The sequence below is a fragment of the Podarcis melisellensis genome, assembly GCF_964234715.1.
Source record: "Podarcis melisellensis genome assembly, chromosome: 1".
NCBI lineage: Eukaryota > Metazoa > Chordata > Lepidosauria > Squamata > Lacertidae > Podarcis > Podarcis melisellensis.
Genome location: NC_138528.1, coordinates 82,909,027 through 83,043,970, shown reverse-complemented (window position 1 = coordinate 83,043,970; position 134,944 = coordinate 82,909,027). Strand labels below are relative to the sequence as shown.

General features: G+C 44.5%; 6 protein-coding genes across 10 annotated transcripts; 2 read left to right on the top strand and 4 right to left on the bottom strand.

Moving 5' to 3' along the window:
- The first annotated feature begins 2,698 nt into the window (after positions 1-2,698).
- Positions 2,699-9,249, top strand: CHURC1 (churchill domain containing 1). Its single transcript, XM_081903044.1, has 4 exons — positions 2,699-2,830; positions 4,233-4,368; positions 5,685-5,755; positions 8,001-9,249. The coding sequence occupies exons 1-4, from the start codon at positions 2,792-2,794 to the stop codon at positions 8,091-8,093; spliced, it is 339 nt and encodes a 112-aa protein (XP_081759170.1). The 5' UTR covers positions 2,699-2,791; the 3' UTR covers positions 8,094-9,249.
- Positions 8,156-15,815, bottom strand: GPX2 (glutathione peroxidase 2). The gene is made up of 2 exons (XM_081903059.1): positions 15,541-15,815; positions 8,156-13,003 (listed from the first exon to the last, which is right to left on the bottom strand). The coding sequence occupies exons 1-2, from the start codon at positions 15,760-15,762 to the stop codon at positions 12,653-12,655; spliced, it is 573 nt and encodes a 190-aa protein (XP_081759185.1). The 5' UTR covers positions 15,763-15,815; the 3' UTR covers positions 8,156-12,652.
- Positions 15,816-22,300: 6,485 nt separating this feature from the next.
- On the bottom strand, positions 22,301-41,736 carry RAB15 (RAB15, member RAS oncogene family). Its single transcript, XM_081903009.1, has 7 exons — positions 41,194-41,736; positions 33,559-33,619; positions 31,722-31,782; positions 29,771-29,848; positions 28,405-28,494; positions 27,057-27,122; positions 22,301-26,282 (listed from the first exon to the last, which is right to left on the bottom strand). The coding sequence occupies exons 1-7, from the start codon at positions 41,315-41,317 to the stop codon at positions 26,124-26,126; spliced, it is 639 nt and encodes a 212-aa protein (XP_081759135.1). The 5' UTR covers positions 41,318-41,736; the 3' UTR covers positions 22,301-26,123.
- Positions 41,737-50,201: 8,465 nt separating this feature from the next.
- LOC309364926 (protein farnesyltransferase subunit beta-like) lies at positions 50,202-70,955 on the top strand. 2 transcript variants are annotated; one of them, XM_081902946.1, is made up of 12 exons: positions 50,202-50,402; positions 56,988-57,052; positions 58,082-58,154; positions 58,718-58,809; positions 61,145-61,291; positions 62,168-62,251; positions 63,239-63,325; positions 63,516-63,645; positions 64,630-64,762; positions 66,613-66,724; positions 67,735-67,849; positions 70,004-70,955. In XM_081902946.1, the coding sequence occupies exons 1-12, from the start codon at positions 50,280-50,282 to the stop codon at positions 70,112-70,114; spliced, it is 1,272 nt and encodes a 423-aa protein (XP_081759072.1). In that variant the 5' UTR covers positions 50,202-50,279; the 3' UTR covers positions 70,115-70,955. The 2 variants fall into 2 exon arrangements, with proteins under 2 accessions (XP_081759072.1, XP_081759071.1); XM_081902945.1 differs by lacking the exon at positions 50,202-50,402 and adding an exon at positions 50,507-50,668.
- Positions 70,956-74,401: 3,446 nt separating this feature from the next.
- On the bottom strand, positions 74,402-94,619 carry MAX (MYC associated factor X). Of its 2 annotated transcripts, none has more exons than XM_081903023.1 (4): positions 94,347-94,619; positions 84,290-84,396; positions 77,779-77,909; positions 74,402-75,669 (listed from the first exon to the last, which is right to left on the bottom strand). In XM_081903023.1, the coding sequence occupies exons 1-4, from the start codon at positions 94,380-94,382 to the stop codon at positions 75,482-75,484; spliced, it is 462 nt and encodes a 153-aa protein (XP_081759149.1). In that variant the 5' UTR covers positions 94,383-94,619; the 3' UTR covers positions 74,402-75,481. The 2 variants fall into 2 exon arrangements, with proteins under 2 accessions (XP_081759149.1, XP_081759150.1); XM_081903024.1 differs by having other exon boundaries at positions 77,779-77,902; positions 84,289-84,396; positions 94,347-94,614.
- A 2,004-nt stretch (positions 94,620-96,623) lies between these two features.
- On the bottom strand, positions 96,624-111,203 carry UNC93B1 (unc-93 homolog B1, TLR signaling regulator). Of its 3 annotated transcripts, XR_014170933.1 has the most exons (13): positions 111,121-111,203; positions 110,503-110,603; positions 108,870-109,011; positions 106,214-106,367; positions 105,645-105,806; positions 104,700-104,829; positions 104,385-104,478; positions 103,724-103,848; positions 102,358-102,540; positions 101,990-102,263; positions 100,489-100,607; positions 98,832-100,233; positions 98,145-98,797 (listed from the first exon to the last, which is right to left on the bottom strand). XR_014170933.1 is itself a non-coding variant. In XM_081921225.1 (12 exons), exons 1-12 carry the CDS (start codon positions 111,128-111,130, stop codon positions 99,913-99,915), a joined length of 1,815 nt encoding a protein of 604 aa, XP_081777351.1. In that variant the 5' UTR covers positions 111,131-111,203; the 3' UTR covers positions 98,145-99,912. The 3 variants fall into 3 exon arrangements, 1 of the variants encoding a protein (XP_081777351.1); XR_014170932.1 differs by lacking the exons at positions 98,145-98,797; positions 98,832-100,233 and adding an exon at positions 96,624-96,821 and having other exon boundaries at positions 100,408-100,607; XM_081921225.1 differs by having other exon boundaries at positions 98,145-100,233.
- Between the last annotated feature and the right edge of the window lie 23,741 nt (positions 111,204-134,944).

Here is a 134,944-nt window from a genome sequence, read left to right as displayed (position 1 = left end):
TCAGTATTGGTATTTATGAAACAGACATTTTGTAATACAAACCTGAAAAGCTAACCGAGGCAGGTGTTAAATTTTATTATGCCTGAATTATGTTTCCCTGGAAGTAAGACCTGTGCAGTAGGTCTACCACAGGGGTGGGAACCTCCAGCCCAGGGCTAAACTTGGCCCACCAGAAGTCCCAATTTGGCTCATGAGGTAATTTTCTGTGGGATAACATTTGCTTGGTGCAACCTCATATTAAGTTCCCATAAATAAATTGGAATGATTTCTCAATAAATCTAATCTACCCCTAAATAAATCCAGATGAATGCTCAATGGATATATCATTTGGAAGCGACCTTAGTTTGTAAGCCTGATGACAGGGACATTCTCTAGCTCTCTCTTTTAAATTAATTAAAGCCAATTTGAGAGACAATAATTGTCTAAAAGTTGAGGTAAAAATATGATAAATAGAAAATATGTAAATGATAAGCAGGCTACCAGACCATGGTTTCTCCTGAATCTCCTCTGAGCCTGGTAATGTTGCTTGGGTATTGGGAGTGTGCATGGAGACAAATGCCTCATAACGTGTCTGATTACAGTGGTTGGAGAGTTAGGGAGCTAGCCATTGATGCTTGCAGTATGATGGGTAGGAGTGCTGGGAGCGCCCCTTCTTTTGCCTTGGCATCACATTGTTTAAAAGGCTGTGGAAGAGGGTAATGGGAGCATGTTACCCATATTCTTCTGGTCAGGATCAAACTTTTATATCCTACTTCCCAGATCTGTGCTTCATCCTTTTCTGAGCCAGGGCCACATTGACCCAGTTATAAATGTATGGTGTACATAGTTGGGGTGTTTTTGGGGGGGGGGGGCAGATACAGCTTGTGGACCATAGGTTCGCCACTCCTGGCCTATCCTATGGAGCAAACCCCACAGCTGCGGCTGCCACTGTGTATCCTGGATTCTCCCATTGGCTGCTTGTCAAAGAGTGCTTTGCTTCCTGTGTGGGACTTGAATACTTGTCCCAGGGAGGTCTCTTTGCAGGCATCCCATCCAGGAATCTCTGTGGATGCTGTTTTGTGCACCTTCTTCTATATCCTCTTTGTGGTTTGTTTGCAAAACAGTGGCCATGTGAGGAGTGTTAAGGGGATTTGAACCCATGTGTAGGAATGCCTGGGGACTGCCAGTTGTAGGGTCATTGAAGGCTGTGCACCAGGGTTGATAAAGTGGGGTACTGTGGCATCACACCATCTTGTGTGTTGAGATATTGGGGTGTGCGCTGGGGGCATGTCTCCACCACCCCTGTGAATGAATAGGCTATGTGTAGTGTCATTGGCACAGTCTCAAAGTATTATTATCCATTTGTCCTGTTTTTATGTGCTTGCTCTTTGAAGTACAGTGGTACCTCAGGTTACAGACACTTCAGGTTACAGATGCTTCAGGTTAGACTTCGCTAACCCAGAAATAGTACCTCGGGTTAAGAACTTAGCTTCAGGATGAGAACAGAAATCGTGAGGCAGCAGCAGGAGGCCCCATTAGCTAAAGTGGTACCTCAGGTTAAGAACAGTTTCAGGTTAAGAACAGACCTCCAGAACGAATTAAGTTCTTAACCCGAGGTACCACTGTATATTTACATGTTTTGTGGGTCTTATTGCTGGTTGTGTATATTATATAGGGACCACACTGCATATGGTACTGCAGTGTTAGTCAACATGGTACACACCAGATTATGTTGGACTCCCATTCCCACTAGCCCTGACCATCACAGCCAGTGGTCCGGGATGATGGAAACTGTAGTCTCAACAACATCTGAAGAGCACTATGTTGGCTACCCCTGTTGTATTGTGTATCCTTTGGCGTGGGGGGATCGCAAAACTATCATCTTCTATTCATCAAAGAGTTCAGTGGGACTTTTTCTGAGGTAAATGCATAGGATTACTGTCTCAGAGTCCGTGTTAAGTCTGAACTGGATAGAATGAATGAACTGATACATTCTGGTTCAGCAGTTTAGTGCTGGACTGGAGCCAACTTTCTGAAGCCTCTTTTTTTTTTTTTTTAAAGACATGGTGACTTAAACGTATCAGCAACAGACCCGCCTTGGGATGTTAGTTATCTAGATGTTGCCATTTGTTGATGTCAGTTTTGTGACTGAAAGCCTCCTCCAGATCCCTTTTCACAGAAGAAGGAAAACACTGAGGCGCGCGCCATGGTTACCTATGAGAAATATGTAACCCTTGGGCGAGTGAGTTATTTTATCTGCAGCAGTACATACAGATCCCATTTAAGCTCCATTATACAGTGGTACCTCGGGTTACATACGCTTCAGGTTACAGACTCTGCTAACCCAGAAATAGTGCTTCAGGTTAAGAACGAATTAAGTACTTAACCTGAGGTACCACTGTATATATTTTTCTCAAGTTAGGAGCGCTTAGTAAAGAAAACATAGTTCGCAAAAAGGCTGAGCGGCGCTATCTATCTATCTATCTATCTATCTATCTATCTATCTATCTATCTATCTATCTATCTATCCATCTATCCATCTATGTGGGTCTGCTGTTAAGACGCCACCTTCGCACCGTCGCTAGGCACCGCAGAACGTTCGGCGCCCGAAAGATGACCTCATCTCCTCCTCAGCTCCGCGTACCTGCAAACCCCGCCTCCCCGCCCACAGCCCAGACTCCCCCTTCCAAGGCGCCCTGAACAGAGAGGAACGCTCGGAGTCGGGTCGAGGAAGTCTCGTTTGTTTCTAGTCTCTCGCGTGGAGTGTGACGTCAGAGGACGTGCAGAACCAGGAAGCAGCTGCAGAGGGGACATGTGCGGGGGCTGCGTGAAGACCGAGTACCCGTCGCGGGTAAGGGGCGGGCGGAGGCAGGGGCGGGCAGCAAGCGCCCTCTCCTTAATGGCGCCTTTCTCCGCATGTTCACGAGAATGACCCGCCCCCAGCTTGCTCCAGATCAGCTTGGCACCCGCCACTCTATAGGCTGCCATGAAGCCACCGGGTGTCCCGTTTCTTCCTATATTGGCTTAATATAAGGCGGGCCTCGCCTCTGGGCCCGTCGGAAGTGCTGCTCCATTAGATCTGGGCAGCTACAGTTCGCTCTCGCACACGGGGGTTTAGCGGGGGCTTCCAGGTCAAAAGGTGTGACTTGCAGCCGACAGTCCTAACCTCTACTTCTTACAAAGTAAGGCCTGTTCCGCGGCCCCCTCCTCGGTGCTGCACTGTTCCCACCCAGTGTCTTCACCTTGGTAATGATTTGTTCACTTTTAATTGGGACATCCGATGCCCCAGGCAGCTGCGGAAAGTCAGATTCAGAGTAGGTGGGTGGAATTGCGTTGAGAACGACTAACCATATTCGTGCAGAATACTGAATGATGGTATTTTGGGTGGTGTCTGCACCCCAGTTTCCTGCAGGAAGGGTACAACCCTAGGTTAGCCTTTCCAGCCGTGTGCCATCACCCCAGCCACAGGGCCAGTGGTCATGGATGATGGAAATTGTAGTCCAAAATGTCTGGAGAGTGCCAGTTTGAGAGAGCCTGGTTTAGAACATTTGAAATCCCAGAAAAGTCTCACCGCTGAACTCTGTAAGTGTCTAGACTTGCGGTTTACAGGTGACAGAGTGGTTTTAGGTTAAGGTTACCAGATTTTTTTCAATGAATCCGGGGACACTTTTCAACTTCCTACTAAATAGATGGATTTTGTCAGGGGAGTGATTTGTAAATCCGGAGACTGTCCCCGGGAAACGGGGACGTCTGGTAACCTTATTTAGGTTATACTCTATGAATATATTTGCATATATTATGTTAGGATAATTGAGAATATGTGTGTAAAGTAATTCAGTATTACTAGCCCCATATGGTCTATGTGGATGCTGAACAGAAACAGACAGGCATTGGCACTGAAAGACGGTGGCTTGCCTGAGACCACTAAATGTTTGTGGTTAGCCTAAAACTAGAACTGGAGAGGCCCAGTCATGCTATTAACAACTTTTACATCCTCTGTTAGAGCAAAACTAGATTTTACACCTAGTATATGAATTGTGTCTGTTAAGTTTCCACCTTCATTGCTAATAGCTCTGTATGGAAATCTGTGTAGTCCTGAATAAAAAACAACAACCCATTGCTGAATTTTTTTTTAAAAAAAGCATTTTGTTCTAGTTGCAGAACTCCCATGTATTGCATAATTTGAAAATTAAATTTTATAAGAAGAGAGCATTGGTTTCACAATAATAATTTTGTTCTTCTGAATGCCTTAGGGTAATACCTGCTTGGAGAACGGGTCCTATTTGATGAACTACGTGGGTTGCATTGAATGTAAAAAAAAGGATTTCGTGTTGATAACAAACAAAGTAGCAGAAGATGATGATGGAGAGGAAATTATCACTTATGATCGTAAGGAGGCTGAACTTTTACCAACTGTACAGACGTGCTCAGGGCTTGAGGCTCATTCCCAGAAGCCTGTGTGTTGAAAGCTGAATATGTTCAGAAGAAGCACTTTTATGATGGTTACATTTTCAAATAGGTGGTAGTGATCCACTGTGACATGGTGCTCTCCAGGATACTTTTTGCAGCTGATGGAGGTAGTCATTTTCAGTTGTAAGCGTAACTACATGACCAGATTCTCTCGGAATTGTGGCTGCTGCTGAAAGAAAACCAATGTTCCCATTTCTTTCTATCTGGCTCTTGGGGAAATCTGTCTCTGCAGTGCCATTCTGGCTACCAGCCCTCCTCTTATTTATTTCCTATAGCTTCCAAGAATGGTTTCTATCCCCATCTCTTTCATCATGCTTGAAAGCTCCTTATTTATTTTATTTCTTTATTGAATTTATATACTGCCCTATACTCACATGTCTTAGGACGATTCACAGAATAAAAATCAAAATATAAAACCACAAAATACATAATAAAAATAAAAATAACAACAACCCAATAACTCCCCCCCTCCCTTCAGTGAAATTGCTTGGAAATGTAATGCATGCAACTTTTGGTGATGATTGACTGAATGAACCAGTATTTCTCTTGTGTTGCCTGGCTAGTGTCACTCTTTAGAAACCAAATCAGCCATCTTCAAGTCATGTAGAGATGTAAAATTTTCTAAATAAATTTGTCATAAAATTGTGATGGCAGTGAAAGATTTAAGTTGCGATTAGATTAATTACCTAAATGCGAAGGCTGTAAAAAGCAACCGTGTTCAGCAGCTGTGGCAGTGAAAAGAAACTTGTTCTTTTGGAACATCGTTCTAAGATTGGATGTATCTTCCTGGATTTTGCCACTTGGCTATTCAAACAATTTTAAATGAGCAACCAAGTGTCGAACTGCGCTGCTTCCCCCTCCAACTTCTCTGTACACCTCTGCTGTTCCTACTCCCCTTTTCTGTAGCTTCTGCTGCTACAATGGCTGTTTCTAGCTGGATGGGCATTGTTATAGTAGCTACATATGTGCAGCTTCTCTCCTGTCAGTTTGGACAGTGGTAGTGATAGAAAAAGCAAAGTGAACATAGTATGAGAAAGCATAAATAATGGATGTGCACCCTCACATGCTTATGTGTGTGGTGGGCCTAACAAATGTCTTCCTTCGGATTCCTGTCTAACTGGGTGAATATCTTTTTGAAACAAGGGATTGATTCAGAGCATGAGCATGATTGGGGCCTAAGTGGTCCTGCTATCCAGGCTAATGATCTTTTCTAAATCTATTGGTTTTCCTTTCAGATGTATGTAAGAACTGTCACCATGTGATAGCCAGGCACGAATATACTTTCAGTGTAGTGGACGATTACCAGGTAAAACGCTTATGACATTCATTAGTAACTTGTTTGCTTGTTTTTGTGTTAAGCTTCTGTGTCACTAAGATGCAAGAAGTATTGGGATCCAAGGTTGCAGTCCTGTGCGTACATATCTGGGAGTGTGCCTCATTGAACATGCCAGGATGTATTTTGAATACATAAGCACAGAATTGTGTTGTGTATAGTTGTAATATAAAATTTCCATCTCTTTTTTGGGGTGGGGATCTAAAGACCATGTGTGATTTGCCTGATATGCTTCTGGGTTGTAGTAGCTGCAGAATATGTTGCAGCTGCTACACTGCTTACAGTTATTCATTCTCTCTGTGTGGGTTTTAACAGTCTTTCATTTGGGAAATATGTCAGGGCACTATGAGGTCCATATCAAATGGCTGACTATCCAACAGATATTACCAAACTTCTTTGTCAGTTATGTTTTGCATGGGGGGTGGATGTTGCTTTGCTGATAGCCTCTGATATAAAGATAGCTCTTAATGTTTTACATCATGTTCAGTGGTGATAAGTGCTATTGCTGTCGCTGTCCACGTCCCCTCTTATAGCTGTATTTTTCCCTTTTTGTCTTTTGTTTGCTTATGTAAACAATGTGTTTTCAAAATGTGTGCCGATGGCAGATGGCATAATTGCTTACATTCTGCATGAAGTGCATAGCAGTATTTAGCATCTAATACAGACTGTTGCTATTTAGAATCTCTGCTTTCATTATATATATGCAGACATGCAAATTTCTATCCCTCAACCAGTTGAAAGAAAAGCAAGGGGGTAAAGTAGAAGGTTTTTTTTCCTGTGCTGGCCCAGGCCCACTTTGCACCCACTCACCCACACTGAAAGCCAGGCTTTAGAAGAGTTGGTCAACTTCTGAGCTGTAGGTTCCTGAGTGCAACTTCCCAGACTGAACACAATGTTGTATCTCTGTCTCCCTCTGCTGGGTGGATATTGGATCTTTGTTAACATTCTCTCAGATAATTCATTAGTCCTTATGACTCATGCACAATTGGTAGTGCTTATTAAATTTTCAACTGGATGGTTACACAACCCAGTACTACTCCTGGGTCGCTACCCGTACATGCTGCTCCCAGTGACAACCACCACAGTTTCCATTATAATAAAATCCTCTCACATAGGCATATTTCTCTCTTTTTCTTAAATGCAGTCACCAAAAGTAGATGATAAAAAGATATGATCGGAAGTGGTAAGGGTGGGCATAGTGGGGAGGATGCAGATTAAAGAGCACTGATTGTAAAGAGTCTTGGAAGATCTGGTGGGACCCATAAGGAGCTTCCATTGTGGCTCCTTGCTTTAAGTGAAAAGTCTTGTGTTCAGTTTCTGCAGTTATTCTCCATTGCCATGCCTATGTGCTCTCCATGGTTAAAAAACAAATAATAGAACTGTGGGTCAAGAACTCTTGAATTCTGCACTCTAGTTCTTGCAACAGTTAAGCAAATATGCATATACTTGCTTTTTTGCATACTTGGGTCTCTGGTATAATTCTGAGAAGGGACAGGGAAATATAGAAGCCTGCTTTTTTGTCTACTCTCTTCCCTATTCTGGCATTGCCTGCAAATTTTAGAGATTGTATTTGTGACCATAAGGAGAAGAAACTCAACAGGTTAAAGAAAAAGAGATCTGAGGTTTTTCGGATGCTAAAGACAACACCCTGTACATAATTTCATTTTCATAGTGTCGCGCTGGTTCTGAGCAGCTGGAATTGTACAGGCATGTCTTCACAATAAAAGAAGAAGTAGTATTGGCTCATGTAGAAGCAAGTTCTAACAAACATGGCTTCAATATGATGTGACATGGGCAAACTGCACATTAAAGTTACAGATAGGTAGCCGTGTTGGTCTGCCATAGTCAAAACAAAAAAATTCCTTCCAGTAGCACCTTAAAGACCAACTAAGTTAGTTCTTGGTATGAGCTTTCGTGTGCATGCACACTTCTTCAGATAACACACTTCTTGGTATCTGAAGAAGTATGCATGCACACGAAAGCTCATACCAAGAACTAACTTAGTTGGTCTTTAAGGTGCTACTGGAAGGAATTTTTTTGTTTTGCACATTAAAGGTCTTGGTTTGTAAAACAGTAGCATTCTTTGATGACCCGGAGACTTTCTATTGTAGTTTTCAACTAGGTAGATGCTAGATTAGCCTGGTGGGGCCTGGCCCGTGTTATGGGCAGCAAGTGTTTTCTCTCACTCTCCCAATGTATGTTTTGTCTCTTGTTCTAGGAATACACCATGCTGTGCATGCTCTGTGGCAGGGCAGAAGATTCTATCAGTGTCTTGCCAGACGATCCTCATCTGATGACTCCATTGTTCTGAGCCTCTTGTTTTTAGCCGATTGTATCATGTTAATTTTGTAACAGCAAGTTATGAAACATGGATTGGGGGGGATCCTGTTCAGTCCATGCAGAGTCAAGTGATATAACCCTCCTCCATGTTTTTAAGTTACAAGCTGCTTACCTCCTCTCCACTATAGGTACATACTGCTTCCTAAACTTGTAGGTGATAAAGAAGCCAATTTCCTCTGTGCTGGCTTTAGGGCCTAATTTTTAAGACCCATTGTCAGCTGGCTTTGGTAGGAGAAACAAAAATAATAATTCTGAGAGGGGTTGTTCTGCAGTTGGCTTCATGCAGAAATGATAACATCATCTGAGAGATAATAGAAATTAATCCTCAGCAGGAAGGAAAGTTGCTGGGCAAGGACTGCCCAGATTATTTCCTTTTCAGTGTCAGGAAAAGTCTTTATCAGTGTTACATATTTAGTGAATTGGCTCAAGTATGGGAGGTGTTGGGTTCCTTTGGCCTTTCTGATGTTGCTGTACTACAACTCCCATTATCTCTGGCCATTGGCCATGCTAGATGGGGCTGATGGGAGTTGTAGCTCAGCAACATCTGGCGGGCCAAAGGTTCCCCACACTTAACACTTGAAGGGTGTTAGTGTTTTAGTTTAACAATTACAGTTCTGTCCTAAGTCAGTACCAGCCTGTGGTTCTTGTCTAGTTCTACCGGGCTTTGGTTGGGTTGTGAAATTAGGTGGGGAGTGGGGAGGATCTGGTGTGAGGCTGAGCGAAATGTGAAGTTACCCTTCAGGAACAAAGCCAAGTGCTGTAACTTTTCAGCCACTGCTTCTGATAATTCTTGAGTATCAGCCTCTGGATCGCCCATTTTGGAAGTGTAATGTACTGGACAGTTGTTTTGTTCACTATGCGTTTTGACATCGAAGATACCAAAACCCAATTTTGCATGGTTGGTTCTGAGATCAAGGAGCAGGTTTTTGTCTATGTTTGAAAATTGTTGGAAGCCACTTTGAATTACGATAGTGGACTGAGCCTTTCAAAACTTTGCTGATTTTAACCACTGATTTCAAAGCAAGCAACTCTGGGGACAAAGGCTGCTAGTGCTTGATGAGATGGCTCTTTGGTGTGATCCAGCAAGACAGTTGTTGCATTTGGAATTAAAGCTTTCTTTAAACCCATGGTGTTGGAACTATTTCTTTCCTAAATGGCTAACCGGACCCACTAGAAAATCGCAAGGGTACACTGACAAGCTTCATGGCGAAAAGAAAGCATATTTTAGCCATCTTGTTGGACAGCATAGTAGGTGCAATACAGCTTATGCTTCTGTCCTATTGAAATAAATGAGGCAAATGAGTCTGGGCTGCACCCATTGCATGGGATTGAACCTTGTGCTATTAGGATTATCCCATCAGCACAAGCATTTTTTGCTTGCCAGATCAAACAATCCCCTCTCTTCTTTCCCTGTGTACTGTTCTGGTGGTTCTCCCAACCTCACAGTGCTGATTTTGGGGGAGGGAGGTGTAGAAGCCTTGTTGTGCTAGCAGGACTTCTTGTGCTGGCTCCTGCAAGCGCAACTTTTAAAAAAATCTGTCCCATTTTTAAAATAAAGTGTTACACTAGCCAGCACTTCCTTTAGCAGAATTGCACATTGCTCTCCTTGCTCTGAAGGAAACCCTCTGTTCTTCCCACTTAGTGTTTGTTTCTTGGACCTGTATTGATTTTAATTCCTGGAAGGCCTGACTAAATGGAGTCTGTAATGAGCTTCATAGATTTATTTATATTTTAGACTAAAAGGGGGGAGGGGTCTAACAGGACCTGACTCATTAGATGTCTGCGTTTCTTTCCTCTTGCACTTTAAGCACTTCAGGGGAAAGTCTTTGTATTGCAGCCAGTCAAAAATGTGGTAGCGGCTGGTCCCAGTCTCCTCATTCCTGCTGAAGGACTTGCCATGAAATACGGTGCTGTAAATACAGTAAACAGGCCTTGATATTCTGAGTGCATGAAGAAAACTACAGCAGCCACCTCATTCAATTAACAGTGCAAGGGATGCATTGGAAATAACGACCCTGCAAATAACGGGCTGTGTTGATGTGCAAAACGCCCATCCTTCCTTTGTGGTCCACAGCATGCTTTTATTATTGCTTTTTATGGTTCTACAATACCTGAAGAGCGTAGACTCTCCCAGGGTCATACAGGTGGACAGCGGCAGGACATGGCGAGCGTTGAATCTCCCTCTTCATCCATCTGGCAATGTGACTCCCATTAAGAGCAGGCCTTGCTTTGAATGGAAGTCACGTCGCATTGTACAGCTGACCCAGTTTGCAAGAGCTGGCCTTGTTCCATACAGCATATTAAGATACCTGCAGAAAGCTGTATCGTGACGGGGGGGGGGGGATCTCTACTTTGTTCTATCGTTCCTTCTGCTCTCTCTAGTCAAAACTTTGCTAATGTGTCTCTTCGTGAGGGTGAAAGGACAGCCGCTGGAGCTGCATTAGGCTCCCCATGATCTTTAAGAGAAGTTTACTGAATAAGCGGGGCATGCATATAGAGACTGGGAATGTAGTTTGTGATGTGGCAAGCCCAGGTGCAGGGAAGGAGGGCTTATCATTTAAAATGATCATAATGAATCTCGGCAATTAAATCTCCTGTGTATCTCTGGCATACATCAGACTAGCCTCCCTTAAGCAAAAGGCATTTTGTCAAGACATACTCAGGTTTACCATTTCCTAACTCAGACGTCTCCTTTTGCACCTGCTTTCGTGCCCTCTCATTCACCTTGACAGTTTTGGAAGTCATTTGGCACCCCACAATTCTGCTTTACCTTTGTGGCCAGCTCTCCCTGGCTGGTTGGACAGAGTGCCAGCGACGGGGAGTGCTGCAGTCTGCCACTGTCAGATGAAAGCGGGTGGTGGAGGAGGAGGAATGATAAACAGAACTGCAGACATTTCATCCGCCTGCAGAATTCATGAGACCAGGTCAGCTTTTCTGCAGTGGGTGCCAGGTGCATGCCCCTCAAACCTAAATCCCAGATTGGGGCATTTTGCATTTTATTTGCCCTAGGTTAAACAAAGAGTAAACTATGATATAAATTCTTTTATGAGATGGAAGAGGCTTCTGGATGTTTCCTGAGATGTGCATAAGAGTATGTTAAAGAGTAGAGCAGGTTCCAATGAGTTGGATGTGAGCAGGAAAAGCATATAAAGGAAAATAGCGACATAAATGGCTCACCTGAGTTCAGCTGGCAAGACAAAAGCAGAAGCAGGAGCTTTGGTACCGCTGAAAGCGATATAATCAGAAGTGGTAGATTCCATAAAATTAGAATCTTAATTGCCTGATTTTTCTCTGGATTACGAAGAGCTTCTTCCACTTGCATTGAGTATCAGAACATAAGAAGAGCTTTCTGGATCGAGTCCAGCCTTCTGATCTCACAGTGCCAACCAGATGCTTATGGAAAGCCCGTAAGCAGGAGCTGAGCACCAGAGTACTCTCCTCTCCTGCGGTTTCCAGCAACTGGTATTATGATTTACTTTGCTTAGTAGCAAAGCCCAATTTATTTGCGCTGCACTAGCAATATGTGTTAACAAAGCTGGGCATTTTAATACTTCCTGCATGGAGCTGGGGCAGCATGTAAATTTTCTAACTAAGTATAGTCCCAATATCTTAAGACAAAGGGGCCTGATAGAATACTGCAAGTCATATTTGTTAAGTCTATACTTTCACGGGGGGAATGAATTGTAGCAGGGAATGCTTTTACCTAGCAGAGTTTAGGGTCATTTTTCAAGCCTCATTGAATGGTTGGCGCCTTTGGGGAATGTGGAAGGACAGAAATATTAAGCTAATAAATGGCCCCCAGTGATTCGGCCTGGTCTTGTACACATACTGCTTTGTTTAATGCCACGATTTATGGGAAATGGGAATAAAAAGGACATTGAAGGCCAGAAATGGGAAACAGACGAGGTTTTTGGCTTTTTCAGCCTAGGAAGCAAAAGCAACCATTTTAAAGGTGTGTGATAAGAAAACAAGGGGGGATTCGTCAACTCATTTATTGGACTCATGAAACAAGGAGTGCCCAGCAAACAAGGGCCAGGGGATCAGCACCTTTACACCTTTCGGGCCCCCTCCGTTGAGCTTTAGGAGGGCACCGTCACTCAGTAAAAGTCTGATGTTGGCTCTGTCAGGAGCTAGGAGGAAGCACCTGATACACTCAGAAAGAAGGTGGAGTAGGGGCATGGGTTTTTTCTACAGGTGGGCAGGGAGGAGACACCCATGATCACAGCGCAGTGAACGTCAAGCCATTCTTATGACCCGCCTTGCTCCATCAAGACACTTAGAATAATCCAGTGGTGGCTGGTGCCCATTGGGGCCAGTAAGTGGGGCTAGGTCCAATGACAGACAGAGCCCACTAACTCTAGTTTAGCCTTCTTCCTTCTGAGTTCTACAAGAGCAAAACGGAGAAGAGGAGGAAGCTGACAGGCTGTGCCACGTCCCAGGGCATTTGTAAGAAATAAGGTGAGGGCAGGCAGAGGTTACCCTAATGGACCAGTCTCCACTGGAATAATCTTGGGGATGCTTGTTCTCATCTTATTTGGCAAGCTTCAGGAGGCGCTGGATGTCGGGCTCGATGTTGGTGGTGAGGAATCGGGGGCTGTAGCGCTTGAAAGGCTCGCCTTCGGGCCCCACCAGGAACTTCTCAAAGTTCCAGGAGATGTCATGGCGGTGCACTGGGCTCCAAATGATGAACTTGGGTTCCATCATAAAACAGGAAGGGTTGTCATCTGGGTAAGGAAGTTTGTCCTTCAAGTAGGCAAAGACGGAGTGGGTGTTCTTGCCGTTCACCTCGCATTTCTGGCAAAGGGTAAAGTTGGGTTCGAATCCGGACCCAGGCCGCACATACTTCAGGCTGTTGAGGATCTCTTCATTCGTGCAGTTTTCCTGATGGAGAGAAGTGGGAAGCACAATGAGCATTGGGACATCCTGTACAGGTCAAGCTCAGTCTATCCAGCAGAGCACCTTGGATGCAATCTTGCTTTGGTTCCTGCTATGCTCAAATGCATGGCTGGTTTGACTTATGTGAAAGTGTCTTCCTTGTAGGGGCTGAAGCTCATACAAGAGGATATTGCATAACATTCTGGGCCTGGCTCCCTAGAACAGATGTGAGAAACAAGGATTCTCATTGCTTTCAAGGCAAGAGTTTCATATATGTGTTTATAAGCAATAATTGGTTTCGAATCATCTTCATTTTGACCAGTGGGATGATTTTCCTGTTCCTTTAGCATATTGCAGTATCCCCCTCCCACAGACGCTGCTAGACTCTAGAAGTCTTTCTGGAATTGTAGAATACTGACTCTAAAATTGGCTGGATTTTGTCAAGTGCTACGTGCAGGGAACCTTTGTTTTTTTATTTTTAAAAGTCTTATGAACACATCTTTTGTTTTCAGACCTTCTTATATGGATCCTATCTGGGGTGGTGAGGAGTGTGGGTTGCATGTGGGAGAGAGGAGTGGGTTGCCCGTCTGCAGCATGAGGCTATCAGATGATTGGCCAAGAGTGACTGTGGCTCTCGGGGAAAAAATAACTTGTTATCTCTATTCTAGGGTGTTAGGTTTCCACAACTGGAAATAAGTGTGGTGCATTTGTGGTTCAGTGCCAGGAATATTTTCTCCTTGGGTAGGCTGGCCAATGGCATTTGTTTTATATTCAGATCCTTTGTGTTCAGTGTTTGGCACTGAGGAAGGAGCTGCCTGCTGGAGACAGCACAGAGACCGTTTGAGAGTGTGGATTGGCAATGACCTTAGGTCTTTCTGAGTTCTGTCATTCTAATCAGGGCTACCTATTTTAGGTTTGTCTGCTGCTTTGCAATTTATAGAGCAATCCTGTGCCTGTTTACTCAGCAAGAACTCCTTGTTCAGGGGAATTTACACTCAAGTAGCAGCAGCCTTGGCCAGACAAACAGTCCTGTTGCAAATTGCTCCCATGTCTGCAAACATCCTTACAAAATCCTCATAGCTGGCTCCTAGACTGATGAGAGCTACTTCTACCATCTCTTCTGCTGCCTGCAGTGAAAGGGACAAAGTCATGTGTTTAGTGTGCTAGCACAAAGCCCATGCATTATTGCTAGCAAAGCAAAGTTTATCCCAGAACAAACAAGTGGCGATGAGTAATTTCCTTCCTGGGCACCTGGCATGATGGGCAACAGAAATCTTCATATGGATTAAGGGCAAGCTCAGGAACTGATGCAAGTAGTGTCAGGATCACAAATAGTGACTGAATTAAAACTCCTGCCTGATCCCTAGTGAAAAAATAGATGCCAAAATGAAGCAGCTCAAAAAAACTGAAAAGCTAAAGTAAAAATAAAAATCAATGTATCTAAGTTGATAGCAGAAGAAAGTATAAGTCAGTATTTGGATGGTATACACCTTCTTGAATCAAGCATCTCTCCCCCCCTTTTTTTTAAGAAATTGGCCTCTAATATTTGTAATGCAGAAAGATTGGAAATCTAAATATAACATAAGCAATTGTATGAGCTTTTGTTACTTTTTATTAGTTTTTATGATTGCATTTTTTGTAATAGTAAGTTTAAACTGTTTTTAACACCACCCTGAGACTGTAGGGTGGGTGGAGGGTCATAAATGAAATAATAATAGAATTGTAAAAACAATGTAACTGGCATAGCTAGTAATGGCTTTCTCTGGAATCAAGGAGTGATCCAAAGTTTCCTCTGGCAGAGCTACACTTCCCCAAACCCTTAACAAACTACAGTTCCCAGGATTTTTTGGGAGAAGCCATGTGCTTTAAATGTGTACACAGACATTCTCTTATAAATTTCTACATTTTTGCTCCAAATAGAGCCTTTGTGATGCCTTTAAAAGTGGCAATATTATAGGGTCGTAAATATGCTAAATTACATCTTAACAGAAGAGCCAGAATAAGTGTCAATTTATAGCAATTGAATTGTTTCTGAACAATGTATTTGAATTTTATTCACCTGGCACTTTGCTTCTCTCTTCTCCTGAGAATCCTGCAGGATTGAACAGTTATTCAGAAGTCACAGTCCAGGAGTCTTTCAGATAAGTAAAATTATCCCTCCTACACGATACACATGCAGCTTGACCCTCCTGCGTGGGAGCCAAGCCCCATTAAGTTAAAAGGGGCTGCAATCCCTCACTTCTCAAACAAGTGTACGTAGGATCCACAAAGGAATGATGATAGGGTATTGAAGAGAATGGGCTTACTTGACGGGGGAGCTGTAGCTCAGCGGAAGAGCATCTGTTTTGCATGCAAAAGGTCCCAGGTTCAATCCCCGGCAGCTCCAGGTAGGGCTGGGAAACACCTGTCTAAAGATTTGGACTGCTGCCGTGCCACCAGTCAGTGTCAACAATACTGAGCCAAATGGTCTGACTTTGTTAAGAGATGGAGCCATCTTTTGCCAATAAAGGCTGGCCAAAGAGAGAATGAACCAGGTCACTTACCTGGTATCCAAACTGGTTGCAAGGGAAACCCAGCACAACCAACCGTCGAGGGTATTTGCTCTGCAGCTGGTTCATCTGGGTGTAATCCCTCACCGTTGTGCCTCAGAGGGAGGCCACATTTTCTATCAAGACCACCCTCCCTCTGAAGTTGTTGAAATCCACCTTCTCCCCTTGGAGGTCGGTGGCGTTGAGATCGTAGAAAGATTTGGCTATGGGAGTCATGGCTGCAAGGACCACGGGCAGCAACAACAGGACAGCAGTGAGCTCCTTGCAGATACAGTGACTTGCTTAAAATGCTCCTCTGTGGGTTCATGCGATTGGCTGCACCCGGGTCCTGCTGGGATGGGCGGAAAGTGGAGCCATTGCCTGTTATCGATCCAGCTCTTTACTGATTCGGAACAAAAGGCGCAGGTCAGGCCACGGTGTGTTCCATTGCAAGCATGTAGCTGAGGAAGGATATCCAAGCCACGGTGATACTTAGGCCAGCTCTCAATAATTCATGTTGCTTAAGACAAAGGAGCTTGACTCGGAGAATGCCAGTGTGATCCTCAGGAGTAAGTCCCACTGTGCCCAGTAGAACTTACTCCCTCGGAAATGTGCTTAGCATTGCAGCCTGGGCTGGGATGGCAAGAATTGAAAATGCAGTGGTTAGTTGCTTTTGTAGTAGCACTTCGGGATCATTAACAGAGGTCAGGAAATAGTTAGGCTGGGCAAAACTATATAGGCTTGGTACTGCATAAGTTCATCCTGCAAATTTCTCTGTGGAGCCCAGTGAAGGCACATTTGCAGTACGATATCAGAGCCAGAATTGGTGTGAAAAATTGGTGTGTTGTAAGAATTTGCTGCTGTTTTGAACCATTTATAGCAGGGCCTGAGAGTTGTTTCCTGTTGAATCTGCAACAAAGTGTTGCTGCGTGGAGTGCTTCTCTTCTGGGTTCCAGACGCTCCATCTCTCCCACAGTTTTCCATCCCCACCCCCAACAGCCTATGAGCATTTCATGTCCACTGAGGTGTAGTGTGTGTGTTTTGAGTAGTGTCTGCATTAAGAGCAGTGCTTTGTCTCCCCCCTCCCACCCCTTAGCCTCCGAATGGCGGCTGAGAAGGATGCAACTGGCACGCACTGGCACCAGGAGCGGGGCTGGGCCTGCAGTGTGCCCAAGCCATGGCGTCTCTCCTGGGAGTGAAAAGGCAGCATGGGGCTGGCATCCGCCTGTCACTTCCCCCTCAGCTGCCCTCCAGCAGGAGGGCGACTGTGACTGCAGGGCATCAAAGCTGCCTGTTTTCACAGGCAGTGGTGGGCTGGCGCATGCACACTGAATCCTACTCAGCAGCCCTCCAAGTGGAGGGCATTGGGAGGGACACAGTTCTGGCAGCTTGCCCCACCCCCCTGGGCGGCCTAGCTGCAGGGCACGCCCACCTACCCCAGGGGCTTGCTACGCTGCTGACTCTATGATAGTTACCTCTGCAAAGCAATTTTTTGAACAAAATGTGGGGTGGTAGCCCCTAGTATGCAGGGAATTTTGTTGTTGTTTTGTCGTGTCCGACGCTTCATGACCCCATGGACCAGAGCACGCCAGGCACTTCTGACAAGTCTCCCTTCAGTAGAAGTACGGACTTGGCAAAGAACTCTTAACTTCTGGCTCCGCCTAAACTCAAATCCCGCCCCCGTTTACTATCCCTAGTACTTCAAGACTCCCATAAAAGTGCCTGGCTTAAAACTGTCTATCAAAAACTTCACTCTTGTGGCCTATCCCCACAACACCTACTCACTATGAGCCCTACTAAAGCAAACAGTCTAATTGGTCAATGTCTAAAAGATATCGAGCATCAGAACAACCTGGCCACTATAAGGAAATTCTGCCCTTGGTATGTTCATTTTCCACCTCTCCATTTTGATTCCCTGGCTCCATATCTGCACAAACTTATTATCCCAAAATACAGACGTGCTTTTACACCTGCAAGACTGGATGTTTTGCCATCTGCAGTACTTGAGGGTTGAATCCAAAAGATCCCGCCTGAGAAACGTCTTTGCACCTGTGGAGATGGTAGCACCGAAACAGCGGCACACGTCCTCCTGTCTTGTACTCTCTACAAAGACCTGAGGAACGAGATCATCACCCTACTCGTACTAACCATCCCAGGGCGCTCCACCACTGCCACAATGTCCTTTCTTCTATCAGATCAAAATGAGCAGATAACAGCAAAGGTTGCTAAGTTCATTGCAGGGGCAATCAGAATAAGGGCCACTAACGGCTGAGTCAGGACTTTAAATTGTGCTCTTATATCAAACTTCCTTTTCTGCATATACTGTAATGTTTTACTGTTGCTATGGCCATTGGCTAATGCGAATAAAGTTTTATCTTATCTTCCAGGCACTCCTGTCTTCTACTGCCTCCTGTAGAGGATTTTAGGTATACTAGAAAACAAACTGGGATGTGGGTGGCGCTGTGGGTTAAACCACAGAGCCTAGGACTTGCCGATCAGAAGGTTGGTGGTTCAAATCCCTGCGACGGGGTGAGCTCCCGTTGCTTGGTCCCTGCTCCTGTCAACCTAGCAGTTCGAAAGCACGTCAAAGTGCAAGTAGATAAATAGGTACCACTCCGGCGGGAAGGTAAACGGCGTTTCCGTGCGCTGCTCTGCTTCGCTAGAAGCGGCTTAGTCATGCTGGCCACATGACCTGGAAGCTGTACGCTGGCTCCCTTGGCCAGTAAAGTGAGATGAGCACCGCAATCCCAGTCAGTCACGACTGGACCTAATGGTCAGGGATCCCTTCACCTTAGAAAACAAACTAGGGCTGAGCAATATCTCATTTTCAACATTCTGATATATCAGCAGCTAAAGACGGTGATATTCTGAAATATCCCAAGGTCTGAAATTGGAGATTAGACATGGGGATGAGGGAAAGAACATTTGTGGAGATCCGGAGGGTAGGGTGGATGCAGATCAGGCATGGGGATGAGGGGAAGAACAGCTGCAGAGATCGGGTGGGGGGAGGAGAGGAAGCAGAGTCATCTCATCCACTGCATGGGTTGAGTGGGGGTGGGGTGGGGATGGGGGCATCAAGCTGCCAATGTGGCTGCTGCTGCTGCTTTCCTGCTGACTGTTCCGCCTCAGTGCCAGGGGAAGGTACTGCCTTGAAGCGAGGGCAATCAGCTACCCTGTTTTCCCTCAGCATGAGGGAAGGCAGCTCAAATCAGCAGCAATATCATGCTGGAAGCAATATGTTGCTGTGAATTGGCAGGTCAAAATCGTTATCCTTGTGTGATTTCAAAACCAATGTAACTGATATGTAAGAAAGACTGTACAACCTGAAAAAAGAGACAAGGCATGTACTTTTGTAAACCAAGAAAATCTTTAATAAAAATATTTTTTTTAATTAAAAAAAAATCAATTTTGGCCAATATGTTGAAAAATCTCTCAGCGCTAAAACAGACCATAAAATTTGTGCTATTACCATGCAAAAATGACAAAAAAAAGATAGTTGGGGGGGAGGCAAGGCATGGGGCCATGGACCCCCTGGGTGCATTTTGCAGACCCCCAGAGGTCCCTGGAGCTCTATTTGGGAACTACTTGTTTAAAGAAAGAAAAATCAACCAATCTTTTGGGAATAATAAGCTGCGTCCAAACATAAGTATTATAAGACTTTGGGAGCACCATGCAGAGTGTCTGAAGCAGGAATTGGCATCCCTCTTGGAAGCCATGTGCCATGTCTTCTTTTTCTTTCTGAACCACCTCTCTGAGGTGTACTATTGAGATAGTCCATTTGATACAGTCTGCTGAAGATGTCTATGTGTCTATGAAAGGGCCCCAGATAACAGTCACATTTGTCAGCCTTCCTGCAGCTGATGATACAGTTAATCACCACTCTCTCCCTATTCAAACGCTAATGATGATGAAGAACCTGCGTTTTACAGATAGAACAAATACTAGGGGAGGAAGCAGCAGATTCTTTCTGAGCCTTTATGGCAAAAAGGAGCCATTGAGGTTGACAGCAAATTGGTCTCCCGCAAGGCAACAGACTGGCAACTGGGCTAGTGAATTGACCCAACTCGGTAAGGACTACTAGCCTTTTCCTTGATGCTTATAATTACCACTCAGGATAACCATCTATCAAAAGTAAGAACTCTGCATTTGAAAGGGTGTGCAAACTGCCCCTTTGGACATACTGAGAGCACACACAGGTGTATGTAGCAGTGTATGGTACATCATTCGGCTAAGCATAAAGGATAAAAAAAAAGTCAAGTAACTAGCTTTGCTAAATTGTTTTGCGAACAAAGAACATTTCCTCACATATATTCCTTATGCAATTTGTATTGCTACAGGATTGAATAGATGAGCTGGGCTGGGGGAGGTTTCCAATTCTTTGATTGTAAAGAGAGGCTAATTGGGTGCTTCAGACCTGGCAGAGAAGATACCGCTTAGCAGATCCCCATAGTTAGTGAATTGCAGGCCAATGACTCTTAATGGCTGTCTGCATTAATGGTTGGCAGAGATCAAAATGGGTTGCTCTTTTCCTTTCCTTTTCCAGCTTTCTCTATGTAAAAGGACCCCTGACCCTTAAGTGTCAGGGGTGTCACTGTTGCTTACCTGGATGGGGAGGGAACAAGACATTTGGGGCCACGCAGTTGCACCGCTGGGAACATCAGGTTGGCTGGTGGTCAACCCATAGCTCTGGCCTCACCATTGTCCCACCCATCCAGTCCCATCTAGGTAAGCAGCAACAACATCGGTGTCAGAAGGGGCAGTTTCACCCACCACAAACACAGCTGGGGTACAGTGAACTTCAGTATTTGTTGGAGTGGTTTAACACTGTATCTCCACCTATGCTCGACATGTATATTTTCAATTAAGAACAAGTATTATGACAAAACAATGGCATGCCTCCAGTGCCCTCATCCCAAAATGAGACCCGGCCCAGTTAAGAACAACTCCCCTGAAATGTCTCATGGTTCAATGAAGTAGGGGTGGCATTACAGTATTTATCATGTCTTGTGTCAACCTAGAATAGATGCAAACCTTTCTCATAATAGTTTTTTTATTGACTGCTGAGGTCTGTTCTGAGAATTATAGCAGTGTTTTGAAAGGAAAAAAGAAAAATTACTTCCACTGCTGCAATGCACGTCCCCTTTCCAAAAACAGCTTGATAATGAAAACCTCTAATGAGAATCCTGCTTCTCCTGCCACGAGGAGGAGCAGGCTGAATTATTAACAGCTGGATCAGATTCCCTGTAAGCTCAAGTAGAGGAAGCTGGGGCATGTAACCAAAGTACAGAGATCAGATAATTTTCTGTAGCAGAGGAGGGAAGGGATACAGGGCCACTCCACCAGCACAGTTCAGACACCAGCAACTCTTGGCTCCTTCCAGTAAAGTGTATCTATCCTAGCTGGCCCTTAGAAGAATGGGTACTTGAGCTTGCTTATTTCCTTTTCCCTCCTGATCAGTTTTCATTTTGTGTCGTGTCTTTTAGAGGGTAAGCCCGAGGACAGGGATTGTCTTGTTTTTATGGATCTGCAAGATGCGCTCTGGGAGCTTATTACTATTTTGCTGATGAGCAGAACAATAATAAAAAAGAATATAGGATGGAGGACTTACCTTAATGCAAGTTACCTCAGTGCCTCAGCAAAGCAGTCTAAGAACATGAAAAGCACAAAGAGCTCCAAACAGCTACATCAACCATGTGAAATCTGTCTATACTACAAACTACGAAACCAGATTCACACCCCTGCTGCCTGAATTGAGTGCATCAAATAGGGCAGACAGCAATACAGGCTTAGGGCGAGCTCAACGTTCTTGTGTACACCAGCTAAAACATAGCCTAAGAGCCTTGCTGGGTGAGGCCAAAGGCCCATCCTGTTCTCACACTATAGGAAGCACATACACAGGTCCTGAGTGTGATGGGACTCTTCCCATTTGTGATTCCCTGCAGCTGGCATTCAGAGGCACACTGCCTCCACCAGAGGAGGTAGAACATGTTCTGAACATCCATTGTCCAACAGCAGATGTAGCTACTGTAGGAAAACCTACAACATGATTTCACTCTATTGAAAGACTATGGGGTGTGGAGGAAACTCTGGATGACGACTTGTTTGCTCTTCCTTCCTCTAAATTTGTACTGTTGCAGGATTTAAAGATAGAGGGAGATAGGGTTTAACAACATGCCACTATCCTGCAGCATCTGTTTGAAAACATCTAAGCTGTGGTCCTCCTGTTGACCCACAACTTCTATCACCCCTGGAGACTGACTATGCAGACTAGGGCCCAAAAGGTGTTCAGAAACATCTGGCAGACTACAGATTCCCCACCCAAGTAAACTGATGCAGAGAGTAGCAGGCAGCTTGAGATCTTGCAGTCTCCTTTTGAAGGAGGGGATTTTATATTCCTGGCTACAGTACAAAAATAGCTGCAAATACATATAATGTTCATTCCAGGACTCTGCCAATTCCAGGTGGTCCCATGCGGGCAGAACTAATCCTTGCTTGTCGCAATTTTTCTGGACAAACGCTGGTTGCACTGATGTACGTGCCAAGCTACATCCGTTCCACCCCTGGTTTACTTCTTCGGCTCCTTTCTTGTGCAACTGAGCCCATTTGCAGCATGAATTAAACATAGCTCTATTCTGAATGTGTTCTCTACATAGGGAAGCATTTGCTGTTTGACCTCCTGGATTTCACTTCAAGTGAGATTCTTAGCAGCAACACAGCCTCTTCGTTGCAGAGGACCGGGTTAGCCACCCAGCAAGGAACTAGAGCAGCCACCAACCACTTTGAGAATCTTTATTTTTGTAAAGATCTTTCTTGTTTAAAATCATGAGTTACAATGACAGGCCATACAAGGAAACCCAGTCAGAGTGCAAAGTCCACAAATTACAGACACAGCAGAGGATTCAGAAAGTTCTAAGTTTGGCTGGATCCCATGACAAGTTTATATGCAACGGTTTCCGCTACAGACAGAATGATCCGTGACTCAACAGGACGGAGGCAGCCTCAGAATACTGGAGAGTGCTAGATTCCCAGACTCATCCTCCCTTCCCCAAGCACTGGCCTGAAACCAAGAAGCACTTTGTGGCCTCCTGAGAGCACCACTCCAATCTGCACAGAGAAAAATCAGCATTGATTAGGGAGCTTTTCTCGTACTGAAAGAGTTGTCTTAATGACCCAGAATGCACACCGTTAGTGTGACTCGTTTTGCTCAGTGTTGGGAGCCAGAGGCTTCGTCAACCACTTGTTTGTGAGTTCAACCCAGTTAAGAGGCCATTGCTGACTCTACGCAATAAGGACTCCAGCTCACGCCATAAGCAAGGCAAAGAGCTCCTCACCTGTTCCCCTTTCTGGTCTTGTGTGTTGTGAAGATTACATTGGAGTCTAGTAGTTTGTGCGTTATAGTTAACAGCATCAGCAGCCCAGCTTCTATTATATTGGTGGGATATGGTCTTAGATCCTAGGTGGAGCAAGCAGCGCCGATGTGATGCTGAATTGCAGCAGGCAAGGAAGAGCTACAGTGGGGACATCTTTGGGCCCTCCTAGCTTGCAGAGCCAGAGATACTGGGAAGCCTCCTGTGCTCATTTCAGGGACAGAATGACATCCCTCTCTTCGATCCTTTCAGACAGACCACCTTGAGGACAGCTCTAGCAACAGAGATTTAAAGAACTGGGTGCAAGAGACAGCCAGGAACCAGCTGAGACAACCACTCTCTGCAGGCAGCTAGCTAGCCACTGTTGTTTTTTGTTTCCCAGTTGCACTGAGAACATGCCAAGTGAGTTATTCCACATTTCTCATCACACTTATGCCGTAGCATGGCAGTTCTGCATGCTGCCACAGGCCTTCCACGCTGTAGGTTTAAGTGGTCGTGCAAACCTGCTTTCTGCACTCACAGCATGCCCTTTCACCTTGGGTGCAGTGCAATCCAGTCAGAAAACAGGAGCAGGGGCTGGGGGTGGGGAGAGAAGTCAACACAGGCCACATAGACTCTCTGTGCAAGGATTGGCCTTCAGTCTTCATTCCAACCTCCTAACAAGCTAGGCAGACCAAAGCCAGCAAGGCCTCAACCAATCAGCCCAACAGAGTTTGGGCTTACAAAACAGGCAAAAAAGCTCTTCCTTTGCTGTGGCCCATCCATTTCCCTCAGTCTCTACATGCCTCCTCTCTCAGCACAAAGATGCCTAGTTCCCCACCTGCACAAGTCCTCGTTTCTTTGCATTTTCACCTGTTCTTACAGAATTTGGGTCCTACTACATCATGGCTGAGAGGAAGCTTTGGTCCTCCAGGTGTTGTTTGATTCCAGCTCCCCTCATACTGTCACAGCCAGCACGGCCCTATGGTCAGGCATGGTGGGAGTTGTAGTTCAAAAACTAAACAGGCTACCAGCTATGTGTGTCTCTAATTAGTGTCTACATATCTCCAGCTTCACACTAGGTCTTGCAGGAAGCGGTCCCTTGTGGTCAAGCCGTTTTGTGCCTCTTTCTTCCCAGACCCTGGGACTGGGGTCTTCCTAGGGGACTGTGGCTACAGGAGAGCTGCTCCTGCCAACAGCAGGCACTGTGTGTAGAACTCCACTGTTTCCCCCTTACATTTCCAGTGGCTTGATACCTGTTCAAACCCACCCAGCACAAAGAAAGAGGTAAAACTGGTGGTTTTGAGAATGGAGCCTTTTTTGGAAATGCAAGGCACCCTTGCTTTCAGGACAGCCAACTTTATTCCCGCTACTATCCTTCCTCTCCTTCACTGGGTAAAAATATTTTTCATCTGCTCTGAGAGAGAAAGTCACCAACCAACTGGAGGAGGAAGAGGAAAAATGAGCAGGGAAATGTAGATCAGTCTGCTCTCTGGTATGACCTGGCTAGGGAAGCGCAGATCATCACATGGATATAAGAACCATTTTCTATCGCTCAAATGGATCGTGCCTAAGTCCCACCCCCTCCATCAAAGGCAGCCTCTCTAGGCAGCAGGAGGACTTATGCACTGCCATCCCACCCAGAAAGCCTCTGGTTGACACCCATCCTTTCTAGATCCGCAAATGTAGCCCATTGCTGGCATGTACGTAGGAAGGGAAAGGAGTCTTCGCCTCCCCAAGGTGTTGGCACGCAGGGAGCAGCTACTCTGGAGCAGGCAGGCGCATATAGATTAGAATTACCATGGCATACTGCCAAGTGTCTTTAGCCCTCCCCTGCCAAGCATGTCAAGGCGAGAGGGGGATGCTGGTACAACATGCAGGCAGGCAGGCAGGCTGGTTTCAGTTTGCTCGGATCAAGCCATGTTAAGCAGCACATGGCAAAAGAACCAAATAAATTGGATACCCTGGAATCTATCAGGCTGAGCTTCCAAGGAAATTCCTTCTGTGGAGGAACTTCTAAAAAGAGCCCACGAAAGGGTCTTGAGCAACTTCTTACAGGTTGGACCTCAAGAGTGAGAAGAAACAAATGAGGGAAGGCTCTATGCACAGATTACAGTGTGTTTCCATATCAGCGCTTTGGTGAATAGTTGGGAAAGTCATTCCAAGGGGGCTCTCAAAGCCAGTTCTGCACAGGTGACACAGATAGGGTGGGCTCTCTGCCTCCATTGGTGCAGGGATATAGGCTAAGCGGGTGCCTGATGTACCTGCACCACCAAAGATACCCAAGGGGAGCCAAGCGAAGATGCCCTACAAAATTTTCGAGTAAATAATAGTAGGCAAGGATTTTGCTTGGTGTGCAAGACAAGACTCCAAGGAGTTACAAAATAGGAGCCTAGTTTCGCCTGGGAAGAAGCAAACATTCTTTGCAGCTGGTAAGGCGAGTCTGAATTTAAAGCCCCAAATTTCCATCATCCTACCCCTTTTCCCAGCAGGGCTAGATTCTTGCTGCTCCCAGCAGCTTACACTTAGCAGGGCAAGAGATGCCACTGTGCACTTTGGAACAAGCCCCAATTTGGCGAGGTGCCGTGGTGAGAGGTCTTTTTTAACAACAACCTCCAGGCAGCCAGGTATGTACATGACACTGTATCCAATACAGCCGCAAAGCCCCAACCCTGCACAAGGCTGTGCAGGCATTAGGGCAGATGCTGAAATGGCAAGGCAATGTATGGGGGGCGGGGGGCGGATACAAACGGTCAAGCCTTCAGCAGGCCTGCTATTGAGGGTGTGCAAGCAAACGGTCTGTCTGGAGGAGAGTGAAGGAAGCGGGACATTCCTCCCTCCTTGAGTGCCCTGTTCTCAGAGGACAGCCCTAGTTGCACCCAGGCACAGAACCCAACCGGCTCAGCTGCCCTCTGGAAAAGGGCAAGGCTGCAGAGCACCTGGAGGTTGAGAGGCTGCTGAATGGGCCTCGGCTGCTGCGATCGCCAACCACAGCTCTTCCGCAAAGGTGGCGGGGTGATGTTCTGCATACTGTGAGCCCCCCCGAAGAGAGATTTGGATCCAGGGAGTTTGGGGGAACAACAGAAATCACCAATCAAGGAGAAACACCAGGAAATCCAAAGAGGATCCAGCAGGGCAGAGAGTGGGCAGGCAGGCAGGCAACCAGAGACCAAAGAGATGGAGCCCTCTCTAGGTGGCAGCCTCTCTGCCTGCACTGGGGGACAGAAGAAAAGGAAGAGCACTGGGAGGCTTTCAGCACCAGCAGGTCTTGGGGGAGTGCTCTGTGCCCTCTGGCTTGCTTGCCTCCTCCTCCAGCTCAACCAGGTTCAGTTCATCAGCCGCATACGTACGGAGTCCGTCCAGCTCCTTCTTGTGGGCCTGCAGGACCAGCTCTGTCAGACGAGTGAAAGACTGAAAGAGATGAGGGTTGTTGGTTGTTGTTTTTTTAAAAAAGTGAGGTTTAGTACATAGCTTTAGATCAGCAAACAAGTCTACACAAGTTACTAGCTCACAATGTATTTACTAGTGTGCTTGGGTGCACATGTCTAAATGTTTTAGACATTTGAGGTAGATTAAAAAAAACGCAAAAAACTACTTCTCAAACTTTCAGTTTGGTTTCCCACTTGGTGGCAATTTTTATTTGCTACATGCAAGAGTCAACTTACAATCCAGTTTTAAGCAGGAGAGTTATGTGCATGCTTAAATATGTCCCACTGAGATCAACAATGGCTCCTGCTCCATCTATGTATGAGTTTTGACACTAACTGCTAACATTATCACACATAGGGGAGTATCCAATGGACCCCATTTTTGCCAATTCTGTTGCCCACTGTAGCCCACTCCTGAGGGTTTAGAGACCATCCAGAACAGGTATGGGATATGGCACGAAAGGCTACAGTAGATGGGGGGGTGGGGTGAGCCCAGATACACCACCGTACATAAGTGTAAGTACTTCTGAGACTAAATAAAATATATATGTTACATTTGCAACAATATATGGTGCAACTTTGCTTTCTCTCCCAAAGGTGAGGTGCCTACTGGCTGCTGTGGTCAAAAACTACAGGTGAGCCCAAGGATTTTCCACCATGAACTCTCTTTTGTTCTGTATCTCCACTTGCTCTGCAAAGGTGATACACTGGCTGCAAAGCACCAGACACCTGGAAGTTCCATATGCAGAGTTCTTACCTCTTTGATATTTACGTTGGTGCAGGCACTTGTTTCATAGAAATCCATGCCATACTCCTTGGCCAGCTGGAAGACAGAAGTTCCGACAGCTTTACATACAGGTATAATAGTGACTGTCAATAGATTGTACAGATAGATCTGAAGAAACTAGAACATTCTTACATCACCACCTCCAAGACTGAGAAGATAACTTGTATTATTTTTTAAAAAACAGGCTAGGTAACATTTGAAGTTTCTGAATGGGGGAAAAAGAGCACTGTTACAAGCACAGCGTCTCTCTCTGATTAACCAGGGCTGGAAAAACTAGTAGAATGAAGTCCAGCTCCAGACCCCAGTGCCATCTCTAATATAAACAGTGACCCGGGGACACTGTAAAACTGAGCTTGTCTTTGCCAGAAGGAAACCAGCTTCCAGAACCCATTTCCACAACTTCCTGGACGTTGACAAAATTTAACTGCTCCTACCGTCTAGTTTTCTAGATCAGACTCTGCCCTAGTTCCCACCCACAGCAGATGAGGCAATCAACCTGTTCCTGACTATACCAGACTATGTGGGGTCCCCCACAACTGCATGTGCTTCTGAACAACAACAACAGAAATTATCCTATAGCAAGAAGGGTTCCTGACAATGCCATTGTCTTATAGAGAGGAATTTGGTTGGAGAGGTGTATGGGGCAAGATCCAAACATATGAGGCCCCCTTTGCCGTTTGAAGTGGTACCGTGTGGAACAAGTTGGCTTCAATCAAACATAGGTTTCTGAATAATGCCCTCCCCAGGGCCCAATAAGTTTCCCACAAGGCACTAAAAATGGATGATATGGGGGCTGCCACTACAGCCATATAAAAATGCCTGTGGTTAGTACAGCTGCCATGGAGACTGCCATTGACCAGGCCCTCGGTTAGCATTGCAGCCTGCCTGGCAAGTGGACACTTGTATGCCATACCATAACTGGGTTCTCTGGGCATCTCACAATTATTAATTACGGAAACCATTTAAAACATAAAACCATTTAAATAAAAAGCACAAACATAAATACAACGAAAGCAGAACTCACTGCACCACCAAAGTTAAAACAGATTTAAAAAACAGAGAGGCCCAGACCACATCATTATTTACAAGGCCTGAGTGAAAAGAAACAGCTCAGTAGCAGAGAATTTGCTTTGCATATCGAACGTCTGAGGTTCAATCCCTGTCATCTTCAGGTAGGGCTATGAGGGAGCCCTGTCTGAGACCCTAGGCAGTGTAGATGGTCTGACCCACCTGGCACTGTCAGTTTTACTATATCATCTGCTATGAGTGAGGCTTAGGTCTCAAAGGAGAACAACTAGCAGCTACCCAAGAAGTTTACCTGGAGGCCTTGCTCTTTGCCTACTTGCCTCTTCTCCTCCTCGTCTGCTTTATTCCCAATGAGGATCTTCTGGACGCCATCTGGGGCATACTGGAGAGAAGGGAGAGACTTTAGCCCATCCCAATCAGCACAGATTAGAAGCAGCATAGTTAAAAGCTGAGCTGTACGGCACTGTTCAGACTTGGGATTGTCAAATGCACCATTCCTGTTGCCTTTTAACTGTTGCACAGGGCAGAGAATTTTCATAGCAAATGGCTTCTTCCACCGCTGCAACACAAACATCTGGAAAATGGTAGCGCCCAACGCATTTCTGATCTTAACAAAGCAATTAAAAGAATCGCAGGATGGTCTTAAAGAAAACAGGGCTTCCACAGACCAAAGCCAATCAAAGAAACAGGGCAGCTAGAAACCCCCCCCCCCAAAACCCAGGGGCCAACAGAGTTGATCGCACATGCCCAACAGCATCTCCTTCAGTCCAGACCTGTTCATCTCCCCGTTAAGTTCACTGCAAAAGCAGCAGATTACTCCAGTGCCAGAGTTGTGGCAGAGTGTTAAGAGTCACCATGTCAAAATGGGCACCACCTTCACCAGCCCAGTGCCTCCAGCTGTTCTGGACCACAACTCTCATCAGCCCCAGGACTGGCTGGGGCTGATGGGAGTTGTAGTCTCAACACATTTCGAGGGCACCAACCTGGCAAAGGCTCATCTATAAAAATTCCCTAACAGTGTAAAGGCAGAATGTATGTGCACAAGGACACAAAGTTAGCACCCTGGCAGTATCCAAGATGCCTCCATCAGTTATTCAATAGCAGTGTATTTTATTTATTATTACATTTATATACGTAGCCACCTATCAATAAATATTCACTGGGTGGTTTACATGCAAAACAACATAATAGTTATTATTAAAAAATAAAGAACAGTCTTTTGCTGCAGCAGAGATGGCATAATACAGCTCAGATTTAAAACATGGTTAAGGTTTATTAGATGTTCTTCTAGTCCCTGCATAATCTTCTAGTTAGCACTTGCTAAATACTGAGGAGCTGACACAAGGTATAAGTCCTTTTTACAGGAAATAAGGACACCCCAAAAGTCTTATGGCTTTTTCAAGGACATCCGGACTGTCTGTTGAATTCCCAAGGCTATTTTAATCCTACAATCTCTAGATAAACCAAGCACCTAAGCCAAACGTGCTATTTCTCTGTTTGAACAAGGCTTCTCAAGACAAGAGAGTGCATGTATATACACACACACACAGGCCTTGAGCAGGAGCAGTTCATCTGATTTTGCCATGGCAACTTCTCCCACACTGGGGCCAACAGTCCCCAACAATAGGGGGAAGAAGCAGGGAGACCTCCTTGCTTACCTCATCTACATCACTGGCCCATTTCATGATGTGCTGGTATGAGCGCTCACTGCTGATGTCATACACCAAGAATATCCCCTGGGGAGAGAACCAGGTCAAGAAAACAGAATGGAGTAAAACGTGCAACATAAACCCAAAAGTGAAATGACTTCTACTTACAGGGAAGGTGTGTGTGTGTGTGTGTGTGTGTGTGTGATTGTTAATATAATAGGACATTCCCTATGCACCCTCTGCCCAGGAATTCTGCTGGAGGGTTGAAGATGAGGAACTAGACATTTGGGGATTATTCTTTTTTCTGTCCTGTTAGATTCTGCATGCATCTGCATGTAGGCCAAGCTCCTTGTGAAACCTTCATGGCAGATGTGGCCTTTAACTACTACCGATAAACCAAAAGCATTTGTGTTTTGACAGTTGTTCCTACAAGATGGTTACAGAGCAGGCTGCCACCATACTAGATAACAGACAACTGTTTAATGAATATGTCAGTCTTTCCCCCTGGGGACCTGGCTAATCAGTCTGCATTCCCTGCAGAAATACAGCAGGCTTCTTTGGCTGCAGTTTTACTAAAAGCTCCTTATACACTAGGCTTCATGTCTCAGAGATCTAGCACCACTATGGCTCAGGGCATCAAACGGCAGGCAACAGGTGACCTACAGGCAGCAGTCAAGGGACACAACATTTACTGTATTTTTCCATCTATAAGACGAGTTTTTTTACCCAATTTTTTAGGTCTAAAAACATGGGTTGTCTTATCCATGGAATATAGCAAATAAATATATAAATAAATACGGAACTTGCGCTAGCAGTTTCAGCTCCTGGTAGTGGGAAGCCGTGGGGCCTCTGTAGTCTGCTTGCCTCCTCCCACTCTGCCCGCCCTACAGCGGGGAGGGAGGCTGTAGGCAGTCCGTTTTTGCCGTGCAGTGTCTTCATGCAGCTCCATTTGTGTGCGGGTGACGCAATGTTACACAGGAGGAGAGCAGCGATTGAAGTAATATCCCCCCACCCACCGTGCCTTTAACATCAGTGAAATATCGCACCTTGCACTCCTTCTGTGTAACGTTGCGCCGCCCGCACACAAATGGAGCTGCGCAAAGACAAAACAGGTCACACACGCAGCCTCTGCCCCACGGGAAAGGCGCAGAGGGGAGAGATATCTTGATCACTGCAGCCAGCGCCTTTCCCTGGAGCATTATCAGTCTGCAGCCTCCTCCCACTCTGCCCACCCTACAGGCAGAGGCTGCGTGGGGAAGGCTGCATGTAATCTGTGGATTTTTGGATTGCTTTCTCATGGGCCAACATCCCTGCATTTTATGCACCAAGCTAGCATCAGTAACACTAAATTCCTAAAGTATGCAGCTTGTCTTCAGCCCTCGAGGCCATCTGACATCCCCAACCCGGGACTGCTGGCTTGCTGCCTTTCAATTTAGCTGAGGTTTAATGTTGGGACCCTTTCTGTGTTCCAGTGCTAACCTTTGTAGAGCATTAGCCCCAAAGTTGTGTGTCTCTCTCTGTGTCTGTCTCCAAGTAGGAACTTATGGTCTGGATTCAACTAAGTTGCTGCACTTGCAGAAGCTACTGCAACAAGATCCACTGGTGCAACAATACTACCCCTCCTCTCCCTGTGCCCCCCCAATTCTGCTTCAGAGGGTAGGGAAAACCCCTAGAATAGTTTATAGGTGAAAGGGAGGCGAGATTCAATTCAGCAGGACAATCTTTTTAGCACGATGTTTAATTCCACCCTGTATCAAAAAATGGAGAGAATGTCCACCTCTGTCAGGTCACCTCCATGAATTTTGGTTACACTATGCTTGTATCTCTGGCAACAGATGAAGATGTCAGAGAAATAGCACTGAGTCCAATGCTGGGACAATTCCTGCAAAAGCCAGCTAGTCCTTCCCAGGTCTCTCCATGCTTTTTGTGCTACTTCTAGTCTAGGAGAAAACAGTTTTACCTGGGCTCGCCTGTAGTACTGCTTCGTGATGGTCTGGTATCGCTCCTGACCTGCAGTGTCCCTGGAACAAAAGCAGATGTCATTAGAGTTACTCCAAGTTACACACAGACTGAGGGACAGGCACTGCAATTTTTATCCACATGATCCATCTGGACTGCAGCAGAGTTGGCGCTCACATGGACAAGGGAATTATTATCATCAGCTATTGGGTTGTATCCAGCGCTGCCCATGAGTGAGTGGAACAGACTTCTGCTTATGAAACAGGACTTCACCATCCTCTCCTCCCTGCTGCAAAATCAGCACGGGAGGGTTGGGATAAGCTCCAGAGCAGATTTGAGCATGGGGCAGGGGGAAAGGGCTGCAAGGAGAGGAGAGGAAGGTGAAGTCCTGTTGTGCAAGCTGAGGTCTCCTTGTGCACTGTTGGGATTCTGCTAATCGTTTCCAAAGTGGTTAAAGAACAAAAGAGCCACTACCCACAGGCTTGCAAACTAAGATCCATGATGCAAGAGGAAAAAGGAAGAGAGAAATAAGAAAAGTTGGGCATCAGTTCTTTAAGTGTTACATAGTAGTTCTTAGAGTGACCAGCTGGAACAGAAATAGTTCAGGGAGAAGAGGAGCCAAATGGTAACTGCCTCAGCTGATGTAATGGACTGGGCCCCGTTATCCCAAATCACCCTCTGTATTATGCAAAGTGAGCGATGGGATAGCCAGGAGCAGTTCTCAACATTGCACAAATTCCTCCTCCTCACCCCTGCTAAAGTAGCTGCCAAACACACTTCCTAACATGCAGCCTTGACTTTCTGCCACGTCAGAAGACAAGCCCAAACAGCAGATTTGTGCAGTCAAGTCGTCATAAGGCATGTCTAATTGTTGCTCTGCAGTATCATCTTATGACCGACTTGCTCTTTGATCCACAAATGGTCATCATCACTAATATTGTCACAAGGCAATTTCCTTGCAGTACAGGAACCCAAGAACACACAGGATCACTTCAGCTATGGAGGTTTATGCAATTTGGCTGCTCCCTGCTGGGCAGTTTTAAATCTGCTCCTGTCAAGACAATCACATCTAGGGTCTTCCCAGAAAGATGTATCATTATTTTCATGCTGACATACAACGAAGCAACCGTGTCCCATTTTAAAAAGACTTATTTTTAATTAGTTATTTGAATGCTATCTATGACCCCCACCCCAGTATTTCACACACACACCCATTAGAAAACAACACCATAAAGTGGAAAACTTCTTGGGTCAAAGCCACTCCCCTTCTATTGCATGAAAACAGGATAAAGCACCAGTGGTGCTGGGGTAACACTAACACTACCTAAAAGAAGTAGGTTTTTCGAAATAACAACAATAATAGTTTGAAATGGCCTCTGTTGCAGTTTAGGCATGGAGCTTTAATCCACACCCCAAAAAACAGACCCAGTACCCATTCAGGCAACCACAGGAAGGCCACACTATACACATGGTATATAACAGCCTGTTACATTACTGCCCAGGAACCCAAATGGCCTCTCCCTCTCAGTCCTACTGGACCTCTCTTTGCAGATGGTGTTCAATAACCACTTATTGATTCCCTGCTACTTTTGATAATTTACCAAGTACTTCATCTGCAGAGTGCTTTACAATCTCTCTGCATGTTCACTTTATGGCAATCTTGCTGGCTGAGTTACTTGCCATTCCTATTTTACAGATAAAAGAACTGAGGCTGAGAATGGGCAACTCATCAAAGTTCTCACAATGTATTCACAGCAAGGAACTCTTATCTAGTCTCCCAGATCCAGAGTTCAGCTCTCTGTCCGAAGATCTACATTGCAATAGCTAAAATCACTTACCAGATCTGTATTCGGACCTTAATGCCATCTACTTCTATAGTCTTCATTTTAAAATCGACTCCTGTGAATAACAAAAGCAAAAGAGAAGTTACAAGGGCGACTCCATCCCTACCCAGTAGATTCTGCTGAGTGTAATTAGGTTATGTGATGTTTAGAACATATATATGGAGACCCACAAATATCCGTGTACGTGTTTCTCACGTGCAGCATCTTCCTTGGGCTTGATTCAACGGAGTCCCGCTAGCAGAAGATTGTGCAAGTCCTTCCACTAGCGCAACACTGCTTCCCCCCATCCAAAAATTGGCTCTTAGGGAGCTCAATAGATTCCCCCAGAACAATGCTTGGGGGAAGGGAGAAGGGGGGGGGAATCATTCCATCTGATGAGCTGAAATGCTTGCACTGACGAAACCAATGCCATGGTGCTACATTGAACTTCTTCCCCTATATCTATCTTCTCTTCAGTCTACTGCACAACCACCCCACAATGTGAATATGCAAACAACATTCACATACACAATCTAAGAGTAGATCACCATTGTTAAGGAGCTGGATCCTCCCTTCTCTGCTGAACTCCTCCTCACCATCAGCCCAACCTGTCTCTGGCCTTGCCATACAGCGCTGACAGTTCTTTTAAACTTCTGAGCAGTTGACGTATTCATACAAACTCCATAACACTACAGCAGCTGAGTCAGTAGCTAGGCAGAACTCATTTTAATCAACTCAAACTAGTGCTCTCACTCTGATGGTCACCAATCTCACAGAACTACGGGTTAAACACACCAAGCAGGCCTCTGGTTGAGGTCTCAGTGTGTGGGCAAGATGTCACAGCTGCTGCCAGACAGCTCACAGCCTAAACCTTTTAGGGCTTCAAAGTTTAATACCAGCCCTTTAAAATGGGTCTACAAAGCCAGTATACTTGCTATAATATAGATGTTGTTGATGCTAAAAACAGTATACCCATCAGGACTATGGCGACTGCCTTTTAGACCAGTTGAAGTTTCTAGACACTATTTAAAGGCAGCCCCGTGCAGAGTGCCTTATCTGTGTCTCGTCTGGAAATAGATCACTGTGGCTAATTTTGTCCTCTGCAGAAAGGACCACCATTGGCATACCAGCTGAAATGGATGAAACACACCCCTAGCTTAAGGTTACCAGATTTTTTTCAATGAATCCAGGGACACTTTTCAACTTCCTACTAAATAGATGGATTTTGTAAGTGGACTGATTTGTAAATCTGGGGACTGTCCCCGGGAAACAGGGATGTCTGGAACCTTACCATAGCTACTTACACTACTTGGGCTTCACTATTCAGCACCCAAGTCAGCAGCATTTGCAATGTGGACTTGGGTCTTTTAGGGGAAGTGGAACCTCATCTGGGGAATATCCCAGCCCACAGCACCTCCGTCTTGCCTGGATTTAACCTCTGCTTGTTCACCCTCATCCATCTCAGAATTGCCTCCAGGCACCAGTTTAGAGTTTCTAAAACCTGATATCAGAAGATGGAAAAGAAAGAGAGAGTTCCATGTCATCAACCTTTGGATGACTTCTCCCAGTAGGTTCATGCAGCTCTTAAAACGCACGGAAGACAAAACAGAGCTCTGGGGCACCCTGAAAGCCATAGGGCACAGGGTAAGATTTGCCCAACATTCGCACCCAAGAACTTCCATCATGGAACAACAAGAACAAAAGTAATAAAGTGTCCACTAAGTCCCATACCCAATAGTTGACCCAGAAGGATACTATGGTTGATAGCTTTCCTGGACTTCTCAGTGGCTTTTGATACTAACAGGGTAGCATTCCTTCCATCCTTCCTCCCTCCAGAGCACATCATCCACCAGGGTGACCAAGGCTATTTCCATCCCAGAGCTGGGCCTGGCCATTGGTGGGGTTGATGACAGTTGGAGTCCAACAACATATGGAGGTCCACCTCTGGTCTAGGCCAATGTGGGGCATAAAGGAATAGTTTACTATACAATATAACATATGTTGCCTTTGCATGCTCAGCCATGGTGTGTGTGTGTGTGTGTGTGTGTGTAAAGTAGTATAAAAACAGGACAAGAAAATCTTACTGGAGTAGGGAACATACCCGTGAAAGGAACCATGGGAAAGTACTAGTGAATTCACCTTCATTTTGTCAGAGGCTGGTAGGCTGTGCAGCTTCAACTTAATCTGTGATCCGGTCTAGATTCTTTTGAAGCCTTTTCTCCTCGTATAAGAACAACAGCCCAACTCCCCAGTTCTCTGCAGGAGAGCCAGCAAAAGCAGAAAGCACCAAAGACTCTGTGTGCTTCTTTGAAGTTTCTACTGCAGCCGCTTGCCCACACTGCTGAAGAAGCAGGTACCTTTCAGCAGCACAGGGGACTGCAAGATAAATGCCACCAAAGCGGCACACAGCTTCCTATGCAACCCGTCTTTCCAAGGTGGTGTGCCACAGCGCGATAAAGCTTGGCTGACAAAACACCTCAGCAGTAATGCATATGCCCAAACCAAGCAGCGCCTACCTGCTGCCTTGCAATATTTCTCTTCTGAGTTTGCCCTTCTTCTGTTGCAGGGAAGGGTAGAGCTAATTGACTGTATCAGCTTTATAAGCCTTGCATAAGGCCTTCCTCATGTTAGCTATAGCTAAATAACTGCGGCAATCGAACCCAGAAGTGAATCCATAAGACAACAGTTTTTAGATCTATGACCGGGCAGGTTAGAGGCTACGAAACAGGCAGTGGCCCAATGAGAGAGCAGGTACTTTGCATGGAAAAGGCCCCAGGTCCAATCGCTGGCATCTTCAGACATGGCTGAGGGAAGTGCCCCATCTGAAAGCCTGGAAAGGTGCTGCCTATCAGGGTAGAGAAGGCAAGACCAAGGTAGGTGGACCAGTGTGAGGCAGGTTCCTACATCTACCAGTGGTTGTTAACTATGAGAAATAAATGTTAAGAGGCAGTATAGTTCCAATTATCAGAAACTGATTGCAAACCAAAAGGGACGGTGACCCTCATGCCTTGCTTATGAATTTCCTCCAGGAACCCAGCTAGCTTCTGTTGGGAGACAGGTTGCTGAACTAGATGGACACTTGGCCTGATCCTGCAAAACAAAGCCTTGCATTCTGCACAAAAAAAAGCTCCCTGATCCAAGATTAAGTTTATTTTCTCCTCAGAAAATTGTGTAGCTTTCTGAGGGTGACTCACATATCGTGCACGATTCACCAAGCAGGAACAAGTTGAAAGTGATCCTTTGTACTCCGCAAGGCATTTTCTACTCGCTCTGTGGTCACAATGAGAACTTCATTAACTTAACGCAGATGAGGACTGTGTGCTTGCGTCACCATGTGGGAGAACAGGACCGTTTTGGAAATGGTCCACTGCTGGAGAAAATATAAACTCAAGGAGGAACATATCCCATTACATAGCTATTCATACATACAAGCTACCTGGCTAAAACCGGCCATGGTCAACCTGAGTGGGTTTAAGCTCAAGCAGATCTAAGCAGCAGGTCACACGAAGAACAAGCTTTTCAAGGGAGGTGGCACTTCTGTTAACTCCACTCTTCCACAACCCTCCTAATGTTCCATCTCAGGAGAATAGGGAAGTGGGGGCTGAAAACCCAACCTAGTGATAGTCTTCACTGCCTACTCACCTGAATGAAGACCTAATAATAATAATAATAATTTTTAAAAAAACTATTTATACCCTGCTCTCCCCAGCCCTATAAAGCAGAGTGGGGGACCTGTGGCCCTCCAGATGTTGATGGACTACAACTCCTATTATTCCTTACCATTGCCATGTTGGCTGGGACTGATGGGAGTTGGAATTCTACAAATATCTGGTGGATCCACCCCTGCTAAAAGGAGGTAATCTCCCTGTGTGAACACCATTGTGAATAGTGTATTTTGCTACAAGCCTACAGATGGGGTAGTTAGGGCACACCCTGGAAGTGGAAGTGGCTCGGCCATTCTTTGTTTACTACCATTGTTCCCAAGGTACATTTGACGGCAGCAGCATTAGGCAGAAGGTAGGCCACGATCCACTTGGTAGATCTCTGGGTGTTTTGCAGTAGATCAGGAAGTGTTTCTCAATTGTTTGACGATAAAGGTAAAGGGACCCCTGACAACTAAAAGGCTTCCCTCACTAAATTAAAGGGCTTGAACTAAGAAACCTTGTGGGGAAACCAGGAATGGATTTTTGCCCTGGACTGAATATGTGCTTGATTCTTAATGTGTGTCTGCCTTCCTGAAGCACTATTTTACACTTGGCTTCAGTTGGTGACCCTCAGGATTCTACAAATTGTAATAAAGCTTAAAGCCTGCACACTGGCCAGATAATTTACTGGAAGAATCAGTGACCTATTGGAGGATATTAAGCAACTGGAGAAGCAGAAGAGAGGAGAGACTCTGTAACATATGGATGCAAATGCATATCACGAGTGAGGAATTCGGTGAAATTTGGAAAAGCATGATTTACTAGAAATCATGGGACTAAGCAGAAAACCTTGCTTTCTTAGCACCAGAAGTTCCAAGAAAGCTTTTTGAAAACCAGAAAACTTTATTTCTGTATGGGCAATTTTCCTTTTCATAAGTTTGCTAGTAACGATGGGTGCCAAATGCAAACAAATATTATGCAAGCTTGGCAGTGTCAACGATTTTAGGTTGGTTTACTAAATACAAGAAATATAAACTTGCTAACTTAGACCACTCTCTAGAGCAAATGAACGTTTTCCAATGCAAACTGAAAATTTTCTCTTTAAATTACTCTTACAAATTACTCTTTTAAAAATTCCAATTTATTTTTTTCTTGACTACTGACTACAAAAGCAATTAAACAGGAAGCAAAGGGAATTTCATCCTATTTCCTAAAATAGACCATGATAGGAAAGTAACTTATTGGCCAGAAAGCTAAATACTGGAATATGCAATTCTTCAGTGTATGGCAGGGATGGGAAACCTGTGTCCTCCACCCCAACGCTACTGAACTTCAACACCCATCAGTCCCAAACAGATGGGATGACGGAGGAAAATGGGAACTTCTCACTTTCCAGATCGATTCCATCATAAGCTTGCAAACTGACCAAATACTCAAATCTGAAATTAATAGCTTCAGTACTAATGCCCAACCCTCTCTCCCCCGCACATGCATGTTGGCCTTACTTGCAAGTCCTATACCTGATATGGGCTACAGAGCTCCTTCAGATGGAGTTGTGTCAATATGGACATGCCCCAAAGCAGCTTTCTTCTCAAGCTGCCAGCCGCTGAATGCAAGCCTGAGGAATCGAGCCATAGCTGGGGAGCTTCAGGCCTGGAGCCCAAATGGAGCCAATCACACCTCTCTATATGGCACCTTCGCTCCCCAGGCCACACCCTTAACCCTCCCGGCTTCACACTTTCCTTGAATACTTTTGACTGCCTGGAATGTGTCCTTGAAACCTGCATTGCCTTTTGCTTGCCTGGATGGAGGATAGAGAATGTGTGCACAAACTAACTTATTGTATAGATGTAAAATTTGCTTTCGTTGCTCCACCCACCTTGGCCTCTGGCCCCACCCACTGGCATGTGGCCCCTGGACAGTTGCCCAGAAGGGAATGTGGCCCTTGGACTGAAAAAAATTTTCCCCACCCCTGCTATAGGTTATGCATGCCTAGCACAATGGTAGAAACGAATGGTTTCTACAGGAAAACATCAACATGTTGCCCTTGGCAGGCAAAGTCAGAGGCAGGTGGGAAAGCTCAGCCACAGCCTTCTTTTACCACATTTCAGGCAATGCTTCGTTATCTCACCACCACCCAAAAAAATCCTGCACGATCTACAAGTTATTTTTGGACGTTCGCTACATTTCTAAAAATGAAAGGCACACCTTCTAGTAGTCACGCCTTCTGAGATGAAAGCTTTGTGCCTAATTTCAGAACTGTGGGGCCTGACTGAGGTCATTCTCTGGGAACCTCCATTCATGTTTTAAAAGGTCCCTTTTTATTTAATGTGTTTCATGACCAACAGAGCTAACAGAAGAAGAGCCCTGCTGGATCAGGCCAAGGCCCATTTAGTCCAGCCCTCTGTTTTCACAGTGGACAACCAGATGACCATAGGAAGCCAACAAGCAGGACCCGGGTGCAACAGCATTCTCCACACCTGCAGTTTCCAGCAACTGGTATCCCGAGGCACATTGCGTCCAACAGTGAAGCCAAACCATTGGTGCAGCTGTTGTGGCAGGGGTCCCCAACATTTTGGGGTGCAAGGGCGTATTCTGAAATCTAAGAAACTGTCAAATGCACCATAAAGTACCCATTTCACAGAAGAAAAACTGGTGATGCTCAGAACTGCCCCTCAACTGGCCAAACACCAACACTCCCAATAAATAAAACGGGGGTGGGGGAGAGCAGGTAATGTCTTTCCCAACCAACTAAACCCCCTTGCAAAAGCAAAAAGAAACCACCCAAAAATCTCTACTGCCTTGAGCTCATTGGAGAAAAGGTGGAATATAAATGCAAAATATAAAGGCCTGGTACTACAAACAGCTAAAACCCCAGTTTAGCCTATCATCTGCTCTTGGCCACTTCAGATATGCCCTGCACATCACTCAGTAAAACGGGGCACATCCAATGTTTAGTCTCTCTTAAGGATGCTTTGCGTGTTACGTTCTGAGCTCACCAGCACGCTCCCACAAGTCACTCCTGTGTCTAAAAATAGAACGGGCTCATACAGTAGCTGCTTCCAGATTCTCAGCACACATAAGTGCCTGCTAACACCCACAAAAAAAGCAGATGCTCCAAAGAAACAGGCATATTCCACGTTATGGCTTTAGGCTCACATAGGACTTATCAGAGGGCTGTTTTTTTAAGAGCCCATGAGGAGCAGACTTTATTCCCTGGGACTAGCATAGCCACCACTGGGGATTTCAGAAAGCAAAACGGGTCTGCCTTCCCTCCGGCTTTCTCTCTTCCATCCGCTCCCCACCCCCATATGACTCATGGTGTTATGCCTACCTCATATTTTCGAACAATGACGTCGCATTTATTTTCACCTTTGAGGTGAGCTGGCATTACTGCATTTAGCAACAGCAGCAGCAACAACATGTACAGTGACCGGAGAGCCCGGCGGTTACTGAACAAAAACTAGCTCCCAACACAGGCAACGCAGGAGCCAAGGCCCGGTATTGGTGCAGCATCTAACAACAGGTAACTGGAAGCAAAGGCACAGAAGGGGGGCCGGGATTTCGGGGAGAAGAGGCGCTTTTCGCGATCCCTGCCTTAGTAAGGGGGTGTCAGCTTTGCTTCAGGGAGCCTGAGCCTCAGATATGAATCGCGCGGGGCGATTCCCTCTCGGCGCTTGCTATGGGCAACGGTGCAGGTACACTCATCTTAATCCGTGCCAAAGACGCAGTGTCTTTACGCGCGATGCAACCCAGCCACCCCTCCCCCCCCAGTCCAGCAGCGATGCCCCCAAGGCCGCAAATGTGACCCACGAGGTCTCCCTCCCTCCAGCCGGGCCCCCGATGATGCCCTACGAAGGAGTCGCTGCGGCTCCCTCTTGTTCGAGGGCGAATCTCGTCGGTCCTCCTCCGCCTTTGTCCCCGCTCCCGGTGGAGACGGTGGAAGAGGCCAGGCTGGCAGATCCCCCCCCCGACTTCTCTTCCTCCCCTACCCGCCCCGGCGTACCGATGGTGGAGATGTGCGAAGGGTGGAACTCGTTGTCGGTGAAGCGGCACAGCAAGCAGGTCTTGCCCACGCCCGAGTCCCCGATGAGCAGCAGGCGAAAGAGCACGTCGTACTGCTTGGCCATGGCGGGCGCCGCTCCGGCTTCAGCCCCGCGCGGCACCCGCTGCCATCCCAGCTAAGCGCGCTCTCCTCCGCCCGCGGCGTCTGTGCGCGTCTGGGGAGAGGCAGCCCCAGCCGCAAGACCCGGCGGCGGGCGAAGCAAGGTGGAAGGAAGGAAGGAGGGAGAGCCGACGCCGACGCCTCGGCTGCTGAGATCCGCCGGGGGTGGATCTCCAGAAGAGCGGGAGAAATTGAAGGCTGCTGCTGCTGCCGAGGCGTTGGCGCCGGGGAGGGAATCACTTCCCCGCTCTCGGAGCGCCAAGCGGGGAGGTCTGCAAAGGTGCTCCTACCGCTCCCTATTGGAGAGCGCAGGGGAAACAGGGGCGCGCAAGGCGGGCGCCTCGGACGCGCGGAGTCGGGACGCAGCAGCCGGCGCTTTTCGGGCGAAATTGCGCTCGCCAGCCAGCCGGCGTGCTCGCTTTGCACCACGTGCCTAACAACCAACAGAAGGGGCGGAGAAGAAGGGAAGGCGGCCCGCTCAAATGAAGGCGAGCAGGCCAAGATGCGGCGCCAGTTGCCGAAGCCGGGGCGTGACCCTGGAACACAGGCCGAGTAAGATGGGGTGAGAAGCTCGGGAGCGGGCGCAGAATCACGAGTTTCCATCGCCATCAGTGCCGGATTTACGTTTAGGCTAAACAAGTTATAGCTTAGGACCCCACTCTCTTGCCCCCCCCAAAAAAACTAAAGAAAAAAACACACCTGGATGTACATTTCCAAAATATAAGATTAAAAAACAAATAAAATAAAACCTACATACAGCAAGTGTTTTGTGTTGTGTAGGCTCCTATGATGTAAGTAATGGGCCCCTAGCCTGCTCCCTAAAATATCACTGGTACTGTAATTATTTCCACTATTAACATACTTCTTAACTGTATTTCACCATTAATACACTTCTTAATTGTGTTTCAGTTCTACAACTACTTTGATAGAATATATATTTTGTTATGTGCAAATAGCTTCAGATACCTATTAGGTCTATAAATTACCATATAGCATATATTCAACACACAAAAAACGACAATTTGTTGTTGACAAAGGACAGCTGGACATATAAAGGGTCCCATTACCTTCAGTGGTTTAGGACCTCATCAGACCTAAATCCGGCCCTGGTCACTATGGATACGGTAACTAAAGAGAAATCCAGTTTGCAGGTATCAGGGATAAATGAGGGACCAAATTTCTCTGTAGCTATCTGCTCAGGATACACCTTGTTTGCATGAAATTAAGGTCAGAGAGCTCTGTAACTTCTCTTGTTCCCGGAACTCAGAAGGATTTTATAGGCATATTTGCTTGGTCAATTCTTTATCCACTCCCCATCCTTAAAAGACACACACATAAAAGTTGAGAGGGTGGGAAATTGAGGGTTATATTTGAGGATTAGCCAGAGTTCCTTAGGGTTGTGTTCATAACTGGAGACTCAGCTCAGGAGGAAGGGCAGTAATGGAGGGGGACTCTCTCAGTGGCTATGGGATGCCAGCTGTTTAGGGGGTGCGGTGGGAAAACAGGTGGATGGAATGGAAAATTTTGGAAGAGTGCATGGCTAGCCGACTGGAACCTGAACAGCAGCTCTCCACACTGCAGGTCCTGCTTCTAAAATATGATTGCCATGGAAATATGAGTGTTTGCCATGATGATGATGATATATTTATTTACTTATACATACATACATACATACATACATACATACCCTGCCCATCTGGCTGGGTTTCCCCAGCCACTCTGGGTGGCTTCCAACACCACTGGGTAGCTTCCAACAAAATATTAAAAATACAATAAAACATCAACATTAAAAACTTCCCTAAACAGGGCTGCCGTGTGTGTGCATGTGTGTGCTATATAATGAGTAGCATATAAACCACATACATACCCAGTTAAATGAAAGGTAACTTGCAATGGAGTGGGGAAAATGAAGCATAAGCAGTTTGCTATGCCAAGAGTATAATTTAGAAACCATTTTTTAAAAAGCCTATGGATTGTAAAATGTTAAACGGTGTCCTTCCTGAACGATTGATTTCCCTGCCCAAATCACTGGCCAATCAATTATATAAGCAGTTACCCAAAGCTCTTGCTAGAAGAGATGGGAAATCCAACTTAATTTCACACTTACTCAAACTTAATCCAATTGATCTCAACAGGATTTACGATCAGCAAGACAGCAGCCTTAAAATCTGTCCAACCCTGTAATTTGTGAATGTCAAGGAAACTAGCTGACATTTCATGCTTTAGGAAATGTAAATATTTTACGTACATTGAGCACCTTGAGAGGAAGGTCTGAGATTGGTTAGAACTGATGTCACCTGTTTTGCACCTTTGCTTTTGTTTGCTTCTTTTCTTCTCTTAAGTTTGCCCCAGGTCCCTGAACTGACAGATCTGGTTTGTCAGTATCTTAATTCTATGCATGCTACCTTCTTAGGACAAAAGGAGAAAGAAGCTTTGCTTTATGTGGCTAAAGTGCTGTAGCCTGTTTGACTAGGGGTGTATGTAAATTATAATTCCCAGGCAATGCAGGTGAATGTAACCCATTCTAAGACAACATTCTGTTTGAATTTTATTTCTTTTGCTTCCTGATTGTTCTCTGTGCCTGTGGTTATTTTCCTGTTAAAAGCACTGAGGGTCTTCATGAAATATGCCATACAACAGGTGTGTCCAAAGTCCATTTTGGGGGCCTAATCTGGCCCGCCAGTTGGTTTAATCTGGCAGTTTAACAAGGTTAACAACTTTGGTTGGCCCTTTTGTTGGCCCTCACAGCCCTTCACTTCATCGAATCTGGCCCGCTTTGAAAATAGTTTGGACACCACTGCATAGAACATCAAGGGATGGGGAGAGAGTTAGGCACTGTGACAATAGAAAAAATAGATAATGACTTAAAATGTGGAAAAGTGCAATGAACAGTCTGGGTGGGTGGAAGGCTTTACAACACAGGTAAAGCCAAAGGACCCCTGGATGGTTAAGTCCCGTCAAAGGCGACTATGGGATGCAGTGCTCATCTCGCTTTTCAGGCCAAGGAAGCCGGCGTTTGATAGACAGCTTTCCGGGTCATGTGGTATGCAGGACTACACAAAAGTAGGTCACATTGAGTTCAGTGGTGTTTACTCCCAGAAAGTGTGAACAGAATTGTGGCCAAATTCAGTTGAAATAAGTGGGGTTTTCTTCTGAGTAAACAGGGTTTTGCTACATATGTAATCCATTAGATATGTGTTCTGCTAGCCAAGCATGAAGTTAGCAGCAATGAGTGATTGCTGATTTCAAGAGGATTCAGAATAAGTGTGTGATAATCAACCTATTTTCTCCCCTTGACAAGTTCTTCCCATCCTGAGCTGCTCATGGTGTTACTCCCAAAGCAGCATCCTAAGGCAGAAGATCAGAGCTGCTAATCTACAAGTTACAGACCTAGAGCAGAGGCAGAGAAAAGGTGTAATATTTTATCAAGGCTGCACAATACATAGCCTGATAAACACATTTCTCTGTTTGTCATAGATCAACTTCAAGGCAACAAGGCCCGCCTTTTTCAGTACATATTTGTAAGCAGATTAAAAGGCAAGCAAACTCAAAATGACATCATTGCATTACATGATTCAAGCAAGCAAGCACTGGCTTACTCCTTAAGAATATAATTTCTTAAGGAGTTATAATTGTGGAAAATCTAACAATAATAAAAAAAAAATATCAGCAAAATTATGAGCATGGAGTCATTGAAAATTATGAGCATGGAGTCATTGAATTGGCCAAAACTCTATGCACACGTATCTGTGAGTAAGCCCTATTGCAAACAACGGAACTTACTTTAGAATAAGTATGTTTAGGATCTCACTAGTGCAAATACATCTCTCTTCTGCATCTTAAGCTCCTTAATGACTGACATGAGTGTTCCTTCTTTGAATCTGTCAGTACCCACGTTGGTTGCTATGGCAGATCTCTATGACAGTGACCTCACTTCTGCCAAAAGCAGGAGCGTTCTCTGAGCTGCTCAATGTACACAGGAAGACTTTTATATCTGTAGTTCAAGCAATATTACATTGCCTTGAAGTTGACCTTCAGAAAATATACAGAGGATCAGCTCCATGTGACTAACAAGGTCCATGAGAACAAGCGACACCTTCCTTACATTGCTGTTCTATTGTGAATGAATCGTTTCAGATTGTTGACGGGGAGGAAACAAAGCAGATGGAGGCTGCATGACAGTTAATACCTGTAATGCTTAAGGAGACTAGCAGGCCAAGGACACACTTTTATCTCAAACATTACATAACTGGGAAAGTTTCAGCCACTCTGAGAAAACTATTAATGGGTCTATTTCAGATTATGCCACCAAACTTGAATGTAATCTATTCACTTTGCTCACCGCATCTAGAACACTTGGTTCATCTTAGTCACCTCTTCTAGAAATGGAGACTATAGAAACAGAGAACATCAAGGCTCCTAAATGAAAATGCTAAATAAACCTGCATAGAAACACTAAAGTAGTAATGATTATGATTACTTTTTTGCTTTCTACACTATCATTCAGTTTGTAAGCATGTAATAACAAACCTAAGGGACACGGGTGGCGCTGTGGGGTAAACCACAGAGCCTAGGATTTGCCGATCAGAAGGTCGGCGGTTCGAATCCCCATGACGGGGTGAGCTCCCGTTGCTTGGTCCCTGCTCCTGCCAACCGAGCGGTTCAAAAGCACGTCAAAGTGTAAGTAGATAAATAGATACCGCTCCAACGGGAAGGTAAACGGCGTTTCCGTGCACTGCTCTGGTTCGCCAGAAGTGGCTTAGTCATGCTGGCCACATGACCCAGAAGCTGTACGCCGGCTCCCTCGGCCAATAAAGCGAGATGAGCGCCGCAACCCCAGAGTTGGTCACGACTGGACCTAATGGTCAGGGGTCCGTCCCTTTACCTTTACCTTTAATAACAAACCTGGCTGCGTGCTTACAGTCTGCACCTGCATTCAACATCCCTCTCATGTAATATGCGCTTCTCATGCAATATGAAACAAAACATCAACATTAAAGATTGCATGAAAGGAAGCGTCTTATTTTAACACTGAATAGCTAAACGGGTTGGTCAAATTTTATGTTATGCTGTGAACAACAAACATGTCTGTCCAATACACATTGGTGCTGGCAGAGGGTATTTCTTAATTTTATTTTAAAATGAGGCAATTGTGTATAAACAAATAAATCTGCACAGCTACTTAGGCTCTTTTTTACCACTACTTTAAGCTACTGTACATTTCATAAGCTTTTTAAAACGTGGAATTTCACTATTGCTGATAAATGTGGAAGATACATTCTTTGTGTCAGGGTGAGAAAATCTGTAACTGCTGAATAATCTCAGCCAGAGGAATTTCTATAATTACTTCATATTCACTTACCATAGGGCAGCAAAGGCTATCAGTGTCAGTCAAAAGAAGGTGATATTATTTTAACTCCCAGCCTCTCAATACCAAGAATGTTAGTTACGCCATTCATTTTTACATTAAACAGTGAATACCTTTCAACTGAACAGCATTCATGGCATTTCTAAGCTTCTTGTTCACCATGTTAAAGCAATGAGTTTGGCAAGATTATTGCACTTGGTCTGTTCCATCCTTCTGCTCTTGCTTAAGGATATTTATATTCTCAAAGTTTGTGTTATCAGTCTAAAAATAGAACACCATCTCTTACAGATTTCAAAATAAATTATTTTACCTTATTCTACACTTTCCAATCATTTTTAGAATTTCCTCCTGCCCTGCTGCTCCCAAGTGCAGAGGTCACTGACAGGTAGGTGGCCCCACCCACCTGTCAAATTTGGCCCTTCAGGAGTGGGAAGATAAGAATCTGGCCCTCCAGCCAGAAAATGTTTCCCACCCCTGCTTTGAACTGTGGAGCAAAAGCTTCATAAACAGAACAAAACCTCTTTTGTTTTTCTTGAATTTCATGACAGCAGCCTAAATATAGACACCTTTAACTTGCTCAGCAATTTAGATCCACAATACATAAGATGCTTTTGGATTTCAGGTCTAAGGATTTATCCTCTGAGCCTTTCAAGAGAATATTTGGTCCAGTTGTGACCACTACTACACACTTCCCATTGATTGAATTGAACTTCCTGTGTCCCATTCTGTGACAGTTAGCTCATTACAACTCTAGATTATGCTCCTGCTTCTTTTGGGAGCTGTTGTCTCTGTGAATAATTTCCTGTACTATTGGGTTTATTGCAACATGGTAGAGGTTTGCACATCTAAAGGAAATTAAAATGTTGATTTGTATTTTTGTTGTAAATATGGCTTGAGCAAGTACAGGAGACTAAAATGTCTATCTACTTTTTATGCAGACAGCAACACTTAAACAACACGTGTCTAATAAATAAGATGGCTATTTCATCCTCAACACAGCGTTTTATTGGAGGTATTTAACGACAAACAATTTTTAGTTGGGTAGAAGATAAACAAAAATGTTGATTTAAATATGATCTTCATGATTTAATGTATCTTAAGCGTACTCCTCACCATCTGTATGAACAAACTGGAGCACCATAAGATTCTCCTGGACTGTGCTTATACGTTAAATTGAAAAGATAATTCTCACTCTAATAATCAGTCATATGTGGGGAGGGGCGGATTAGGGATTTTGTTGTAGTAGTTTGTGTTGTATATTTAAAAAACACACTAATTCAAACATTAAAAGAGGAAGAAAATATGTTGATTTAAATGCACCACCTGCTTTTCCATTTCTACTATTCTGCCTTGAAATCCTTGTACATCAATCAGTTTCTCACATGTCTGCAGCTACTTGCTCTGCCTGTTGGACTACAGTTCTGCAGAAAGCTTTTGTGGAATAGTCACTAGCAGTGCTTTTTTTCTTGGGGTACACAGGGGTACGCATACCCCTAAACATTATGTGAATCTAAGTTTGGCCTCATTGAGGGGCAGTATTTCAATATGAGTAGGAAAAGGAGAGTACCCCTAAACATTTTTTTTAGAAAAAAGCACTGGTCACTAGAGAACACTTCATGAGATACATGTAAGCATTACCCTAAGTTGCAGTTTCCTTCTGAATCTTGGAGAAGCTGGGTTAAACTTATTTTGAAGCAATTTTTTTATTTCTCCACCTCTTTGTTTCTGCGTAGGTTCTCCTCCCAGGTTTTCTGAACTGAGAGCTTGATTTGGTGTCTCACATGAAGACCTTTATGTGCATCCCATGAAGACTGGCTCGTTAGGGCAGATGGGGCACTGTGGTTGTAAAGCTTGCCTGTTCATAGAAAAAGGAAAATGCAGCTATTTTAAAACTAATGCTATCACACAAGCTGGCCTGCTGATGTTGAGAAATACAAAGATTTCAGTCCCTTCAGTTTCAGGAGAGGAAAATTGGAGGCAGATTTTCTTAAACGAGAGGGATGAATGTCAGCCCACACACAATGCCTATGGGGGGGCACACAAAAAAAGAAACCAAGAACTAGCCTGAAGAAAGAGAACCACTCATGGCACTAGGCTCCACTCCAATGAACCCAGGTTGGAACCCTACTCCTTTGTCTGCCTCAGTTGTTATTAATCAGTTTCTCTCAAAGCGCACAATAATTGTTGAGCAAAATCTCCCCTCCTCCTTACATTTGAATGATCATAGCTAGTTTTAAATACTGGAAATGCAAGATAGGCATAAAAAGGGCAGAGCCGTAGCTATAGGGGGGCTAGCCAGGTTTTTTGCCCCAGGTGAAACCTCCAGAGGGGCACCATTGAGGCTCCCAGCTTGTGATGTGCAAATGCACGTGGGGTGTGTGTGTGCCTAACTGCGTCTTTGACCTGGGTGAAAATGAGCCTAGGTACACCCCTGAAAAGGGATTATTTAGCACTCTAGCTGGATCCACAACTAATACGGAACTGGCCAGAGTGGCTGGGGAAACCCTGCCAGATGGGTGAGGTATTAATAATAATAATAATAATTATACTGTCTGCTGATATCTGCAGCATTACTCAAATCTGAAGAGAACCTGGGTCCGTGTGTGTGTGTGTGTGTGTGTGTGTGAGAGAGAGAGAGAGAGAGAGAGAGAGAGAGAGAGAGAGACAGTGTGTGAGAGAAGGGAAACATAATAAAGCATATTTTTGAAGCCACTACATCAAGGCTGGGGTAACCTGTGGCCCTCCAGGTGTTGTTAGACCTCTATTCGCATCAGCCCCAGCCAGCATGGCCAGTGGTCAGGGATTACAGGAGTGCAACAAACTGGGAGTCCACAAGTTCCCTAGGCCTACTGAAGTCGCGAGCAATGCAGCACTCTCAAACCGGCAAGGAGACTGGCAACAAAGCACAGTCATGGTAAGTAGGAGTTCAGTTTTCCATCTGGAGCCACCGGAGAGCAACTCTTCCCACACACCACCTGTCGACGCTGGAAAGGGAGAATTGCCTTACAACAAGCAGCCTGCCTAGAGATTTCCAGGAGCTGTTGTCTGCTCAGCTCATTCACTCACTCGCTAACGCAAGCAAAAACGAGCTAAAAAGCAGGGCAAGTAACTTGGGAACCCACTTCCCCTTTAAATAAACTGGTCTGTGAAGAGGGAGGGGAACTCCCTTTTCATGCCGCATGGACAGCTCTAGTGCCTGTAGTTAAACTGGTTTGAAGGATCCCTCTCGTGTTTCCCCCAGCCCAGGGCGCATTGCGTCAGAGAGAGAGGATTCCCGCCTGGGATCAGAGCGCCTAGCAGTCGCTTGCCGCATCTGAGGCACATTATGAGAGCTGAAACTGGCGGGTTAAAATAGGCGCCACGTGGGGGCGGCAGCGAGTTGCCGACGCTACCGCCGGCGCTTCCCAGCGCGTTTGGGCGAAGCTGCTACAGTATATAAGTAATAGAGCAGCGCGCTCGGACCTTTCTTGCCTTCAGCGAGCCGCCGTAGCCGGGCTTGAGCACACTGCCTCTCGGGCTGCCAGCCTCAGTCGCGCGGGCTGAGCGGCTCTGTGGGATCATGGCGGCCGCCGCTTCTACCCAGCCCGTCGCCGACAGGAGACGCTACCGGCGGGGCGGCACGGAAGCGGGCCGGGAGAGGCTGGAGGACGACGGAGTTCGGACCCTCACTTCAGCTGAGCAGGTGGGGCTGGGAGCCGCCCCCTCTTTCCAGAGAGAGGGACTACAACTCCCAGGGTGCACTTCGCGGGCGTGTGGCTACAGGGGTCCGGTCTGCTTCTCTGCACGGGCGGAGAGAGAACGATGCCCCGGTGGCCGCCCTGTAGATCCATTGTGTTCAGCACAGTGAGAATCTCCAGGGTTGCGGGGTGGGGCTTTTTTGAGGTATATTATCTTGTTAGATTTGGTTTAGCCTCTACTTCTCCATGTGCCGCCTTAAGTCCATTTCAGGTAGCCCATTGCCCATGGAAGCTGATGCATTAATATGCTTAAGTCGCTTCTGGAGGCTCGCCTAGTCCTCCTCTCCTATGTTTTTTTGCCATTTGTCCGCTTCCCATCTCACACGATGGAGTTCCTTGTCTGCACACGTTGGAGAACCGCTTTGCACCTCCTCTTTTGTTGTTTGAAACCTTGTTAGAGAATAACTGTTAGTGGGGAAACAGGAGAAAAACGTGGGTGTGCTGCTGGTGTTCCTCGCAGTTTGTGAATTTGGACCCCACTTCAAAACTCGCCCTACCTTTGGGGAATCTGTAGATTGGGAAAAAATGGAGATTCAGGGTGGTTTTAATAGTGGTGTTTCCCCATCTCCTTCAGCCAAATTTCCCCACTTCCAGCTCACACCTATTTGTAGTTATAGGCACACATCCTATTCATATCCAGAGTTTACTGTACCCCTGCAACTTTTAAGTCTGCCTATTTGTTTGCTAACAGAAGTGGTCTTAGAAAAATATATTACTGAACTGTACCTATTTTTTAAAAAGCACAAGCAAGGTAACAATGGTTATAGAGAGTGCTGGGTTCAAATGATAAGGGGTTGCATCCCACACCAGTTCCCTTTCCACTAGCAGCTATCTCACCACCCTTCTTACCCAGTTCTGTCATGGACACTTTTATCAGACTCCCCAATCGTGCCGACAGATCAAGTAATTACAACTAGAATCCCTTTGTGGTTCTTTCCTACGTAAGGTCAAGACTGAATTGAGAGGTGCACAGTGACAATGATGTGCATGTCTGTGTCCTCCTACACAGTTTGGTGTTCCAGTACTTAAATTTAGAAATTCAGTGGTAGTGAAGAACACTGAATTTCTAAATTTAAGTACTGGAACACCAAACTGTGTAGGAGGATATTGCTTCCATAACCTTAAGCAAAAAAGTTGTGAGGACTGATACATTTGGAACCAGGCAAAGCTTTAACATCTTTGGAGATAAAAGGGCTAGAATGTTAGTGCTTCCCAAGCTTTTCTATCTACAGTATTCCTTTAACAATTCAGGCATAAGTATTTTGAGGGAAAGAGAAGTGGCTATTTTATACCACATCAATATTATAAGCCTTAGTGATTAAGCATTTATTCCTGCCAGTGCCTAATTATTGTGATGCTTAGTAACTTTATGCGTTTATAAAACCTGTTTGAAATTTGCATGGTAAGCAGTTCCTTACCTGCCTGGCTTCAGGTTTGATTACGGAGCATTGTTTGCAATGTTCAGGGGGAAAGTAGCCTTGAAACTACATTACCTTTGAAAAGTCAATGTCATACTGTGGAGGATGATGCTTCTAAAACAGCAGATAATGGGAAGGCATCATCCTGATGTACATGTTTTGAGTGCTCATGAACAACAAGTGGTGAAGAGATAAATGGCTTGAACTCATGGAGGAGCAAGAACATAGGCTTGGAATTCAAAGATTGGAGACAGAAGGGCTGCAAGAAACTATCAGGACTCAGAGAGAAGGACTCTGGTGATCAGCAAGTTACAAGGCTCCATAGGATAACTGTTCAAAGTATGCTAGCCCCAGGTCCTCCATCATATAATATGGTGTGTGGTTTTTTAAACACTGAACTAAATGTAAGGCTACATCTTTCTCAATATGTAGTGAAACACTCAGCAGTTTTGTTGTATGTGTGCTGCTGTGTTTAAGAAAGGGCAAGCAACAAACATAGCTGATTTACCAACAAACAAACATGGCTACCCCTGTGGAATCAATCAAAGGCATCCTTTCAATCACATCACAATTTTGTTGTGTTAGTAAAACGTGTGGAGCAATTTACTGATATATTTTAAGCATTCAAGTCAAGTTACCTGCTGAAAGGTCTCTGTAATTCAGTGATTATATCTGTGGTTTGCTCTCTGTGGAAGACATCTTAATTATTGACCAGGAGGGGATAAAGAGGGTTGAGCTTTAGTTAGTAAGGCATATCTATGACATATACAAGTTCTTCTCAGTTTCTGGAATTAATCAGTGAGAGGAAAGACCTCTACCTGCACTTGGGCTGACTGTTCTTCAATGCTGGTTGGACAGTCATCTGACTTTGTCTAAGGTGACCCATATTTTTAAGTGGAAAATATGATAGGTATTGCTAGGCCTGCTCCCTATGGTGATTGTGTGGTAAGACCTGCATATACTTTCCCTCAGAAATATAGATGGCAAAATGGTAGTAATCCAGTAGATTTTTATGTTCTTATGTTGTACACCGCCTTGTTGCATATATTTTATGTAGTATTCAGCTCACAATATTCACCAAGTCCACTGGTAGACAGGACAGTTAAAAGTATTCCAAAGCTGCAAGTCTCAAACCACTTGTTCTGTTAACTTCATTAGGCTAAAGCCTGTCATTCATATTTCTGACATAATACCATTGTGTTTTTTAATTGTGCAAAAGTTGGATGGGCGCGGCCAGGTATGCTCCTTCATAAGAATTGAGCTCTTTGGCTCAGGAAGACAGGCTATAGAAGATAGAGATTTAACAAACTTACTTGTGTAAAATCAGAGCATAAATAGATAAGTAGTGTTGGCCAGACACAGCTGAGTAGACACTAATAGTTATGATTTTCCTTTGGTTTGCTTGGTTGTGTAAAAGAATTATGCAGTAAATCATTTCCAGTTAAATCATGGGAATGACTATCCTAGAGTTTATTGGACTTAAATTATCCTTCTACTGGTTTTAATTAAGTCCTGTTAGTCATGGAAATACTTCATTCTTTGAAGTTCAACTGTCTGGACAATGAACAAATTATGATTATTTATAAATCTTGCTTAAGCGATAGTGTTTGACCATCTTTTTCTTGATGGTCATGGTTTCTATAGCTGCAAAGCTGAGCGAAAGGAACTTATGTAAAGTTACTCAGTTGCTTAGTTCGTTTGACCCTTTCCCTTCCAAATAGTACTCAATCCTTGAGAGAAGCTCTGAAATTGAGGGGAAGCCAACTGCCTTTCCTAAGGTTCTGGAAAGAAATTTGCTAAAGTCAAAGCATATGTGGATGGCAAAATAGTTTTGTATTAGAAACTGAATGCATTTGCAGATAGGTAACCGTGTTGGTCTGCCATAGTCAAAACAAAAAAAATTCCTTCCAGTAGCACCTTAAAGACCAACTAAGTTAGTTCTTGGTATGAGCTTTCGTGTGCAGATACATACGTGTATCTGAAGAAGTGTGCATGCACACGAAAGCTCATACCAAGAACTAACTTAGTTGGTCTTTAAGGTGCTACTGGAAGGAATTTTTTTTTGTTTTGAATGCATTTGATGTGCTATACTAGGCTGCATTCAGACCATACATTTAAGGCACATGAGTTCCCCCAAATAATCCTGTGAGCTGTAGTTAAAAGTGCTGTGAATTGTAGCTCCAGGAGAGGTAAATCAGAGTTCTCAGGATTCTTTGGGGAGATGTCATTTGCTTTAAACGTATTGTGTGGATGTAGTCTTGGATTTTGTGGCCTGCTTCTGATTTTAGTTGCACTTGCCGCTTTCCACTGTTCAGACCAAAGCAGCTGAAATTACAGTCATCCAGTAAACATGATTACTAGTTGGACTTTCTTCCTTGCTGGAGGCCTGAGACATCCCTGAGGGGTGATTGCTGCTCATTATCTCTGCCTAGAATCTGACCTTTAATGGAGAAGACAGCACTTTTCAAATCCGAGACAGTGAGAAAACATTAGATACCAGGGCAAAAGAGCAGGAAAGTGTCAATTGAGACTTTGTGGCCCCAATTAAGGTGAGCTGTGGAATAAGGATGTGAATGCCAATGTGGAGTTCTTTGTTCATGTAGCCATAGAGTAGGAATACAGCGTGAGCTGGTCAGAGACCTCACAGATTTCCCTGTTCTGTTGCTGAGCATTTAGTGCTGGCTTCAGCTTAGCCTGGCTGCTTTGATGCTTTAGGCAAATTATTAAAACTAAGGGTGTTCATGCACACACCTTGCACTGATTCTTCAACTCCTAGTTCCTAGAACCTTTCCTCACCTATTACACCCAACCTTATGTTGTGTTGAGCTCCTTCCTCTCTGTCTCCCCTCCGCCTCTCTCAGTGAGCCTGGTTTCTAATGACTTCCTCTCCCCCATGCATGCTTCATAGCAGTTCCCTTTCTTTTGTTGGGAGCTGGAGCAGCAGCCTCTTAAGAGAAGAAGGAGAAATCAGGAACCCCGTGGTTGTGTTTAAATACCCTGCTGCCATGCTTCACTCCTTCTTGCACTTCTTCCGCATTGTCTGTCTTTCATTAAGCAATTCATTTATTTTATTTCTATGCCTCTTTTCACTCATACAAATCACAAAGCCGCTTACAAATACAGTGGTACCTCGGCTTTTGAACATCTCCGTTGATGAACATTTCGGTTTACAAACGCCCTAAACCTTGAAGTAATTGCTTCGGTTTTCGAACACGCCTCAGAAGTCAACTATGCCATGCGGCTTCTGCTGAGTGCAAGATCCTGAGGCTTAGCTGTCGACTGTTGCATCCTCGGTTTTTGAACGTTTCAGAACTCGAACGGTCTTCCGGAACAGATTACATTTGAAAACTGAGGTACCACTGTAATAGCATAGTAAAACATCCCAATTACAACATAAAGCGTACAAAATAATTTAACAAATCATCAGTAAAACAACCACCTTGTATGAAACACTATTAACAAAGCGACTTAAAAAATAGGCTAAACAGCACAACCACAAGAAAAGTTATATTATAAAATTCACAAAGCATTGCAGCACTCACAATCCACAAAACAATGTGAACATTAACAAACTAACAACCAAAACCCAAACTAAGCACTGTTGAATTCACACACACTCTTTCTCCATCCCCATGACTCAGACTTCCACTCAGTTCATCAGAAGACGCATACACATAATGCCCATGGCAGCAACTGCGTTCTGAAGGCTTCCAGGGCGCTGAGGGTTGGAGGGTGGGGCAAGGCAGGTGGAACAAGTTCTTGCCTTGTCAGCAGAAGGTCCAATCTCCTTTAAGATGCTCCTTACTGAAGTGGTGGTGTCTCACAAATAATATAGCAATGCACAATGTCACTGTGTTGACAGACAGTTATGGCAAAGGCGGCGGGAAAACTAAGCCAGAGCTTAGCTTAATATATATTAGCATGGCAGCAGTAAGTTATTAGCCTGCAAGTTTCTCATTCCATGGCGAAATGCCCTCCACTCACTGTTGCCAGTTACTCTCTCTTTCTCCATACATATATATTTATAGATGGAACAATGCACTAAAAATGACTCCATTCTATCCAAATGGAGTGCCTCGCAACAAGATTTTGCAAGTGTTGTGTCCTCTGCTGCCTAAATATATATATGATCTAATCTAATGTTTCCTATCATACCAACTATTGATTTTGCTCCCATGCATTCTGTTTGATGGTACATTTCACTTAGGAGATGGGTGGAGGGCTTCATTATGTGTCTTGATTCTAGCTATGTGCTCTTAAGGGTGCTAAACCCCACAGTGATTCTTGGAAAGTACCTGTGGTCAACTCCCCCCACCCCACAAAGATCAGCCTGGGTTGTGCATACTGTACAGTGCTACATGGGTTGGGATGTCCTGGGAGCAGAAGAGCTGCATCACTGAACCACAGGCACATAGGAAGTTACCTTAGACCAGGTCAAACCATTGACCTATCTATCTCAGTGCTGCCTAACTTAATTTTAGACTAGAGTCTTTTTCCCGGTCATACCTGGAGATGCCAGGGATTGAACATGGGACATTCTGCCTTTCATCTGTGGCCTTTCCTCACAGGCAGCAGTTGTGTAGATGTGATATACTAAAGGAGCTATAGCTTGTTATTTGTTACCATCCACTCCTTTTACGAGCTTCTGTGTTGTTTTTATAAAACTGGAGCAGCAGCAGCCCTCTTGAACTCTGACACCCTTTTAACAATTACTTACAGCTGCCGTAGACACTTTTCTTCTTGGCATGCCTTGCCATATTGCTTCATTTGTGCTGTGATGGTTCTTTCTTAATAGTGCTGTCTTCTGAGTGCAGAGGGGTTCTTGCATTCTGATTTTTACCTGTCGTGTTTTTATGTTTAAGAAAATATTTTGCTTTCCTGTTACATATGCTGCATTAAATGTGTCCAACTCTAATGTTTTATTTTGATATTTTGTAATGTTTTGGCTTACCTGTTAATTTACATAGTAAATTGCTTTGGGACCTTTGAAAAAAGTGGTGTAGAAATTATTTTAATAATAATCCTAATAATAAATGCTAGCATATAGTGTTTTCTGCATCCTCCCCACCCATAGTTATTGTACCTCTTCTTTGTCCCTTTAACTTGTTGCAGACAAAAGTAGAAGATATAGTCCAAGAGGTCTTTGATGCTTATAAGACAAATCATCATGATGCGCAGTAAGTTATTGTATCCATGCAATCTTTCCTCCACTTGCTCCGTATTCTTGTTTGACTGCTGATTTATATACCCCATCCCACATTGCTCAGGAGGGCCCTCAACTTTCTGGAGAGGCTTTTGGGGAATGGGGTATGTGTGCAGGTAGCTGCAATAGTGAGGAAGTACTGGGTGACTTTCCTGTGAACTGCCTTCCTTTCTCTTAGGATTCAAGCAATGCCTTTATATAGAGTTGTGGTATACTCATGTTTACAATACTTTAGATGGTTCTGGTCTTTCCATCACAAAATGGATAGTGCTGAGCTGGCCCCCATGCCTGCTGGTTAGCATTGGAAGGAAAGCCTCGACTGGCACAAATGGGAGCTTTTCTTCCAATACGCACAGCTAGGGTTGCCATATTTCAAATTCCAGACAGAAGAGTTGTTGAGCTTTTTTTTTAGTTTTGCCCAAAGTTGAGCTTTTTTTGGCATATGACAAAAAAGTTTTCCAGACATATGGCAACCTTACCCACAGCAGATGCAGGGGTCTGATCCCCTTGCCAGGGGCCCGGTCCAAATTGGCTCCTTGCTCCTGCTGTTTACCTAATAAAAAATAAATAAAAACCACACAATTGCTGTTGTGTGAATGATGTCACTTCTAGTTTGGCCTTTAATTTTGAAAAAGATGTCTCAGGAGGGACATGATCACAGGTTTATAAAATTATGAACAGCGGCTTCCTTTCTCTTCTCATCTTTGCTTAAATGTCTTGCGTGTTCTCCCTGATCCTCCCATCTTTATCAGCTCCTCCTGGGGGCCTTTGCTCTACAGGTATCATTCTTCTAGGAATAACTTAAGAATACTTCCTCTGTCAATCCCATCTGCACTGTTTCCCTCCTGTCTCTCTCTGCACTATTACCATATGGACTTCAGATGAGATTTCCACTATCCTGGATGGTTTTAAAGGAGGGTTAAACAAACACACATGGCTGTAGAGCACTTACGTGGCTTTATGACTCTCTGATCATTTGTATATCTTTTGGTCTATCCTTCAGGTTTGTTTTGCAGCGAGAGAAACACTTCCACTACCTGAAGAGAGGGTTGAGACAACTGACAGATGCCTATGAGGTAATCCCTTCTGGCTGAAGGAGTTTGTACTGTTTCCTTCCTGCTTATATTCTGTTAGTGGACAAATATTTGATGGTGGGTTAACATGATTATGGCTCATTATCCTCCTTGCTTTTTCAACAGCTGAGGTTTCTTTAACTTTTCTCTGGAATCTGAGGTATCAAGGGACTTCCTTTTCCTGTCTCACTGAGGGGCACTTTTGTAGGCCCTAGAAACACTGGCTGCGTTCCCGTTGACCTTGCTAAATCCATTTTCTAGGAGCCACTTCACTTGTAGTGCTGGCTCCTCTGGGGTTGAAAGCTAAATATTTGTTACCCGTGTCTTTTGCTCTGTCCATTTGGTGATAAATGAAAAGAGGTTCTCATGTTAGCTTGGGATTGTGCGAATAATGAAGCTATTCTTAAAGAGGTATGTAAATTCCCTTCATAAATTGGTGTCCTTTATCCTTCTAAACCTCTTACTTTCCAGTTCTGATTCGCCTTCTTTGCCCTCCTTTCGTTGGGGTGTAACAAATGCAGTTGTGTCAGTCATGGGTTTTAACAGCTGTCGTTTTCTCTTCCAAGTGTCTAGACGCCAGCCGCCCGTGGTTGTGCTACTGGATCTTGCACAGTCTTGAACTGCTTGAGGAACCCATCCCGGAATCTGTAACTTCAGAGTAAGATTTGTTTTATATTTCACTTCCGTTCCTGCAAAACACTTTGCCATTTATTCCGAGCATTGTCATTACATAACTGCTGGGAGTCGTTGTTGAGAAGCTCAAAAATTATGCAGGCGGCTTCTGTTGATGTCTCGGAAACCAAAGATGATCTTTGGGCAGAGCTTTGAATTATGTGTTTTAAGGACTAAGTATAACCTGAAAAAACTTTTGCTCAACTTTCTGACTTACAAATTATTGGAGAAATTAACTTCCAGAAGCTTTCCTTATCTTTGCACAGTGTGTGCCTCTCTGGGCTGACCTCCCAATGTCCCTGCATGATGCATAAGAGCATTTTTTTGAAATACAACAGTGCATTGTCTTTGCTCCAACAATGACCTCTCAATAGCTTTTCCTCGAGTAGAAGCTTTTGGTGCATCTTGTGATCAGCAAAGATGGTGGCGGTAAGAGATCAGCTTCAGCCACTAGGAGAAAGAAACACATTCCCTGTAGGGTTTGAAAATCTGTGTCTGCAAAAGAGTGGTGGTGGTCAGGAGAGAGAAGGTTTTTTTGCATTTGAAAGAAGTATTGGTTGCAAAATGCTTTTCAAAGAAGAGAAGTTTTGCAATTTGTAAGGAGAAAGAGGGAAAATTAGTAAGCTTGAGTTGCTTTCTGCAGCCAAGGAATGATGTGTATAATGAATGGAAAAGCAGGATTGTTACTGGATTGTAGTGGAGACAGTCATTTTCACCCAGGAGGAGTTGGGTTGAGCAGAATTTGAGTTGCACAATTTTGGGAAATGTTGAAAAAACCTTGTTTTTGTGGGGGGCGGGATTGGAATGAATTTTTTTGGGGAAATTGTAATATTTTTAATACTTTTTAGCGCCCTTTACAGATTTAAAGTCACTTTGTTACTTTAGGAACATAAAATGAGTTATGTATAACTTGGTTATACAGTGGTGCCTTGCAAGATGAAAAGAATCCGTTCTGTGAGTCTCTTCATCTAGCGGTTTTTTCGTCTTGCGAAGCAAGCCCATTGACGGATTAGCGCTATTAGCGGCTTTTAGCGGCTTAGCGGATAAGCGGCTTAGCGGCTTAGAAAAAGGGGGGGGAGGGGAAAAAACCTGCAGGAACTCGCAAGACATTTTCGTCTTGCGAAGCAAGCCCATAGGAAATTCGTTTTGCGAAGCACCTCCAAAACGGAAAGCTCTTTCGTCTAGTGAGTTTTCCGTCTTGCGAGGCATTCATCTTGCGGGGCACCACTGTACATTAAATTATCCTGATTGGTATTTCAAAAGTTCAGATCCGTATCCGGGAGCTACAGTTGCTGCGAAATACAACCATTAGGGAAAGGAGTTTCGTTCCTTTAATCAGCATGTCCAGAAGGCACTCTGGATGCTGTTTTGCAGTGTTGTTGCCACCTACAACAAGATTTGTTGTAGAAGAGTAGATTTGCACTTTCTGTGGCCTGCCCCCCTTGGTCTGGGGCTGGATGTGTTGCATTTCAATGTGTGACTACTGCAATTGCATTGCAAACATTTCCATAATCACATATATTGTGTGTACATTGATCTTAAATTAAAAGACTTGTTGTGTGTGGGGGGGGGGTTCTCAGTGCTTCTTGTTTCTTAATAAGTAAAATGTAAATTACAGTAGGTCATTAAACGATGCCCCAAATCAATATTTTAAGGGTGTGGAGAGACAAACCCTTCTTTGATCGCAAAGGCCTTCCATGTAGGCAGCTTCTGTCCCGAAACAGATCAGGGGGAGAGCCTGGGAAAGGGCGCCTGTAACAGACTTTTGTGTATATTGGGATTAAAACAATAACAAACAATGGAATAGCATGGCAAAAGCGGAGGAGAATGCTTGTTCTGCTGTTGAGATTCAGCTAGATGGCTCTGGTGAGAGAGAACCTTCCATAGAGTCCAGGGGGGCCTTCGTGCAAGTCCAAGGCGTTCCTTGCTTTCTGCTGATATTTTCCTCTCCCGCTGCAGTTTTTCTGTACCTCATCCCACTTGTGATTATTGGTTGCAACTTCTGGTGTTTTGGGGGATGTATGTGGACACAGCTGCCAAGGGAAGTGTGAGAGCCTCATTATTTTACTGGATCCAGCTTCTCCAGATCCAACCCAATTCATTTAGTGTCTGAGTTGTACATTTGCTTCATTTCCCCCTTCCTTCTGCGCAATGAGGCAATGGACTGTAGTTCCTCTGGCGCAGTGTCAAACACTGCTGCTAGTATAAGAGCTGCGGTCCTTATTTCTTAGCCCGGGAAGGCCCTGTGCTGCTTGTTTTGTGTTTAAATGCTTCTTGCTTATAAAAACTAAGCTTGCCCTTGGTCTTTCCTCTGTGCCTAGTGTGTGCCAGTTCCTGAGCCGCTGTCAGAGCCCCAGCGGAGGTTTTGGAGGGGGACCAAACCAGTACCCACATCTTGCTCCAACGTACGCAGCCGTCAATGCTCTCTGCATTATTGGGACTGAAGAGGCATACAGTGTTATCAACAGGTAAAATCGTGGGAGGGACCCCCTCCCCTCTGCTCAGATCCAAGATATTAGGTGAAGCCTGAAGCATTCTTGACCAATATCTGCCAGTACAGTCCCCCTCTTCAGCCTTCCTACTTGCTGAAGAAGAAAGGTTAGCTGGTAAACTGGACTGGTGGCCCTTTCCCAACACAGCCTTTGCCACAATGTGCTGCTTGGTGTCTACATCCACCACACTGCCTCCCGTCCACTTGTTGGTAGCTTCCTTTGCTTTGAATCAAGGAGAACAAAGCTCTTCTTGACGCTCAGGCCTCTCTTGCACTCCAGGGCTAGAGAAGGGTTAGCTCCATATTTAGAAAAAAAGAGTCTAGGTGGTTAGTCCAGGTTCATGTTTCTAACCAGGGTTCTGCGAAACCTTTGGAGTCCACTTTCATCGCTAGGCATTCCAATGTACACCTCAGACACATCACTTTCCCACCTTGCACTAGCCAGGCGTCCCCACTCAGAGAGTGGGAGTGACCACAAGTCACATGCAGCCTGATCTAGTCCCATAGTGCATCATGTGACATCAGTGGTGAAATGGTCAAAAACAGCAGGGCAATGGAATAGCAGGTTTTACCTTAACATGAAAACACAGTGATGGGGACAAAGTCAGAAGAAGTTGTGGAACCTGCTTTTTTGGAGGTAAAGTTGGCGGGGAGCTCTTATTGGTAGGGAAAGGGGACTGGGTTGCCATAGGATATCATGACATGTTGGAGGGGTTCCTCAGCCAGCGAAGAACTGAAAACCCTGGCCTAGATGATCCTGAAGCCCATTTTCACTCATGTGGGTTGGCTCTTCCAGCATCTCACTTGTTTCCCCCCTCTTAATAGGGATAAATGTTCTCTATTGTTTTTTCAGAGAGAAGCTTCTGGACTATTTGTATTCCCTGAAGCAGCCTGATGGCTCCTTCATCATGCACATAGGGGGAGAGGTGGATGTCAGGTGTGTTGGAAATGTTTCAAGTATTTCTTTCATGTGATGCTCAGCAGCAGCTTTGGTTTCTGATGAAATTTTTGTAGCAATGCTGTTCGTAGAGAGTTTTGTCTTAGCACAGCAAGCATTAATCCTATTTTGTAATAGTATAGCTAAACTTCAGTGGAGAAATAAGATCCTGGCTTCTAATGTTAGGAAGATTATGGGAGCCATTATTTGCTTCTTTCAGCTGTAAGTGATGTTAAATATTCCTGGCTTGTCCCTCTAGGGGGCAGGAAAAGGCAGTCCTTGGCTGCAGTTCAAGAGAAGTGCTTGCATGTGGAAAGAATGGCAGACATGGCCAGAGTTTGTTTTGGTGCAGCAGATTCTAAAACTGAAGAAGAAAATCTTTTTTCAACTTGTACAGTGGCTTGCTGTGACAAAGCATTTTAAATGAAGCTCTGACTCTTCTTTCAGGGAAGAATGTAACCTTTATTTTTCTTCCCCTGGGATTTCAATGAATAATGTTGTGAGCAAGGCTTTTTCTGTCTTAATTAACAATATTGAAATCCGCTCAGTATCTTTCCGTGGCTACTAATATAAATCTAGGATACCAGTCCCTTGGTACATCAAGGAAGGAGAGAAATGGATGCACTGGGGTAAACTCTTCTGAATTTAGCTCCTGGTGTACCTTCCATTCTAATAGCCTCATCCAGAGTAATTTTATTTTAAAACAAACAAAACATGGTCTCTCTCCCTCCCTCTCCTCCCACCCTCGCCAACAAGCTGATTGCGTACATTGAGCAAATGCCTTCTCAGGGTTGCTCAGAAATTAAAACCAAGTCTTGAGTATACAATGACTTAACTTCCAAGTACTCTCTTTGTGACATTTCTACGGTCATGGCTGGGTGGATTGTGCAGTTTAATATGACTGGTGTCTCCCTGACAGCAGTAGCTCGGCTTGCATCATTCTTCATCCATGTGTAGAAGTTAAATAGTCTCATATTTAAATCTCAGGAGTGCGTATTGTGCTGCATCCGTGGCCTCGCTTACCAACATCATCACACCAACTCTCTTTGAAGGGACAGCGGACTGGATAGCAAGGTAGGAAAACACTTAGCTCTTGTTTGGCCTTGGACACCCAGTGCTTCTTTGGTTGCCAAGTTTGAGTGTGGTTACCTGCCCAGCAGCAGGAGTCTAGAGAACGAGATGAAAGATAATTGTTGTATTGTGGACAAGAAAACATATCCTGTGGTTTTTTTCTTCCTGTTTTTGTGTTTTGCTTTTGAATTAGATGTCAGAACTGGGAGGGTGGGATCGGTGGTGTCCCTGGCATGGAGGCCCACGGAGGGTACACTTTCTGCGGACTGGCAGCGCTGGTCATTTTGAAAAGTGAGCACGTCTTGAATCTGAAAAGCTTATTGGTAAGTAACCATTTGCCAGCCTGGTTCTAATTCTCTCTGTGCTGCTGTTTCAACATTCACTATGGCTCAGATCCAGAGCTCCCATGAGCAGACCACTGTTCATGGGCGGAGAAGTGAATTTTAGCATTCCCCGTAAAGCTGCTCCAGAGCGTCAGGGGACCCTTCAGAGCAGAACTGCGAGGGGGCACAGAGTAACCAGTGAAAATCCCTTGCCTCTTCTTCTGCAAATGAAGGAGCCCTTTTCCTTTGTGGAAGAGGCACTCTAGATGGAGCCTTATCAGTGCAGAAGGCACTGTCATAGCCATCACAATGCCAAAACATAGGATCCCACTGGCTTTCAGTATCTGGGACTGGGATTCCCCCTTTGCCCTGCCCCTTCCATTCTTATGCTCTCCCTAAAAGTGTCTGTACATTCACAGCACATATTCATAATTATTCCCTTGAGCTCTGCATTAATTGATTAAAAGGAAACATGTACCATTTCTAACATTATTTCATAATATCGTGAAACCCCATTTTGTCTGTAACTGTCTTTAAATACGGGCATCCCCCACTGATGCGTGATTAGCTGGCATGTAACCATGCATATGTGCAGCACCGGGAAATAAAGAAATAATTTGATTCAAACCTGAAATGGCAGGATCTCAGGGCCATTCATACGATAGAAACATGATCTCTTGATGTTCACCAACGTGCCGTAATTTCTCATTTCCAGTTTTATTGGCTTGCTTGGTTGCTTGTTTCCTCGTTTAGTTTAATTATCAAAAACCTCTTCATATTTTCCGTAGCAACCTGGGTATGTTAGGTTTTGCTGCAGGAACCACATGAAGCATGAAGGGGACAGGGGGGGGTGCCCTCCGACTCCCCAGACTGTGCTAGGGGACTGCAGTTGTCTGTGGCTCCCTCCATTGATATATCCGCTGGGTGTAGCAGGTCCTGTGGCTGCACTGAGCAATAGTGATGTTTGCTTTCTCTCCCTGCTAGCACTGGGTTACAAGCCGCCAGATGCGTTTTGAAGGAGGGTTTCAGGGCCGTTGTAACAAGCTGGTAGATGGCTGCTACTCCTTCTGGCAGGCTGGCTTGCTGCCTCTCTTACATCGAGCCCTGCATGCCAAAGGTGAGTCTGAGCACTGCAGGCTTGTCCACCATTCCCCAGGTATGCTGCCCCTCTCACTTGCTTCCTCTCACCCCCAAACTGTTAGATGTGGAGTGTTTCGTTTGAGGAGCCTAGCGTGAGCAAAAGACACAATATGTGCTTCACTGTAGCATTTGTATTCTCTGTCCTTGTGGAAACTAAAAAACAACAACAACAACCTCCCTTTCAATGTTACAGTAGAACCGGCATCAACATGTCATAGGATTGAAAATAACAAAGCTGTTGGGGGACCCATGAAAAATGTCATTGTATCAAAGAGTGCCAGTGCCATTCTTCCTCAGTACTTGCCCTCCACTCCCCCCCCCCAATGTCCCTCATTCATCTGCTTTTTCCATGTTTACCTCCCCGCACCTTCACAGCCAAACTTTCCAACTCCCCTTCACTTAACTACTGCCCTTGCAGAGATTTTGCGAAGCTGATGGGCAGCTGATGTGACAGTTGCACTCTGAGAGGAAAAAGGGACCCAAGCAATAGCTGCACTTTAATGCACAACCGTCACCCTAAACTGGGGTGGGGTTTTTTTTGGGAGGGGGGTTCCTGGGAGGGGGATTTATGAGCAAAAGGGGTGGATGCCCTCCTTTCTTGTCTCTCTCTCCACTAGATGCAAGAGGGCAATGTAATAGGTGACATTTAAATATATATATATTATAATGCACAATTGCTCCACAGAACTCTCTGCTTACAGATGTATCAGGGTATACCGTATTTTTTGCTCTATAAGACTCACTTTTTCCCTCCTAAAAAGTAAGGGGAAATGTGTGTGCGTCTTATGGAGCGAATGCAGACTGCACAACTATCCCAGAAGTCAGAACAGCAAGAGGGATTGCTGCTTTCACTGCGCAGCAATCCCTCTTGCTGTTCTGGCTTCTGAGATTCAGAATATTTTTCTTCTTCTTTTCCTCCTCCAAAAACTAGGTGCGTCTTGTGGTCTGGTGCATCTTATAGAGCGAAAAATACGGTAATTTAATTTTAAAAGGACCTACTCATCTATGGAAAAATTGGGTTGTGGTTAGTTACTAAGCAGTATATTCATGGCATCCATATGTACAAGGAAATCTCCAACACTTTCCTCACTTATTGAACGTACGGTGCTAGCTTGATGCTCTGTGATTTTAAAACTTCCCGAAATCTCTGGATGTGGCCAGTGTCAGAGGACCAGTCTGAAGCGATGTGGGGCATGATGGTTTGTTTATAAGCATATCTGTGCAGGGTTACCGGTTCCTTTGGCATACCAGCCCAGCATGTACCTAAATATCCCTGTTGCGCTATCACTGTAGGAACTGGCAAGAGTTTAAAAGTGACAATAGCAGGGAGCAGGGGTTATGTTGCTTTTAAAAGCAAAATGAAAGCACACTCTGCAACCTTCTTCTGTTGGACCTCAGAGCTGGAATACTAGCCAGATGAACCATTTTGCACGATGTAGGAGACAGTTTCAACACGCAGAGAGGAGAGTTCTATTCGCAGGATGCAGTGAATTTCTATTATTAGGTTAACTGCCTCAGCTGAACTCTGCCAGCACATGCTCCTTGCATGCTTCCCTTCCACCTTTCCTTGTTGCATCCCCTCCACAAGCTGCTGCTTGTTATCTGCTTGCTGTCCTTGCTTTCTCTCATTAGATTAAGGAACAAGGAAACGACTGCCCGATAGCGAAAATGGAAGGCTTCTGTGTGGACAAGGCCCAAAAGTGGGTGGCCATCGCTCCGCCCTTGCGAAGCGGAAGAAGGGAGGGAGTGCATTTGGTGTCTTCCTGTTGGCCTGCTCTTTCTCCAGTGGAAGTGTTAGCCTCTTACTGGGGTTTTTGTTCCTTTTAGGTGACTCTGCCCTCAGTATGACACACTGGATGTTTGACCAGGAAGCGCTTCAAGAGTACATCCTACTATGCTGCCAGTGCCCTGCTGGGGGCCTCTTGGACAAGCCGGGCAAGTGAGTGTTGGTCACCCTAACTGAGAAAATCTTTACTTGTGACTCAGCATACAGCAGGAATACCCATGACTGGGATTAAATTTACAAGCGGTTTTTTAAACAACAGAAGTACAGTGGTACCTTGGTTCCTAAACTCAATCCGTTCTGGAAGTCCGTTCAACTTCCAAAACATTCGCAAACCAAGACGCTTCTGATTGGCTGATTGGCCCCAGAAACAATGAAAACAGCTGAAACGGACATTAGGCTTCCAAAAAAAGTTTGCAAGCCAGAACACTTACTGTATTTTTCACTCTATAGGATGCACTTTTCCCCCTCCAAAAATGAAGGGGAAATGTGTGTGCATCCTATGGAGCGAATGCAGGGGGGAGGTAGGTAGGAAAAGCCCCCAAAAGCTGCACACAAGCTCCGCGCGGCTCTTGCAGGCTTTTCCTCAGGAGGGAGAAGGGACTGACGCAGCCAGTCAGTCTCTTCTCCCTCCTCGTAGAAAAGCCCACAGGAGCCGCACACCCTTTTGCGGGAGGTGGGGGTATTGCCATAGTCGCGCGCAGCCTCTCCCTGCCGGGGAGGTGGCACGCGGCTAAAGAGGCTGCTGCCATAGCCATGCGCCACCTCTCCCAGCTGGGGGCAGTGCCTCCTGCTGCTTCGCTAAAGGGGTGCTGGGCAGAGAGGGGGAGAATTTTTTTTTCTTGTTCTCCCCCTCTAAAACAAGGTGCGTCCTATGGTCCGGTGCATCCTACAGAGCGGAAAATACAGTACTTCCAGGTTTGCGGCGTTTGGAAGCCAATTTGTTCGGGAGCCAAGCCGTTTGGGAACCAAGGTACCGCTGTACTATAAGGTGAAAGAATGTCACAAAGAAGATGATTACGGGAAACTAATCTGGCACCCAACTTGGGGCTTTGCGTACCCTGCACTGAAACAAATGGAGATTTTGCCCCTGAGGGTGGCTGAGTGGAACAGTTGGGCTTCCAGTTTCTCACTTACCTCAACCTTGTGTATGTTTCTACCACCAGGTTCCGGGATTTTTACCATACCTGCTATTGCCTCAGTGGGCTGTCGATAGCACAGCATTTTGGCAGCGGGGACCTTCTCCATGAAGTAGTGCTAGGAGTGCCAGAGAACCGCCTGGTAAGCTATGCCAGGATGTGGCTGTGTTTGTGTGTGTGTTTTGTGTGTGTCTTAGGAATGAAACCAAGTGAAAGTGACACAGATCAGGAAGATGCCACTCTGATCCATCCCTAAATCTGTTCTATCACATTTCCCATATTTCATCAAATTTTTTAAAGGAAATCTAATGAAAATTGCATTTATTTACGTATTTAAATATGGAAATTGCCACAAAACTTGTTATTTCTGACCATATTTTCTCTCAAAATTTGAACAATTTTCTCCTAAAACACAAATGCTTTTATATTGCTATTTAAGCAGAGACGTGCATAACAAAACTGGGAGAACTGCAGAATCCAAAGGATAACTATGTTCTGATCTGCATCTTAGTCCAAGTGGTGCAGAACAAGTTAGTTCATAACAGAATTTCCAATCACATACTTTTGAATAGGTGGAAAGTAAGCTAGTGCTTTTGAGGATGCCATTCAGCTGCAAGTAAATCCTGTCTGCAACTCATAATCCTGGAGACACTAGTGAAAATTCAGTATGTGTGTTACAGCGGTGAATTGATTTCATTCACTTTTTTGCCATCTCACTGTGCACTGGTAATGGCAGCTTTCATTGGCGCCATGCCTTGGCATGAAGGCTGCTTTCAGACACTCTGGCTAGTGAGATAGGGCAGGGACTCTGAATCCCCTCCCTTCCCTTTTCACAGCCATGTTAAAAAGGTCTTCAGACAGGGCTGCCCTTGCTACTGAGGAAGGCAGGTGGTGACATTCCACAGCCAACAGGCCTCAGTATCCTGTTGCCTCTGCATCTCCATAGGCCTGCCTCTTAAAGATTAGGGTAGAAACATCTCAAATTTGGTGTGTGGTAGTTTTGGGTTTCCTTTATATTTTAACTCTTCTCATCAGGAAAGTGTGCCAGAAATTTGGCGTGAACCTTCCCCCTCTGTGACATAGCCAAAGGCAGAAAAGGATACCACACAGTGGTTAGACTGTGAACCACCCTGAGACCTCCAGATATAAGGCAGTATATAAATTCAATAAATAATAATAATAAATAATCAGGCAGGACCAGAAATGGTGTTTAGAGTGAGTGTGTGTGTGTGTTGGATGTTAGTAGCGCACTTGCCACGCCAAATAGTTTGTTGTTGTTGCAAGTCGCATGGTGGCTATGGATGCTTAATTTCACAGCATTTGAGATAACAGGGCTTGACAGGTTAGGAGGAAGGAGTGAGGTTTGGGATAAAGAGCAATGTGGATAAGGCAGAATAGGAAGTATAATGAAAGAGGGGTGCTTGCTGAGGCTCTTGTCTTTCTGCATAGGCAGTGTGAGCTCCAGATATGATTTCCTTTGGTCTGTGAGCTTTCAACTTCCCGTTCTCTTCTATGACACTCCATCCCAAGCCAGATTCTCCTGCTGTGTGGTATGCGTCAAGTATGATTACAGCCTTCAACTGTGAACTTTGCTTCTCATTGTGCATTCCTTATTCCTCTCATGGGGAAATGTCCCTCTTGCACTGGGAACATTTCGAAGAGAAGCATTTTCTTGTGAGATTGCCCCAGTGCTGCTATGCTGCTGCTGCTGCTGCTGCAGTGAATGTCTCCTCAGAGAGGCTTGAACAAGGCCAGCTGCAGGTTTGGGAGGCGGGGCTTGGCAAGATGCCCTTTCTGTGGAACCACCCCTTTCCTTTGTTGTGTCACTGCAACAGCTGGAAGGCAGGCAGTGATAAGGAACAAGCCTTACCTCCAGCTAGAGGGGAGGGCAGGGAGCCAGGGTTTTTGTGGTTCCTTGCTGCTGTTGCTGCTTCCCCACTTGAGAGGCAGCTGGGCTGGCAAGCAAGTGGTGGCACAATGGGAAGGAGCCCGGGGTTGGTGCTGAGGCCTTGGCAACTGCTCAAGGATAATGACCCCTTCAAAGTTGAAAATATGTGGATAACGTCTAGTAAACTCTCAAAAGCTACAGCGGAGCTGATGAAAACTTCTTTAAGTGGTCAGGATGCTGGGCTTCGGACTCCTGTAGCTCTATACATATTGCCATCAAATATGTCCTTAAATAACTTGCTTTCATTAACTTACCCAAGTTGACAGGCTTGGTTTCTCTTGCTATGGAACTGGTGAGAGTAGACACAGTTTCACCATTAATTCCTGTTTGTTTCCTTCCCTCCAACAGCAGCCTACGCACCCTGTGTACAACATCTCCCCCGACAAAGTGGTGCAAGCCGTGATGCACTTCCTGAAGAAGCCTGTTCCAAGTACCAAGGAGGAGCCTGTTGCTAATTGAGGGGGGGGCTGCTGCCCGGGTAGACACCGTGCAGTGCCTTCTCCTGCCGTTCAACGCATGGCACTGCAAGTCGTCTTGGCCATTGTGGGGGGGCCCTGGCCGTGGAGCTAACTTTTTGATTATTTTCAAACTGGGCTCAACTTTTGTGTGTGCATCTTTTGAGAGAGTTCTGCTAGCCATACCAAAACCTGATCAGTTTTCGGGACTTAGTAGCAGATTGGCTGTGTGGTGGCATACGGTTAGACATGCTGGCTGCTCATTTGCGTGGGACACACTCTCACCTTGCAAGCAGGAGCAGTTTTGGTTTTGAAACAATGCAGCATGTTAGTATCTTAAGCATCTGGCAAACCAGTCCTGTTGTTTCATTTGCACTATGCTAAGTATCTTGGGGTGGTGGGGCCAGCTTCCTAATAGGCTGATTACTGGCCTAGCCAGAGTTGGTGCCCTGATCCCATACCCTTACAGGCAATATATTCTGTCCATTTATACTCCCCGAAGCTATTCCAAGTACTGCTAACCAAGACATGGGACTCTGGCTTTAAAATGTAAGCATATTCCGAGTCAATAGTGTGCACATCAACACTGTATTAGTTGTGTGTCGGCTGCTGGAGCACATCCCAGGGGTGCTGTCTTGGATACCCCCCTTGTGTTAAGCTCTTTTCCATTATATAAAGTGGTGTTGAGGGTCTCACTCTGCATCGAGCAAAAAAGAGGCCACTGGCAAGATTCTGTGCAAAATTCTTCCCCTCCCTTGCATATTGGTACTAGCCTGCCTAGTGGCAGGACTGACAATGTAATAATGTTTGTGCATTTTATTAAACATAAACTAATTCCTTTCTTATTATCTGTCCAGTTGTGACCATTCATAAAACTTTTTGATGCAATTGTATTTAAGGTTTTAATTTGTATGTCTGCTAGGAGGGCCTTTTGGTGCTCGTCTGCATGTTTGGGAAGGAAATCACAACATTTTCCTTTGGGAACTGTACAGTTTACAATGCTTTCTCAAGGCATGCTTATTAGCGCATACTTCTAACCAGTGTCTTAAAGCCGCACAACACTTCTGTTGAAGCTAAGCAGCCCTGATATTGAACCCTTCCTGGAAACTATAGGTAAACTGAACTCTTGGAGGAATTACGGTGTCAAAGAGGTAAACAATCCTAGCCTTTCGTAAGCAGAGCAGACTAATACATAACCTGTAGAACTGCTGTCATCCTTAATGAGTACCATAGTAGCCCCAACAACAGGGCTTGAGATTTTAGCTCCATGCAAGTAACCGTGTGTGGTGAGAGGGGGGCTGTGTGCTTGCCCTGTGGTTGTCCCCTTGCAATGGAGCGAAAGTCTGAAGTAGGGAAGGAAGCTTGTTGAATGGTCACAGGCTGTTCCTCTCAGCTGGAACCCTGAATACCCAGGGCGGCAGCTCTCACCGAGACAGCCTATATGTGACCAAACATGCTTCCAACCTCCCCACAACATGTTAGATAGCATGGGGCAGGGTGATATTGCTTGGAGATATAACGGCTGGAAATTATAATTTACTTTTCAAGCAGCTGCTATTTGTCTCTTAATCTTGCGATGAATATAGATAACTGTTAAGTGGTATCGCCACTGGAGGAAGGCGGGAACAACATATTGGAAGGTATTTTTCCTTTGTTTGTTCCTGGCTCCTCTTTCTGCTCACTTCCTGTCCCAGCTCCTTTTTCCTTTTCCCGGCTTCCATTTTCAGCCTTTGGGAGGCTGGTACATTCCACTGACATTTCTTTTTCTTTGGCACACCTGTACCTTGAGCTGCCAAGCCAAGCCAGGCCCTGGTAAAATAAACACAACTTTGCAACCATCCTAAGCACATGTATAAAAGCAGCTTTGTGGGCCAAACTGGTACTTTGGGAGGAGAATTAAAGTGTGTTTAAACTGCGGAATGAAAATTGCCAGAGCTTGCAAAATTGCTAGTAGGATTGTGTGTTATGTGCTTTGATTCCATGCAAACACAGAAAAGCTTTAGAATTTGGTATTGGGTGCACACGTGAAGGCTGCAAGGATAGGTGTAAAATGGCTGGGCAATGCTTGGTGATATTTCTTAAGGCAGAGGGATACTAAGAGAATTTCAGGACATCAAGCGAATTTAAAGCTTTAGCAGCACGTGTTCCTACCTCTGATGCCTGAAAGTGGCATAAATTACAGCTGGAGGTGTTAGACGCACATTGATTTGGGCAATACACTACAAGAGTGTTCACAATCCAGCTTTCTGGACTCTGAATTTGAGTTTCTTTGGTGCAAAACTCAGCCCTGCCTACCTCTTCTCTTGAAGGGATCATGGCTTCTTCATTAAGACTTCAAAATCTTGACCAATCTGAAGAGAAGACACGCTGCAAGCTGCTTCCATGTGGGTGGGGGGAAGGCACTGAACAATGTAACTTCTTAGGTAGTAGTGAAAAGGGTGCTTAGGAGGCAGGGTTGCTAAAAGCAACTTCATTCCTCTTGTGGAAAATGTGATTTCCAGGGAGATGTTTATGCATATATAGCAAAGGTATGCTCTTATGGAAGAACTGCTGACTAGATAGCAATTACTAGAGCAGTGTTGCCATCCACTGCAAATTAGGGTAATAATAGGTTTAATTGGTAGAAAGCTGTAGAACAGGAATGGGAAACCTGTATGTATCCTCCCAAATGTTGAACTACAACTCCCATTATCCTTAACATTGGCTGGGGCTGATGGGAGCCCAACAACAGGAGCAAGTCACAAGTTCCCCATCCCTGTTGCAAATGTGACAAAGGGCAACTGGCTGCTGTATAGGTAGCTTTGCACAATCAGCAATAGTGGGGTGGACTATAACCACAGCCATAAAGCAGCACTGATCTTTCTGTTTGGCTTGTCTTCTTACCATTCCTTAATGAAGAAAATTGTAACATATTTTCATTGCATGTCAAGATGGCTAAACTTACATGCAAGATGCTGTTGTCACAGGAACTTTTAAAATGGGATTGTCCCCATCTGCACTTTGAAAAAGTACAGCCTACTCTCTAGTGTAGCTTTTGGTCAGAGACTAGCCTGCATTCTAGGTTAGAACCTAAGGGACTTTTTGAGAGCCTTGAGTTCTACATGGTTTAAAGGGGGGGGGGGAGCTTAAAACCAAGTCAAGAGCGAGCCAGAGAATTCTGCCTGTAAAAAAAAACATTAACCTTCCTTGTATGGCTGAGGTCACAGGGCGTTAAAGCTGGTGTTCTGCTGATCTGATTGTTACAGATCAAGGCCAGTTTCCAGCTACCAATGAGTTGAGCTGCGAGAGGAAGTGCTTCCTGGATCCCTCTTCCTGCTTAACTATTGTTCCAGATGCCCCACCCCACCCCTCTTGCATACGCCATCAGTAGTGTGTGCAGAGGTGGCGACACTGCTGCCCTGCAGCCAAAAGCCTGTCACCTTCTGAATTTCAAGAGGTGAGAAACTGCTAGCACCCATTTTGTGGCTTTTAGAACTGCACCAACAAGCCAGATGCTGTGCCTCGTACAAAGCTTGTGTATGTCCAAAAACTGAGCAAAATCCTAGTGATGCCTCCTGCACTCCCTGTGCATGTGGGGCTGTTGCTGAGAGTGCTGCCGCCCAAGAGGAGGAAGCACCCAGGACCAGAAATGTTGCAATATTTCACACTGAAACTAAGAAGCAACTCTTGCCATTTCCTGTTACATATGTGTGTGTGTGACACAGGACCACTTTAGCCACCTGTTTGTTTTTCTATCAGCATCTTTCTACAAAGGTGTCTACTTGTTTGGCCCAAAGAACCATTCTGAGATAGCACCACTCACAAATAATACCTCCATCTTTCTTAATTGTAGAAAGATATTTCTCACCATTATGTGACAAGCTGCAACTGCATAGACGGAGATACATGCTGCCCTCAAAACAAAGGGAAACAACCATTCTCTCCCCACCCCATTGGTTTTAGGGTAGTATGTGCAATTGAAAACATGTAGCAGAGGCGATCTTTCTTATCCTACTAGAAGAGATATACCTGCAAAGCTCTTCCTTTATTTGATCAACTTACTAAAAGTACAGAAGCACTTTACAGTAACTCCCCTGTATCAGCATATCGGAGAAGTGCAAGATTTGGAGATCTTAAATAAATGTTGAGTTTGCCTGTGAAGCCTTGCTCATAATTCTATTTCAACAGGTTAAGCCTTTTCTCATGTGGGAATAGAAATTCTTCTGTCTCTAACGTCAGAAAACTGCAAGCAAAACTGCCAAGAGGCATACCCACCCCTATCGGTTTCCACAAAGACACCAGTACCACTCAAAAGGATAAAATACTTTTTTATTTATAGTCTTATAGTAAAGGGAAGCCTTAACTTGCAAGACAATTCTTGGGCAGTATGTACAACATACTTCAGTTCATGGAATAGACTCACACCTGGACAGAGACCAAGCTACACTTGTATACACTAAATTCAGAAAACGTCACAAACAAGAGTGGGAAGAAGACAAAAATATAAGGTCACACACACCGACACACACACACACGCACGCATATGCACACTCATGCACATGTGCGTGCACATGCACACATACACACAGTGGCCTTTGCTCACTCACAGCCTGTGCCCATTTAAGTCGTTATGGGGTAACTGGCCCATTTGCCAGAGGGCAGGAGGTCCACGCTTTGATGCAGTTATTAGTACCAAGTAACAAAGCTTGTGGTGTGTATTTACATTATAAAAGCTGGCTCTAATTCTGAGAAATTCATTAAGAGGGAAGAACTGATCATGGTATGAATCTGTAGCTTCACGTCACCAATGTCCGCAGCAAGAGGAGGAATCTGATCGGATTGAGTTTCCATAGTAGGAAATAAATACCAATTAATCACTTGCCAAAGTACAAAAAGGAAATCCATCTCCCTGCTTCACCCTGAATCCTGCACCATCCCTTCAGGAAACTAGGGACATGCACTCGCATGGATCTGCATGATTCCCTTCCCCCACCAAGATCCTTCAGGGGACATTTGGCTTTGTTGTCATAAATAAACATATTTTGATGAGACAGTGACTGGTACGGCACTAGTGAAAGGATGGAGGGGTCATTGTCACCACAGAGTCCAGGCAACCATAGACTCATGAGTTCATCGAATGGCCTGGGCATTCCTGACACTAGAACTTGCAGCCATGAGGCAGGACAAGACAAAACTACATCCTGCTCCAAGCTATGGCCGGTGTCTTCCAGAAGGTAAGCTGCCAAGCCAAGGGGTTGGGTTAACTCAAAAGGGGCCACATAGGGGCAAGGAACAGGGGAAGCTGCAGTCCGAGAGCCTCTACTAAAGAAAAAAAAGGAAAGTCCTTAAGCAGCCAGCGAGTGTCTAATGGCAGCGGGAACAGGGGCCTCTTCTAGCTGGCCTCCATACGAAGCTTCTTCCGGCTCTGTGGCTCTTCCAGCTCAGACTCTGAACTGGAGTCGGAGCCTCCATCAAAGGCGGAGATGGTACTGCCCTTGGGATTGGTGTAGAGGCTGTTGTCTGAAGAGGAATAGTTGGCCTGCAGCTGAGCACTTGACCTTGCCTTCTCCAGGGCACGAACTAAAAGGCAAGAACAAGCATATGGAAATAGGCTGGGGAAAAGTAGGCGTTGCACATAACATGAACATGCTCTCATGTTGGTGATCTTAACGCTTGGCTGACAGAATGTTATTGACTGGCATACTCTGCTTTTAAAAAACTAAATGTAGTTAAGGTAGTATAAACACAATTCTTAAAATCAAAATTAAAAAGAAAGATTCCCAAATAACTTTCAGTTCTGTAACTAAGATTGGTACCTCTAAAGATGTTAAGGCCCAAACTGGGGGAAGATTGAGAAAGTTTTGGAACTATACCACTTTTTCCTAAGGTCTGATTAAAAAAAAAGTCATAAGTTTGGGGAATATTATGTGAAATAAATTATATTTTTTCAGAAAGATTAGTGAAAGTATGTTAATTGCATTATGGGGAAATTCATATGTGTTCTTCCTCTCTTTTCTGTTTGTATCATAGGACTGAACCCAACTAAGTTCTACTCAGAGTAAATCCACTGAAATTAATGGATCTAAGTTAGCCATGTATAGTAATTCCAGTTTTTGCCATACTGTTGACAGCTCAGCCCATGGCCCATATGTGTGTCCTAGTCAGGACATTCTGGCACTTTAAGTCATCAATGCACAAGAGAGAGCCTTCTGGTTACACCCAGAATGTAGATATCTCTGTCTTGGGAAGTTCGGTTCCATTTTTTAAATTATTCTGCTGCCCATCAAAAACATTCATTTTTTTAGCAAGCTTTCAACTTGCCTGCAAATTAGCAATGGCTGTTGGTTCACTGGCTCTTTAATTGTTTGTCTGTTGCTCTCTTACTCAACTGTTTCCATAACTGAATTTTGATTGTATATTTAGTTTTAGTTATGTAAGCTGCCTTGTGTTTCCATTTGGAACAGGAGGTGGAGTAAAAAAAAAATCTAACAAATGCCTGCTGCACTCCGAAATGAACCAGTGTAGTTCAGTGCTAGACTATTAATCTTCCATCAATACACCTTTGCAATTAACTATTATTGGGTTGTTTTATGCCCCCTGTTCCCGGTGTCAGAAGCAGAGGTGCAGTGAAGCTGGGCTTTAAGGTTTGATAAATCCTGTGTGTGTGTGTGTGTATGTATGCACGCATGCACGCACGCACACACACACACACACACACACACACACACACACACACACACACCCAGCACTGTGAAACTTGTTACTTCTGCCTAATGGCAACCATTAGTCCTCCCTTGTGAGCAGCAACTTACGAGCTTTAAATATGTCGTAATTATTCGGCTTGAGAAAACTTTGTATGCTTCAAAACAGGAACATGCCACTCACTTACACTGTTCCATCAAACAATCCCACCATAATCACCATCCTGGCATAAACTGTACAGTGGTGCCTCGCAAGACGAAATTAATCCGTTCCGTGAGGCTCTTCGTATAGCGGTTTTTTCGTCTTGCGAAGCAAGCCCATTGACAGCTTAGCGGATTAGCGCTACAGCTGTCAAGCGGCTTCCAGCGATCAGCTGTTAAGCGGCTTATCAGCGGAACAGCTGATAAGCGGCTTAGCGGCTTAAGAAAAGGGCGAAAAAAGCGAAAAAAACCCGCGGGGGATGCAAGATTTTTTTCGTCTTGCGAAGCAACCCCATAGGGGAATTCGTTTTACGAAGCGCCTCCAAAACGGAAAACCCTTTCGTCTAGCGGGTTTTTCGTCTTGCGAGGCGTTCGTCTTGCGGGGCACCACTGTATATCTTAGGCAAGGGAGAAAGATTCCTCAGAGCAAACCCCAATCCTTGGGCTGTTTTGAATGACTGTATTCAATGGCTTCATTGCCAATGTGCAAAACTTTGGATCTTCTCACTCCAACCACAGCCTTACTTCATGGGTTCCTGATCACTGGACACCTTACAGCAGTCTCCCCCAACTTGGTTTCCTTCAGGCTTCTTGGACTAACTCCCATCAGCCCCAGCCAGCAAAGATATGACGGCTGGGAGTTGTAGACCAAGACATATTGAAGGCACCAGGTTGGGGGAGCTTCCCTGGCAGAGAAACACGGATAGCAGAGGGTTTTGTTGAGAGGTGGCACAGTATCCTTACTCATAAGATGGCATATGGAGTGCCCTAACGCAGCCTCACTCACCTTGCTGCTCCAGCAGGGCGTTCTGGCGCTTTAAGTCATCAATGTCCTGCTGGTGTGTGTGGTTTTTCCGACGCATGTACTGGATGTACTCTGTGGCTTTATCTAGGATTTGGGCCCGGGATGCCTGTTGCAATAGTAGGAAAAAACACACACCAGATAAAGTCCTAGTTCACGAAGGCAGCAAGTCTGATATTCCCTTCTGCAGGGAGGCTAGAAAACTGATTCCTCAACCCAGTCCACATTTGACTTAGGTTCAATCTTGAAGTCCATGTAATACTTGCAAAAAGTTCAGCACTAGAGAAAGCAACTTTGAGACTCAGAATATGTGAACTGTTTTCCAAACCCACTATACTGAGCTCCTGAATCAATTGTACTAATGACACCTGTTCCCAGTACTAAAGTAACAGCAGATGGAGCAATCAATGAAACTCCTACAGGGAGCTATAGACTTGGATCATTCCCCATGCCAGCAATTCTGCAAACAAATCCTTCTGCTCACAAGAACTCTTTCAGCAAAGTAGAGTCTTCCAACTGCTATTCAGTATCCACAGAACAATCTGCTGTTTTCCTCCATAGAGATAAAGCAACATGCAAATTATTCCCATATTATTGGCATTTGAGCATAATGTTCCCTGACCATCAAAACAGACACTCAGATCACTTAACAGCAAAATTCAACACTGTGCTACCAAATCTTTGCTCACATTGTGGGACCCCTTGTCCTCCATCCTCTGAATGGATCTAGAGGGTCCTCCCCCAGCCCCCAAAGAAGATTTTGGGGCATGTAGGTGGAAGGAGAGGAACAGGAACGGGAAGGCCCATTGCATGAGCAAAAGTCCTCTCTACTCTTGTATGGACACCACTGGATACCATCCTAAAACAATAACGCAGTGCTCTGCTGCACCTATACTTCTCCTGGCTTACGTTTTCGCTCAGCAACTGGGACTGCAAAATGCTGGCCATCTAACTCAGCAGCAGCCTGAAGCGATACAAGGCAATTGCTTACCTGCTCTCATAAGAACTCAGGTTCGTAAAATGTTCTTGGAAAGTTTTTCAAAGCTGCTTGTAGACTATATATGCATGTATATTTTTAATGCAGTACTCATATTTATACTGAAGTTACCGATTAGAAGACTCAAGTGGGATGAGAAATAAGAAAAAGGGCTGCTGATGGCTTCAACTGCAGACTGGAAAGAAAAGGAAGGAAGGAGAACCTAGTCTGAAGGCATTTTTGAGGGAAGGCTCTCTCCATTACTGGATGCTGCTGGATCAGACAAACCTGCTCTATGGAAGGTCAAGGAGGCAGGCTGTACTGTCCAAAGGACTGGTTGGAACTGCTTTGTTTTGATGGGCTTCAATTTCCCCTTGTAAGCAGGACTAAAATTATATCATGTGTGCTTTATCTGAAGATGTTTTATGAAAGACATCCTGGCTCTCATTAAAATATGTGAAGCTCAAACCTGAATAAGCAGCTATGACAGATTTTAGAGGGCCGGGGTCCCTTGCACAGAAAGTTGCATCTATTTTACGAGATTTGTATACTACTTAATCGTAATAACCTCTAAGTGGTCTACAGATCTGGACAGCAATACTTGAGCTCGGTTACGTATTCAGTAGCTTCACACTGCTCCTAAATGGAAGCAGCAAGGCTGGCAAAGCACACCCCCATCACCTGTAAAAAACTGTTTATTAAAGAAAGAAAACACAAAGCAGGCCTATTTTAAAGCATCATTGTTAGCTAAACAGCTGCATAACACAAAAACAATGCTGATATGCAGTTAGGTTTTAGTTTCATTTTCAAATTGCAAACATTTAAAGGAGGAGGATATTTGTGGTGGTGCAATAAGATGGCAAACAAGAGGCAATAATACACATATTTGTATTTAATTTTTGAATAGTCACTTTGTATTTGCCAACAGATATTCCTGTTTTTAACATTTTCTTCTGGTTTTTATAACAGGAACACACAGCTCTAAGCTAAAGAATAATGCAATCACAGAGAAACATAGTTAGGCAGGCATAAGCTCTGTGGTTTTTTGTTTTTTTTAAAAAAAGGTTTCATTTCTGATGTGGTAACAATGCCAACATCCTTTCTCAGTTTTAAAAAGGATCTGTTCTAAAAGGTTGAAAGTATTCTACATTGCCATCGTGGCTGGACAGTGTTGTATGCCAAAACAAAAACCACTAGTTCTATACTGTCCACATAACTTTGTTGTCAATTTAGCTATAGTCTACTTTTCAGAATTAAACCTGGTACTTGTCACTGTCAAACTAATTCCCCTCTGGAACTTTCATCGTGTGAGTTCTGTGAACAACCCTGCTTATATGTAGATCTTGCCCAGCTTCACTATGTTCTCATCCTGCCACTAAATGTACTGTCCCTCTCTACCAGTGCTCCAGGAACATTTGGTCGTACATGAATGTACCATAAAATGTGCAGCATATATAGACCCACATCTATCATTTTCTTTCTTAATATTTCCTGACACTGTGTATAACCTGGCAAAAGTTATGTCCCACTGAGTTTGGTGGACAAGTTAAGTGTGTCCTTAACCCTCTCATTAAAGTTAATGGGACTTGGAAATACCTTTTTTTACTGGAATTTGCCCATTTCTTCTTCTATTGATGGCTGCAGCATTTCTTCTGAATGCAATTAAGGTTGGGCAAGACAGTCTCTACAATTAGCAAATGAGAAACAGCAGCAAATATGTCACTTTTAGTAATTAATCCAAGTGACTCTACTTCCCCCAGCACCTGCATGCATCAACTTGGTACTTTATGGTTCATGGTCCCAGTATAAGGAAACATTTCTTCATTGTCCAGCCTGCCCTACTAAGTTAATTTTGCTTGCAAAAATGCCACTCTCCAAGCCAGTCAGAAGATCTTGGTTTGACTTTCACTATGTGTCTCTGTCTCATCCCCCGTATTGCAGAGGTGGGGTTGGGTGGTGGGGGACATACCAACTGTTGTAAATATGAAATTTTGATAATGCATATGAAGTGCTTTAAACACTTGAAAGCAATATGTAAATGTTATTTATTATTATTGCTACACAGTACAAATTTTAATGCAATTTACTTTTTAATTCTCAACATTGGGGGGACGGGACACTGCATGTGCCATTTTCTCATTTCTTTCTAATGAACTCCAGTTGTCAACATGAAAAGCATATTCTGCTATTGGTGTTTATGAATTCTAACCTGGGAGACAATAAGCTCCCATTATTGTTTATTTGATTGCTCTTAGCGTTTTGGAGGCAATTTGCCACAAGCTTATACAGCAGTGGCATATTTTCACTTAGTTCATAGCTGGTTTTCAGCTAACCTGGTTGCTGAATCTCCTGTTTGCTTCCAGATTGTCTATTAAACTTGAATTGCTTACATCTTCTACAGTAATCTGCTTTTTTGCTTTCTAAAAAATAAATGAATAGAAGTGTAATACAGGTTTTCATCAAATTGCATTCCAGTGAAGTATCCTCCCACTGGAATAAAGAAAGATTTAAACACAGACAGGCTCCCAGCCACAGAATATGGATTTGAGGGTTATTCATTTTAATGCAAAGTTTCAGAGCCTTGCCTTATTAGCAGCAAGAGCTTTTCTGCTCTTGAAAACAGAAGCTTGCCAAAAGCTAGGCTTCAGGTTCAACATAGTAGGCTGTCCTCAGCTAGAGACAGTCAACTCCTCTGCTCCTTCTTTGATCAGTGGTGGGACCTTTTTAAATTATATCTGTGTGTCAAGTTGAAACAGCAAAGGTGCAGACAGAAATCCATAATGTTAAACCCTGAACAGTTTATCAAAAGCAATGTAGGACCCCAAGCTAGACTTACTTTTAGAGGTTGGGTTAAGCTGGCAGGCAGACCATTAGCCCTTACTGAAATCTAACCAGGCCTTAAAATGATTATTTATGCCCAAATAGTTACACTAGACACCCACAGGGCTCCTTTGTTTCCCCCCTTCCCACACTGGAAATAGGCTTGAAAGAAGAATCCTATTGTGGTCAACAGTATAGGTTCCAACATATGTACAGTGTGAGAGATATTCCCTTCAACAGTTTATAGAATTTGCAAATAAACTCAAACCCCAAATGTTTAGTAGGCTTTGTACTAGAATGCGGATGTGCATTAGAAAATGCAGTCAGATGTTCATCAAATAAATTGTAACTAAATACCAGTGCTAGGGTGCAACAATAGGTTTACGTCATTTTTATGTATTAAACAGAAACTGGTGTTGACCCCATGCTGTCACTGCATCCCAGATACGCAGAACAATATAAGCATAATGGCTTTCAAATATTTTGAACTCCAATGGAGTTGACATCACCATAAAGAAACCCTGCCAATCAATCTCCCCAAACAGGGCATAAAATTCCAGGCGCTTTACTCAGAAGCTTGCACTAACCTCAAAGGAGAATTCAAAAAGCAGAAAAGCAGGCCACATATTTTAACTAACATTCATTTATTTATTATTTAGAAACATTTATAGGCCACTTTTATGAGTCAATGTCACAACAATTTAGGCTGTATACATGTCATACATTTGAAGCCACATGACTTTGAATCCCCAAAGAATGCTGGCAACTGTAGTTTGTTAAGGGTGCTGGGAATTGTAACTCTGGGGTGGTGGTGGTGTAAACTACAGTTCCCAGCAATTGGGCGGGGAACCCTGTACTTTAAATTTACAGTGTGTGCATAGCCTTATAGAGTAACACATTAAATACAGAAATGTATCCAACATTAGTCATACTTAAGAGTAAACCCACTGAAATTCACGAACATGACCAATAGGGCTGAGAGATGTCTGATTAAGCATTGCTATACACCATGGGTAGACAAACTAAGGCCCGGGGTCCGGATCCGGCCCAATCGCCTTCTAAATCCAGCCTGTGGATGGTCCGGGAATCAGCATGCTTTTACATGAGTAGAATGTGCCCTTTAATTTAAAATGAATCTGAGTTATTTGTGGGGCCTGACTGGTGTTTTTACATTAGTAGAATGCATGCTTTTATTTAAAATGCATCTCTGGGTTATTTGTGGGGCATAGGAATTAGTTCATTTCCCCCCAAAAAATATAGTCCGGCCCCCCACAAGGTCTGAGGGAAGGTCTGCTGAAAATGATTGCTGACCCCTGTGATACCCCAATATATCACAATGTCTGAAATACGGATGAAACTATGTAGAAGTGAACGGGGTAGTGTCCTGGGAACTGCTACTAACGGATACATTTAGTTACCTTTAACATACTATTGCAACTGTTATTTTATAGTACAAAGCAACAAGGGGCGGCAGACCTCATAAGAGAAGCAATGACAGGCTTCACAATTTCCCCCACATCACATTTTTTTACATAGCACGCACATGCATCGTGATTTGTGATATATTGCCAAGACCAATATTATGAAACTTTTAACATAATGTGGACTGCCAACCAATTTTGGACAATGTATCGATAAATCGCCCAGCCCTAACAACCAATGTAGACCAATTAATTTCAGTGGGTCTCCTCCAAGTAAAAGTTAAGTTGGATACTACAGGAAAATAATAAAATACCATAAAAACAGACTATACCACAGCATTAATAAAAACCTGAGTTCTGGCAGCTTTGCCTACATGACCTGAGTACTAAGTGGGTGTGTCTTGACAATGTCTAGGACAGTGTCATCAGAGGTGACTGCGCATAAAAAATGTTGCCTATCAAGCTCAGTACCTTGTACTGAGCTTCTGCAGAAAACCCTGCAGGTATTGTAACCACTGGTGATTAACAGAGCACAATTTCCTCATTCCTTTTTAGAACAGCCACTTTAGCACTAAGGAAAGCTAAAAGTTATCTGCTAGTATTATTTATTCATTACCTGCAAGTATAGAGAAGAAAGGCAAGGAAGTCAACCTTCACACCTTCTCTGCACACCTAGGGCAAATTCACACATAAACTCTACTCATGGGTGTTTGCTCCTTCTCAAGACTGAAGGATACCCGTCTCAACTGTTTGCCACAAGCCTAAACTGAAATTCTACATGCCAATATTTCTAAGTGCAAATTGAGGGGCGGTCATGTGCTCATGGCAAATAACTGAAAACACCCCTACAACAAAAGCAAATTTTCAATGCGGGTAAAGCAAACACAGATGACTAATCACAAGCTGAGATCCAATGAAATGTTCCTATATCACCCTCATCAAGGAAGAGCTGGATGGATCAGGAAGAAGCACCATCTCTCTTCAGGCCTGTGAAGCCACGTGGTAAAAGACTTTCCATTATTTAGAAACGCTTGATGGAAGGGTAAGTTACTTCTCACAACAATATTTCATCTTCATTTTACTATTAGCTTTCTGAAGCAGCAGAAACATTTCTATATGCAAATTCTTTGGGACCTTCGCAGAAGTACCTTCTAAACTGTATTGGCACTGGCTCCTTCCTGCTCAGAAACTTAAGGCAAAATGGGACTGGGATGCAATTCTTTTGTGATTAACAGACAGAACCCAGGGGAAGATCATCACTTCTCTCAATAAACTCACCTTCTCTCCCTGAAGTGATGGCACAGAGTCCCGCAGGCTGTGGAAACTGTCCTTTATGTGGTCCCTACGTTTGCGCTCCAGTGCATTGTGGTGAGCACGTTTGTCAGCCTAGGACAGACAAAACAGAGAACAAGTATTAGAATCATCACTGTCCCAATGGGCAACAAGGCATGTGGCTGCCGCTGAACACCAGCCCCCTAGATTACTGTGACAGAACAAAAAGGAATGCTCTTTTGAATCAAAACTCTGCTAAGAGAGGGAAAGAAACAAAGGGTCAGCAAAAGGAGCATTCAAGGCTGTTCAAGTCCAGAGCAAGCACACAAAACAAGTATGATTAGTAAAGAGGAGGGTGGGCTTTTGCCCTGCAGCAAGTTCCTTGATCAAACTCATCTGCACATGATTGTTCAGAAAGACTTTTGTGACACCTCCTGGACTAGAGATTATCTGTCCCCAAAGAGAGCACTAAGATTTCAAAATATGCTCCATGATTTGCTAAGGATGGGAGTCAGAAGACCATTCCCAGTAACAAGAATTTCTGGGGACTGCACTACAGAGAGACTTCAAGTGCAATTGCCAAAGCACTGCAGGAAACATGGAATATCACCTTATCTGTTCATAGTAAAAAAGAAAAGATAGGACTACTTTGTTTCACTATAGCACCGCAGCTGAACATTTAAAATTCAATGCCGTTCAAAATCCAAAGCTAGGTCCTTGATTGAAGAAACTTACTTCAACACCTGGATTATTTTTATGTAGGAGCTCCATGGTGATAGAATGCCATTCAAATTTCATAGTAGAAGCAGCCGAAGGATGTGAACACGGCTGCAACTCTATCAAAGACTGCTCAGAAGATTTATGGGAGAAAATATATTTCCAGAGTAGCACCACCACCTTGACACATGCAAGATCAGCTACCCTAGTCCTCAACTCCCACCATGTACCTAGGACTCACTTATTACAACCCAGATCCAATAAGTCCCAATAGCCATTCTCTACCATAAAATAGAAGATCATTGTCATTAGGCCCTTTGAAGTGAACCGTTTGTCAAAAAACACCCCCAAACCCCACCCTTCTTTCCTATCCCTCACCAGAATGGACACCACACCACTAATGGTCTATGCCATTTAAAGTCAAATATAGTGCAACAGAAGATGCTGCTTTTAAGTATCACACCTGAATTTATCATTAAAATCTCACACTTTTAAGTCATTTTTTTCCTTCAGGAAAAAGACTCATTTCTGTTTAATTTAATCCCTCTCTAATTATGAAGACCGATCGCAGAAAAATATGGTGTGTTGGGAAATGCAGTGTTTTCACAGTGTGCTTTTCGGATAGCTTTTTGAAGCAGCTTTAAAATACATTTAAAGTATTTCTGAGGCACATCACATTTACGCCCTCTCTGGCTTCCTCTTCCTCTTTTCTGGACTGACTGATACCTTTTGTTCTCAATGCCTTTTAAAGGCAATTCCGGTGGCACACTGAACTCAAACTATGATTAATGAAACCCCACCTTTCAAATGTCAAGGCAGTCTCCAGTCACACAGGTTTGGCAATGATCCTACACCCAGCTCCAGACGCAGAAATTGTCTGCCAGATGTAAACAGGCACTCTGGGTGTGGCTGGACCCCAAATCCAAAGCACAAAGAACTTATTTCTGTCTGTCATAGTTCCCTTTAGGTCACCTTGTTAGAGGAAGAGCTTGACTAACAAGGAGTGGTCCAATCTTTTCCTCTGACACAGGTCACACTACAAGGTTCAGAACTTTGTGGTGGCAAAGTAGGAGACACACAGATCACTTGGATCTGCCAGACAGTTACTACTTTAAAAAGGAAAGGAAAAACAAGTTCGAGGGATACCGATGATATTTGTTGTCAGCCCATCTACAGTTATTAAGCTGTGTGATCAAGAGTGCAAGTGGCAAGCTAGCTAAGTTCACATACACTATCTTCAGAGATCTCAAGCCAAGAACTGGCCAGCAGCAAAATACTTCAAGGTTAGCCAAAGAAGAAAGTGACTCAAATCATACCAACACGTAGAAAGAAAGAAAAATCATCATCCTGAAAAAGGACTAGGACCCAAACTCACTAGTGTCCTATAGTGTTACTTAGGGCCATGCCAGAAAAGAAAATGTGCAGTTTAGTTAAGGTATTGAGTAATGTGAAAAAACACACCAAATTGTAAATGTAAGTCCCTATGTTAATAATGTACCAAATGATGCAATTTAAGGAGATGATCTTCCATAGCTTCTAGCTTTGTAGGCATTCAAAAAGTTAATGCAAAGCAGTTGCATATGTATAAAGTGCTGCCCAAATGACTTTAAGGAGATCAGGAAAGTAGAGGAAACTAGAAGAGCCCCAAATCTGCTCACACTAGTTGCCAAGTGGCTGCACTGGTCTCTAAGATTACATAAGAAGCCATGAATATGACCATGGTAAAAATAGGGTAAAGAAAAATATACTGGTGATATTATCTGTATCCAGAGAAATAAAATAGAGAAGGTATAACTCTACCTGACACACTGCACTGTAGTCAAGTTACCACAGAATGACCGAAGTGCTAGTTGCAGACACTTTCCCATACAGAGTTAATTTTGAGGTATAATGATTACTGGTCGCATCTATAACACCACTTTCTTGCAACCAGTTCAGCAAATAGCCACAGATTCTTCCCATGGACCACAGTAGTTGTAACTATTTCCAGTTACCCTTTAATACTTGGCCATGTGTGTGCTTATAATAAGAATCTACTTCAGTGTAAAAGCTAGGATTTTATTTATTTTAAAGAATTTTATAGAAGCCTAAATGAATAGACATAAAAAAGGTTGCAAAATAGCTGGAGAGTGCCCAACAAATATGTCATAAACAAATATGATAGAAGGCCACTGCCTGATTGTCCACAGTTCATGGGGTAGTACTGTTAAAATTATTAGTGCCACTAACAAATGTTAATGCCAGTCACAGCAGCGCCGAGATATTCTAAAATTTATGTTATCACATGTCCATTCAGGCAATTTTATTGCATGCTGAGCAGTGTTAGAAATTAAGCAGGTGCATTTTGTTACTGGTGCAGGTCCAATTGTGACCATGTGGAGATCTCCAGATGCCAGGTTGGTGACTGACATCTCCATCTGGTTGGCCTCTCCAGCTTTCTCAAGCAGGTAAGCAAAAGAGCTTATTTATTGCATTTACATCCCACCTTTTTCTCCAAGGAGTACATGATTCACCCCTCTCATCAATTCATCCCTACAAAAACCCTGTGAGAATCATAGAATTGTAGAGTTGGAAGCGATCCTGAGAATAATCTAGTCCAACCCCCTGCAATGCAGGAATAAACAGCGGTCCCATATGGGGATCAAACCTGCAACTCTGGTATTATCAGCACCATCCTCTAACCAACTGGTGAGGTAGGTTAGGAGGCTGTGAGTGGTCCAAGGTTACATAGTGAGCTTTACAATTGAGTGGCGATTTGAACCCTGATCTCCCAGGTCCTAGTCCGACATTCCAACCATTGCACCTAGGGTACTTCTACTATGGGGCAGCTATATAAATTAAGTAGGTAAATAAATATGCAAAATGTCACTTAGAGGAGGATCCGAAATATTTTTCTTGAAGCTTGAATTTGTTTTATTCTGGATTGTTGTATTTGATGTTTTAGTGTGCTGTAAACTGCTTTGAGATTTTTTCTTTCAAATATAAAGCAGTATAGAAATGAAATGAAGAAGAAATTCCCGGGGGGGGGGGGAATGGTGCCTAGACATTGAGTTGTGGCGACTGTAACCTAAGTTTAATGTGCCATCTGGCTTATATATGTGAGTTTCTAACACTGATGCTGATCTCAAAAGCCAGTTCAACTAGCCAATTTCACCAAGCAGGTATGTATTGCCATATTTAGGAGTGTTATAATAATTTAAAGGCAAACTATAAAAACATTGACCATTGAAAATATAACCCTGCTCCCCGTTTCATAGCTGGTACATTTCATTGTTAGTTCTAGGGAACTCTAAGGAACCTAGAAAACCAAGGTAATGCAGGTGAGCTATGCTTTTTCTATTAAGAGAAGCCCAATATCACAACTACGGCCAAGGTGACACAGATACCATTGGTTGTGATATGCTAAACATCACGTTTCCTCAAATCGCTTCGTAACAACGGGCCCAGTTAACAGTGGATATAGCACCTGGCCCTACTGTAACGTATTACTGGCAATAATTCAAAGCAAGTGAATTGCATTTAGGAAAGACTGCCAAATCTAATCCAATGAGTTCTGGTTGGCACATGCCAGACTAAATGCCGAATAAGGATAGCAAGAAAACACTAGCCTCCATTCATCAGAGTACGGTGGCCCACTGCCATGCCACTCTCCATTACTACCTCATCAGCTACTTTCAAAACCATTGGACTGTCCAGGAAAATATCAGCTCCTGGCAAGGAAAGAGGGCTGAGAAGAGGGAGGAAACCAATATCCTTCTGTCTTAATAGAGTCTGACAGTTAGAACTGTGTGTAATGTACATGAACTCATGGATATGAACCCATTCAAACCAGAAAAGAAACAGTGGAATTTAGCTCTGAAAACCCAATCTTGGTTTTATAACTTGCCAGGAGTCAGGCAGCTGAATATAAAGGAGGGATCTTAGTCTTTTATTCAGGTAGGTATGTTAAGACATATCATGAATTTGACAGCAACTAGGCCTACATTGAACCAAATGCTGGGGAAAGTCCTTTGAAATCTAGCCCTAATGCTGCACATTGAAGGCTCCGTCTTTGGCAGCTGAAAATATGTATTTATCATATCACAATGGGCATTTGGTAGCCTCGCAACATTCTGCTTTATCTCAACCTGAAGAGACAGTTCTCTAAAGAAGCAACTCTTATAGCATCCACAGCAGCACAATAGGCTTTGAACCACATGTGACAATTGTGGCACACAGTAATTTTACCCTAGTCTTCCAAGTACACAAGACTCAAACCATGGGTAGGCAAACTAAGGCCCAGGGGCCGGATCCGGCCCAATTGCCTTCTAAATCCGGCCCGCAGACAGTCCGGGGATCAGCGTGTTTTTACATGAGTAGAATGTGTCCTTGTATTTAAAATGCAGCTCTGGGTTATTTGTGAGGCATAGGAATTCATTCATATTTTTTTTTCCAAAATATAGTCCGGCTCCCCACAATGTCTGAGGGACAGTGGACCGGCCTCCTGCTGAAAAAGTTTGTTGGCCCCTGCATCAAACAGTCACCCATCCAAAAACTTAACAGATTAACATAGCAAGCTGGATGTGACTTCAGTTTGTATTCCATATTGCCCTAAAACAGAACTCTTTGGTCTTTACAACAGGGTGGGCTAGCCTATGGCCTTTGAGATGTTGTTTAAGTCCAACCCACATCAGCCAGAGCAATCGTAACCAATGCTCAGGAATGATGGGAGAGGAGATACTGTGCAACAACAGTGGAGGTCTACTTCTGCTTTCTAGTGCCCCAATTACCCCCATAAAATATAAAATGCTAGAGGCAATATAGGTAGCCACTAGGGCTGGGCGATGTATCAATACATGGTCCAAAATCAGTTCAAAGTACAGTGGTGCCTCGCAAGACGAAAAGAATCCGTTCCGCGATTCTCTTCGTCTAGCGGTTTTTTCGTCTAGCGAAGCAAGCCCATTGACACCTTAGCGGATTAGCGCTACAGCTGTCAAGCGGCTTCCAGCGATCAGCTGTTAAGCGGCTTATCAGCGGAACAGCTGATAAGCGGCTTAGCGGCTTAAGAAAAGGGCGGAAAAAGCGGAAAAAAACCGCGGGGGGGAATGCAAGATTTTTTTCGTCTTGCGAAGCAACCCCATAGGGGAATTCGTTTTACGAAGCGCCTCCAAAACGGAAAACCCTTTCGTCTAGCGGGTTTTTCGTCTTGCGAGGCGTTCGTCTTGCGGGGCACCACTGTACTCAGATAATGCAGGCAAAGCTGCAAGAACTCAGGTTTTTTTGAATGCTGTGGTATAGTCAGTTTTTTATGGTATTTTATTATTTCACTGTTGCATCCAACTTAACTTTTACTTAGAGTAGCCCCACTGAAATTAATTGGCCTAAGTTGATCACTAGGGCTAGGCAATGCATCAATAAATTGTCCAAAATTGGTTGGAAGTCCACATTGTGGTAATAGTTTCATAATATTCGGCATGGTGATATATCACAAATTATGATGTGTGCATGTGCTCCTGCAGCCAATCAGAAGCAGCGTAAGCCCTGCCAGTTGGCCGGGTTCCAAAAGAACGTTCGCAAACCGGAACAATCACTTTCAGGTTTGCGGCACTTGGGAGCCAAAATGCCTGAGTCCCAGGGTGTTTGGGATCCAAGGTACAACTGTACTATAAAATAACAGTTGTAACAATGTTAAAAGTAAATAAAAATGTATCTGTTTTAGACTCCTGAGTAGTAGCAGTTGCCAGAGCATTAACCCATTCACCTCTACAATAGTTCAGTCCTTATTTCAGACATCGCTCAGCCCTACTAGCAACTGAAAGCATGATGTTTCTCAGAAACTTGACTTTTTGGGACAATATCCCCAAATTTCTATATGGAATGGCAGCCACAAGCCTATGCTCATCTCACGCAATTGGCAAATATTTAGTACTCTCCTTCACATACTGGCATTCACCAATACAACAGAGAAGTGCCTTTGAATTTGTAGTCATCACAAATTAAATTATGTAGCTATGTTACAAAACTCAAATAAAAGTTGTTCTCCTAAAATATAATGAGTAATCCAAGAACACTGAGTGAATTCTATCATGGTGCTCACCCACCATAAGAATCAAAAGGAGGTTCAGCATCTCACAGGAACATTGCTGCCATATACCAAGTTAGACCATTGTTCCATCTAACTCAGTATTGTCTATACTGACTGGCAGTGGCTCCCCAGTATTTCAGAGAGTGGTCTAAACCATTCCTACATGGTGATGCTGGGGATTGAACCTGGAACACTCTGCATGTAAAGTGCATTCTCTACTCCTAAGCTACAGCCTCTTTCCCCTCAAAAAATGTGCCACAGTTAGAAAGTCGATTTGCAAAAATGGGAGGACTTGAAACAAAACAATCCAACTACAGGTAGCCGGAAGGGTTCCAGCACACACACCACACCATAAACGCAACACACATCATTGAGGTATATGAAGTGCTTTTAATGCAAGAGAAGTGCTACCTGTTAGTTGCTCCCCCCCCAACACAACTGGTTTCTCAACACCTGCAACTGCACATTGCGAACATGAATTTGCCAGAATAAAACAAAATAGACATTTTCATTAATGATCAATAAATTTAATGTAACTATTCACACAAAATTTGGAAAACATAATGCTGATTTTTCTCACCTAGTCAGCTTTAGTCAACTTCCTAGCAGCTCTCTGTGAAACATCACCCACTGGCCTTCAACCCGGTCATATTTTAAAGAAAATGTCAATAGCTTAAAATTCTTCTGGAGACCTACTGTTCCTAGGAATACCCACCAGAAAGTAAGTAGAAATAATTTTGCTTCTTTCTTTAGCTACATGAATTTCAGTGGTTGCATATTTCACCATGGAAACAGAATTCTTTTTCTAAGGTTTTCCTGTTTAGCACAACAAGGAGGAAAAGCGTCTTACACTTTGATTTGTTAAACTGAGTAAATATTAACCTGGACCTCTGTACATTCTCTAAAGCCAGGCAATTTGAACTGGACAGGCATGTACAACAGCAACTAAGTTAGTTTTTCTCAAGGTGGGTCAGTATTTATTATTAAAAACCAGATTTTATATAACATCCTTTAAAATGGAATCCTAATTTAATACAAATGTTAAGCTCTACACTTACAATCTCTTAAAACTAAATCATGGCAATCTCTTAAACATATTTACTGTTAAAAAGAATGCTTTTCTATTTAAAGATGCATAGAAGAATACATACAAGGGGAAATATGTATTTTGGCAAAAAAACAAAGAAACCTGATACCAATCAATATAAATACATGATTTTTTTTGTGGCATACTAAGGGGCACAGGTTTGTATGGTTCCAGCATAGGAGTTACTCCTGTTTGTGGAAGGAACTGAGATTTACTGGATGCTCCTGCTGGAAGGTGGGGTCACAAAGCCCCATCCCACTCTGGAGGAGCTTTTCAGGGGAACAGAGGAAGTTGCAGGAAGTAAGAGCCTCCCCATCCTTCTTCTAATGGGAGTTTTCAAATTATTGATATTTTTGACAATCAGCATGGACATTCACTTTTTAGTGAAGTCTCCTTTTCCCTCAATAACTAATGTTTTATGGAGCAGGTGCAAATTTGCAGCCAACCTGCACTGCATGGTTGAAGGTTTTGGATTATACTGCTGGTTTGTATAAAAGCTGTGTTTAGCTGCAGGCCAATATGCTTTGCTAAAGAAACTAGTCAGTATGTATGCATGTGCAGTAGACATGTGGTTTTCAAATAGGAAACTTGACTTAACTTTGACATTTTTTCTTTACACTTTAATTAGAAATCAATCCACCCTTTTCCTAAAATGCTGACTATACATTAAACACTTGTCTCCTTTGCACTTTTATCCACACTCAACCAAGCGAAGTTACTTAATTAAATTCTTATAGAGGCTGTAGTATACCAGCATCCACAAGTTTCTGGTGCTACAATACACTACAAGAAACTTTCCAACAAGCAAAGGCAATGCAGAAAAACCCTATTACTGGCTATTCTGCATGGTCACAAACAAAGCTGTGCATCATAGTGTAGATTTCAAGAATAAGAAGGCTTTAAACCTGAAATTCGCTTTTACTATAAATTGCTAGGGATGCTAGAAAGCACATCCAAGTAGCATACACACACACATATAAAAATTAAATATTCAACAACTGAGTCAGAGTAAGCTGCTTTGTGGAAGTTTTCTGTAGAGGCCAGCATTTCCACTATAATCCACTAAGGAGATTAAACACCAAAATAAGAGAATTCCCAGTTTCTCGCTCATTAAATCCCCTGGCAGCAGCAGCAGCAGGAGGGGGGCTCTTCCACAACCCTCTTGGAACCTTCAGCATGCAGCATCCTGCAAGCAGAAAACCCTTCGAAGCCCCAAAGAGGCCTTTCAAAGACAGTGCACTTTGCTGCCCTGAAAGATAAGGCTACAGACCAGGGATATACATTTTAAAACACCCACCCCCGATTGTGGATGTCTTTTCTCTGAATCCCCTGCTCCTCCAGACAGCGTGTCTTCGTCTCTTCCAGACTCCCAAGGAAATAAATAGTGCTATATGGTTTCAGCCAATGTAGGCAATTCCCCTCTGCAGTATATGATTCCATCACATGCCTGGCCTGAGAGGCGGGATGCAGCTCAAGGGTGAAACTGCCAGGGCTCCCATCACAGCCAACCCTCCTCACCCCACTGCAAAATTGTGGTTTCGGCCTTTGCTGCGAACCATCTATATTCAACACGACAATGGCTGCTCCCTGGCCCAGATTTTCGACTCTCCACTCTTGGCCTTCAGCCCACAGTCGCCCCCCTCCAAAAAACCTCTGAGCACCTCGTCCTTTGCTTCCCCCTCTAATCCCTTCGCCTCCCCCCACCTCCAACCACCACCATCACTACCCAGCCAAGCTGCACGAGGCCTAGATAAAAGTCTCCTCCCCTGGAGCCCAGCCCGGGAGCAGCTCCAGCCTCGCCACCGCCACAATCTCTCCCAAACAGGTGTCTGTCTGTCTCTCCGACCCCAGACGCAGCCGCCCCCCGCCCCTCTTCCTCCCCCTTCAGGCGAGACTGCGGGCCAGGACGAGGCGCCTGCCAGCAACACACACAAACACTCCTGCTCCTCCCCCTCCCCGCCAACCCGGGCAGGGGCTCCGGCCGCCGGGCCCCTCTCTCTGCCTGAGGAGCCGGGTGGGGGCCGGGAAGCGAGGCCTGTGAAGAGATAAGCACCGGGGGCTGAGACCTCGGCTTCTCTCCCTGCAATGAGAGACACACAGACGGGCAGAGAGAGAGAGAGAGAGACTCTGTCGGCGCGCCGACTCCGAGCAAAGGCCGGGAAGGGGAGCGGGGAAGAAGCGCCGCGAGAGACTCACGTCGCTCTCCACCTCGATGTCATCGTTGTCGCTCATGCTGCCGATGGTGCTGCCGTCGCCCGGCCGAGCGGCTCGGGGGCTTCCCTGGCGCGCGCTGCGGGCCCAGCCGCCGAGAGCGACGAAAACAGCCCCCGCGCAGCGCAGCCAGAGCAACAGCGGCGGAAACAGCGGCGGCAGCAGCAGCGGCAGCCTCCGCCTCCACCGTCGTCGTCTTCTTCGTCGTCGTCGTCTCCGTCTCCTCCTCCTCCTCTAGCATCAACGGCACACGCACCTCGTACTGCACGTGACTGGCTGACCCCGCGCCGTCGGCTCGCCCTCACGACGTCGCCTCCTCCCCGCAAAGCATGCTGGGGGATGGAGTGCGCCGCGGCGTACTGCGCCGCAGACGCCGCGCAGCTCCGAACTATACTTCCCGGAAGCCTCTAAGCAGCGGAGGGCCTTTGAGGTCACATCATGCGCTTGCGCAGTGCCTACAGAAGTGCATTGTGGAGGTCGTAGTCCTCAGCAAAAGAGGAAGGACTCTGCTTCCCGGCAGCCTAAGGAGGGGACACGTGGATGGGAGGAAAGCGAGCACGATCTATTTAAGCATCATCTGTCTCCTCCCTCCCCCCCGCCTCCTATTGACTTTCTTTTTTTTTTACTTTAAAGAGCGAATAGCGTTATTCTTAGGAAGAGGAAACACAGCAGAAGGCCACTTCTGACAGTTATCTACATAAGCCAAACTGGGTTATTTCAATGCAAGATATCAGCCAATACATGGAAGGAAACGAACCAAACGTTAAAAAAATGGTGACACTCAGAAACCACCGAGGGAGAATTTTGGTCTCCCTGGATATTCTGTAACAAACTGGAAAGTTGTCTTACTTCAAAAAGGAGATTCCAACAGAATGGCTGAGTTTGAATTCACTTGTAGATCTGACACTCCGGCCCAATCGACTAAGAATGGCCATTTCATTGCCGAAGTTGCTGCTGTTTCTAAGTGTTTATGGTTTTTGTTTTCAATTGTGTGTTTTGTTCCCCCCCCCCATATTTTTTAGGAAGGCTCTTCTACTCGATTACATCAGTGTAGCTGAGATTACTATATTGGCAGGATCTGGGCTGCCCAGATGTAGAATGTTACCTGTAGTACTAGAAACCTCACACAAAACATAGTAGACAAATGTACACTCAGACATTTGTTGGCAAACCCTAAACCGCCATACTGTGATAAGAATTTTGAGGTCTTAGATATATGTTAAATGTTCATAAGTGTACCAAGCAAGCGTGTACGTAGATCAGCACAGGAAGACAGACCTGGAACCATTTTTGGTCCCAAACTGACCAAATGTTTTCTCTGCAAGGTCAAAGGAAAATGGGAAAGCCTCCCCATTGTCTTTTCCTTCACAAATCATGTCTTAATGTCTGTGTTTGGATAGGGTGAGCCTGTGACCTGACTTAGGAACTAAGTATTTATCATTACAAAAGACTGGCCATGCTCCCCAGGGTATCTAATCAAGTAAGCAGGCAATCCAATACGTGACCATTAAACAGGTAACCTGTCAGAGGAGATAAACAAGTCATTCAGATTTCTGTTTCAGACCACCTTTTCTGTGATGTAGGTATGTGGGGGGTGGTCTTGAGCTCCAGGGCAGGGAATTTAAAATGTCCATATAAGGGCTTGTTCTGGGTTCTTCCTCCTTTCCTGCGTGTGAGGGGAGCACCCTGTTGCAACAGATCAATAAAGATCAGGCTTACTAGTTGCTTTGCTTCTCAATATTCTCTGGTTGGCCTCTGCTATTTTCTCCTACCAATAGGGAACCTACGTAAGGACTCTATATGGGCTCTTGGATACCCCATAAGGGAAAAAGGGCAGATTTTGTTTATACAATACAAAAGTGTTTCATACAGTTAGTCTTCATAACCAGACTTCCCAACTGTCGTAGAAAATTTAGGGTTGGCTTTTGCACAAAAATATGAGTCACATTGCTCCACTCCACTCTGACCCTTAACCACCACTGCCATGCAACACCCTTCAGGGAGATGTGGCCTCTGTGCTGAAAAAGATCCCCTACAACAATTTTAAGGTTTGTTCCCATATGGTATCAGTACAGATGAAGGCTGGTCTATAAATATTTTAAATAATAAACAAGCACATAGACAAATTGCTGCTGAGCTGCCTTTATAATTGTGAGGCCTGAGATTATGATGCAGCATCCTCAGCTGTTGCCATTGGCTACAGACTATCTGTGACATCACAAAAGAACATGGCAACCTAGTGAATATAAATGTGGGCCTTTTATTCTTTCGCAACAGAATGCAGAAAGCATCAGCTGTGACATTCAGCATTGTCTGGTCTTTTTCCACATGGAGGATGTGAATTGGCAGATGGACAAATGTGATCATCTGGCTGTGGGATGCTATGGAGTGATAAGGCAACTTTACTTGATGAGCAGGATCACAGCTTGAAAGTGGCTGATATCCATGCTAAGGAGCTGACTGATGTCTGGTGATCTATGTAGCAAAAGCTGGCAGATATTGGTGGATGTAAGCTGGTGGAGTTCACATTTGAAAGCCCATGGGTGTCGGAAGGCTGAAGCAGGCTGATATTTGGGAATGTAAGTTGGTTGAAATTCACCTTCAGAAGCTGGTCAACTGAAGCTGGTGGATGTTTGTGGAGTAAAGGCTGTTAGGATATTTCCGTTCCTCCTTAAAAAAGGAACAGGCTGTGGTGTGTCACAAGCTCGCATACTTCCTGCTCACAGGGAGTTTCTGTTTTGTATATAGCCTTTGCTTCTGGCTGTTTCCTCGACATGAAAGCAAGCAGTCATGTTTTTCCTTTGTTCTGACCAACGTTGAATAAAGCTGTAAATATGCTCTTCTGGGTGCATCTTCTGTTGTGGAAACTCTGCAGAAAGGGCGTGCATGAGTCTTGGAATGTGTCTGAGGCTCGTGTCGCTAATTGACTGACGCTGTTCTACGGGAGATCGAGAGATTATCTGGAGACGATGTGTAGGCTGCCTGATGCCTTTGTCTCCCTGGCAGCATCCCAATAACAGGTTATGGGCCCAGCATGCTTCCGCTGCGCCACTCTGCTTGAACGTGAATGAATGCAGACTGAAATATGAGTGAATTATTCATGGATGTTGGTTATCTTATGCCTGTGTGTGTGTGTGTGTATGGAAGGTTTCAAATATGGTCATGTGAGTGTACGCATGTGAAAGGAAACTGGTGGATATTCATGAACAGATGAAACCTGTGGAAGTTAGCAGGTAAATATTTTTCTATATACCTCAACCTGTAGTGTCTATTCTATCTTTTTATTCAAAGACAGATAATGGAAGATCAAATACCTGAGTTTATTATGAGACCTGCCTCACCCATATCAGCAAACATGAAGAGTGGGCTGTAAATATTTTTAATTGTTGAAAAAAATTACTGCTGAGGTGTCTCCAGAATTTTCAGGCTCAGGGAGGCTGTGCTGATGCTGTTATCTACAGACTGCCTCTGATGTCACAAAAGGACAAGGGGCAGTTAATAGAGGAGCGGAGGGAAGAACTCCAAGAGAATGCGGCTGAAGGAAAGCTGGGGTAGGACCAGCTGGAGGCACAGAAGAGAAATCAGGATTGGCTCCTTCCTGTCTACTTGAGTTGCCAACTTTTTGGTCTCTCGAGATTCCCATGCCTGTCACACCTACACAGATGTAAAACATAGATGTGCCTTTCAATGAGAATTCCTCAATCCCAAATAATTTTATAAGGATCCCTAGGTTTGGAAAAGTTCTCCTTTCATTGAAATATATTTGCTGCATCTCTTAAGGCGTTTGCTTCAAGTGAACCTTTATTAATGTATTTTATTTAAAATCATTTAGAAACAGTTCCACCATTTAACAAAAATATACAGTGTTGAATAATACAATGTAGAAACACTATAAACGACTAAAACAAAAATACAAAACCAGTAAAACAGTAGTATAAAGAAATAATAAAAACAGGTTTTGAGGGAACTGGAGCATATAAAATAGGGTCCAATCTTAAGGATCAGGGAAAGTGGGGGGGATCCTTTACAATAAAGAATATTCCTGATGCTCACAGTGGCTCACTGTCTGAGGCACGATGAGCAATGAAGGTTTGCGTTTGAACCTCACCTCTGCACACTCAAGAGATTGCCTTGGGGAGGATGTTCTTTCCACAGTGCCCCTACTTCTTCCCTGCCCCAAATATTTACAGTATTCCCTGATTTCCTTTCAGCTGTCAGTGTTATGCTGAGGATTAAACTTGGGTCCTTGGACCAAGAAGACAGGACACTGTCTTGCATCCCTTCAGGCCACTGGACTACCTAGCTCAGTGTTGCCTTTATCCGGCTTTGCCAACATGGTCCCTGCAGATGCCATGGTGCCCACAATGCCCTGCCAAGCTCCCCTCTGCCTCCCAGTTCAGGATTCAAAGTCTAAGCTTGAGGCTAACCAAGATTCTCTCCGTACTAGGGTTGTCAAACCCACAAGGCAACCTGAAATCTCCAGATGACTGACACCTGTCAAAGCCTCCTTGCACATCACTTCCCAAACACCTGGCAGCCAGTCAGTGATGTGCAAAGTGCTTCCCATGTCCTGCACTCAGCACTTCCCAAGCACTACACACAGAGCTGGAAAAGCTGCCCTCTGCAGACTGTGACTGTATAAATTCCTCATGGAGAACCCAAGTCATACAGCCAATCATGTTGCATCTTTACCTGCCTTGCAGCTGACATCAGGTGTGAGGCAGGTGAGTGTAGTATGGGGAAAATAGACCTCATGGGCAAAATTGGGCCCTGGCTTACAACCAAAGAGCAATCACTGCACAGTGCTCAGGAACTGTCCAGTTGGAATTTCCTGCTAAGTAAGACAGCTGACACACAGCTGCTGCCAGTCAACTTTTATGCTGAGTACATTTTATCAACAGTTGAAGACAAAGTTCTTTATTGGTTTATCATGTGAGCACTGGGTGTCAAAGGAGCAGGATCAATTTTGTTGCAAGGTCTTTAGTGGATAAACTTGCATATTATCAGAGAGAGAATACCCACCAGCAATAGGGCCAACTGTGATAGGCCACAGAAACACCTTCAGGAGCCAAACTACACAGTAAAATAACTTCTGAAAATGTACCAAGACTTTACTGCCATTTGTTTCTAAAGACTAAGAAAAATTCGACGTAATCCCCCTTCTCCCAACCTCCAGGGGCTTACGCATCTAAAGCGTTGACATTTCGTACCTTGTACTTATTTCTCAGAATCCACCTAAACTTTTCCATGGGAAGATGCCTGGATATATTGTACCACCCACAGTCTGAAGCTGAAGATTACAAATCCCACCACATATTAGGCAGGGGAGGCGTGAAGAACTCTTGTCAGGAAGTGTGCCTTTGAAGCTTCATTCTCTTCCAACTGTAGCTGAAGTGTCAGGAGCGAGGTAAGGAAATGGCTCAAACACAGCATGTGGTCCCAACAAAGTTGAAACATGATCAGAAAGAGGATTCAAGCGAAGGAGAGAGGCTGATGCCAAAAGCAGCTGAGAGTCATGTCCCAACCCAGACAGGTGAGAAAAGGGCAGGCACTAGCCCACATTCTCTCCCCCTTCCCCTCCCAAGGCCTGCTCATAGGAACATCTGTTCCTTCGGCGAGGTCGATCACGGAGCCCACTGGGTTCCTCCCCTTCTGCCTCTTCCTCAGAGGAGTCGCTCTCCTTATCCTCTTCCTTCTCAGAGCCAGTCTCGTCAGAGTTGTCATCGTCCATGTAGCGGTAGCCCCGCACCTTGTGACGGGGCTTGGGAATTTTGGGGAGGCGATGAGGGATCATCTGGGCTACTTTACGCTCCATCCACAGGTAAGATATTACTGCAGCTACCAGAGTAGCGAGCACGATGGATAACTTGGCCTAGAAGGAAGAGAGACTCCATCAGTTAACACAAAGGTCAGTTCTGCAGATATGACCTAGGCAAACTGTCACCTAGGCGCCATTCCATTAACCCTTTCTGCTCATTCCTTCAAGTTCCTTCACAACACTACTGGCTTTAGATTTATTCTCTTGTTATCCCCAGGTCAGAGGAACTCTCCTTTCAAAGTCATCTTCATACACCACCAAGAGCCAGAGAGGTCAAAGAATTCATGCAGTGCCAGACTTCCCACTCACCTTCATGGGCAGTCCAGACCAGAGATAAACAACGAAGATGGCTATGGCTTGCCACCAGTGATATATGGTGAAGACGAAGTCCTGACGCTCCTTGTCTTCATAAAGTATCCCCAGGAGTGCTGTAGGGAAAGGGCGGGGGACAGGGATACAGCAAATAGATTCAGAGACTATTAGCTTTCATTGCCTATCTTATTCTTCACAGTTACAGATAGGTAGCCGTGTTGGTCTGCCATAGTCAAAACAAAAAAAATTCCTTCCAGTAGCACCTTAAAGACCAACTAAGTTAGTTCTAGGTATGATCTTTGGTGTGCATGCACACTTCTTCAGATATTCTTCACAATCGCCCTTCACCCATATGTGTGTGTGTATGCGCGAACATGATAACCCTTCATGATTCTGAAGAAGCAGACTGTAATCCAAGAAATCTTACGCCATAATAAATGTGTGAAGCCTTCTAAGGTGCTACAAGACACCGCTGCGTTATTTCTGTTGTTCTCAGTACAGACTAGTATGAAAGGTTCGGAAAATAATGCATCTTATAAAATGCTCCCCTCCAAAATGTGTAACAAACCATGGAAAAGTATCTTGGGGGCAGTTACTAGGGGTGCTCACGCATGACCAGTCTATAATGCATGTAAACAAAGGAGCTGTACACTCACAGTTGTTGACATGTAATGTTCAGCGGTGTGCACAATAGATCAACAAGCAGACAATGTTTCACATAGACACTTGTACAGATGGAGAAACCACTTGCATCTGTGTTGAGTGCCATGTGTGAACAAGCCCATTATTTTGCTTTACTAGTGATCAATGATGCCGTCAAGGGAGACTGAAGTTCACAGAAGACACTACCTGCCATTCAAACAGTTAGAATTGAGCCTCTTCCAGGTAACCAGCATCTATCACACCATTTCAGAGTTGTTACCATGGTATTGTCCAGCTCAGCTTGCTGTACCTCCTAGTCCAGAGTAAGCCAAGGTAATGTCCTCCAGATGTTGTTGGACTCCCAACTCCTATCATCCCCAGCGATTGACCATGCTAGCAGAGGCTGATGGGAGTTGAGAGTCCAAAAGCAGGACACAGCATTGGCTACTCCTGTCCTAGTCTGTGGAAGGTACAACAGCTACTACATCAAATGCAGGCACTGTTTGCAGCCTCTGCTTCGCATCCAGAAGGTCCCAGGTTCAATCCCAAGCATCTCCAGGTAGGATGGGAGAGAACTGTGGCTGAAAGCCTTGGGAGTCTGGCAGCCTTGGGAGTTGCTGCCAGTCACGGTAGACCAGGGTTTCCCAAACTTGGGTCTCCAGCTATTTTTAGACTACAACTCCCATCATCCCTAGCTAGCAGGACCAGCGGTCAGGGATGGTGGGGATTGTAGTTAAAAAAAAAAAAGCTGGAGACCCAAGTTTGGGAAACACTGCCATAGACAATAGTGAGGTAGACAGACTGATGATCTGACTTGGTATAAGGCTCCGACACCAAAGGGTATTGTTTTACTCACAGCTGAGGCCTGTCTTGTTGAGGGCACTGCCAAGACCCCAGAGTGCAGCTACCAGATAGAGCAGGGCTTCTTCACCTAAGCTACGGGCCTGAGGCGCCCAACAGAAGAGGCCGATCAAGAGGATGGCATGGACCAATGCTCCAGCAAGCAGGGGAACTTGGCGAGGCAGACACAGCATAGAGAGACCCAGGGTGGAACAGACAGCAGAGGAGAGTCCATAAGCAGTGAGGATGTACGCCATGCGCTCCAGGCCAATGGAGCAGACACCATAGTTCTGGGAAGTGGAGATGAAGGACCTTTTGGTTAGCACGGAGGTACTTGGGTGCCCAGCCCTTCCTGTCTCCAAACCTGGGAGGACTTCGCATTACCAGGGTGAAGCCAGTGCAGAAGAAGACCACCTCAAATCCACTGTAGATGAAGAAGACAATGAGGTGGCGCAGGCGGTAGTCCCGCATGTGCTTGAAAGGCAGCTGGAAGATGTTGCCCCAGCCAATGCTGCGCAAATCTATCTCCTCTGTGGGGCGATAGGCTGAGCCACACAGAAGCAACACCTGTGGAAACAGAAAGGTGTGGCACTGAGATATCAGAAGCTGGGCAAAAATGACCAGGGCTCTCCCTGTACTCTCCTTGTTAAAAGGAGGAATGGGGGCACCTGTGACCTTCCACACAATAGCAGAACTCAGCCCCAGCCAGCATGGCCAATGGTCAGGGATAATGGAAGCTGCAGTCCACAAATTCTTATAATTTATAGGGCCACAGACTCCCCATCTCTGCTGGGAATGTTTAAGCATAATTTCCTGCATTGTCCCATCATCTCCCCTGCCAAACATACACATCGGCGGCAGCCAATGATGTGAGGCAGAGAAATATGAAACAATATGACATCAGAAGTCTGTCTAAGTATTACAGATGGGGCAAAGAGAATTCGTCATGGGGCTGCTGTTTTCAATGGCAACCCAGTATCCATATTAATTCTGCCCCTTGCAGGGTAAAATAAAGAAATGGATCGCATTTACATAGACCAGAGATTTTGTTCATTCATCTCATTTAACCTCATTTCCACCTATGTTAAGGGACAAATTTGATATGGCTGTTTCTTTGCGTAGTACCACTTGAAAGCTCTTACCTGGGTCCACAATCCATGTGGCAACAGCAGCAGCAGCAGCAATGCTTACCCTATGCTCCAGCCCATACAGGTGGAACACCCATACCCAGCTAGGTAAAGACAGAGGCAATCCTAGTGTGTGGCTGCTGCAGATATACAGGTCAATGCACTGATTCATAGTAACATTTCTGGCTGGGACATTTTCCTCAACCTGCCTAGAATGCAGCCACATAACCTTTACAGTCAAGAGACAATATCCTTCTGAATACCAGGTGCTAGAAACAGCAGGAGGGGACCGTGCTGTTATGTCCATGTCCTGCCTGCAGGCTTTCCATAAGCATCTGGTTAGCCTATGTGAGAACAGGATGCTGGACTAGATGGGCCACTGGCCTGATCCAGCAGGCTCTTCTTATGTACGTAGGGGGTTCAAGAGGATTGCACTATCACATGCACAATGAACCCATTTGCTTTGTATGTGATTTACCTGCCAACTGTGTTACACATTTTAGGGGCAGAGGCATCTGGGTTGCAGAATGTATTGCTTTTACTACTGATTTCATGATGACCACAAGCAGGGTGAGTTAGTCCATGCCTTTGCCCTTGTGCTTTTTTTGTCCCTAGCTTCATACCAGGAGCATGGAGAGGAAGGCCACTCCCATGAGAACACTCTCCACCGTGATGAGCTCATTGCTGCGTGGCAGCTTCTGCAGAACTGTGGTGTTGAACCCTGTGAGAATCCCATGGCTCTTGGTCCCTGCAAGGAAAAAACCCAGCGCTTTCAGAGGCCACAGGCCTAGTTGGGAAAGGGTCCCCGAAGATTAGGATCATGGGTATTAAGAGCAGGGGTGGGAGCACTTATTGCCCAGAGGTGGCCATGTATGGACAGTAGGAAGTTGCATGCCAATGGATAAGGCTGGAGCCAGCACTTGGGAAGACCTAGACCATTCACTGACTCACTTGCTCCAAGACACTCCCAAAGAAATTTCTCCAAATCCCTCCATCTTCCTATTTTCCCCATTCATTTTTTTCATTAACTGCACAGCTGATTTTGTCTGGTAACCCAACCTCCTCCCAATACATAGACAGGTAACTTTACAACAAATTCCTCCTTCAATCTGCCCCACCCCCAAGATCTCAGAGAGGCAACTTATATTAAGCTCCATTTGCTCAAGGAATGGGGGGTGGAGGTAAATGGCTACCTTACAGCAAGTCAGCCAGCAAAACGCCTCTTCTGCATGCAAGACAGATGCTCTACCCACTGAGCTACAGGCCCTCAGCCAGGATACTCACCGCAGTGCTTTACGCTGAAGAGAGTGTGGTTCAAATCAGAGAGGTGCCCCTTTATGAAGAAAAACATGGGAAACTGGGCACAGACAAAGCTCAGCTGGAAAACAGGGCAAGAGAGAATGCAAGATAAACCAACTGTGGGCAGGAGAGAGATAGAAACCCAACATGTGCAGAGAGTGAGAGGGTGTCCCCTCACTGAACTATATCACCGATGGCTGCCATTTCCCAACAGACAAGGAGTGACAATGGGGAATACACACACATCCCACTCCACCCCAAAGGTGCATGAAAAAAAACCCCTTTTAATAGAGCTCTTACATAGAAGATGGCATAAAAGACAGTCTGGAAGCCAACAATGTAGGAGTTGTAGGCCCCACGTGGTGCCCTTTGCTGCTCCTGGACATGTTCCAACTTGTAGTTCGCATATTCATAGTACTTCTGCGCCATCCTGTTGAGGCAAGTCAAACATATCAGATGACCAGGTGAGTGCAACCAGCTGCCCACCTGCTCTCTCCAGGACACACTCTGGGCCAGGCTAGGGAGCCTGTGGCGCTCCAGATTTATTTGTTTTATTCATTTATAAAATTAATATGTATACACTGATACATCACAAAAATACATCAAAGCACGACCTAATGAAAACCATACAATAAAAGCAAAACAAGTCAAAAACGAAGGTCAGTACAGTCGTACTTCAGAAGTCGAATGGAATCCGTTCGACTTTCAAAACGTTCGTGAACCAAGGCACGGCTTCCAATTGGCTGCAGCAAATCGGAAGCTGCAGAAACCACAACAGACGTTTGGGTTCCAAAGAACGTTCGCAAACTGGAACAATCACTTCCAGGTTTGCAGCATTCGGGAGCCAAAACGTTTGTCTCGCAAGGCGTTCAACTTCCGAAGTATGACTGTATGTTTATTTATGCTGTGAGATGCTCCCACCACCCCTATGCAGGCTGTGGATGATGGGAGCAAGAGTCTAAGGACATCTGGAGGAGCACATGCTCCTTATACCTGCTGTAACATTCCTCCTCCCATGGAAGCTGCCAAGAAATGCTTCTGCAGGTTGGTGCAAACAGAACACCCAAAACCCATTTACCACACTGACGATGGAACATCTCAATGCCAACACCGGTCGGGAATTCACAATATTGTTAAGGAGAGTCACTAAGTGACCAGAATGGTACTTATGTATGGTAAAGGCCATGCAAAGACACTTGGGGAGGTCTTTCAATCTAGTGTCTTTCCCTTCTGCAACAGGCTCACCGGGTGACATAATTGCCCATGGAGGCCCAGAGAGGTATAATGGCAGCCCCGATGGCCACGGCCGATGGCACCAAGGTATAGTAGCGTTCCCAGTAGTTGGTGGAGACAAAGAGTGTGTAGACACCCACAGCCAAGAACAGCATCCATTTGGTGCCAAAGAACCTGGAAAGACAGAAAAAAGAGGTCTGTGTTCTGGGCAGGGCGAAATGTTTTTACAACTGTGAGATTACTTCTGTTCTAGCTACCTCAGGACACAGGATTCAGGTTTTTTCACCCCTTCCAAAAGAATGGTGCATCCACACTGAGGGTTTTTAGCACTGCCCACTGATTGTTCTCCCACTATAAGCTACATAATCGTCTATGCTTCAGAATCTGCATTCCCCCCATCTCTTGTCATGTTTTTGCTCACTTTTGGCAGGGTAAAGTGTGAGAAGTCTACAAGAAAACCCCTAGCATGGGCGCACCCAAAATTTGTATTCCAGGCACAGCTCCACCCCCCAACAAAAAAAGTATGAATAGCATGAAGAGTATTCAGAGGGGGTGATCAGGAAGTCAGAGCAGAGGAATACCTGATGAGCATCGGAGTGTAGAGCAGGGCAACAATAGGTGTGACATTGATGCCCATCAGCATCTTGCTGTCAATGTTCTGTAGTTCCAGGTTGCTGTATTTCACCTCTCGGTATGTCTCGTCATAGTGCAGGATGAGCTGCATCTGAAGCAAGCCTAAGGGAGATGACAGGGACACTTAAGAGTTGGCACAACCTTGTTCAGTACAGGTACCACACTGCTAAATTAGCTCCCCACCCACCCAAGGGGGAAAAAGCTAAGTGGCTGATGAAGGCTCTTCTCTCCAAGCGGAGGGAATATTTAGAGATTGCACCAGGGCTGCAAGATATAGTCATGTTCAGAAACAGAGCTGATTTGTCCAGGATCCCTCTGCTTACTTCCTCAATGAGTTCAACACCACACTGAGACCCACACCATCCAACAGGACCAAGTGGGTGAAATCGTTAAAAAGACACCCGTTTTAATATACTCTTGGAAAGTGAGGCAGAGGCCCAGGTTTCATCAGGATGTCAAGCATCATAAGCTGCTTCTCCTCCCTGCCACTGGATCTGCTCCTTCTAGATTAGCAGGATGATGCCATTCTGTTATTCTGCTGCAGAGGAATAGTAGGATGCAACTTGCACATCCTGCTCCTTCACAACAAGGTAAGGTCCAAAAGCTTTTGATCTGAATCAAATGTGCAAAATGAAAATGAAAACAGATAGTGCTTCCTCTGGGACTATGCCACCAGAATGCCCTTGTGAGGAAGGCAGCATATTTTTAGTGCTCCCACATAAAGATACACATGCAGTTCCCTAAACATCAGTGTTGCCTCCATTAATTACCATGTACAAGGACCATGGAAGTGAAGAGAGGTTTCAAAACAGCGTTGTTTGGTGGACTGAGCCCCTGAAAACCAAGCAAATCAACACCCGTAATCCCAAAGGGTCTTTATGAACTACAAAGTAGCACTTTCCACCATTTTATGAAGTAATGGGTGTGCTACATGCAACGAATCACCACTAGAGATTTAAGTTTGCAACAGGTCACCATTTCGGATTTAATTTTATCGCAGCAAACCAACACTTCTCTGTTGGGTTGCAACTTCAGCTTCAATTGAAAGAGGAAATAAAGGTTTCACCCAAGCAGATGTTGCAATCCTGGCTTAGAGACCAGAAATATTGCAATCGTAACAATTGTGGCGCTATGTAAGGAACCCACGGCATCATGTCCTAGGCTGGTATAAAATAGCTGTGGTCAGAACCACAGGAAAAGCACTGAGCTGTCACAGGACTGGATCAGCCGCTGAAAACAAAGATAGGGAACCGAACCACAAGAAACAGACAGGCAAGAACACAAAAAGAGCTCATCCGGATCAGACCAAAGGCTCATCTAGTCCAGCATCCCCTTTCCTGTAGTGGCCTCTGGGAAGGCCATGAGCAGAACATGAGCACAACAGCACTTCTCTACTCGCCTTCCCAGAAATGCTATTCAGAAACATGCTGCCTCTAGTCCTGGAGGTGGTTATGTAGCCATCATGGCTAGTGGCCACAGATACACTTATCCTTCATTCATGTGTTTAATCTCCTTTGAAAGCCATCCAACATGGTGGTGGCCATCACTACATCTTGCAGTAGCAAATTCCAGAGTTTAATTATGCACAGTACGAGGAAGTACTTCCAATATTCAACATCATTGGATGGCTCCAGCTTCTAGTATTGAGAGATGCAGAAACATCTGCCCATTCCAAATGCTTGTCAACATGTATCTGCTCTACATCTCAGCAGGCTATAACCTCCCTATGGTTGCGGAGTCCTGCTAATCATCCACTTTAGCCAACAGATCCTGGAGTTTCCCATCCAGCTGCCTGGTCCTTCCATGCCTCACTATACCACTATAGTAAATTTGGAAGCTGCAAGTTGCCTTGAGACATCATTCTTTCAACCATTTATATACCGCTTAATTTCAACAACTTCTAAGTGATGTATAAGAAGCGCAATATAATGCAAACATAAATCTTGTTAAAATGATAAAACCAGAATTCAGCTAAAATGCCTGATGCAATATATTTTTGAAAAAGTTCAGTCGGCGCAGGAAGTTCAAAAGGGCGGGATCCTGCCTGATCTCAACTCTGCTAAATTAGGTCCACAATGTTGGATGCACAGTTCCTAATGGATACAAGCCATGTATCTGAACCATAGGGGATTACTAACAATTACTCCCCTTGAAGATCCTAGAATAATAAAATTGTAGAGTTGGAAGGGGCACCAACGGTCATCTAGTCCAACCCCCTGCAATGCAGGAATCCCAGCTAAACCATCCATGACAGATAACCATCAAACCTCTGCTTAAAAACCTCCATTGAAGCAGAGTCCACAACCTCCCAAGGGAGTCCATTCCACGTCAGTGATCAGGCAGGGATTTCAGGGATCAAATTATTTCAAAAATAAAGATAAAATAGCTGGTGGGAAAGTCTTTTTGGAAGGCAGCCCTGGGAACTGCAGTTTTCACAACACCCACTTTTACACTTTGCCCCAGAATCTTGGCAATGGATCAATATGACCAGAAAAAAGTTAGCCACACCTGACCTAGAGGTACGGCTGGACTTGCAGGCAGATGAGCATCTGATGGAGACTAGGCTATGGAGCAGGAGATGAAGACAATGAAAGTGTAGCATACCTAGAAAGACCCCATAGGTCAGCATTCCTCCCAAGCTGGCTGCCAAGAGGTTCTTGATCACACCAAAGCGCTTGCGGCGGAAGTACTTGCTCTCCTCCTTCTCTTCGTCATACTCGGCGTGAGCCCCCACAAAGTCATCCAGCTAAAGACAGAAGGATCACATGGGGGTTAAGAAAAACACCCTGGTAAACTCGCCCCCCCCCCATAGCAGAGAGCCAGCATGCCACATATCTCAGAGAGGTAAAGGTAAAGGGACCCCTGACCATTAGGTCCAGTCATGGCCAACTCTGGGGTTGTGGCGCTCATCTCGCTTTATTGGCCGAGGGAGCCGGCGTACAGCTTCCGGGTCATGTGGCCAGCATGACTAAGCCGCTTCTGGCGAACCAGAGCAGTGCACGGAAACGCCGTTTACCTTCCCGCTGGAGCGGTACCTATTTATCTACTTGCACTTTGACGTGCTTTCGAACTGCTAGTTTGGCAGGAGCAGGGACTGAGCAACGGGAGCTCACCCCGTCGCGGGGATTCGAACTGCCGACCTTCTGATCGGCAAGTCCTAGGCTCTGTGGTTTAACCCACAGTGCCACCCGTGTCCCATCTCAGAGAGAGAGAGAAATAAATGAGGGCCACTCTGAGGTAGTGGATAGAGTGCCAGACTAGGAGCTGGGAGACAAAGTTCCAAGCCCTACTTGGCCATGAAGCTCACTGAGTGACCTTGAGTTAGTCTTTGCCTCTTGGCCTAACCAAACTCGCAGGGTTGTTTTGGGGATTAAATGAGGAGGCCGTCAACCATGTTCACCACCTTTAGCTCCCTGGACAGTAAAGCAGGGTTTAAATGCAATAAATATGTTTAGGGAAGTTTTTAATGGTTGATGTTTTAACGTGTTTGTAATATTCTGTTGGGAGCTGCCCAGTGTGGCTGGGAAGCCCCGGCCAGATGGTCTGGGTATAAGTAATAAATTATTATTATTAAAATAAAAAAGGCCATGACTTAGGGTGAGGAAGGCACTGCTAGAGAGGGCTGTTCTCCATTCCAAGGCTGTTTTGTAATTGCAGTTATATACAGTTACATATGCTTCAGGTTACAGACGCTTCAGGTTACAGACTCCGCTAACCCAGAAATATTACCTCAGGTTAAGAACTTTGCTTCAGGATGAGAACAGAAATCGTGCTCTGGCGGCGCGGTGGCAGCGGGAGGCCCCATTAGCTAAAGTGGTGCTTCAGGTTAAGAACAGTTTCAGGTTAAGAACAGACCTCGGGAATGAATTAAGTACTTAACCCGAGGTACCACTGTATTATTATTAGGCTGCTGAGAATAAGTGGTATGCACGTGTTCTTGCACGCATGAAGAAGAGCCAGCATACATGCCCGAAATAAATTTTTTAGCATGTTGATGTGGAGGGGCTTTCCCCTCAAAGAAAGCAAGCCCCTGCTATCCTCATCTTATTCTCACAACAACCCTGGGAGGTAGGTTAGGCTGAGTGAGTGAGCTCCATGACCCACTGAGGATGTGAAACCTGGTCCTAGTCTGACACTCTCTAACCACTGTGCAGTACTGATCGCATTCTTAAACGCACTGAAAGACAATTTCCATTCATTATGAATACTTTGCTGGGGAGTGGGAGGTGCTTCTTACCTGAACCTCAGGGCCATTCAGGATAGGGCCGTTTATAACGTCGATCCCCTGGCCGTCGGGGGGCGGCCCGTGGCCCGGCGCCTCTTCGTACACATTGCCACCTGCAGGGAACACGCGGCGAGGAGGAAACGAAAGCTGAGCACTCCGCGCCTCCCTCTCCCTTCCCCCGGGGCTGCAAACTCCGCCGCAGACTCGGGGGTCCCGGAGCAGTTACACCAGCAGCACCCCTTTTTAAAAAAGAGACCCCCCCCCCACGTCTAGACCACGTCAGGTTTTCTGCTTGCACCGTTTTACGGCTTACCGGGCAAAGAGAAATACACGAATATACAAACGGAAGTAATAAATAACGAAATCTTTCCTTCATCGGCACTGACACCGATTTCGCGCCGGGACAGGTAGCGGTTACGCTCGCTCCACTTTGGGAGAAAGGATGCTAAGATAAGGAACGTCAGAAAGTTGTGCTAGGATAAAACGGGGTTCTAGGAAAGAGAGGGCGCTTCTAAAAGCACACGAAGGGGAAGCGGCGCAAATTCCCGGGTTGTTCCCCCCACCCCACCCCCACCCATCCCGGATCCTGATCCAGCTTCCCCTCCCACGCAAGGGTCAATGACAGTATACCTGGTTCCATGGCAGCTCCAGAGGCGTCACTGCTTCTCAGAAAGTGGAGGGTTCGCTGCGCTTTTCCGGCTCCACTGGGGTGGGCGGGGTGGAGAAAGGGAGGGGGCGAGCTCTTAAAGAGGTAGGAGTATCAGAAAGGCGAGCTAGGGCAGTGGATTCTATACGTATGTGCAAAGCGGTTTCTGTGCTCGCTCTACTTAAACGGCTGCATTAAAACATTGCAATAGTTCGCCCAAAATACTCTTGATAAATCGGGGAGCAGATTACTACTACTACTACTACTTTTAATACAGGTACAGGGGCGCCGACTTATAAAAAATATTGGGGGGGCCCATACCGACTTATAAAAAATATTGGGGGGGCCCAAGACCTCCAAACCGCTGCTGCTGGGGGAACGAAAGGGGCGAGCCCCGGGCTGCCCCGACCTTAAGTGAACCTGTGAGGTTGGCTGCCGCCGTGGGCGGTGAATATTAATGATGTATCATTTTTGTGCTTCATGCTGTGGCCACAGACATGTGATCTGATGGTGAATTTGGGGTGACCCAATGCAAAAATCCTGAGAATCCCTGTGGATCCATGCTTTGTAACCACGTTTTTGCACCATTGCAGCCCCAGGCAACAGTGGGTGTGTGATTTTTTGGGGGCAGGCTGTAGCCATGGACATGCTATGTGATCTGATGGTGAATTTGGGGTGACCCAATGCAAAGATCCTGAGGATCAGGGACGCGGACTTATAAAAAATATTGGGGGGGCCCGGGAAAGCTCATGAATAATAAATAAGCTCATGAATATGCAAATAAAGTGGCGCCGCCTCCTCGTGAGCGAATAGGGGAGAGCGTGCTGCGCCTATTAATCAGCTCCAAAGGAAATTGGGTGGAGCTTTTGCTCGGGAGGGAGGGCAGGAGGCATGCAGCCCGCCCCTCCCTGTGCATTTTGGGCTGGGGGAGGGGCGGCGATGGCGCTCTGCTGGAGGGGCGCCGGAGATTATTGGGGGGGCGGAGCCCCCCCAAACGAATTTTTGAGGGGGCTCGGGCCCCCTCAAGCCCCATGGAGTCGGCGCCTATGTACAGGTACTTACAACAACCGACTTTAAAAAGGCACCTACTCTTCTTTCCCATCCATTTTGCAGCCTAGATGTGCCTTGCGAATATAGATATATAGATACATGATATAGCTATGGTTAGAACGGTCATAAAATTAAAACAATAACAACGCAGGAGGCATGGGATGGAGGAAGAATGGGAGGAGAGTAAGATGTTGCAGTGGAGTCAGTTGCTGCTCCCTAGAGCTGTGCGTCTCTCGTTCTCTTTTATCGCAGTACCTTGACTACTGCAGCAACTCAGCCCCACTAGTCTTCAGGAACAGTGGAACCCAGCCTTTCTCAACCTAGGGTCCCTATACATTGTGGGACTACAACTTCCATCATCCCTGACCTCTGGTCCTGCTAGCGAGGGATGATGGGAGTTGTATTCCAACAACACCTGGGGATTCAAAGGCTGGATTCTAACTTATTCTCTTCCCCTGTGATAGGGTCCGTGCTCACAGTCCAACATTCCTACTTTCTTCTGCAGTAGGCAAAGCAGTGTGGACAGCTCCCAGGGCAGGATAATTCCTACCCCATCCTATATCAAACAGTTTACTGTAGAGATGCGCACATATTAAAACAGGACATCTAACTGGCTGTCAGCTGTCAGCTCCCATCTGCACCAGCCAGTATGGCCAATGGCCAGGGATGATGGGATCTGGAGTCTAGCAATATCAGAAAGGCACAACATTTGCTTTCTCTATAATAGAGAGATGTATGCTGCAAGGCTCAACCATTTTTCTCAAAGTGAGACTCAGCAATAAAGCTTTGTTTTCTCCTTCATCTCTCAATTCCTACCCCCTTCACCCCCCCCCAAAAAAGCCAAATCTCCCATTCCTTGTAAACATGTAATGCAGGAGCCCAAGTAATCGGGACGTATTCTGCTAAATTCATTTCCTGTCCTTCAGGCAAATCTAATTTAACGTCATCACTGGGGTTCCTAGAAGAGTTATTGTAGCTTTAACAAGCAAAGAACCAACAGGCTAAATTCTCTCCAGTGTTGCTTTATACCAAAGGAAAGTTTTGCCTATAGAGTATCTCGCTATCATATTCAAGCATGGGAGTCCATGCCAGAAAACAAAGGCACCCGCTAATCTGGCATGCTCACTTCTTCCCTTGGCCTGTGACACATAAGGATTGTTGCCACAGAGAAAGGCTGTAGCTTCCTCTTCTTCCCTAAACCTTTGCTTCTGCCTTCTGCTCCATGTGCACCTGATCACGGCCTCTTCCTTCCCCTTTTCCCTTGCTGGGCATGCCAATAGGTCTGAAAGGGGACAGGGGTGCTGATGCAATGGCTGCTGATGACATGGTCTATTATCTTCCCCAATCTTTCTGTTTTCAAAAGAAAGCGGCAAAAGACGAAGAAGAGGAGGTAGAGAAAGAGACCTGCAGAGATGTGAGGCATTCTTTAAGATGCTGCAGTATTATTATTTCAGTTGTGGGGTGAGTGGGTCCAGTAAGGTCTAGCAGCAGGCCTCCCTACTTGGCCCCTGAGCCATTTCAGTCAAGCCACACCCACCTGACCTACATCAGACATCATATATGATATATGTGTGGGGCAGGCAAAGACATGGCTCCCTGCTGAAAAGGGAGGTGTCCAGGCACCACTGATCATCTGATTGTTGGTATTGGCAAAGCCCTGCCAACAATCAGGTGATAAGTGCTTGCAAAACCCTGTGCCTTTGCTAGGGTGGTTTGATTTCAAGTCACACAGGCAAAGGGAAACTTCATGGGGATGTCAGGTGGTGGATAAATGGGCATCCTGCCCACCTGTCAAAAGTGGCCGGTGGGGGTTAGGGGACCTAAGCGTCTAGCCCATTGTGTGTTCCCCACCCCAGTAAAGACAGTACAGACAGAGGATTCTTCTTCGACACAAAGGATTCAACTAAAGTTTCTTCTCCATTCCGTCTGCCCTACATTCAGCTATCATAAATCCCAGGATAATATGAATGAAATGTGATTTTTTTAACAAGGGAAAGAGAACGGCTATCTGATGAATGTATCTCACAGGGATCCTGAGTGAGTTCACAACAGTGAATAATGACACTTCTGCACATGTGGAGCTCAGCTTTTTGCGGACTCTACAGGCACCTGCAAGGGTGAGTAGGTGGAAATGGCTCATATAGGTTTCATTTTCTCCAAGTTCCATTTCTCCTGTGTGTGCTGCACACTCCCCAAGTTCCCTTTTAACTTCTGCTTTTAAGCACAGTCATTCTCAAACTTTCGTTTTCAGTTCTGTATACTTTGTAGGCAGTGTGATAAAAGGCTTTTGTGCACATTTTATTTCAACACATTTTTTTTTATTTGTAAGTTGCACTTCCTCTGAAAGATACCAGGGTGTTGTACACCAAACATATGAACAAAATGCAATAGAATAGTGCTAAGCACACAAACATAAACAAGTTGCAGATCATTTAAAACAGCAATTCATATACTGCACATATTGCAGATGATGAGTGCACCTCCTATCTATCAACTTGTGAAACCCTGGACAAATAAGCATGATAACGGTTGGTGTCTGAAACCCAACAATGTGAAAGACAGACACACCGTGGCAACCTGGGGTACCTTGAATGATAGTCAGCGGGCAACACTGACCTCTGTCCCTCTTTTCTTCCCTCCTTGCGTCTCTGCCTCTCAAAAGCTTGCATAGCTGTTTGTTGCAGCAGCCCTGGCTACAAGCTCATCTGGCAAATGGGGCCTGTGGGGCTGGCCAGGGGGTGCTTCCCAGGCCCCAGTGGGGCAGTGTGAGGAGGCACCTCTCTTTGGGGAAGTGGGGGGGGGGGCAGCTCAGAGACCAGAGGCAGCAGTAGCATCTGAGGGAACATTCCACAAGGGAGGGTGTTTGAAAAGGGGTGAAGGGCTCCTGGCTCTGCAGGCAAACAGAATGACACCACTGGGTTCCTGAGCCCCACAGGGGTGCCGCAGAAAGAATGTAGTCGGTCAAGGGTGCCATGGACTCGAAAAGGTTGAAAACCTCTGCTCCAAGGGGAAACCATCTGGAGAAGAACCTTCTATGCATCCTCTCACCTCAAATCCTGATGGGACCATGAGCAGAGTTTCCATCTTCCCTGCTGATCTTGAGATCAAATTGGCTGGTTTTTGGAGGAGGTATTCTGCAGGTATTTAGGATCCAAGGTGTGTAAAGCATCACGAATCCCCAGTAGCCAATGCAAAACTTTGTTGTACCATTCCATCCCACTTGTTAATAACCTGGCACCTGCATTCTGCCCTAGCTGAAGCCTCTGACCATTTTCAAGGGCAGTCCCACATAGACAAGCATATTGCAAAAATCCAAGCAATAGATCACCAGAACTTGAGCAGGCTATCCCAGTCCAGGAATCTATTGCTTGGATTTTTGCAATATGCTTGTCTATGTGGGACATAGCTGGGAAAAGGCACTGAGCCTCCAGTGACAATTGTGGATAAAGGAGTACCTCCAAGCTGCAAATCTGCTCCATCAAGGGAATGCTACCCCATCCAAAATGGGATGTTTCTCCAATTCCTTGATGAAGGTACTGACTATTCACAGTACCTCTGTTTTATTGCAATTCAGTTGGGATTTTGCCAGCTTACCCACCCAGGTCTTCATTAAGTGCCTAGTTAAACTTATGGAACTATGAGTCCCTGCTTTGATATGTAACCAGAACAGTACAGAACAGAACATGGAAATGGCTCCTCCAGTGCAAAACTTAAAATTTAATCCTTCCTTTAAAAGGAATCCTAATTTCGCAAATTTGTTTAGAAGTAGGCTTCATATGAATAGTCAGGACCAGGGTTTTAATTTCCTATTTAAACCTAGTGCATCATTGTAAGATAAGGGAGATAGGCAGACAATTCATTAATTGACAAGTAGAGCAACTCTATTATATATTGGTGCAACAAGACGCAGGAAAATAATCACCCAAACATATTACCGGAAACCATTGATCAGGCTATAGGCTAATATAATTTGCTTCTCCTAAATTAAAATAATTAAAATGAACTTAGCATTTCACAACTGTTCTGCTTCCTCCACCCCTAGCTTTGGTAACAGCATGCTTGAGATTCCACAGGTGCAATGTGCAAAAGGTAACAACTCAAGCAGTTGTAGCAGTTAGCAGGATTAGTGCAACCATTGAGGAGACCTAGTACTGTACAGTACTACATAAATTCATATGTAAACCAGCCACTAGAGGGAGTAGGTGTGCCACATAAATTTTAGCCTTGTTTATGCATGCTCTTAGAAAGGACGCGAGATGAGTCCTATCTTCTAGCGCAGTACAGTGGTATCTTGGGTTAAGAACTTAATTTGTTCTGGAGGTCCGTTCTTAACCTGAAACTGTTCTTAACCTGAAGCACCACTTTAGCTAACCACTTTAGCAGCTGCCTCCACGCTGCTGCCGCGCAATTTCTGTTCTCATCCTGAATCATAGTTCTTATCCCGAGGTACTATTTCTGGGTTAGCGGAGTCTGTAACCTGAAGCATCTGTAACCCAAGGTACCGCTGTATATCTCCCCCTCCACCTAAATCTAGCATAAGGGTTTACCTGAGGCACCTGCCCAAACCTGTATCCCGGTAGGGACCCCACTGCCAATCCTGGGAGTCTCCTGGTCTGCTGCTTCTCCTCCATGCTGTTGCCTAAGTCACCTGGTCTACCTGAGCAGGTAAGCAGTGTGGGGAAGGAGCAGTAACCTCTATGCCCCTTGTCCCTTCCCAGGGACTGGGCCCAGAGGAAGATGCAAGCGGATCAGCAAAGACCACAGTGACAAGATGCAATCTCACTCAGGACTCCCTGAAAATGTGGAAACAATTACAGGCTCTGCTCCACAATAAGTGTCCAGTCTATATTTCTGAACCTTTACAGGCTACATTTACGGCTTAAAGGCAGCTGTAGAGTAGGAAGAACATTTTGTGCTTTCATGAGAGTTTCACTTCTGATTGCCTCAGAACTTGTCTGAAGGCTCTTCAGAGGATTATCTTATATTGAAGCCTGGGGAATAGAGCAGATTAAAGAAAAAAAATCTGATGATCAAAACATTTTTGCTTCCATAAATACGCCTATGTCCCTACACCCAGAAGCTTCTTTCCCAAGCACTTTGCAGAAAAAGGATGAACAATTGTCTTGGCATTAAAAACCGCATTGGCAATATAGCAGAGGAAGGGCCGCCTGCTGCAAAAGTCTGCACGTTTGACTTCCACGTCATAAAAACAAACTGGATAACACTTGCATGAATGTGAGGATTGCCAGGTCACTACCGGTGGGTGTTCTTGGTTCATTTCTTCTGTGCGGCTGTTTGTGAATTTCCTGTACCTGCCTTAAAGAGGCAGTTTATAGGATCCTTTGTCGTTCGTCATCACTTAAACACAGGCACAGCGTAAACATATGGCTAAGCTTCATGATTATGCTTTAGCAATTAAGATGTTAAGACCTGCTCCGGAGAGATGTGGGTTCTAAGGTAATGTGCAAAATATGCATTTGTTGTGTGCCTCCCTAATCTCTGAACAGTGTGAAATTCAAGGGGTTTCAGGCGCTTAGCCAGGGTTCATTTTGTATGTGCTCTTGGAATGAAGGACAGTGGAGACTGTGGTGTCTTTAGGATATACGGTTTATTCATGCATATCTGCAACCTGAGCCTTCTGTGATGCAGGGGTTCACAGCATTCACTCTCCAAAAGGATCTTGTTTCTCCCACGGATTCAAACAAAATCAAACATTGCTCTCAAAAGTTGTTCTGACTGACTCACCAGTTTGCTGCTTTACCTCCTGGTGTTATTACTGCCACTTTCAACTCTAAACTCAGGCTATGTCCTTCTAAGTATCTCAGAGTTGAGGGAGGGCCCCCAGTCATTCTCACACAGTCCTTTTTGTCCCTTTTCCCATTAATGGTTTATATTTAAACACTGGGTTCAAGGGTGAGAAGGATCTTTCACACATCCTACTTCCTCCCCCATAAACTCAAAACAATATGCATGGCATTCACTGACAAATAAAGTTGTAGGATTGGAAATATTTGCTTGCCGACATTTAGTAGACTCAGGGTAGGAAACCTCAGGCCTGGGGATCAAATGTAACCCTCCAAGTCTCTCCCCCTTGGGATTATCCCCAGGTAATGCCCCCTCCTTAGCCACACCTCTCTTCTTGGACCTCCCAACAGTCTTCCTTGAATGTTTTTGCCTGGCTGCAATTTGTCCTTGAACTCTAAACATGCCTCTTGCTTACCTGAATGGAGGAGAGGTGTGTGTGTTGAAACTAGCCTACTAGATCATTGGGATTCATTGCTCTGCCCCCTTTTGTCTCTGCACTGCCCACCCCTGGCATGTGGTCCTTAGACAGCTGCCCAGAGGGCATGAAGCCCTTGGCCTGGAAAGGGTTCCCCATTCCTGCAGCAGAGTACAGATCCATTGTTCCCTTTAATGTCCCCTAGTCCTGTGGAACTCCCTATCAATGGAGGTTCAGAAGGAACCATCTTTCCCACCTTCCAGGTGTCTTTTGAAAACAAATACTGTTTAAACAGCACCTTTCAATATGAATTTTCTCTTTTTAACCAGTCAGTACTCCATGAGTTCACAATTTTTTTAAGCTCTAATGAAAATTCATGAGTGTGAGCTTCTCTTAGTATTTTTGTATGCAACATTTTTGTATGCACCTTTGCCCTATACACACATATTTTCAAAGCAATTTCCTCATCTAGAATGCATTTTTGTATGCTACTATTTTTGTATGCTACTATTATATGTGTTTTATTCACCTTTTAGCCTTGCAAAAACACACACACACACATATATACAGACACACCATATTTTTTCGTGTATAAGATGCCCCCATGTATAAGATGCCCCTTATTTGGGGGGACTCCAAATTAAAAAAGCACCCCTCAGCACTACCTGCGTATGAGATGAGCCCCAATTTTAAACCTAATTTTTTGGTTAAAAAACCCTAGTCTTATACATGGAAAGATACGGTGATACACACCGTAAAGATACACACACACACACACACACACACACACACACACACACACACTATTGTACACATAACGTGGTTGGAGAACTTCCCTGCAAAATTAGAAGCATTGTGAATTTTGTAAAATGGCCTTATTTCAGTTCCAGTATTATTTATGATAGTGCAAATTGGAGAGGCTCACTTTTAAATGCGAACTGAACTGAATTTCTCAGCCACCCCTGACCAGTTCCCTGAAAAGAGAGAACACTGGTGTGCTTAGAGCTTTGTCATAGCTCCTATGACTAGCAGGTTCGCCAACAAGCTCTATAGGGATGCGGCTGGCGCTATGGTCTAAACCACTCAGCCTCTGCGGCTTGCTAATCAGAAGGTTGGCATTTCGAATCCGCATGACGGTGGTGAGCTCCTGTTGCTCTGTCCCAGCTTCTGCCAACCTAGCAGTTTGAAAGCACACTAGTGCAAATAGATAAATAGGTACTGTTGCAGCGGGAAGGTAAATGCCGTTTCCATGTACTCTGACTTCTGTCACGGCATCCCATTGCACCAGAAGCAGTTTAGTCATGCTGGCCACATGACCCGGAAAGCTGTCTGTGGACAAATGCTGGCTCCCTCGGCCTGAACTTGAAAGTGAGATGAGTGCTGCAACCTCATAGTCATCTTTGACTTGACTTAACCATCCAGGGGTCCTTTACCTTTACCTTGGGACAGATTACGTTGCCTCCTTTTGATCTTCATCTACCTCTACTTTGTTTGTTTGAGCATGTGTATTGTACTCTGAGAAGACAGGAGTGCCTGGCGTGCTCTGGTCCATGGGGTCATGAAGAGTCGGACATGACTAAATGACTAAACAACAACAACAACAATCGTACTCTGAAGTATTGCAAAGTGTTTATTGTTCCACTGAAGTTTCTTAAAGAATGTAGCCTGCAATTTTATTTATTAAATGGATAAATCAGCAATGGTGGGTGGCATTTATCAGAGATTTGTGTCAAAGCTTCCTTTAGAACAAAGAGGTTTTGTTGGAGCTCATTATCAAACCTTGTGATAATTTTCAGGCATAACAAAAATAGGTTTGGAAAGGATTTGAATCTACAGTATAGTTCATGCTATTTTCTTCGACCAAAGCCTCAGCGATGGGCTTTAAATGAGGGTGTACCACCTTGGCAAGTGGGCTGAAGAGGAAATTAAGCCCCGACTTTAATAATGTTTCAAAATGTGCTGCTATTTAGAGGGGAAGGGTTATAGCATTGTATTGCATTGTATTGTATTTTCTCAGTTTCATTGTTTCTTATGTAATTGTTATTTTGTAAAATGCTTAGAAACTGTATTAAATGGTATATAACTGAACTAATAAGGACACAATCCTAGACCTCCAGGATGAGTCTAGTTATGATCCAGTAGATCTCTGACTGAGCCAGATTACATCCTGATCGTGAAATACATCAAGACCAGCAGATCTGGCCCGACTGCACTGGCTGCCAATTAGTTTATGGCCCCAATTCAAAGTGCTGGTTTTGACCTATAAAGACCTGAATGGCCCACAACTGCGATATCTAAAGGGCCGCTCCTCCCCATATGAACCAGCCCCTGTGATCATCATCTAAGGCCCTTCTTTTCGTGCCTCCTACATGAGAGGCTCAGAGGGTGGCAACACAATAACAGGCATTTTCTGTGATGGCTCCCTGTTTGTGGAATGCTCTCCCCAGGGAAGCTCACCTGATGCCCTTGTTACATATCTTTAGGCAAAAAAACATTGTTCTTCACCCAGGCCTTTGGCTAATTGAACAATTTATGACCTTTGAAACTGGGCTGGGTGGGTGTTGTTATTTTGTTTGTTACTATGTTGTGTATTTTTGTGTTTTTATATTGTAAACCACCCTACAATCCTTGGATGAAGGCTATTATAGAAATTGAATGAATAAAAAAAAAGACATCTTGTATTGGCAAGTGCAAATTCCTGGAATATGTGGAAATGGCACAATTGACTAACAGACTAAGAGGTAATACTAGGTAATCATTTATTCAAAAAGGGGATATGTATAAGGGATATCTACAGAATAGTAACAGTGGTACAATATCTATGGCAGCGTTTGAATGATGCTTGTCTAAAACAAGCAAAAAGGTACAAATTGTTGTAAGAAAGTATTAGAAAATACAGAAAGCATAAGGTAATAATGATAAGTACATTCATCACCAGAAAGGTTACATGCATTGGGAAAAAGAGATTGCATAAATTTAATTAATATTCAATTTAAACTGGGGGGGGGAGAATTAAAAAAAATACATATTATTTATTTACTTTTTATGGTTAGTCTGAAAACCCCAGACTTGGTAGCTGAAGTGGTCTGTTGATGGCTCAGTCTTCAGACTGACCTCTTCTAAGTTTTCCAGGTGGTGGAATGGTAGGATTTTTTAAGGTGCTAATAGAACTTCTCTGGTCATGACTCATACAATTGCCGGAATTGGCAACACGATAATAGTGCCCTGTAAGTGCAGAATTATGGTAATGTCTTCAGGTGGGTGTAGATTAACATGCTTCAGTCTATGACTACTACATATTAATGTTTATTATAATTGGCAGCCAGCACCTACTCAAGCTATTTGAAACAGAAGCTGTTGTACATTTCCACTGCTACTGAATGTGAAAGTTTTTTAGGATAGGTTAGGTGCCAGGTGGAAGGACTGCTGAAAAGCTACAAACCAACAGAAATTCATATGATGACAATTTTTACTCAGTTCTACGATAACAATGGTGGGGACAACAACAGTGGTTAATGGCTGAAACGTAGCTGTTTCAGCTCTCCTGTAAGGCCCCTACCATGGGCTAAATAGCTGTGATGTCATGGAATACTTATCAACACATGATGCATGTGTCATCTACAGAATGTTAGATTTGAAATAATGAAGATCCTGTGAACTACAAGAGATCAAAGGGAATAGGATAACAAGAAGTAAGAAGCATGGAATTAAATTTCAACATATTTTATTCCAGGATACTATACTGTGGTTAAAGGGACTGCATAGCTGTACCTTTGGTTCTAAAATCTGTATTTTTATAGTTGAAAATAAATAACAAGCAAATAAAAAAGAAGGGGATGGAGGAACGCAGGAAAATGTTATTTTAAACAATAGAACAGGTTTGTGCAGAGTGAGCGGTGGGAAACACAGAAGTGGGGAGTGGCAGTTTAAAACAAGATTTGTGTACAGTAAGACGGGAGTTTGGAAAGGCTGTGTGATGTTAGCTTTTTGATGTTAGCTTCTGCACTGTATCCACCTCTGCTATTTCTCCCTGTTAAAACTGGTTTGTTTGTTTTTTAACAACAACTCGGTGTTCCTCCATCCCTGCTTTTTTCAAAGCTCTGTCATTTTTAAAAGCCACAGTTTTCATTTCATTGCTCCTCCATCCCTGCTTTACTCAAACTTCTGCTGTCATTTGATTACAACGAGAAGGGAGTGATACTGAAAGGAAACAACTGGCAGTTTTAAACTTCTGCCTCTCCCATTCCTCAATTGCCTCATGTGCGAGAGGTAAAGCATGCCAAGACCCCAAATATTCTATAGTACCATCCCACAATCATGTATTTCACTCCTGGTACCATATGTTGTCTTCAACATGAAGGTCCAGACTCAGTGTAGTACTTCAGAAAATATACTTTAACAAGCGAACACTCAAGTACGTACAACATCCCTCAACTGAACTTAACATTCTCTAACTGAATAAGTTGACAGGCTTGCTCCTTAAGATTCTATTCAACTTTAAGATACAGTAGGATATATCAGCATGGTGTGTTTGTGCAGAGGGGGGCTGCAGAATAGGAGAGAGGTGGAATAAAATGGGGGTGGTCTGTGTGCAAGGAAAAGTTGAGAAAAATGAGGAGCGTGGAGGGAAAGGGGCCCCTACCATTTACATCAAGCGAGTTTGCTGCCCCAGGCAGCAGATTCTGAGTGTTCTGAAAGGACAATGAATCATTATTTACTTTTCATTATTATAACAAATAGAAAATATATGAAAGAGGTGCCAAATGGAATGAAAAAGCAAACATAGCAGAGCTTTCTGAAGGATCTTCAAGAGCACTCTGATAACTGAACTTGGGATATCTAAGAAAGAGAAATATTTGCCTCAGAATGGAATGATGGTCAAGGGCCCATATGTCACTTAAACTGTAGCAAGCTCCATGACGTCGGTAAGACGTCCACAGCGAGAATAAGGACTAAGCATTAAATATAAATACTTAATTATTCACAACTAGGACAAAGCAGAGCATCAGAATAACTTGCATTAATCATCACATGAGTAGTGCATCATCTGCTCAGAGAATGTGGTGTAGCCAGCTGACAAATTTTAGCAAAGGGATGTGGTATGTTAAACTGCACAGGATCTCATTGAGTTTCTCTGCTTTCCAGCACCCAGAACTTCCTTCTCACTCCCTGGCCCCTGTGGGACCCAACTCCCTGGATATTTATTTGCATCTTCATTTCACCAAAGCACAAAAAAGTGTGTGTTTGTGTGTGTGTGTGTGTGTGTGTGTGTGCGTACACACACACACACACACACACACACACACACACACAGAGCTCTCATTCATTGATCACCCCTACCTAACCAAATATCCTCATGTAGTCTACACAGATACATTATTGCAACCAAGGCAAATTTAATTCAAGCCAGACCTTGCCACAGTTTAGCCCTGGATACAGGAATCACTACCGAGGGTAAGGGTGAAGGATATGTAAATTCAAATTCTTTCAGGGTCCCCCCACCCAATCTTAAATCCAGTTCTTCACATTTCTGAAGTTTCTGCATTTTTTAAAAAAATCCTCATGAAAATTCATCATAATTTTAGTGTGAAATTATCCTAATAAATACATTTTTATTTGCAGTTTTGACATTATGTTCACAGGTTGGTAAGCAATTTGCCCTAGCATAATGCATTCTTGCAAGCAATGTTCATGATCAAATTATTTTTTATGCAAACTCTCTCATAATATATGCATTTTTGAAAATTCAGATAAAGTTAAATTTCAAAGGGTGCCTGTGTTTCAGTTCCCATACTATTTTGAATTTGATAGATTTGACTTTAAATGCAATCTGAACTGAATTTCTCCCCTATCCTTACTGAGGGAGCAGAGATTCTTCCATTATCAAGGGGTCTGTTTCTGGAATTCCAGCTGTCAAACAAGAATACAAATGTTCTACACCTCCTCTACTTAAGTTCTGACTGAGCAGCCACATCTATTTTGTCCCTCCCCCCATTTTCTGCCTCCAAATATTTTGATGCCGGCCTGGGCAATGCTGGTCTAGTATCTTGTGAAGAAACAAGGAAGAGAGCATATTTCTTTTCCCACTGATAGTGCCTCCAGTCTGTCACCATTCTGCAGGGTGGATTCAAGTGCAGAGTGCACATTTAGGTTTGTGCAATAAAGCAGTGTGGCACCACTCACCTAGGGGGGAGGCACTTACCACAGGGCCTGAAGCGCACCTAAGCCATGCGTCTCTCTTGGGAGTGACACAGTGGTTCGGGTGCCTGCAGCCACCGCACTGCCTTTTTGGGCAGTGTGGGGTTGTTGTCAGCCCACTGCCTCCCTCTCAGCTGGAGGGTGGTTGAGAGGGGGAGGCGGTGGGCGAACTCCATGCAGGCTCTGCCCAGAATGCCCTGCCCAGCTCCCCCCCCATGGACAGCTTGCCCCGCCCCCGGGTGCCTGAGCAGCTAGCTACGCCACTGGTGCAATAGAAGTGAATTAAAACACTATTTCACCTTAGCACAGCAAATCTTCTTTTTTGGGTGGAAAAAGAAGACTTTTTGCAGTTGGGGTGAAAAATATGGGGTGAATGAATGAATAGTGGGAAGATGTATCAAGCAAACAAAATAAAAACAGAACCACTGCTCAAGCGAATAAAGATGAATTCAGAATGAATGTTCATTGTCATATTATCTCCCCACAAAGAAATCAAAACAAAAGCTCAATGAAGACGGGACGTAGCCTAACCATAAGCTTTGTGACACAAAATCTTTTTTTTAAAAAATAATATTTATTAACAGTTTAAAAACTATAAAAGAAAGAAAAAGAATTCAACAATACAATACAAAAACAAAAACACTACGTAACACTAACACTAAAACATTAAATTAACAAGACACAACAAACACAATTTAAAACACATCCAATAATTTCAGTATCTTATCTTTCATTCACTTGTTTTCACGACCTCCTCACACCTCCCTTTTTGTATTCCACTTCAATTAACTGTTTCAGCAATTCCTTTCCATCTTCCTCGGTTTTCTGTCCTGTAATTTATCTTAACTTAATCTAACCTTATTTTTTCCCTTTAATACATTAAAAATCTATTTGTACTTAATTCCTTATAACCTTTCTGCTAAAGCCATATAACTTCATTCCAACATTTTTCTAACATTCATTGATTTTACAGTATTTCTGTAAATAATCTTTAAATTTTTTCCAATCTTCTTCCACCAACTCTTCTCCCTGGTCTCAGATTCTGCCAGTCATTTCCGCCAGTTCCATATAGCACATCAACTTCATCTGCCATTCTTCCCGGGTGGGTAAATCTTGTGTCTTCCAATACTTCGCGATAAGTATTCTCGCTGCTGCTGTTGCATACATAAAAAAAATTCTGTCCTTCTTTGGCACCAATTGGCCGACCATGCGCAGGAGAAAGGCCTCTGGTTTCTGCTTTGTGACACAAAATCAGGAGGAATGCTGAATAAACAGATGGCCCTTAGTTGGAGTGTCTGATTTTGACAGAAAAAACACACCCTTTGGGGAAAGGGAAGTGCCTCTTCCCACATGCAAGCTCTCAAAGATATCAGTTTCTTCCCACACTGCACTGGATTCAGTGGCGTAGCGTGGGGGGTGCAGGGGGGGCCGGCCGCACCGGGCGCAACATCTGGGGGTTAGGGTTAGGTTAGGGTTAGGGGGCGCAAATCCACGGGTTAGGGGGCGCAAATTACTTGCCTTGCCCCGGGTGCTGACAACCCACGCTACGCCACTGACTGGATTACAAAAGCAGAGGGGGAGCAAGAACAAAGCTTGATGCCAATGAGTTTCACATACAGCAGGGGTCACCCACCTCAAACCAGAGAAAATGTCATGTGCATCCCCACCCCAGATGTTTCCTCCCAACCTGAAATTGCTCCTGTGCCACAATTAGGCTTGATATATATATACCGGTATATATATTCTCCTCTGGCCACAGGAGGGTTTATCCAAGCCTAATTTCAGCCAAAAGATTGTCCCTGTGGGTTTCAGGGAAGGCATCTGTGGGCACATGTGCACCCACACTGGCCACCTATGATGTACAGGGTGCAAAACAAGAATAATAATGGCCTTGTTGTTGTGAGATTGGAAGCGATAAGAGTCAGAAAACACTTTGAACAATTCAAAGCTGGCCAATGATTAATGGATTAGTGATTTTAATCCATGGGTAGAGGCTAAACCCAAGTTTATGCTAAGCCAAACACCAGTAGCTTCTTCAGGTGACTTAGCTTTCTCAGGTTATGTACTGAGTCATGCTCGATAGCATCTATATGGTCATGGTCATGAACAATCCTTTAAGAGATGCTGTGTGGGGCCATTGGCTCTCACCATGGCCTCAGCAATTACCTAAACCAAAATTGGGGTAAGACCTCATGAGTCAGCTGCTGCTCCTTTTTTTTAATATAGGTATGTGTATCTTAAATGTTTTAGACCACACCTTCATCCACACATGGATTTCATGGTAGCATCCACAAAAATAGCCACACAATATTAAAACAAAGAATCAAAACCAAAGCAAGACAGTAAAAGCAAAAGTAATATAGCAGAAGCCAAAACAACACAGCACATTTATCTAGTTGCTCTAACTAAGGGTAGTATAGAGCCTTCCCACCCATCCAAAAAGAGGTGTTACACAAGTCATCTCTAAAATTATCAGTGCTGTGGTATTCATAGAAAAAGAAACTTGCCACTCATTTGTACATGTTAACAGTAGGGAAATGCTTGAATTTTCCACAACTGGGGTTTCCACTGAAGTCTAGACAGATTTGCAAATGTCTGTAACAATTTCTGAGCCCATTCTGTTCCCCATGTGCTTTTAAAAATATATTTGCAGAATGTATGCCTGCCACTGTTACAGAAAATAGTTGTTCTGCGTTTCAGCCATCTTGTTGGCATCCATCTGTTTTGAGAGACAATGAAGTGCGCCTCCTGGGGTTAAGTCAAACCACTGTGTTAGCAGCACCTGCATTTTTAAGCAATATATGACAAAAGCACAGTGCTTTTTTAAAAAAGGGGGTACTCAAGGGTACGCAGTACTGGCACCTTTTGTTGTTAAAAAGTGTGGGACTTACTGTAACAACTTCATGGTGAGTACCGGCACCTATTTTTCTAGAAAAAAAGCACTACGAAAGTCAAAACTAATACTAGATATGAAGTGACAGCTACTATTAGTGTCACAGTAAATTACTATTATTATTATTATTATTATTATTATTATTATTATTATTATTATTCCCAAGTCACCTCCCTGTTCAGTGCTGCTTTCACATGTAAACTCCCATAGTCTATAATTGCAACTCCACTTTTGTTTACAGCTTTGTTTTCAGACATACGTAGAAGCATCCTTTTTATACAGTGGTACATCGGGTTAAGAACTTAATTCGTTCTGGAGGTCCATTCTTCTGAAACTGTTCTTAACCTGAGGTACCACTTTAACTAATGGGGCCTCCCACTGCCGCTGCGCCGCCGCTGCACATTTTCTGTTCTTATCCTGAGGTAAATTTCTCAACCCGAGGTACTATTTCTGGGTTAGCGGAGTCTGTAACCTGAAGCGTCTGTAACCTGGGGTACCACTGTACCGTGAAATCCTTTACCTGCTTTACCACATAGATGTTCATAAAATAATTTAATCTCCCACCCCCCCCCCACAAAAACCCCCTACATAAATGAGGATCGATGTATGAGGTATGAAGACAAGTCAAACAGACAAAAAAGCAGGGGAACTATCATGGTTGCTTTACACTATCAAAAGGCTACAAGAAGGAATTGTTATTTCAAGCTGAGTGAGCCAATCCATTTTTCATGCAGGAGAAAGCAAATTGCAGGAAGGTGTGATTTTGAGGGAATTGTCGGGTGATGAAAAAGCTTTGCTGAGCAAAGAACAAAGACTGCGCAAGACCCTGGGGGCACAAATGAACCCAAGGAGATGTCAGCCAGTTATTAACATTAGTAGAGCTGAAGTTGCAACAAAGAGTTGCAAAAGTTGGAACAGAAAAGAGATAACTGAAACAACTTGCATCGGTTTGCAGAACACAATGTCAACTTAAAAGGCATTTTGTAAACCAAGTTACTTTATGAGCAGAGTTTGTGCAAGGTAATTCTGAAAACAAATGAATGCAAAAATTACTGTGAGTTTGGTCCCTAGTTAACAGATACGCTTTATGGTATGGACTGATCTCTAGAAAATAACGTCAATTGTCCTTCCGATATATTTGATTGACTTGCATGGTGTTTACAAGTCTTTCTCTTAATCATTTGTTTATCTCATGTTTCCCTGTCAATGTCCTAACTGCAAAAAGCCCTGGGCTCCTTTGGGAGGAAGGGTGGGATAATAAATAAATAAATAAATAAATAAATAAATAAATAAATAAATAAAGGATTTGTTGTGTTAGGGTCACAGAGTGCTTTATTCCACTTTAGAGATCCTTATTATTGCATGTCATAATTATTCCCAGGGCTTTTTTTTTCAGCTGGAACACACTGGAACTCAGGTCTGCCACCCATCAGGTGGGCGCCATTGCCATTCTAAGAGAACATGGGAGGTGTTCATGGTGAGTTTCAGCACCTCTTTTTCTGGAAAAATAGCACTGATTATTCCATTTTCAGTAACTGTTTGCAGCTGCAAAGGTTTGGGTTTAGCAACTCTGCTTTATCTTCAGTCAGTGCATAAGCTGAAATCCCGTAACTTTTTATACCACAAATGTTCTGACTTATTACTGTTCTGCTTTTATTGCACTATATCCTGTCCAGATGGCAATAATGTGTTAGCATTGGGGAAGCATCGTAAAACAACAGCTCAAGTGGAATAAATCCAGCACTAATGCATTAATTACGAGGGTGGGACGAGGGTGGCGCTGTTGGGACGAGGGTGGCGCTGTGGGTAAAACCTCAGTGCCTAGGACTTGCCGATCGTATGGTCGGCGGTTCGAATCCCCACGGCGGGGTGAGCTCCCATCTTTCGGTCCCAGCTCCTGCCCACCTAGCAGTTCGAAAGCACCCTTAAGTGCAAGTAGATAAATAGGTACCGCTTTATAGTGGGAAGGTAAATGGCGTTTCCGTGTGCTGCGCTGGTGCTGGCTCGCCAGAGCAGCTTCGTCACGCTGGCCACGTGACCCGGAAGTGTCTGCGGACAGCGCTGGCTCCCGGCCTCTTAAGTGAGATGAGCGCACAACCCTAGATTCGGACACGACTGGCCCGTACGGGCAGGGGTACCTTTACCTTTTAATGCATTAATATCTTGTCGAGAACATGTTTCAGAATACCCCTGATTTAAACTCCAATTAGGAGGCCCTGCTTTTAAAGTCTTGCCTTCGAATGAGTCATGCAAAATACTGGCAGTCTTGAAGTGACCATCAAGGCTTAGCACCTCATTTTTGCATGAAATGTGTAGTCAGTCCAGAGACCTGAAGGGGTAAAGGTATGGAGCAAACCCTGTCATTACCTCAGTGCAAAAATGTACCATGGATAGCATGAGGTGGACTTCCTTGAAGGGGTGTGACTAGGGACAGGATGTTTATGCATCTATATTTATATCCCTTTACTCATCATGCATACATGATTTGTGGCATTTCCTCAATGAGCTTCAGAACTCCTGAGTTACAGAAATGACATAACCTTTCTTTAGTGGCAGTGGTATAAATTTTCTCTACAGAAAACTGCTGTAACAAAAATGAATGATAATTTTATTATTTATACCCCACCCATCTGGCTGGGTTGTCCCAGCCACTCTGTGTGGCTTCCAACATAATAAAAACACAGCAAATTTCAAACATTTAAGACTTCCCAATACAGGTGTTCAGGTGTTTTCAGAAACTTGTTTGTTTATCTGTTTGACATCTGATAGGAAGGAATTCTACAGGGTAGGCAGGACTACTGAGAATGCTGCAAAGGGCCTAAACCATAAAGTTTGTGAACAAATCAAATGTATTATGTGCTGCAGAAAAAGTAAGAGGTTCATGGCGAAATTCTCTCCAATGCCCAGTACCCTGAGCAGCTATTATTATTGCTCCTGAAATCAGCGTGAGGACGGCATACTTGGCCAGCCCAGTTTTACATGCTACCAAGTTCTGTTCAGTTCTTAAGTTTATTATTCTAGCCAAGCCCACAATAAGCTTGTAGCAATAATATTAATAAAATACAGAACATCCACCCATAATAAAAGCCAGCCTCCATGATGTAAGAGAGAGAAAAGATACCATCGCCAGGCCAAGATCAGCCCATCCCTATAGAAGGAAGAAGCTGCCACCAAAAAAGACAAAGAAGATTGGCAAGAATTAATTAATGAACTATTCAGGAAATATTAGATAATTTGAAACCCAAGAAAGAAAGAGGGTATTGTTTTGTTTTTCAAAAAAGGGAAATGTTTAATGCATACTTTTCAAGGGTTGTGTACAGATTTTTGCATTAGTAGAACTTTAAGAAATCACTTGTATTAAGAGAAATAAGGTTTGAAAATTGGATTGCTAAGCGTATAAGGCTTTATGGACGTGCATGAATAAGTCAATACAATGGAGCCAAGAGGGGGAGTGGAGGGAAGTCAATTGAGTTAAGAATTACAATTTGAATTTTTATATTTGCTTTGTTATTGTATTATTATTGTTTTTATTATTGTTTTTATTTTTTGTCATTTTTGGAAAATTAATAAATAATTATCAAAGAGACAGAGAGAGACAGAGAGAGAGAGAGAAGATACCAGAGACACCAACAAGCTAGCCTAATTTTAAATTAAACCTCCGAATCTCCCAGCCTGAGAGCTCTTGATGCTACCCAGTTATTGCTCTTGTGTAAAACTGCAATTGACTTCCCACTGGGTCACATTATTTCTCAATGCACATCCTGCTATATTTCATCCACACCTTTGGGCTCCTCCAAAAGGCATATTTATTCAGCACTCATCCTGATTTGCTTATAGAAAGTCTACTCAGAGGTTACACAACTGCAGTTGATGGCGAGGTCTTGCACAGCAAACTCACTTTCCCATAACACTGAACTTTTTTTGTGATAAGGACAGGGAAATGCATTGGAATGTATGGGATGACGCTTGTTTTTGATGCAACATCATCTGATACAACATTATCTAACCTCCCTATAAACAAATCATTAAATAGCCGACATAATCTAATTACCCTGCCATCAATGAAGGATGAATGCTCAGTAAGCAGGTGGTCTGGAAATGACCATGGTAAGAGAAACACAACAGAGACCTATAAGCGGCTTGCATTCTTTCACCGCTGCTCTATGATGGAGAGGAGAATCGATACTGTGTACAGTTTGCAAAGCCCATTTTTGCTATGGTGTCCTGAATTTTCCAAGCCCAGTGTTGAGGTGTGCACCTGTGGATACACAGATAAACAAAAGGCAGCACGGCAGAGGCCATATTCAATGCTGTATCCTGCCCTGGAACCTTCTAGTGAAGGTTAAGCTATAATTCTGATAATAATAATAAAGGACTCATCATCATCATTTTGCTGAGAGCAACAGATCAAGCTGCTTGCCACTCAGTGTTTATTGGATGCAAAGTTTAAATTGTATATTAATTTTTATAGGGCGATTGCTTTATTTCTTGTCTGCTTGTGAATTTTTATTGATCATTGTGAAGGCTTATTGTTTACAGTAATAAAATACTGACTGAGGCCAATTACTTTAAGATGCTTTGAGCGGCTGTGGAAAAAAAACTGGGAAATAATCTCTAAAACAGATTGATAAAATGCAGTGCACATCTTTTCCCCATTGCCTGCAGTAAAAAGCAAATGTGCTTGAAGGAAATGTACAACAGGTGTACTTCAAAAACTATAATTAAACCCACTTCATTAACTATAATTTGAACCTTGTCTTTCAAGCTTGTTTAATCAACAATAACCCACTAAGGCTACAAAAGCAGCTTTTAATGCCTTTATTTCTGCCAGTACTGCAGGACATCATAAATCATCCAAGGCACTGAATACATACCCTGCTGTTATAGAAAAGCTACGTGGGCTGTTTGGTGAGTGCAGCGGTTTTGAGCCTTTTCAGGTCTGGGAACCATTTTCAACCCAAACATTTCTTTCTTTCTTTCTTTCTTTCTTTCTTTCTTTCTTTCTTTCTTTCTTTCTTTCTTTCTTTCTTTCTTTCTTTCTTTACCATATGCTGTTATACTGGTAGTGCTGCTGTTGTGACCCACTGTAGATCAGGCATTGACCCAGTAGTGCGTTCTGACCCACCTAAAAAAAGACCACTTTTATTTAAACAATAGTCAATTGACTCAAGGGACCTATTACACAGAAAGCAATAAGCTGGTCTGAGTCAGTATTTTGAGATTTGAAAGCATTTGCTCCCTGATAAGCATGTACAGGCTGCTTAGTTGGCTAAGGATCATTTTGCAATGGTTGCTCAGAGCCAGTCAAACTGCAACTTGTTGCTTACAAACAGCATTCAGGCAGCAAAAATTTGTCAGATCCGTATTTGCCCCAGTGAAATACAAAATGTGTCAAATCTGTGTCATCAGAAGTCAGACCAACTATCTCTGTATCATCTCTCTAATGTAGGCTCCTTATAAAATCATGCAGCAGTACCCTATATAGAGTGCATCTCAAACGTTACGTTGTCCATGCTTATTCCATATTGCTGCTTACACTAGGCAACATATTTAGACATTTGTTTTGAAAGTTGCAAGGAGGAAGGGGAAAAAAAAGACTAAACATATGCAATTTTGGGCTTGCCACAACTGAGTTTATTGTGTGTTTGCAGTGTTCCCATTCAGGTTGTGTAGTCCACATGACGATGCCCTCAAACAACACCAATCTCAATGCTTTTCTTCTTTAAATTTAGGTTACCCAATAAGGGGATAATCCAATAAGTTGGGGGAAATCAGGCTCCAAACCTTTCCAGTTGGGGCTGCAGACAATTTATTTCAGTGTTTTTGGATGGGCAGGTCAGTTGTCACTTTCTGCCATTCCACTTTCCATGCCCACTGCTTCCTGCTTTGATTTCTTCTCCAGTTGTGCTGTTTCCAGTATGCTCCTGAACAGAGTTGAAACTAGAAAACTGCACATGCAAACCATGGAGGTGGGGAATCTACACCTGAAATACAGGGCAGCAATCTGAAAAATGGGTGCTAAGAGTTTACAGTTGTTTTCGCTGCTCTGGTTTGCCAGAAGTGGCTTAGTCATGCTGGCCACATGACCCGGAAGCTGTACGCCGGCTCCCTTGGCCAGTAAAGCGAGATGAGTGCCGCAACCCCAGAGTTGTCCGTGACTGGAGCTAATGGTCAGGGGTCCCTTTACCTTTACCTTTCCTTTCTTTTCCAGCCATAGCTGTCAACTTTCCCCTCCCCACCAGTATTCTTTGGAAGGAAAACATGTTTTAAATTTGCTTTACATGTATGGTGCATCTGCAACATGTGTGAGGTGCCACCTGTAATATGCACACATGTATTGGTGTGTAGGAAAAACATTGTATAAGATACTGCTGCTTAATCTTATAATAATAACTTAGTCTTCTTGGGGAGGAAGATGAATTGGGGCTGTACTAAAATGAATGAAAAGAACAGCCACTAAATACATTGATTCCTTACCCCCCAGCCACAGGAATGCACTGTTCTGAAGTGAATTCCAATTATCTGGAAAGTGTGACCTTGCTATGTCCAGGCATTCCAGAACTGAGACGCCATACCCATCATGTACTGTACAAGTGCCACATATACCTGAATCAGCCATGATAAGATTATTGTGGTTTCGACTTCTGGGTTGGTGCCTCCAGCAACGGCTGAATTCCTCTGATTGGGAGGAATTTGCTTCATGGAAATCAGGGTCTGGCCGCCACGGCGAAGGCGGGGACCCACTAAAAATCACAGGCGGGAGAATCCTGTGAACGTGGGATTCGGCTGGCACCTTTTGTGCCTCCCCTACTCGCGGGGAAACCCAGTTTCGGGGATCCGGAGTGACGTGGGGTGAGTGGCGCGGTGCTTCACATTGACTGCTTCTTTCACGGAGTGAAGCCGCATTGCTGTTGCCAGAGAGCGCTGACTTTTTCCTGTGGACAATTTGATCTTAAAACAACTACCCGTGAGTAGAACGGAAAATTGGATTTTTAAACGTCTTAATTTGGCACCGAAACGAGGAGGTTTCAAACAGGAAGTCCGCCTTCCCCTTTTGTAAATAGACTGAAGCAAAGAGGTTGCAAGCTAAAGTCTTGGAAAGTCCTCTGTAAAGGATTAAACTTCCATCGGCTAAAACCATTAAACCCCCCTTGGAAGCAGGGGAAGAGGGGGAAAATTTTGGATCGCGCAAGCCTGCAGGAGAGAGAGTGAAGAAAGATAAATTACCACCGCCCTGAACCTGGACTCGGGATGCTAGTAAGACTGACGTTTTGGGAAAGTTCATTGACTGTGAATAAAACGTTTGTTGACAGATAGTTAAGTAAGGGAAACACATTGTTTCCATTGTTTCCTTCTGCGTTTAAAAAGGAGTAAAAGTAACTGAAAATTGAAACTAATTTTATTGCTTGAACCGTGCTTAAAAGGATTGATACAAATAGAAATTGTT

Bases quoted from the DNA above. Each gene is read 5' to 3' on its own strand.
- LOC309364926 (XM_081902945.1), top strand. From the start codon at position 50,522: ATGCCCCGGTGGCCGCCCTGTAGATCCATTGTGTTCAGCACAGTGAGA. The intron at 63,326-63,515 runs GTAGGAAAACAC...CTTTTGAATTAG, and splicing joins ACAGCGGACTGGATAGCAAG to ATGTCAGAACTGGGAGGGTG. The intron at 63,646-64,629 runs GTAAGTAACCAT...TCTCCCTGCTAG, and splicing joins TGAATCTGAAAAGCTTATTG to CACTGGGTTACAAGCCGCCA.
- RAB15 (XM_081903009.1), bottom strand. From the start codon at position 41,317: ATGGCCAAGCAGTACGACGTGCTCTTTCGCCTGCTGCTCATCGGGGAC. The intron at 31,783-33,558 runs GTAAGTGATTTT...CTTTTGTTCCAG, and splicing joins AAGGTCCGAATACAGATCTG to GGACACTGCAGGTCAGGAGC. The intron at 26,283-27,056 runs GTAAGAACTCTG...CATCTCTTTCAG, and splicing joins CCAACGTAAATATCAAAGAG to TCTTTCACTCGTCTGACAGA.
- UNC93B1 (XM_081921225.1), bottom strand. The intron at 106,368-108,869 runs GTATGCTACACT...CATCTCCCTTAG, and splicing joins GACCTATGGGGTCTTTCTAG to GCTTGCTTCAGATGCAGCTC. The intron at 105,807-106,213 runs GTATTCCTCTGC...CTGTCTTTCCAG, and splicing joins TACACTCCGATGCTCATCAG to GTTCTTTGGCACCAAATGGA.
- CHURC1 (XM_081903044.1), top strand. From the start codon at position 2,792: ATGTGCGGGGGCTGCGTGAAGACCGAGTACCCGTCGCGG. The intron at 2,831-4,232 runs GTAAGGGGCGGG...TGAATGCCTTAG, and splicing joins AGACCGAGTACCCGTCGCGG to GGTAATACCTGCTTGGAGAA. The intron at 4,369-5,684 runs GTAAGGAGGCTG...TTTTCCTTTCAG, and splicing joins GGAAATTATCACTTATGATC to ATGTATGTAAGAACTGTCAC.
- MAX (XM_081903023.1), bottom strand. From the start codon at position 94,382: ATGAGCGACAACGATGACATCGAGGTGGAGAGCGAC. The intron at 84,397-94,346 runs GTGAGTCTCTCG...TGTCTGTCCTAG, and splicing joins ACATCGAGGTGGAGAGCGAC to GCTGACAAACGTGCTCACCA. The intron at 77,910-84,289 runs GGTGAGTTTATT...TTTCCTACTATT, and splicing joins CCATCACTTCAGGGAGAGAA to GCAACAGGCATCCCGGGCCC.